General features: G+C 45.6%; 3 protein-coding genes and 1 long non-coding RNA gene across 14 annotated transcripts; 1 reads left to right on the top strand and 3 right to left on the bottom strand.

Annotated features, from left to right (window-relative positions):
• Positions 1–6,198: 6,198 nt before the first annotated feature.
• Positions 6,199–73,425, bottom strand: PTPN9 (protein tyrosine phosphatase non-receptor type 9). Of its 3 annotated transcripts, none has more exons than XM_081048641.1 (13): positions 73,232–73,425; positions 42,910–43,053; positions 40,645–40,734; positions 39,856–39,980; positions 37,946–38,051; positions 28,471–28,581; positions 26,370–26,698; positions 18,242–18,335; positions 14,359–14,425; positions 9,570–9,648; positions 8,285–8,435; positions 7,667–7,874; positions 6,199–7,030 (listed from the first exon to the last, which is right to left on the bottom strand). In XM_081048641.1, exons 1-13 carry the CDS (start codon positions 73,292–73,294, stop codon positions 6,816–6,818), a joined length of 1,782 nt encoding a protein of 593 aa, XP_080904767.1. In that variant the 5' UTR covers positions 73,295–73,425; the 3' UTR covers positions 6,199–6,815. The 3 variants fall into 3 exon arrangements, with proteins under 3 accessions (XP_080904767.1, XP_080904769.1, XP_080904768.1); XM_081048643.1 differs by lacking the exon at positions 73,232–73,425 and adding an exon at positions 72,826–72,871; XM_081048642.1 differs by lacking the exon at positions 73,232–73,425 and adding an exon at positions 47,350–47,423.
• Positions 73,426–75,946: 2,521 nt separating this feature from the next.
• On the top strand, positions 75,947–85,576 carry LOC308498124. Its single transcript, XR_013993429.1, has 3 exons — positions 75,947–76,127; positions 76,756–76,801; positions 83,881–85,576. It is a non-coding gene; the product is annotated as an uncharacterized lncRNA (long non-coding RNA).
• SNUPN (snurportin 1) lies at positions 80,558–103,724 on the bottom strand. Of its 9 annotated transcripts, XM_081049472.1 has the most exons (10): positions 103,365–103,646; positions 102,008–102,184; positions 100,712–100,874; positions 98,114–98,261; positions 93,244–93,348; positions 92,941–93,037; positions 91,556–91,653; positions 88,232–88,306; positions 86,690–86,770; positions 82,920–85,406 (listed from the first exon to the last, which is right to left on the bottom strand). In XM_081049472.1, the coding sequence occupies exons 3-10, from the start codon at positions 100,867–100,869 to the stop codon at positions 85,095–85,097; spliced, it is 1,074 nt and encodes a 357-aa protein (XP_080905598.1). In that variant the 5' UTR covers positions 100,870–100,874; positions 102,008–102,184; positions 103,365–103,646; the 3' UTR covers positions 82,920–85,094. The 9 variants fall into 9 exon arrangements, with proteins under 9 accessions (XP_080905597.1, XP_080905598.1, XP_080905596.1 ...); XM_081049471.1 differs by lacking the exon at positions 102,008–102,184 and having other exon boundaries at positions 80,558–85,406; positions 103,640–103,711; XM_081049470.1 differs by lacking the exon at positions 102,008–102,184 and having other exon boundaries at positions 103,065–103,646.
• A 16,268-nt stretch (positions 103,725–119,992) lies between these two features.
• Positions 119,993–122,898, bottom strand: IMP3 (IMP U3 small nucleolar ribonucleoprotein 3). The gene has a single exon (XM_081048253.1). The coding sequence runs from the start codon at positions 121,003–121,005 to the stop codon at positions 120,451–120,453; it is 555 nt and encodes a 184-aa protein (XP_080904379.1). The 5' UTR covers positions 121,006–122,898; the 3' UTR covers positions 119,993–120,450.
• Between the last annotated feature and the right edge of the window lie 4,979 nt (positions 122,899–127,877).

The following is a 127,877-nucleotide window of genomic DNA, read 5'->3' as shown; positions in this document are numbered from 1 at the left end:
AGAAACCCCCCTGGATTGTGTGCCTGTAGGACTACCACTAACACCTCGGAGCCCCCAGTGCCCAGCAGTCAGGCCAAGGGGGCCCTTGGAAAGGGGACAGCAATTGTTTCTGACTCAGTACACTGATGCCTGCGTAGCAGCGAGGACCAGGCTCCGGGAAAGCATTGGACTTGGCGACATGAGCCCTCCAGCTGCCCCTAAGTTTGCATGCCCCCTACCGACCCCTACACTGTCGGTGAGGACAACCAGCGAGTGGAGGTGGGTGAGGGCCTTCCCTGGAGAGGTCAGAAGCTGGGTCCTGAGTCCCGGGAGGCCTCCTTTGTGTGACTTAGGGATGACTGTCCTATTTGTAGTTGAGCAAACTGAGGGTCAGAGTAGCAGAGTGACTTGTTCAAGTCAAGTAGCCAAGACTGTCTGGGGCCAAAGCCTGAGCTTTATCCATATGTCGTGGCCCGTGATCAGGTTGGGGTGTCTGGAGGAAAACAGCCTCCCCTCTTGCTCTGCCCTCCTGAACTCCAAGAGTAGTTTGTTCCCAGATCATTCCAAATGATTTCTGGCCCTTCCACAAATATTATCCTTGAAGAAGCAAGATCTGTCTTCCAAGCACATGCAGTGTCTTCAGCTCACGTGTACTCAGAACTGTCACACCTTCAGACACCATGCCTCACACGTCTCTCTCTCACACACACACACAGAGTCAGTCACAGAAAGGACTCAGTTTCTTAAGGTGCTTATGGGAGGTGGCTGAGACGTTGAGGCCTGCGCGTCAGTGATTGGGAAAAGGGTGTCACTGCCGGTGACAGAGCCCCTGCCAGCTATAGACCATTGCCAATTTGGGAATATCCAGGTGAGGGGCATAAGGCTTGGTCCCCACCCCCAACCCAAAGCATCCTATAGGTTCAAAGGGAAAAGCTCAAGCTATTGGTCAGAATCCGCTTAGCCACTTCCTAGCTGGATGTCTTTGGCAAGTCATTTATCTTTTCAACCTTCTTATCTGTAAACTAAGTATACCTACAGCAGTGGGCTGTTGGGAGATTAAAGTATGCCTGGCATTTAGTCAAGTTCTCAGACCTTTTCTTCTTCATTCTATGGCCAGACCACTGAAATGCGACGCCCCTCCCTGGTGCTGCAGTCTGAGGAGCCAGGGCAGGCAGAAGGACCCACTGTGTGAAGAAACTCCGTTTTTCAGGCTTAGGGTGTACCTATTCCATACTTCTGGTTTCTGGATAGCTTTGGAGGCTTGGAATCTTGTAGTGGGTTTGGAGATTGCCATTCACTGCCTTGAAACGTCTTCCCCTCACTGAGCATTAACTTACCCCTCTGGGCCACTTCTAGGCCAAATCTAGAAAGTAGATAAAACAGTATGTCCCCCAGTTTACCTGACTTTGTTTTCAAAGTGTTTCCTTTTGTGTATCAGCTAATTTTATTGTAAAGCACCAGGTTCCTTTGTTCCAATGAAACAGTAATCAGAGGCCTAGCACATAAGAGAGAAAAGGGGGGCCTTCTTCTGTTGGCGACAGCCCCAGCTGCCTGCTGCCTCTTCCTTCACGTCCCACGCATGCCCCTCCTGTCAGCCGCTGCCCCGAGGGCCACTAGTGAACCTAGTTCCCAATCCCATTCATTCATCCCAGCCACTGCCCTCACCAGACTATGAGAACACAGCCTGGCCTCGTCCTTGGGCACCTCTATCTATTAATCAAAATCTTTCACCGGCGTTTCTTCCTCCTTCCTCCCCTAAATGTTGGTGGCTCCCAAGGGTTTCTTCTCTTCTTGCCCTCCTCCTTCTCTGCTCTCACCCACTTCCAAGGATCCTAGCTTCTATCTAAATTAAGTCTCCAATTGACATCTTCCAGCCCAGAATCTGCCTTGAACATGAGACTCCATACATCCACTGGCTGCAGGCCACAGAATAGGTATTAAAGGTCAAGGAAGGAAAACAGAGACCCCACAGGATAAAGTGGCTGACCTGGGCTCAGCTGCACATCTGGCCAGTCATGAGGTTTGGACAACATTAGCTTAGGGAAGTTGCCAGGTTCTGGTGTGTGTGTGGGGGGGGAGAAGGGGGAGGGGGAGACGGAAGTGAACCTGGAGTGGGGGAGGGGCGCTGTGCCTGTTTTGATTATTTTCTCTCTACATCTCACTGTCTTGCTTTCCTACTTGCATTTCATCAGTCCTAACAACTATCAGGAACACATTACCCTAAATTGGAGAAAAAGAATCACTGTTCCTAGTCTCCACCTAACACTCCTAGCCTAGTTAGGACTCTGGTATAGTTAGCTATGGCCATGCTGGCCTTAGCTAGAAAAAAATTCGGGTGTTGCAGATTTAGCTTAAATTGAAGGAAGGATTTTATGACCGCTCTGGTGACAGGTGGAGAGATTAAACACTGCAGTGGGTTTCTGAGCGCTAGATCTCTATTTGTGAAGACCACTCAGTCTCGTCTGTGGTTGAGAGCAGAGTAGCTGAAAACACTTACCACTCCTGACTGTTGTGACTGTAAATGGGGCAGATACCTCCCAAGAGAAAATCTGGTTCCAAGCTGATAGGTGCTTCGCCCCTGCCCCCAGTGAGCTAACAGTGGTCTATGGGGGTGACCAAGATCTGACACAAACCTAAGGCTTTGTTGGCCGGAACTCTGGGTCCTTGGTTCGTCCCTTGGCTCTGAGTCACTGCCTACCCCACATGGAGCAGCGTGAAAGCCTTAAAGGCCTATGGGTTGGTCCGTGGATTACAGGGACTTGACCTGCTTTCCACGGTGGGGGCCACGTAGGACGGGAGCTGAGGGAATGTAGGGAAGTGACAGCAACTTGAAATAGACTTGGAAAACAAGCTAACACGGGATTCCACTGGAAGCTGCCACAACTGGAAAAGGGCCTGGTGGTCCCTCTGCAGGCGTTCACACTGTCCCACAAAGAACGAGACCCTGAGTTGGAGGGCCTGCAGTAGGATCGTCTAACACAGCCCCTTGAAGCAGGCCCTTATTCTACAAAAGGAAGCTAGGACTTGGCTGGGGCTGAGTGGAGGTGAGACCTCAACATTCCCAGAGCTCAGTTCCTCCAGGAAGGCTTTTCTACCTGGCCCACCTCTCTCCACAGCTCTGATCTGTGGGTTCCCCTATGAAGAGCTGTAATATGGACTGGAAACAGGAAGCCTTTAAGCGCAGGAGTCCCAGCTTCCTCGAGTGACAATGCTGAAGTGGTCCAGTGTCCCAAGAACCAGTCCCATTCTGTCATTTACCTGCAGATGGCATCATGGAGACCGAGGACAGTGGACCTCCTAGGCTGAGCAAGCTGGGGCACCCTTCACCTCAGGAGTCCCACCCTAGCTGACAGGGATGGGCAGGAGGAAGGGAATGCGAGAGGGAGCAAAGTGGTTGAAAAAATAGCCATCAAATTAGAAACTGAAGCCCGAGTTAGCCCACCATGCTTTCTCCAGTGAACATTTTCTTCACCTGTGTTCTCAACTGTACACTCCAGCATTTGACTGTGGGTTCTCCTGCTCTGTCACCAAATGTGTGAGAGCCTCGACTTCCTGGACAGATTTGGGGCTTCTTCTGTCCTCCCCTCTCTCTACCTCCTGTAGCCCCAGCACAGGTAGACTCACCCTGAGTATTGATTATCTTCCCAACGGTGAAGGCTACAATAAACTACGGCAGTGGGGGAAAGCTACAGAACATTTTCTCTCACATTTGGAAGACGCCAACCGGCTCCCCTTGCTGAGAGTCAGGAACACAGACACACATGGTTACCTCTGTCTGTCGATAAAACCTGGCTCGTGGTCACTCACTTAACCACCTGGGTAGGAGGATCTGGAAGCTAAATCTTTGTGGAGCTCTTGCAAGTGACAAGCTCCCACTCCTCAGACGTTCAATGAGGAACTCGTGTAACTTCTGAATCTACAGAGCAGTGGGTTACAGCCTCTTGAAGTAAGTGACAGCTCAAGTCTACCTCTCCCAGATCTTTTTATCGTGAATCCTGTTTCCTACACACTTCACCAAACCCCTAACCGCTCTGATTTCCCAGATTTCAAGTATCCCTATCCACCTCTTACGGTGGCATGCCCCCAAGAGAGCAGAGGGAGAGGACAGGCTTAATGTTTTGCTCTTCTACACTTCAGCTCTGATTCAGTAAGAAACTCGAGAAAACTGTGTTGGCAGACCAGGGGATGAACGCTAGCAGGGAGTCTAGTGTAAGAGCTGACAGCAGCTGGTCTGGAGTCAGGGAGTCTAGGCTTTCGGCAGTGGCCAATTAATTTTCCTGGGCTTCGGGTTTTCCTCTTGTCAAATGCTTTGAGTGGGTGAAACAATACCTACAAAGCACTTTAAACAGTATCCGGAACACAGCCACCCAGTAAATGTTAGCTGTTATAACTTTTATTAAGAACACCCCAATATTTGCACACACTCCAGGCCCATACTGTCCCACGTGGGCAGGCTGTCACTGGTCAGTAGGGCAGTGGCTCTACATAGACAGAGCTTCTGGTTCCGTTCTAAGAGAGATGCAAATGATCCGATCTTCTCACAAAGACCAGTGAACCCACAGGGATGGCGCTGCCCTGGGAGCATGACCCCTTTGGCACTCTGCAGACCTGAAGACCCTCCACGAGCTTTTATCTGCGAGAACCCGTCACCGACTCTGCCCCTCTTCTAGTCTACTACATGCAGCATGAGCTCAAGATCAATTAGCTGAATTTTAAAGAACTGTTTATACTCTGAAGGAGTAATACCAAAAGTCCCCCTCTGGTTTCCAAAGACAAAACCATCTCGCTCCTTGAGAGACAGCGATGCAGTGACGAGGCCCGAGGCTCTGTAAGCAGAGCGACCTGAGCTCTGGTTCTAGAGGAAATCACTGTGACCCTCTGGACCTGACCTTCATCCATAGAGAAGTAGAGTGGAGGGAGGAGAACCTCTCACATTGAAGTCGGGAGGCTTCAATGACATGATGGGGGTAAAGCGCCACGCATAAAGACTGGCACCCAGCAAGCACTCGGCTGGTACCGGTTCCCTATTTCTGCCCAGAGCAAAGGCCATGGCCTACAGACAAGGTGAGTAGCTCTCAGACCTGAAGGTCTCAGTACTAAGGCCTTGGGGCCCGCCCTGTCTCCTCATCCCTCCCACACCAACTCTCAGACCCCCTCCTCACCTTCCCAGCCCCAAACTGCTACTAAATTGATGAAGCTAAAAGGGTTTGATCATGTCGGTATATTTATACGTAAATACAAAACTGTATCGGTGTAAGATATTGAATATGAACATTTACAATTATTTTCTGAATCGGACTCAGTCCATTGACATTAAATACAAAATGAAAAGATTGTAAAAATAAGAACATATACATTCAAAGAGCTTATTACAGTATAAAATTACTGAGGTCTGATCAGCTGCCAACCTCATCTCCAATGGGGGAAGGTTTCTGGGTTCCTGGGATTCTCTTGGGAATGTAGAGTGCTGGGGACTCTTGATTCCATCCCTGGCACATCAGGCTGGGTCGGCTGGGAGCAGAAAGGGACAGGCTGAGTGACTAGGCGGGAAACAGTAATTGCAGGGGTCTGCCTCACCCAGATAGGAGTTAAGCATTTTATTGACACAGAACTTGAGCTCCAGGGTCTGGAAGGCTAGTAGGCAGAGAGAGATGGGCAACTGAGTGGACAGGGCTAAGCTGTATAGGAAAGAAACCTTCTAGAAAAGAAAAATGGCCCTCCAGCTCATTCTCCCAGGGAAGGATTTTCATAGTAGTTTTCTCTCCCTCATACTTGGGCTCCTTCTCTTTCCTTCTAAGACATTGTACCGATTGCTTTTTACTCTAGTTGCTCAGTTAGTTCACCTCTACCCCCAGACTCCAATCCCCAAGGGATAGGAAGAGGGTCAGGAATCACAGTGGAGGTCTGTTCCCCAAATCCGCAAAGTAAACAGAAATCATGAAGCAAAGGCAATCCATGCTGAATAACCCAGTGTCACCACAAACCAGTATTCTTGGCTCCAACAGGCAGCATCCCAGAGAGAGAGAAGTCATTATGGAAGGATGAGGGCTGTGGCAGGAGCACGGAGAGTGGATGTGTGTCCTCTTCCACCACTCTGCGGCCTAACCACCAGAGACATGATCCCCAACCCCCGCTAACCCACAATAAACAGGAAGGTCCATGAAGCAAGGAGTCCTGAACTGCAACACGGAGCCAGCCCCAGGAACTGCTACAAAGGAGTAACTCTGTGTATATGTATTTATAGAATACAACCATATTGTCACATACAGTATATATTATATACACACGTACATATGGACCCATACACGTAAGTGCACATACACGCACGCACGCACAGAGAATGACAGAAAAGACTGGACTACACACCCCAGGTATAAACGTGCTTGGCACTCGGGACAGTCTCTAGAATATGTAACTTGGTCAAGCTTTCTGGGAAGGAGGCGGATGCTCAGTCCCCCAACCTCCCCATGCAATCCTGGCGAAGGACAGAACTGGGAACGAGACCTCCAGAAGGAGAACGGCACTGGGAAGGGGCGGGGAGTTTCCTTCCCCACCGACCTGGGGGCCCTGGCAAAAACCAACAGCCACCATTTGGTTTTCATAAGGCACAGTTCAATAGCAGGCGCTAGGAATGAAGAACACATTGCTGCTGGCCCTTTCTAGTGACAACTTCACCACGTCTGTCAGCCGCAGGGAAAGGCTGCCTCATGCGCGCCAGGGGACCCGAGGGCGACGCTGGCCCGTGGCTTCAGCATGACTGGTGGCAACCCACAGGCTCAGCGGTGTCCACGGCAGTTAAGGAAGGCCGGCTGACAGGTGGGAGGCCCGCGGGCCAGTCACTGACCCTCTGTGGCCAGGAGGCTGTGGCTGGGGGACACCATGCCCTCCCTCTCTGCGAACTCCAGGATCGCCTTGTAGCAGAAGTAGTACTGCTCGGGGGTCTGGATGCTGAAGGCCCTCTGGGTCCTCATGCGGGATACTGTCTGGAACACATCGAGGGTGCCGAGCTCCTCCAGCTGGGCCAGGCAGATGTCCAGTGAGCAGAAGGTGCCTGAGGGAGGAAGGCAGTGGTCAGGCCCGCTCGGCCTCTCCTCTCCCCCTTCCTCTACCAAAGAACCCAGGGAGGACTGGAGGAGAAGGCGTAGCGAGTGCTGGAGGCCGGAGAAACGGGCCAGCTTCTTGTCTCAGGAGGTACATGAAGGTAACAGGAAGCGCAGGGGGAAGGTGCCAGTCCCAGACAGACAGCATGGCAGCACTCCCACAGCTGGGCCCTAATTTTCAGAGACTACAACTTTTCCGCAGAGACCTAACAAGCCTACTCTGCCCGCCCTTCTCCCAGAGGGACCTCTGACTAGACAGGCCAGCAGCCCTGCAATGCACATCTGAGGCAGGAGCTGCTGAGGGGCTCCAGGACGGGAGCACCGCACAGGCTGTGTTCTCCCGCGGCGGGGCTGGGAAGGCAGCAACACTCAGGCGACAGCCACGGGGTCAGAGGATAAGGGCACAGAGGATGGACAAAGCGTCAAGCCCCCCACGACTGCACATCCTGGCCAACACAAGGACCACTAGGGACACCAAAAGGACATTAAGAAAGAACTCTTCATGGCAATCCACCACCAAAGGCCCACATTCTGTCAGTGTGGCCCTCACTGTGTCTGGGGCTCTGGAGCTGCAGCAGGCGCCTCACCTGTCCTGCCGATGCCCGCACTGCAGTGGACCACGATGGGCGGCTCAGGACCCTGCCCCTTGGAGCGCGCGCCCATGCTGCTGACTGCCAGCCTCTGCTGGCTCCTGACCACTCGCAGGAAGTCAATGAGGGAAGCTGCTGAGGAGGGGACTCCATAATCTGGCCAGCTCAGGAACTGAAAGTGGGTCACCTGGCGTTTCTGCCGCTCCTTGGTTAGAAAAGCAACAAAAGTTAGGGAGGTCACTTCTGACTGCCCTGACCACCTTCGGCTTTTCTAGGTCTCCACCCGGGGATCCCTACTGCCAAGGTTCCCGTCCACTGCCCTCGACTTCCTCCACCACTGCTTCTCCACGAGCCCAGAGTAGAGCTTCAGTGTCTGCACGGGGCAGAACTCCTATTTGTAGACCCAGAATTCTTCTCAGGTTTATTCCCAGGTAATGCCACTGCTGTGTTGAAACAATATGGCTATATTGGCTCGGAGATAAACATGCTGATCCTGTGCCCAGAAAAGTGGAAGTAACTTACAAGCTCCCTGGAATCCTGCCTTTGGAGATTTTCTTTATAGTAATGGTTCTCCCTTAGCTTGAAAACAGTGAGAAAATAGAAACCTGGATTTACCTCTGTGTTATGAATTTCTAGCGTTGTTTTCTTATAATGGTTCATGTTCTCCACGCCTAGATTGCTCACTGTGAGGAAGCCAAATCGGATCCGAGAGTCTTTTTCTAAAGGCCAGTACTGGCCACACTTCCTCCTGCCGCCCTCCTCAAAGCTGAAGACACACAGAGCAAGGTAAGCCTTCTGCCCTTCTCCCCACGGCACTACCCCTGCCCTCCTGGGACCTGCCGGACCTCAAGGCAGCAGGGTCGTCTCTGCACTGCTTCTGTCTAACTTACACCCTTGCTTCTAGGAAGAGGAGGAAGGAAACCTTCACTCTCAACGGATGTAACAACCGCTAAAGTTTCTGCATGTACTCATTTCGCAGACATTTACTGAGCGCCTGCTCTGTCATTTGGCCCCTCTCCTAACACCTCCTGTACTAGTCATCATGTATCTGGCACAAATGCTGGGTGGACAAAGGCAGTAGAGAAAATGTGGGGGGCCAGGCTGCACTGCGCCTTGTAGCTCAGCCACAGTTCCTTTCCGCCCCAGTAAGGACCCCGGGGTGGGAGAGGGCTAGGAGAGGCACAGCCGGGGGGGCCAGCAGAAGGTCTGTGTAAAGGCCTGAGGTGCACCTCACTACTCTTCAGTGACTTCAAACTATTCCAAGGTGGGACTTCTTCCATGATGTCTTCTCCAAATCACAGCTGGCTGTAACAGTGCCGTGCGAGAGGAAACTGGGCCAATTCATTTGTTTCCTCATTGGAAACAGGTGACAAGTGTCGTAATGACAGTGGCGATGCTAATGAAATAGTAATTCCTGAAGTTTTGGCAGATATGTAGACCAAAATTTCAAAAACATTCCTTTTATCAAGAGCTTCCTACCTAAACAAACAAAAAATGGTCAAAAGTAGCAAGAAAGGGAGAGGAGAGGGGAACTGGTAATTCAGAAGCCAGAAAGACAGCTGCCCTTTGGAAGTATGGACCAGATTAAAAGTGAATTACCCCATGTTTCCTCATACTGCCTTTAGTAGCTAAGGCCAGGACCTCAGAACAGGCTGTCACCAACCAGCACAGGGTCACCAGAGCCACAGATCAAAGCTTTGACAAGTTAGATCTATCAATCTCCACCACTCTGGTTGTGTTAACTTGGGCTCAGCCAAGAAAAAGCTAAGACATCTCAAGTTGTTTGCCACGGCTTTCCTAATCCTCACGGTTTCTAGGAGCTAAACTTCTCTTTTGAATCACTCATGTTTGGGGACAGGGTCAGGGCAGAGGGCAGTGGTAAGAAAAGGGATGGACTCACCGAGTGGTCATGACAATCACCAAGACTTTTTGCTCCCATACCATGAACCAGAAATCACGATAGGTGTTCTCCAGAGGGCCTGGAACGCAAAGGAGACAGGTACATGACCCCAAAAGCACTTCTTCCTGCTAGACTCTTTGGTATGTCTGCCAACTACTAACTCCAGAGCACAGGTGGCTGGCTAGCTCTGTGCTCGTCTCGCTACATCCCTGCTGTTCAGAGCGGCCCCTTGGAACAGCAGTACCAGTGTCGTGTGGAGTGTTAGAAAGACACATGGGCATGTTAACAAGATCCCCAGGTGAAACTAGGTAGGTTACAGTTTGAGAAGCACTGTCACATACCCTCTCCGAGCCTTATTGTGGGGGCTGCCGCTGTCACATCCAATCTGACAGTGGCCGCTGGATGGGTGTCTCCTCTGCTGCTCCCCTCCCAAGCCTTACAATTGCCAGTCCCCTTCCGTGTCCCATCCTCTCCTCAGACCCAACATGTTGGCAATTCAGTCTCCTCTTTCAAACTAGCTTTCTCTCTACTTTCCCATCTCTGTACCGGCATTCTTCAATCACTCAATCTTAAGAAGTTGGGAGTCATCTCTGACTTATCCATTTTCTTTGTCTCCCAGAAGCAATTGCCAAGTCCTAGTGATTTTTTGCCTTTGAATTGTTTTCGGTTCTTATCCTTTTGCCCCCAGCATCTCCCTGCCCAATTTCAGTGCCATGAGGACCACGTCTTCTTTCACCTGAGTTGCTGTACTACCATCTTGGTTCACTCTTCTGAACAGAGCTCTCTCTTACAGTCTATTCTGGATACCCCTGCCAGTTTAATCTTTCTGAAAAATGGCTTCACCACAACATAGAGACACCTTGGTCACTTCTGCCTCTACTCCTTTGCTCAAGCTGTCTCTCTCACCTCCAAGGCTGTTCACTTTCTACCCATTTTCAAGTGCTGCCTCTTCTTGGAAGCTTTCTGACCACCACACTCCTCTCAGATCCTGACAGCACAGCTGGATCAAAACAGCGTCACCATTTAATATATGTGGTCCTACATCAGTCTTTTTTCTTTATGAGCATTAATCCCGTCTCAGCAAACATGGTGCTGAGGGCAAGGGCCACGGCATCAAGTTCTCCTTTGGTGTCAGAACCCGCATTGGGCTGAGCACTCAGCGGCAACTTCGAAGACACCTATGGGCCAACCACTCCCTTGCAATCAAGGGAGTAACTACTCAGGATAATTCCTGTACTTCCTCAGGGCGTTTTCTTCCTCTGGTTTCAGGGAAGCAGGGAAGGAACAGGGTTGATTTCGTCCTGGAAGTCTGCTGGTTTCGCTACCATTTTTGCTAAAACCTTTTCAGCAAGCAGTAACATGTTATGATACTAGAATTTCTTTGCAAAAGTGGACACTGCCAAAGGCATGTGAGATCTCGGAAACAAGCTCAACGTCAAACAAAAGAGGATTAAATTATGGCATATCCCCAATTTAAACAATTCATAAGGCGATGTTGTAAGAGCTTCATTTTTTCTATGGAAAGGTAATTCACAAGATACTATCAAATGAAAAAAAGATACCATGTAGCAAGGGCCAATTTTGTTAGACATCATATTTTATGTATCTGTATCTACTTAATGCATAAAAAAAGGTTTACAAGGAGATGCTGCAAAATGTTAACATTATCTCTGGATTTTAGGGTTATGAGAGATTTTCATCCTTATTTTCTAAATGTTCTGTGATGGACATGCATTACCACAGTAAGATACTAAGAACACCCTTTCCCTCTCTCTGACCTGAGCCTCATCCACTTCTCACTATTCTGCACTACAGCAGCTCTCCCGCACTTTACTTTCCACATTCAAACCACGGACACACTGGTGTTGCCTGTCAGAACACTGACAGCCCAGACACCACTCACTCAGGCTGGGCACAGGGGCCGTGATGTCCTCAGTCATGACAGAGAGATCGGGAAGGGCAAGCTGCGCTCTCAGATTAGACTCTTAACAGTAGACTTTTCTGAAGAAATAGTCACAAGTTTATGCTGACATGTGTAAAACAATGCAGTGACGGCCTGCTACGACTTTAGAACCAAATGGACACGTGTTCCAACTCTGGCTCTGCCACTTCCTCGCTGTGATACAAGGTCACCTAAGCTGCTTGGGCTTCACAATTAATAAACCTTCCCTGCACAGTCTAAAATAATTAGCTGGAGATTATGTACCTGATATATAATAGACACTCGCAATGGATGACTGGTATTACTAGCGGAAACATTATTATGACTAAGAGTTAGAATACCACATATATAGCCAAGAAGGCTAGCCAGGCAAACCAAACAGCCTTCTCAACACTGCAGGACCCCGATCTTCTGGTGCTAACAGAGTACTGACACCTTCTCACAGTGATCAGTGTTTGACTCAAGAAACCGTCCGTCCTATACTCTGGAGGAGTCCCTTCTCCTGGACAGGGCCTGCGGAGCCAGCCTAAAGGACTCAATTCCTGAATAACTAGAAACACTCAGCAACACCCCTGCCTTCTAGGCCTAGAGAAAAGAGCATCTTGAGGCCTCTAATGCCGATCCTCACCCTCCGTAAGCCCAACCATGCCGAGGTCATCCTCCCACACAAAGCCCTGACTTTTAGGCAGATCACACGATATCCTACACCTGCCAAAAAGCTTTCCTGATAATTCTCTTGTTTCTTCTTAGGGTCTTGAAAGGACTCCTTTTGGAGGGAGTGGTCCCTCCTAGGGAAAAAAATAAACCTGTGACCATAAGACCAATTAACAATGTACCAAGAATCCCAAGGCCCATTTCCCTTTTCTTCTCCCTCAACTTTTATTTGGAAAAATCTGAAACCTAACTAAAATGAACAGTATAGTACACTCATACATTCTTTAGCTCAAAAGCTATCATTTTGTCATATTTGCGTTTCTCTATACAGTCCTCCCCCCTAATCCATGGGGATATGTTCCAAGACCCCCAGTAGATGCTTGAAACCACGGATAGCACTGAACCTTTTTCCCTATACGTACATACCCATGATATATACGTATATACCCATGAATATTATCTAATACATAGTCTCCACTTGTCTAATAGTTTGTCCTCAGCGGCACAGGGAGAGATGACAACAATAACTAATAATAAAATAGAATAAATATACTGTAATAAAAGTTATGTGACCGTGGTCTCTCTCGCTCTCTCAAAATAGCTTACTGTCCTGTACTCACCCTTTTCTTGTGATGATGTGAGACGATACAGTGCCCACGTGATGAGAGAAGTGAGGTGAGTGACCTCGGCACTGAGACAACATTAGGCTAGGCTACTGTAACGGTTACTTGAACTCAAGTACTGCAATATTGCTAGAGTCCGTCTGATCACTGAGACGGCTACAAAGTTGAGTAACAGGCAGATAGCATATACAGTGTGGATACAGTGGACAAAGGGTTGATTCACGTCCCAGGCGGGATAGAGCGGGACAGCACGAGATTTCATCATGCTACTCAGAACAGCATGCAATTTAAAACTTATAAATTCCTTATTTTTGGAATTTTCCATTTAATATCCTCAGCCTACGGGTGACTGTGGGTAACTAACACTGCAGAAAGAGAAACCATAGATAAGGGGGGACTACCCTTTACACACACACGCAGTTTCTTTCTTACTAAACTACCTAAAAGGGAGTTTCAGACCTGATGACATTTCAGTCCTAAATACTCAAACGTATTTAGAAGAACAAGGGTGTTCTACAGAATCACACCATTATCACTAATTAAACACTGATACAATATTATCTAATACATAGTCTCCACTTGTCTAATAGTTTGTCCTCAGCGGTTTTTTCCTCCAAACTGAGGTTCCAATTATGGATCACACAGTACCTTTGGTTTATCATGTCTCTTTAGTCTCCTTTAATCTAGAAGAGTTCCCTGACTTTTTTTGTTTTTCAGTGTATTAACTTTGAAGAGTCTAAACCAGTTTTCTTCATGTATGTCCCAGAATCTGGATTTATCTGGATTTTTTTCTCATGATTAGATTCAGACTTAAAAACTGGCAATATACCGTATAGGTTATGCGGTCCAGTTCTCACTGCATCACAACAGGAGACACATAATATCTGTCTGTCCATTGCTGGTGATACTAAGTTTAATCACTTGGTTCAGGAAGTGTACCCAGGAGAGCTTGTGCTGGCCACGTTCTGCAGGGGTGAAAGGGCCTTAAGCCCATAAGGAGGCCTTTTGTGTCCTCCTGTGTTGTGATTTCTACCCACCCTCTTAGAAGGCAACCTGGTATTCTCCTTGAGGTAGCAGAGGCCAGGTCAGACGGAGTGCTGGGCCCACAGGGCATTTACAGAAACTCCATCTGCAATGCTCCTAGATCCCAGGTCTTCATGTCAGACCGTGTACAGACTGTCCATATCAGCAGACTGCGGGGGTGTTCTGTGATGGTCCAGCCATGAGCAAAAACCTCTTAGGACAGCAACACCCATTCATAGATTGCACTCGATTTCTGGGAAGTCCCACTGCCCCATTCCCTGGGGTGGGCAATACTAAGACACAGCCCCAAACCTTGTACTAGTGTTGTGTGATCCAATCTCCAGTTTCTTTCTATGCAGTGAGTTTCTAGGCACATGTGATACAGAAACTCCACACCTCGGATCTGCCTGCCTTTATGAAGGGCCAGGATCTAGTGGCCACAACATTACCTCAAGTAACCACTTCCTTTAAAAACTATGCTGTCATCTGATGCAAGGAATCACAGGTAGATGACTGACAACCAACGTGTAGGGGCAGACTAACTTACCTTGTGTACCAATGTAAGCATTCTTCTGCTTGTAGCCATCCATGAAACTGGCATTGATGTAATCTGTCTAATGATAAAAAGGAAATATTATTGCAGCTGCAGGGAATACACCATTTGGGTAGGAAAATGATGTACTAGTAGGTAAATAAAACCCAAGAGGTGGATATTCTCTTCTTGTCGGGGAAAAAAAATGAGAAGCGAAAAGGACAATTCAAAAACCTCACTTCCACAAATGCTGATGGAACAACTGGATATCTACATGCAGGTGGGGGCCGGGGGGATCAAGGTGACCCCTTCTTCACACCATACACAAAAATTAACTCAAAATGGTTCACAAACTTCATGTAAGAGCTAAAACTAGGGAGGCCAGTAGCTCAAGTGGTTAGAGCACGAGCTCTCAGCAATAAGAGGGCTGGTTCAGTTCCCGCATGCGATGGTGGGCTGCGCCCCCTGCAACTAGATTGAAAATGGCAACTGGACTTGGAGCTGAGCTGTGCCCTCTACAACTAGATTGAAGGACAATAACTTGGAGCTGATGGGCCCTGGAGAAACACACTGTTCCCCAATATTCCCCAATAAAACAACTTTAAAAAAAAAGCTAAAACTATAAAACTCTTAGAAGAATGTACATGATTAAATATTTTTGACACCAGGTCAGGCAAAGCCTTCTTAGACATGATGCTAAAGCACAAGCAACAAAACAAAAAAATATAAATTAACTCCATTAAAATGGAAAACTTTGTGCATTAAAGGATACCATCAAGAAAAAAACAGTGCACATATTGGGTAAGACACCTGTATCTAGAATGTATAAAGAACTTACTCACACAACTCAATAGTAAAAAGACAAACCAATCTTAAAATGAGCAAAGTAGCCATTTCTCCAAAGAAGATGTACAAATGGCCAACATGCTCAACGACATTAACCGTCAGAGAAATGCAAAGCAGAACCACAGTGAGACACCAGTACCTAGACACCCACTGGGATGGCTCTGGGTAAGAGACAAATAACAGTGTTGGCCAAGGTGTGGAGAAACTGGCCCCTCATGCACTGCTAGTAGCAGTGTAAACGGTGCAGCCACTTTGGAAAACAGTCTAGCAGTTCCTCAAAATGTTAAACAGTCAACACATGACTCAGCAATTCCACTCCTGGAACTGAAAACCTATATGCATAGAAAAACCTATACACAAATATTCATAGCAACATTATTCATAATAGCCAAAAAAATGGAAACAACCCAAATGGTATTCAACTGATGAATGGATAAAATATGGGTCTGTGTGTGTATCCATATGATGGAATATTACTCAGCAATAAGAAGGTGTGAAGCACAGACATGTGCTACAACATGGATGATCCTTGAAAACATGCTAAATGAATAAAACCAGACACAAAAGGCCACATATTGTATGATTCCATGTGTATAAAATGTCCAGAACTGGCAAATCTATAGAAACCGGAAGTAGGTGTGTTGAGGGAAATGGGGAGTAACTGCCAAGGTTATGGAGTTTCTTTTTCAGGTGATAAAAATGTTCTAAAGTTTACTGGTGACGGTTGCAACCCTGCGAATGCATTAAAAAACCACTGAACTATACAATTTAAATGGGTAAATTGTATGGTATGTGAATTATATCTCAACGAAGCTGTTATTTACAAAAGAGGGAGTGCATTAAGATTTGCAATATTACAGCTCAGAACCAAAAAGGAGACAAGCCAAGCAACCTGAGCAGGACATCTCGTCATGGTGCTACACACAGAAGTCGAAGTGTGACTAGAGAAGGAAGAAAGCTACACCTCATATCTGGGACCATCAACACCGTGAAGCACACACCCAGGCTCCATTACTACCTAAATATCCAAATGAAACGATGACTAACAGCTTTATAATTCCAGCAGCAAATCTGGTGAACAATTCACTAATAATCTTGAATCCTCCATTTACTGTGGGATAAAGCCTCTGCCAATGTTTGTAGTAATGAGAGGGGTTATAACTCGAGTGGCGCTCCTCAGGTTAATTCCAGGATGACTAGAATAGTCTCCTGGTATAATGGGATTCACTCATTCCTTCACAAATAATTCACTGAATGTCTGGTATGTGCCAGGCACTGTTGTAAGGGTTGTCAACAAAGCAGTCAACAAGACAGAAAAACACAGACAGCTCCGACTCCTCTACTCATTCACAACATATACGTGTACTATGACGATCTCAATAATACCGCGTTTCCCAGAAAATAAGACCTAGCCAGACAATCAGCTCTAATGCGTCTTTTGGAGCAAAAATTAATATAAGACCTGGTATCATATTTTATATTATATTATGTTATGTTATATTATATTTATTATATTATGTTATATTATGTTATATTATATTATATTATATTATATTATATTATATTATATTATATTATATTATTATATTATAGACCTGGTCTTATAGTAAAATAAGACCGGGTCTTATATTAATTTTTGCTCCGAAAGACGCATTAGCGCTGATTGTCCGGCTCAGTCTTATTTTCGGGGAAACACGGTACTGATGAATCTGTCCTCAGCCAGCCAGGTTCTTAGCTACTGCTCCTGCAAGAAAGGCCTCCATAAGAGTCCTGGGCAGGGCTAGGAATTCAGTGGATGTGCTTGAAACATGAGGGTCCAAAGAGCATGAAACCAGGATTCATGAAAACATGAATCCTAGGATCCTGACCCATGTACCATATACAAGGCAATGATTTTCAAAAAAACTGCTCCCCAGAAAAAAGAGACGGGATATAGTAAGTCCCTACAATGTGTGTCATGTTGAAGTTAAGAGCACCATTTAAATTCCTTTACTTTGAACTGCAACCTCAATCAACACTGGTTTTTGACACATATAGAGCTCACCAGATAGAATTGGTATATCAGACAGAAAAGGAAAAAAGTGTAACAGCTATTTAGTCACTGACCTCAAAATTCTAAGTGTTGGATGTTGCCATAAACAAGTTATATATTAAGGAGGACTTTAAAAAGGAGTAAGTGGGGGCGGCCGGATGGCTCAGTTGGTTAGAGCGCGAGCTCTCAACAACAAGGCTGCCGGATCAATTCCCACGTGGGATGGTGGGCTGCGCCCCCTGCAACTAAAGATTGAAAACAAAGACGGGACTTGGAGCTGAGCTGCGCCCTCCACAACTAGATTGAAGGACAACGACTTGGAGCTGAAGGGCCCTGGAGAAACACACTGTTCCCCAACAGTCCCCAATTTAAAAAAAATAAAAAATAAAAACTATGTGCTCTAGAAATCTGTTAAATTGACTCAAAAAGTAGATCAAACGAGGAGAAAAACACTAATGCTAAATGTCTGAATACCATTTTCACTAAATATCTATACTAACATATGTAATTTTAAATATGTATAGATATGAGCAACTTAATATATTAAAAGTAATAAAATCATTTGACCATTTCATCTTGATTCCTAGATATTCGTGTGTACTATACATTACTTGTCCAACATCCTTTCCAGCTCTTCCAAAACAGAAGCCTCAGCGGTCAGTGGATCAGAGTTGCCTTGTATTGATAACCTCACCAATACGGTGAGCGGTACGTTATGACTTTACAACTAAGAAGTAAAAGGAGACATAACTGAACACTTCCTGAGCACCTACAATACACCAGACCTTGTGCGGTCAGTATTTACACAATGCATTTCATTTAATTTCCACTTAGTACTGTGAGACGAGCATATAGAGACTTGCCTGTGCTGATGGAATAGTGTGTAGCAAAATTAAAACTCAAACTTCTTTCTCTGGCTTAGAATCCATGTTCTTTCTATCACAGCACTAGTAAGCTTCACTTTGTAAGAGACTTAAATTTCCCTCAGTGCTCCTGAAAAGATAGCATGTATGTGTCTACCTGAGTCTGGCCACTGCGTTTTGTCAGTTTCACTCTAGTTTGGTCCAGGCAGGGTACATCTCCATAGCGGTTCTTCTCCAGGTTTCCTGGAGACCTGAAGAAAATAAAACAAACAAGCTAAAATAAAGAGAAAAGTAGAGGTAGTGTGTGTGTGTGTGTGTATGTGTGTGTGCACGCGCGTGCAAAATCTGGCAGTGCGAAGTGGGTGTCAGTTGCTATTGAGGGTGGGTATATAGAGCTTTTCATTGTCTAATCTATATAATTCTACATCGTTTAACATTTTACTATGTATTACTATGGAAATAAAGGTATTTCCATTCAAAAGAGAAAAAGGAAGTACAGCATCAAAAACATCTAGCTGCAAATAAAATTTTCTACTACTTACTTCCCAAAAGACGTGCAAAATAAATCTATTAAGTTCCAGTTTAACATGGCAGGCTGACAAAACAGTTGACAACACTCCATCCAGCAGTCTCATTAAAATCAGCAAAGGAACTAATCAGTACAAATCCAAAAAGTGACAGCAGAAACATAAGTGGACAAAGAGATTTAAACCCATTTTGTCAAAAAGAAAACTAATGAAAGGATTTTAGCTGTCGTGGCCAACTACAGAACGCTAGGACCCACAGAGGTATCTAGAGAGAGACACAATGACCCACCCTCAGAATTATCACACCCTGGAAGGCAAGTGGATGTACAGGGCTAAAAACAGAAGAAGAAATGAAAATCTGAAAAGACATACAGTGAGCATTCCCTGCCTCGTTCTCCCTGCCCTATCCTGTCTCACATTCATATCCAGGTTTGGACCCTACCACGCAAGAGAGTGAGTGGAGAATTCCTGTCTGGAGAAAGTGAATAGGGACCATAAAAGAATTCTGTGATTTGGAGAACACCAACAACAAGCTCGTTGATCATTTTAATTTGAAGCTCACCCATGCTAACAGCACTTCCAAGCAGCTTTCAAGAACCCCACTCCTAAGTGTAAACTAACAGCCAAGGATCTCCAGATAATTAAGGAAAGCCTGTAACAAAAAAAGACCAATTTAAATACACTGGGGGTGAGTGGGGGGCGGGAAGCACAAGAGTCAGTGAGAGAAAATGAGTTCTAAAAGGCTGTAATTAAGAACTGCAGAGAGAAAAAGATACTGCACACAAGAAATGAGAGTAGGAAGCTATGAAAAAGGAACAGAGACAGAAACCTCTTGGAAATTAAAAATGATATCCAAAATAAGAATTTTAATAGAAAAGATGAGAGAGTTGAGGGAATTTCCCAGAATATAAAACAAAAAATCCAAGTGATGAAAAAATTAAGAAAGTAAGAGAATCATTCTAGACAGGGGTCAGCAAACTTCATCCTGGCTCCCTGTGTTTCGGAGGCACTGCCAAACCCATAGCTTAGCACTTTCTGGGGTGCTTCCACACTATCATGGAAAAGTTGAGTATTTGCAACAGAGACGGTAAAGGCCCACATGCCGAAAGTGTCTACTATTTTGCCCTTTAAGAAAAAGGCTGTCAGCGCCAGCCCGGTGGCTCAGGTGGTTGGAGCACTGTGCTCCTAACGCCAATATCACTGGCCCCATGCCCCCATGGGCCAGTGAGCTGTGCCCTCTACAGCTAAGATTGTGAACAATGGCTCTCTTTGGAGCTGGGCTGCCGTGAGCAGCCGGAGGTTGGCGTGAAGTGCCGCGGGCTGCTGAGTGCTGCCGTGGGCTACCTACCGTGTGCTGCCATGAGTGGCGAGCTGCCAGTGTGAATGGCTGGCAGCCAGCAAGAGCTGCCGTGAGCTGCCAACCAATTGACTACCTCAGCCGGGGGAGCGCAAGGCTCCTAATACATAATACCCCATGGGCCAGGGAGCTGTGTCCTACATAACTAGGCTGAGACACTACGGCTTGAACCGGAGCGGGAGGGGGAGGTGGAAGAAAGGGGCAAAAATCAATCAATCAATCAATTAATTATTAATGATAATAATAATAATAAAAGGAAAAGTCTGTCAATCCTTGCTCTAGATCTGATCAGATTGACAGTAGTACTGTCCCAGAGAGAAAGAATTGGCATAATATAAGAAAAGAAAACAAACAAAAGAGAATGAAAAAGAAAAGGTCCTAGAACTGAATAAGCCTTCAGAGTAAAAGAAATTTAACAGGAAGATAAAGAGGTTACCTAAAAATATTCAAAGAAGAAAAAAGCTCCATTTACAAAGACTTAAGAAAGAGTAAGAATAGCATCAAACTACTAGCATTGCTAGCAAACTTGAAAGACATTGCTTTAAAAATTCTGAGGTAAAATGTTTCCCAACCTAGAATTCTATCTTCTGACAAAATAGAATATAAGTAAAGAAAGAACTTGGTGGACACAGGAAACACGCACTGATAAAGGAAAGTGGGGAGGGGAAACTGCAGGATGAAAGCTGAAGAACCAGCCTCAACAACCACCACCACAGTTAAGACTGGAGCAAAAAATCCAAAATGTGCTGGAAGTGAGGTCTCCAGGGGAAAAACTAAAATCAGCTAATTATCTGATATATTTAACCACTTGGGAAATAATGATAGTGTAAAATAAATCTGACCAAACATAAAAAAGAAATAAGGATAGGTACACAGAAAAAGCAAAGTTTTAAAAATTAGGTCACTAACTCAAGCACAAAAAATGGAATTGGTAAAATATATTTGAACCTTTCATAGAAGCCCACTTAGCTTTGCAGTAAAAAAATTTACAGGCATAATAATGTAAACACTGTGACTACTGACTTAATAAAAAATTGTGATATAACTATATTGGAAAAACAGTCAAAAGGGAACTGGAGACACAGTGCAAGAGCTAAATACTTACCTACCATAATAGTGAATGTAAGTATTATAAGCATTTTATTTAGACTAACGGAAAAAATACCAAAAGAAACAGCTACCAGAGTCAAAAATGGATGACTAGGGGAGTGGAACTGAGGTTAAGGCAGGAGATTACTGTTTATTTTGTCATTACTTTTTTTCTCTGATAGTATTTAGTTTTGAAAAATATTATTTGCATATATATTGATTAAAAGCAAAAAAAAAAAAAGACTACAAAGACCACCAATATAAAATAATACTCCATATTTGTTCATCGGTACAAATGTATATGTAACAGTATAAACAAAATGGACTGGAGAGAAACATGCCAGATTCATACTGAGGGCTCCCTTTGGGAGTGAGAACTTACAGTGAGGAATAGAAGGCATTTCAACTTTATAATAAGTTCACTCTTTCAAATAATAAAAACAGACAAAGCAAATATGACAAAACATTAAGCATCGTCAGTATCAGTTCTGGTGATGGGAACATAGTTGTCTGTCATGTTACACTGCGTACTTTTCCACATTGTAAAAAATTCCCTCTTCCCACACAAATAAGCCCAGCTAACATTTTACAAAGTTCGAAAGACAATTCAATGCACGGAGGATACTCTTCAACAAATGGTTAGAGCAATTATATATCCATATGCAAAAAAACCCACAAAAACCAAAACCTCAACCTAAACCTTCTACATTATACAAAAATTAATGGATCTCAGACTTAAATGGTAAAACATAAAACTATAAAACTTTTAGAAAAAAATAGCAGGAGAAAATCTTTGAATCTAAGACTAGGCAAAGTATTCTTAGACTTGACGCCAAGAGCATGATCCATGAAGGGAAAAACTGAGTAAAAGGAAAAACTGAATAAAAGGACTTTGTTAAAATAAAAGCTTTTACTTTGCAAGGGACCCTGTTAAGAGGATGAAAAGAAAAGCTATACACTGGAAGAAAATATTCACAAAACGTGTCCAACAAAAAATCAGTATCTAAAATACATAAAGAACTCTCAATTGTTTTTTAAAAATCTAAATAGAAAATCGGCAAAAGACATGAAGACACTTTACCAAGAGGATAATACAAATGGCAAATAAGCACATGAAAAAGACGCTCAACATCATTACTATTAGTGAAATGTAAATTATAACCACAATGGGATCTCATTACACACCTATCAGAACAACTAAAATAAAAACCTGTTGGGACCAGCAGATGGCTCAGGTGGTTGGAGCGCCGTGCTCCTAACACCGAGGTCGCTAGTTCAATTCCCACATGGGCCAGTGAGCTGTGCCCTCTACAGCTAAGATTGTGAACAACGGCTCTCCCTGGAGCTGGGCTGCTGTGAGTAGCCGGAGGTTGGCGTGAGCTGCCGTGGGCTGCTGTGTGCTGCCGTGAGTGGCCGGCAGCCATTGTGAGCGGCCGGTGAGCTGTTGTGAGCAGATGACCGAGGACCTAACGACCAGCGACCGACTGCCTCAGCTGGGGGAGCGCAAGGCTCATACCAGCATGGGCCAGGGAGCTGGGTCCTACACAACTAGGCTGATTGAACTGGAGGGGCGGGGCGGAAAAAGGGAAAAAACAAAAACAAAAAACTGTGACAACATGGAATGCTGGTGAGGATGCGAAGAGAAGGAGTCCTTCATAGCTTGCTGGCAAGTAGGAAGAATGGCAGAACCACTCTGGAGAACAGCTGGGCACTTTCTCCTAAAACTAAACATACACTTACCACAGGACTCAGCATCTATCCCAAAGAAATGGAAACATTTACACAAAACCTAGACACAAACATTCATAGCAGCTTTACTTGTAATAGCCAGAAACTGGAAACACAGGATGTCCTGCAGCAGGTGAATGGTTAAACAAAGACATGTACATTATTCAGCAATAAAAAGGAACAAAATATTGACAACTTAGGTGAATCTCCAGTGAATTATACTGAGTGAGAAGAGGGAAACAATCCCAAAAGGTACATATAGGGCAATTCCACTTATACAATACCATCCTTGAAATGACAAAGTTACAGTAACGGAGGGGTTGGATGGAGGTATGTGGTAATGGAACTCTTCTGTATCTTTTTCTTATAAGGGACACACAATCCTAAGTGTATGATAAAAACTGCATAGAACTAAACACACACACACACACACACACACACACACACACACACAGTGGGGAAATCTGGGTAAGATTGGTGAATTGTATCAATGTCAAGATCTGGTTGTGATATTTTGCTATACTTTTGGAAGATGTTACCATGGGAAAGCTGGGAAGGGCACATGGGATCACTAACTGCACGTGAATCTACAATTATCTCATACTACAAAGTTTTTAAAAAAATCTTTTATACAACCACAGTGATGGACCTAGAGGGTATTATACTAAGTGAATTAAGTCAGACAGAAAGACAAATACCATATGACCTTACTTATATATGGAATCTAAGTAACAAAATAAACCAACGAACAAAACAGAAACAGACTCATAGATACAGAGAACAAACTAATGGTTGCCAGATGGGAGAGGGACTGGAGGGATAGGTAATAAAGGTGAAGGGATTAAGAAGTATAAATTGGCAGTTACAAAATAGTCACGGGGATGTGAAGTACAGCTTAGGGAATATAATCAATAATATTGTAATAGCTATGTGTGGTGTCAGATGGGTGCTGGATTTATCAGAGGGATCACTGCATAAATTATATAAATGTCTAACCACCGTGCTGTACACCTGAAACTGATATAAAATAATATTGAATGTCAACTGTAAATGAAAAAATAAAAATAATTTACATAATATTTTTAAAAAATGGTGTAGGGGGAAGCAAAAAGGGGAAGTCTCTTGGTTCGTGGGCACCCTGGACAACAGTGAGTACTATTCTGCTATCTACTTCATAAGCTAGAATTCCAAGGGAGACTTGGTTCCGTATGAGTAGTTCTACTGGAACTTGATGTAAGACAGACGTCTGGAGCTGATCAGGATTCTGGGTTCTAGCTCCTGAAGTGGGGGGCTCATTCATTCAATAAAGAGGCAGGAATAGGAAGTCTTTCCACAGGACTGGGATGTGTTCTCTAATTATAACATGATAGCTGGTTTGGGTAACACTTAGAGGACAATCCAAACCTACTTTTTTAATGGGGGAGTGGGGGACCATGGTAGAAATGACATCACAAGGACCCCACAGCGGAAGCACCCAGAGCAAGTCAGGAATCCCCAGGACCAGTGTGCATGCTCTTGGAGCAGCCCACAGCTCCTCCCTGCTCCATAATACTTCCTTGATTCAAAACTACAGGAATCGGGCTGGCCCGGTGGTTCAGCTCCTAATTCTGAAGGCTGCCGGTTCGATTCCCACATGGGCCAGTGGGCTCTCAACCACAAGGTTGCCAGTTCAACTCCTCGAGTCCCGCAAGGGATCATGGGCAGCGCCCCCTGCAACTAGCAACAGCAACTGGACCTGGAGCTGCACCCTCCACAACTAAGACTGAAAGGACAACTTGACTTGGAAAAACCAACAAACAAACAAACAAAAAACTACAGGGATCATATACATGGTGATGGAAGGAGAACTGACTCTGGGTGGTGAGCACACAATGTGATATATAGATGGCTGTATTACAGAATTATACACCTGAAATCGATGTAACTTTACTAACCATTGTCACCCCAATAAACTTTAATTAAAAAAAAAAACTACAGGGAAAAAAACTGCTTGGGGAAAATACTGGAACATACAGGGGTCTTAAGCTGGCAGGCAAGAAACAGGGCTGTGAGGGAGAAACAAATACTCTCCCTCTTGGTACACGACCTACTATCGTTTTTTTCTCTTACTTTCCTTTGCATTCCTGATCTTACTTTTTTCTCCATTGCTTCTTTCCTACTTCCCTAAACTGTTTCCTACTTAACTCATTATTTCCCTCATTCCTTTTGCTAAGAGGTTCTCTCCATACATCTTCTTTGCAGTTCACTAACTGGATGGGAATTACAGGAGGTACTCACAGATTCATGGATTCCTACAACATTTAAGCTAGAGAAGAAGGTGGATATCAGAGCTAACATCACAGGAAAACTGAGGTGCAAAGGAAGAAAATAACTTGTGAAAGTCACAGAGGGGATTTTTGGCTAAGCTGGAACTTCAGCTTTGGACCTACTGGGATAGTTTCCCTAATTTTCAACAAACAGAGCTCAACTTGGAGAGAAGAAATTGCTGCTGCTGCCAACGAAAACATGGTAATAGAAATGAGAGCAGCAGTAAGAGAAATGATCTATGCTCTATTGCCAACAACAGTTATCAGGCAGTTATCAGGGAATCTAAGAGCCAGTTATAAACTATAACCAGGTGGCTCTGTGGTACAATTTGGGGTGAAGAAGATCCCATGTGGCAGAATTCTTTCTTTTTTTTTTTGAAGATTTTATTGGGGAAGGGGAACAGGACTTTACTGTGGAACAGTGTGTACTTCCAGGACTTTTTTCCAAGTCAAGTTCTTGTCCTTTTAATCTTAGTTGTGGAGGGTGCCGTTCAGCTTCAAGTTGTCCTCCAGAAGTTGTTGTCCTTGTGGAGGGCGCAGCTCAGCTCCCCATCCAGTTGCCGTTTTCTAGTTGCAGGGGGCACAGCCCACCATCCCTTGCGGGAGTCGAACCGGCAACCTTGTGGTTGAGAAGATGCACTCCAACCAACTGAGCCATCCGGGAGCTCAGCGGCCCCTCAGCTCAAGGTGCCGTGTTCAATCTTAGTTTCAGGGGGCAGAGCCCACCATCCCTTGCGGGAGTTGAGGAATTGAACTGGCAACCTTGTGGTTGAGAGCCCACTGGCCCATGTGGGAATCGAACCGGCAGCCTTCGGAGTTAGGAGCACGGAGCTCTAACCGCCTGAGCCACCGGGCCGGCCCGGGACAGAAATCTTAAGAGGCAATTCTTCTCTCTTACTGGGAATTAGTTTGAATGCACTAGCACCTACCCCAGAAAGTAAATGCCCTAGACAGAAGCTGCCCAAATGAAAGGACCAGAGACCACACTGAGGACAAGAATGGAGGACCTACATTGTTTTTTTCCCTAAAAACACTTTCATTTCAAGAAAATACCAAAAAAATGTGTCCATTATTATTACAGCATTCCTCTTTTGGTACCAAAGACTGTCAGAAATGTCAGAGACCAGGACGACCAAGCACGAAGGCAGGAGGACAGAAACCCTCCCCTAACTGCGAATGGAGCTCGTACCTGGAAGAGTGTTAAAGAAGTGAGGTGTGGAAGGAGCTCCTGCCAGAGCACCCACAAGTGTCTTAAGGACCAACACCTTTCCCACTTACATGGAACAGTGGAAAGTGCCAACAGGGTTCTCGCGACGGATGTCCTCATACTCCTCATATATACCCCGCTTTTGCCTGGTGTTAACATACTCCATCAGCTCTTGGATGGTCATGGCGTGGGGACCTGGGACATGCACCGAGTCCCAGTCTAAGGCAGGAGGGAGGGAGGACAAGATGATCTCATCGAAGGGATCCGGGTGGCCATTCATCTGGGGTAGGAACTGGAAATTCCAAGTGGCGAGGTCAATTTTCACGTACCCACCCAGGTTTTCTGGAAGGCACTCCCTGGGCAGGTGCTGGGTGACCTCTGATGTCTTTAGTATCTGAATCTGGAAGGCCAGAAAGAACCGTATGAGTATGTGGGGTGGGGTTAGGGGAAGACAGTGAAGAGAAAGAACAAATGTGCTTATATTAGGTTTGGAGAACGGGGTGAGATTCACTTGAAATACTTGACATACTTCTAAAAGTGGGGTGCACTTCATCTGCCTGGAAGTGATGTCCTATGAATCTCCCAGACAGAGAGGTCTGACTGCCCAGAATGTCTATCAGATTCCCCCTGGAACGGGGCCCTGTTATGTACCTTCTGAAAGGAAGGCATGGAGAACTAAGGCTTTACACTATGAATAAGGCTCCCAGTGCCGTCTGAGGCAGGCCCCCATCTTCTGGCCACCGATCTGCACAGGCAGTGGTTGCTTTTGTCAGCTCTGCCTATTGCTTGTGTTTTACTCACAGCTGGGTACGGATGTTCTCCAAGATAGGCTTCTAGGAAATAAGACAAGACCAGTCACTCAGACTCAGGGTAGCCCAGTAAAAATGACTGAGAAGTCATCGCCTCCCTATCGCATCTCTGCTCCCTGCTGGGACACGGCCATACTGGACCCAGTTAGCCCAGTTGGTTGTCCTTGGAATCTGTGCGGGATGAGGATACTGGCCTCCCTTGCTGTCGCCTCTTCCTGGAATGCCCCCTTCCTGTCCTCAGCGTCTTCAGGACAGTTTACAGCTCCTGACACCTGTCTGCCGCGGCAGTGCTCTCCTCCCAGCTCTGCAGAGCCACAGTCCTCCTAATCTGCATCTGGGTCCCCCTATCAGGATAGAGAGCTCCCCCAGGCTAAGGACTGTCCCACTGCACGTTTCATTCCCAGGGCCCGGAGTTTGGATTGTAACGATGCTCACTATATTTCGAGTTGATACACATTCGTACTGGTCTATCCGAGTGCAAGAACTTGCCTAAGGAGACCTCACACAGAGTTGTCTCAGGAAAGATCCCCTGACTCCCCTACTCTGGGTCCCTAAGTATTAAGCATTCCACAGAATAAAACATCTTCAGTGTCCCCTCTCCAACCCCAGTCACATGAACTGTAAAGATCTGCACTGTTATTATTCATAGAACCTCAGAACCCTGTACTACCAAAATCTCTGATATTTCACAACTTCATTATCTTATCCGATTGTGCCAATGTTCCACTTTCATGTGCTATTTCTTTCAAGGGTGAGAAATGAGAGTGAAGCCATAATCTCTCAGTCCTGGAACACTCAGGCGATGATAACAGAATCAAGCCAATTTTAGACAACACTTTTGAATTTAAGAAGAAACACGCTGTTTTAAAAGAAAATGCCAGGAATGTAAGTAGAAAGAGACAGAGAGGCTCTCCTCTGCCACCCTGGTGGTCAAAGGGACTGAATGGTATTTCCTGTTGAACAAATTCAAATACCAGTCCAACCAATGCAATGATATTAGGCGCCGTTGACTATGAAAGGGCTGCACGGCACTAAACTCAATTCTGGAAGTAGAAGCTACCGCTGAGTCCCCACGGGACACGGTCTTCAGTCCTATCTTTCTGCAAAGTGCCGTGGAGCAGGGGTGCCCGATATATACTACGCCTAGTTCCTAACTTCAGGAACGTATAGTCTAGGGGACAGGCAGCATGTACTGAGCTGAGAGAAAAAAAGCAGAGAACACAAGTGAGTATACTAACAGAAGCAGAAAGTGCTCTAGCAGACAAGACAGGAGGATTTTTTGGAAGGTAGAGAATTAATTAGCAGGTTTCGGCAATGTGGAAATCTGCCCACCTCCAAATGAAATAAAGCCAGCCTGCCTTACCCTCTCTCGGACTTTGTCTTTCAGCAAGAGGCTGACGATGGAGTAGGGCACACGGAACCACACGGGCGCTCCCACGATCAGCACTTTCTTCAGACGAGCTGGAAACGCTCCCTGTGAGAACACAGAGGATGGTGTCAAGGGAACCATTAGGGCACCTAGGACAACCTCCGCCTGCCCCAGGCCAAAGTTTAGGTGTCGGCTCTTCTCCCCATTCTTACCCAGCAGGGGGAGTCTACCGCCTAATTCAGATTTCACTTGAGCAGCAAGAGAAGAAGTGGTTTAAAGCTGATTTACCTTTAAAAATAATGATGTCATATTCTTGTCAGCATAAGCTTTATGGACCAAAAACTACTCCGACTTTCCAACCAGTATACATGTGTGCCTCCTTAAGTAATGCTTATTAAAACTTTAAGGAAAAATTAGATCATGAATAAACTGAATATGAAAGAAATATTTCTCTCATAATCTTTCTTTTGTTCTGGTACCTGTGTATTATAACCATTTATTTTTTACCCGACTCTTCCTCTATTTATGTATTCATTTATTTAATCAATAAATATGACCTAGTGGGCACAAGGGCAAAGGAAGTATAACAGAAAAGGAGATGTCCTTATCTGCACAAAGCATATGAATGAAAAACTATGACTTCCTCATCTACGGCTCTGGGCCTCATTTAGTTTCTCAATATTCCAGCCCTTCTCATAGGAAGAGATACCATGTAATACTGGCAATCTAACCGGGGAGAAATTTTCCCCAAGGAATCAAACAAAAAAAGAGGAAACTAGCTAAATATCTTGTACCACTTTCTCCATATTCTTTTTCAAAAGACTAAGTCTCAATGTGACATGTCAGCTCTACTAATTTGGGGGACTGCACACATTCCCTATAGTTAATATGCAGCATTCAGAACAAAGTTCTCCAAAGGCTTCTTCACTGCAGTCTGAGAAATTACCTTACATCTCTTCCCTCAAAGATGCAACAATTTATTTCAAGGCCTAACTATAAATAGCCAATGCTCCTTTAACTGCCAGATCAATTGCTAGATCAAAAACCAGTCTCAAGGGCCGGCCCGGTGGCTCAGGTGGTTGGAGCTCCATGCTCCTAACTCCGAAGGCTGCCGGTTCGATTCCCACATGGGCCACTGGGCTCTCAACTACAAGGCTGCCAGTTTGATCCCTCGACTCCCGCAAGGGATGGTGGGCAGCGCCACCTGCAACTAAAATTGAACACAGCACCTTAAGCTGAGCGGCCACTGAGCTCCCGGATGGCTCAGTTGGTTGGAGCGCGTCCTCTCAACCACAGGGTTGCAGGTTCCACTCCCGCAAGGGATGGTGGGCTGAGCCCCCTTCAGCTAGCAACAGCAGCTGGACCTGGAGCTGAGCTGTGCCCTCCATTGCTAGGATTGAAAGGACTTGGAAGGGGCCCTGGAAGTACACTGTTCCCCAGTAAAGTCCTGTTCCCTTTCCCCCCTCGCCCCCCCAATAAAATCTAAAACTGGGAAGAATACATATGTCTGAAAATGGGTAGTAATTAACAAAATGGTATGTTTTAACAAGATTGTTACATAACCTTTATGTAACTCTCTTTTTCTAGATTTAAACAGCAGTTGAAACAACAAAGACTGCAACGATGATAAAAGAATGGAGGTGGCGACAACATTGGCGTCAGAGGCCACAGCAGTAGGGATGTCTCGGGCAGGGGAAGCTACAGTGACTCCAGCAGCAGTTCAGGCTTGCAGGCTCCAGGGCTGCAACTCAGGCAGCTGGGCTGCAGTAACAGATGAAGCTGCACACACCCTCAGCCTCTGCTTAAAGATTCTGTTCACCCAAGGACTACTAAGGAGTAGTAGTCCTTACTACTCATTGAGTAACCTTCCCTTATCCTCCAGACTTCCAAACAAGCTTAACCAATTCTTTTATTTAAATCTCTTCTGGTTGAAATAACTAGAATGGTTTCTGTTTTCCGAATTGCATACTGAAAGATAAAGATCCTCAGTGGTAACATCCAATTAAAATTCTACCCATAGTGAACTCTCAGTGAATCTTTCTTTTGTTCTAATTGGGGTATAAAGAGACAAGTTTCTGTCTTATATCTTTGAGAAGGTATTTGCTCTGTTATATAACCTTTAAAATGAAGCGTTGAAAGATTTTTTAAAACTTTGGAAAATGCTCACAATATAATCTTTAAACTAAACAAGATCAAAACTATAACCTTAATTTTGTTTAAAAAAAAAATCAAACACACACGTACTTTCACAGAAAAAAAAGGTTGTAAAAGAACCATATCAATTCCTTAACCTGGTGAAGGAAACAGACGTACAAGCTCAGGAAGCAGAGAGAGTCCCAAACAAGATTAACCCAAAGAGCCCCACACCAAGACAGATTACAATTAAAACGTCAAAGGTTAAAGACAAAGAGAGAATCTTTAAAGCACCGAGAGAAAAGCAGTCAGTTACTTACAAGGGAGCTCCCATAAGACTGTCAGCTGATTTCTCAGCAGAAACTCTGCAGGCCAGAAGGGACTGGCACAAAATATTCAAAGTGAGAAAAGGACCTACAACCAAGAGTACTCTACCCAGCAAGGCTATCATTTAGAATTGAAGGACAGATAAAGAGCTTCCCAGACAAGAATGAGCTAAAGGAGTTCATCACCACCACCCAGTATTACAAAAAATGTTAAAGGGACTTCATTAGGAAGAAGATAAAAAGTATGAACAATAAAATGGCGATAACTACACAACTGTCAAAAATTACTTTAAATGTAAATGGATCAAATGTTCCAATCAAAAGACATATAGGATTGTTGAATGGGTAAGAAAAGAAGACCCTTACATATGCCGCCTACAAGATTTCAGATCGAAAGACACCCACAGACTGAAAGTAAAGGGATAGAAAAAGATATTTCACAAAAATGGAGGGAAAAAAAAGCTGGGGTAGCAATACTTATACAAGACAGAACAGACTTTTATTATAGCTTTTTTTTAAGGGCATTCTTACTTAAGAACAAAGGACAGCTTGCATGTGCCTTGTGTGTGAGAGACGGAAGGTAAGATGGTTGTGGTCAGAAAGGGGATGTTTCACAGGTGAAGATCTTCACAGATGGAGATCTTGGTGCAGTTGCTAATGAAGATGAAATCTACAGCGTGTCTACACTGGAGAATAGATAATGTGGGATGATGTAAAGGCTACGAGACTAAATTGGGTGAAAGGACTTGTGATTAAGTGGTGACTTTGAATTTGAGAGGATGCTGGGAATAAAATGAATAGAGAGAAAAACCATGAGGCAGGTACGGCTGGGTGGGCATACATACTAGGGGGATTCTGCACTCAGGAAGTGAAATGGGTAATGAGTAACAGAGTGACAGAATAAAGAATAACAGAGCACAGAGCCAGCCAGTGAAGTGGAATGGTGTCCCAGAAGCGTCATGGGGTACGAGAGCAACTGGCATTTTTCCTCTTTGCCTTCTTAGAGGGTGTGGTCCTCACTGCAGGGATTGTGGGGGATGCCATATTACCTGGAAGATCCAGTTTGCAGTTCATGTGAACAGGTAAAGGAATGGGGAAGAGAATGATTTGAGTATGTAGGAAACTTTGTCCTTAACAGGATTAAAGTTCTAAAAAGATCTGTGTGTTCTGGATAATAGTCTGAACCTTGGCTGTACAACAGAATTACCCAGAAAGTGCTACAAACAAACAAATTCCAGTATCCAGACTGGAATTATTAGATCAGTCTTTGGATTGGGATCCCAGAGCAAGTCTTTTTTAAATCTCCACAGCTGATTGCTATGTGTGTGGGACAGAGCCAAAATGGACTTTTAAACAAAGGCTGTAACAAGAGACAAAGAAGGACCCAGTAATCTACTTTGAGGGGACGAATGCATCCACATGTTCATTGCAGCCTTGTTTATAATGGCCACGACCTGGAGGCAGCCTGGGTGTCCATCGATGGATGAATGGATAAAGAAGAGGTGGTACATATATACAATGGAATATTATTCAGCCGTAAAAAAGAATGAAATCTTGCCACCTGCCAACAACATGGATGGACCTAGAGTGTATTGTGTTGAGTGGAGTAAATCAGAGACAGAAAGACAAACACCACATGATTTCACTTATATGTAGAATCTAAAGCACAAAATAAACAAACAAAACAGAAACAAATTCATAGATACAGAGAACGTTTTGAGGGTTGCCAGACAGGAGGGAGGTTGTGGGGCTGGGTGCAAAAGGGGACGGGATTAAAAAGTACACATTGGTTGTTAGAAAGTAGTCATAGGGTGTAAAGTACAGCGTAGGGAATATAGTCAATGATATTGTAATAACGATGGTGTCAGGTGGGTACTAGATTTACTGGGGTGATCACTTTGTAAGATAAATGTGTAATCACTATGTTGTACACCTGAAACTAATATAATATTGTATGCCAACTGTAATTGAAAAATAAAAAATTATTTAAAATAAATGAAAAGGTAAGTAAGTAAATAAATGAATAAATAAATAAATGTCTGGACACATATACCTCAAGCTCTTTACACTGATAATATCCAAGGAGTAGGATTATAATATTTTAGTTCTGTCACTTAATAGCTTGTATTACCTTCATCAAGTTCTTAAATCTTCAGGTCTAAGTTTCTAGATCTGTAAAACGGGGATAGAAATAGTAACAGCCATCACACTTCACAGTAGGGATGTCAGGATTAAATGAGCTTTAAAGCATGAAAACAGCATAGAGTAGTGTGCAAAGCATTCAGTGTTAGTAATTATTACTTTGCAAGTGTCTGCATTAGTGAATTTTTTTAAACCTATTTATTTTATCCATCTCTTTCAGCCATGCATTTCCTTAAAAATTAAAGATTTATCCTTCAGGGGGTGAATTCCACCTTGTCTAGTTTAAATGGTTCATCCAAAACAATAATTCAACAGTTAAGAATACACATGATGGCAACTAAAATAGGAGTTATGACATTTTAAAACTTAAAACCAGAATTTATCCTAAGAAATTTACCAAACGGAGAAAATCTACTCAGTAATTTAAGAAGTCAAAGGTTATATTTTTATTCCAGTGCCATATTTTGATCCAAATCCTCATCACACTAACTGCTAGAAATTAATTCATACTATTAATAAACAGAATCTGAAGCGTGAAACAGTGCATTAAAAGCTAAACTTCTATTTACAACTCTCACGAGTATGAGGATGATAGGGGATTACACTTGATATTGTATCTGTTCCCAATGACAGAGCAACTAAGTCACTAATAAGAACATGATATAGGTTCTAAAGCAACAGGACTTTATTTCAGTCCCTTTCAATTTATACAGCAAAAACAACAAAACAGCATCTACAGAATTTCATTATTTTGAACCAAATAAAAGAGAACACACAAACTGCAGAAAAACATTTGAAAACAAGACATTACTTTGTTATTACTTAAAGGAGTCTGAACAAAACAAAAGAGGTATTATTTTAGAATTTCTAAATTCAAAGAAAGAAAAATTATAGAGTGCAGTGCTGGGATGGTTCAAGGAAAAAGATATTCATACTTGTTGGTCAAAAAAATTGTTTTCCTACTTTTATGGAGGGTAACCTAGTTATGTATTGGAGAAATAAAAGAATATTCATAATCTTTATCCAAATAATCCTAGTCTTAGAAGTATCTTCTTAAAATCAATTAAAAGGAAAAGCTATAATATGATCATAACAGTATTATTTAAACCTGGAAATAACCTGAATAATACAGAAAGACAGTCAGATGGTTAAATTGTCTATAGTACGAGGTATGATCAAAAAATACAGTGAATGTTTAAATTAAAATTAATTACAGTAAAAGACACATTGCCATTAATCCCCTTCAAGATACTCCCCCTTGCTTCAAACACACTCATCCCATCGTTCTTGCCACTTTCTGAAGCAGTTCTGGAAGTCCTCTTTCGTGAGCGTCTTTAGTTGCACAGTCATGGCTGCCTTCATGTCCTGAATAGTCTTGACTTTGGGGAAGAGCCAGAAGCCGCATGGTGCCAGATCCAGTGAATAAGGTGGATGGGGACACACCGTCATGTTTTACTGGACAGAAGTTGCTGTACCAGAAGCTATAGGTGACACAGAGCGCTGTCATGATGGAGGATGATTTACAGCACACTTTAAAGCACACCTTCTCTCAACTGTAGCTCACACCCGACTGACTGCACTGAACAAGGTGACACTTGTCACACACTGTTACTAGGGTTCAGTGCGCCGCTTCCCGTATTGAAGATCCCCGACTTTCCGTTGGATGGCACTCGGCAGCAGCATTCACCGTATTTTGTGATCACAACAGAAAGGCTCCATGTCACCTATTGCTTCCGGCACAGCATTTTCTGTCAAATAAAAACATTATGGTGTGTCCTCATCTACCATAATCACTGGATCTGGCACCATGCGGCTTCTGGCTCTTCCCCAAAGTCAAGATGATTCAGGACAAGGAGGCAGCCACCACAGCGCAGCTAAAGACACTCACGGAAGAGGCCTTCCAGACTTCAAGTGGCATGAACGATGGGTAAGTGTGTTCAAAGCGAGGGGAGATATTTTGAGGGGGATTAATGGTGATGCGTCTTTTATTGCAATAAATTTTTTTAAATGTAAACATTCACCCTATTTTTTTTTATCACACCTTGTATATTAACTTACTAGGTTATTATTACTTTGTGAAAACTGACAAATAGTGTAAATTGTGGAAAGGAAGGACTATTTAAAATGTTAAAGTGGAAAAAAAACAGCTATCCAGGTGGGGGAAAAAAGTCAGATTCTAACATCTCATACCATACTCAAAAACCAGATACAGATGGATTAAGGTCTTAAACAACGAAAACAAAAGCTTAAGCCGTAAAAAGGAAATAGCTCCTCAAAAAGTTAAATGTAGAATTACCACGTGATCCAACGATGCCACTTTTAGTAGTATATATGCAAAAGAATTGAAAGCGGGTCCTCAAGCAGATGATTGTACACAATGTTCAGAGGAGCACTATTCACCACAGCCAAAGGTGAAAACAACCCAAATGTCCATCAACAGATGACTAGATAAGCAAAACATTGTACATCCATACAACAGAATACTATTTGGCCTTAAAAAGGAATGAAGCACTGATACATGCTATAATATGCATGAATCTTAAAAACATTATGCTAAGTAAAATAGACACAGAAGGACAAATATTATGATTCCACTTAAATGAGAACCCAGAATAGGCAAAATGGCAGAGGGGGGGGGCGATAAGGGGTGATAGTGTTTAATGGGCACAGAGTTTCTGTTTGATGACAAAATAGTCCTGAAAATGGATAGTCATGTAGTTACATTGTAAATGTACTCAATGCCACTGGACTGCACACTTAAAAATGGTACATTTTGTTATGTATATTTTACAAAAAAAAAAAAAAATCAAAAAAATTAATACACATAGCATCAATGGTAGTGTGGTAAAAAAAGGATAATAGTTAACATATTTTTTCTGACTTTGGTATCAGGAAGAATTTAAGGTACAAATACATTATCAGGTGCAAATACAGAAAAGAATATACAGACACATTGAACCATATTAAAATTAAGAACTTCTGTTGGTCCAAAGGACTTTATAAAAAGTGAAAAAACAACAAGCTGTAAACTAAGCCAGTATATATTAATACATATATAAATGAATTAGTACATGAAAAACTACATAAACGAACAAAACAATAGGAAAATGGGTAAAAGTCATAAATAAGCATTTTACAGAAAACATACGGCCAAAAAATAAATATACGAAGAGATAATCTCACAAGAGAAATGCAAGTTACCCCACAAGACACCATTTTATACTCACTTGACAGGGAAAAAAATGAAGAAGTCTGACACGTATTGGAGAGGATGTGGATCAATGGAAATTTTACCCATGGCAGGTGAGTACAACCACTTTGGAAAACAATTTTATGTCACTATTCTATGAAGCTGAATCTTCATAGACCTTCTGACCTGGCCATTCTACTCATAGATGTATACTCCAGAGCATGCATTCTCAATGAGGGTGATACCACCCCAAGGGGTGAAATTAGTTTTGAGGACAGTGGGAAATGGGCGAAAAAAATCACACTCCTTTTTATGTATAAAGCACAGACATACAGTCAGTACATAAGGATATATACAGTACCTCTGTGGTATTAGAATTTCATTAAAAGAGGAACTGTGAGGAATGTCTAAAAAAGGTGCCTTAGTGAAGCGATAATGACAAAAGTGGCCGAGAAACACTGTCCTACACACACTCCTGCACACATGCACCGAAGGCCAGTGTAAGAAAACTCACAGCTGCACTGGTCATAACAGCAAAACTCAGGAAACAATCCAAGGAGCCCTCAACAGAACAGTGGATGAATAAACTGGTATATTCATCAATGGATGAGTAAAAAGGTAACAATTCTTCAACCATCAACAAAAAGAAATGAATTACAGTTATATGCAACACAAGGAATTTTAGTAATATAAGGATGAATGGACAACGGAAGTCCCAGAAAACAACACACCCTCCTTATACACTTCCTGTTGTAAAGCAGTAACAGTAAATAGACACCTCTAGAAATCTATGTAGTTCCACAGTACTCCCACATGAAGTCCTGGAACAAAGACTTCATAGTCTCTGAGATGAATTTTTTCAAACTGTTGTCACTCAGTGGGTCCTGAAATTAATTTACTAGGTCATAACTAACATTTTAAAAATACTAAATAAACGGGAATGATCAAAGTTATTGATCTTTTATTGTTTTTGAAACCTTTTTCTTTTGTTTTATAAATATGTACACACAGATACACGGCCCTATCCACAGATTCTGATATCTAAGTAACTCTGAAAACCTAAAGCTTTTTTTGTTAGGTTTGGTGCAAAAATTCACAGGGCAGCAAAATATAATCTGAAATTCCCTAGGCTAGTTATAGGCTTTACTCTTCTGCACTCATTATGAATAATACATCTCATTGCAGAAACATTAATGTTTTCAAAATATTAAAAAAACACCTCTGGACCTCAGAGTTTTGGATAAGAGACTAAAACCTTGCCTATGTATATAACTCTACATGTATGTGCAAGTGTACAACATACACTTTTGTGTAGTAAGTCGCAATGTAAAACGTATTTCTGACTACATTAAGTTAAAAATTCTGAAAGTCACTGGCCAGGTGACATTTTTCATGACACTGGCCATACCTACACCTTCATTAATTCTTACTCTACAAAACTCCAGGAAAGGGACATCCACCTTTATGATTTGGAATGTTCCTACGAATTTCTTATTTTAATTCTTCACACTTTACTTTTCAGACCATTGCTTGTTCTGAGGAAGCAGATATTAGTCATCATTTACAGATGACCTTTAAACAAAACAGTGTCTGAAATTTATATCCTTCCTAAATCTCCCAAAGAATAAAGTATCCTAACCATTGAAGGAGAGTTGAGAGGGCCTTCTCACAGCCTTACCTTCAGCAGGTTTAGGACTTTCTTGCCCAGATCCAGCTCAAAGTTGGCATAATTAGAACCGCACATGTCATAGATAAATACCAGTCCGTTCCTCTGAGTTTCAAAGCTGTAAACCAACCAATAAAAATATTTAAGTAATAAAATGGATGGGGCAGGTTAAAAGTCTGGGGCAAAAACAAAAGTATGGGACACATCTGGGACCCAGAGTACAGAACATATCTGGGACCAAAATAACCATTTCCCTGAACATTTGTCTTACAAAAAGATGATTTACCTTTGGTATCTGCTATGCTTACTGTGACACCTTACACGTCCCTTCCATCTGGCTGTTCCTGAGTTACATCATTTTGTCATAAACTAGTAATCTAGTAAGTAAAATGTTTCTGAGTTCTATGAGACATTCTATCAAATTCATCAAACACAGGTGACAACCTGGACTTGCCACTGACATCTGAAGGGGGTGGGAGGGCGCAGTCTTGTAAGACTGACCCTTAACCTGGGGGAACTGACGCTACTACCTCCAGGTAGATAGTGTCAGAAATGAGATGAATTGTGGAACACCAATGCCCAAAGCCACTCTCCCACCAAGCCAGACCTGCACTTGCTTCTGTACACAGAAGAAATTATTTGACTGAACTATTCACAAGTGACAGCAACAGTTTTTACATGTATTTAAAATTGAGAAAAATTTTGGGCACAAAACAATCCTGAAATCAGCGGTCTCAATGTTATTTTGTATTCTATTTTTTTTTTGCATGACTTCCTAGAAGCCTCCATACCTTCATCCTTTCAACAAAATCCAAGAGAGAAGCACCCACTCACGAAGTAGCATTTCAAAAATACCTAACTATGAGGTAGACCCAAGTTTTTCTAAAAGACCTAGTTTCAAATGGCCTCTAACGTATGACAGCTAGTACTAAATCTTGACTTTTTTTTAAGACTCCAGAGACTCTGATTCACCAAGATCAAAGATGCTGTTAAACAAACGACATAACTACTGAGTAGACTACCAAGGTCTAGAGTCTTCCCATTTCTCCACAAGCTCATCAAGGCCAAATTTAACGAATTAATAAGTTTTCCCCTCACAGTTTCAGCCTGTGGCTGGGGGCTGAAACAAAGAGAAGGCACTGTCAGGGAAAATAGAATTCAATTTTTAAAAAGCTATCATGCATAATGATGCAGGTTCCATATTCCTGAAAACTGCTCATCCTGTGAAAGCACATGAAAAAAATATAAATGCAGTAAGATTTTTACTTTTCTTACAGAATATGAGGTTCAAAATAATAGCTAATTCCCTCAGAATTAATTGCCTCTCTCCTGAATTTGATTCCCAAGCTGGATGCTACTGGGAACACCAAGAAGTTTAAAACACAGTCCCTGACATTTGTTTCAAAATAATTGCGGGTAGGGAACGGGTGAGGGGCTATCAATGAAATAAGATTGGTTACAGATCACTTCGGATTTTGCTTAACTTTCTACTTTTGGACTCTTCTCTCCTGAATGTTGATTCACAAAATCCTCTGTGTAAATGGCATTATTCTTATTTTACAAGAAAACTGAGGCCCCAGAGGGTTTTGAAAATCAACATTCAGGGAAGAATGAGCATGAAGAGCCCACACAGATCACCTCCTCACACTCTCAGTGAGGAATTCTCAGTACACTGAGCATTGCTATTTAATTGACCTTCCTAGCTTCTGTGAGCCTGAAAATAGCAAAGCAGGTAAAGCTACAGGAAAACCATCACCTTAAGAGTACCTGGAAACAAGCTCTTAAGGACACGGACATTTTCTATACACAGCACTGCCCAGGGAACATCTGAGGACATAGTCAAGGCTCTGCTCAGTTTAATCCAATCAAGGACTGTTACTTTCCCCCCTGGATATAGACCATCTGAGATAATCTATGCTCACCTATCCACAGCTCTGTCTAGCAAGTAGAACAGAGCCTGAAGGACCACATGTTGGACTGACTTGTGGGGATGATGCAATCTGGCAGTGAAGAGGGCGATGGAAGCTCCTGTTGGGTCCCGAACATTCTAGAGCAAATGAAACAAGAAACATTTAGAAATCGAACAGAAAATCCCAATAATCACTAAGCGTTCTTAAATCCTGGACAGATTTGATATGAAGAGAAGCGGCACTGGCAAGACTCCTCTGACTTGTATCCACTGCTCCAGAAAAGGAAGACGGTTCTGCCTTCCTACGCATCATGCTCAGCGTCCCCCCAGGCCAGATTTCTGTGCTAGGAAAAAACACATCATCTGAACTCTTCAACTGCAGAGACATTAAAGGTGGTCTCTGTTGGCTGAGGAGCTAACTTCCCAGATAGGACACCAAAAGAAACCAGCAGCAGGGAAACCACCAAATCCAGCCATTGCACACTTACCTGGAAGGCTATGACCTCAAGGGGAGACAGCCTACATTCCATGAGGTAAGAGAGGCTCTGACACACTGTGTACCATCCCAAAGGTCATGACTGTAACGGGCCACTGAAGCAACTTTACTAAATCTGTACAACGAATCCTCCGTAATTTCAGTTATTACTGGAATAACCGTGTGCCAAACTGCACTACCGTTTCATGTCTGCTCACTACTGTTGAACTCTCTCCTTCAGGATAAGGTATCCAGCAACAAAGTGCAGAGGACAACAACTACCAGGGGAATAAAGAGATATTACAAGTGGGGTCCACGAAGACTCACTAAGATGGTGAACTTTCCACTAAGGATCTCAGAACGGAGAGGTTCCTCGTGAGGTTTCAGCTTCACAATGCCTTCCTTCCTTCGTGTTTCCTAAAAACAAAGCACGTAAGATGAATTAATATGAAAATACTGTATATCCAGGACAGCTTTATGTGATCACCAATGTTCAGAGGTAAAGGACTGTACTGAGTCATAACTTCCTTTGTAACCCTTCTAGGCCAGCTGAGCATTATCAGAATTCCTGTCCAAAGCCAGGTTAGGTAGGATATTTCCTTTCAATCAGTGAGAATCTTAACTCTATAGACAGACTGACGTGTCATTAGTGTGCAGGGTCAGAGTTCTTAAACACTCAGCAGCACAGACACTGCACCAGGATATTAAAATATATACCCTAAGTCTGGAAGCAGACACCCCACATCACAGACAGGAGCCGCCCCTCTCAACAGCCTCTCCAGCAACAGCTGCCACAAAAGCTCATCGTCCCCATTTCCGTGACCAGATTCTAAACTCGCCAGCAGCTCGCTGGTGCCTGGCCTACCGCACCCCGTTTCCTCCCAATCTAAATACCGAAGGGCCTTCCCATCACTGCACGCATTTCCAGTGGGCATTTTCAGTCCTCCTTCCATGACAAGGCTGACCACTCCCATTCCCTTCTTCCTGAGATAATCTCTATCTTTGATGGAGCATACGCTCTTGGTTTTGCTATTTCTCCAGCTACTCCTTTTAAGCCTTACTTGTGGGCTTTTTAAAAATTCATGTGCTCACTCAATTCACCACTGACTCATTTATTCATTCTGCACATATTTGTAGAGTAACTCGTAGTGCCGGGCACTGAGCTAAGTGTTAGGAACATGCTAGTGAGTGAAACAAATGAGGCCTTTGTTTATAACTTTCCCCAATCCATCTCTAAAATCAAATTCCAATGCCCTCAGGGCAAGGTAGCCAGTGAAGACAGCGTCAGTGCTGGGATCACGGGAGTGCATACCTCACCTAAAGCATTCAAATTCCACTTTGAAAACAATACTGGACCCAAGAAAGCAAAAGGTCTGAAGGGAGACTCTGCCCTACAGACCTTCCCACTCCTTACACCCCCCCATGACCTTACCCACTCTCAGGGCTCTAATATTCAGGTCTACTTTGTTACTCTGACATCTCTACTTGCAGCCCAGATTGCTTTTCTGAATCCTAAACTCATATTCCAACTGCTTAGAGAACGTGTCTATTTGGATGTCCCAATGGCTCTTCAAACTTCACATGGACAAGCTGAGCTTGCGACCTTCTCTCTTATACCCCTTCAGCACTTCTGACATTAGTGAACGCCCCACCCAAGGCAGAGACCTGGAACCTTGATTCCTTCCTCATGTACCAGTTAAAGCAACTCTGTCCTAGTGATTTTACTTCTAGAATCTGCCTGCTTTCTATCTATCTCCCCTTGACTCGGGGCTTAAGGAAACCACAATCCTCTTTCCCAAGAAGTACAAAAGCCTTTGAATTGGTCTATCTCTAGTTTAGCCCTTCTGACCCATCCTCCAAAGTACAGTGAGAAAAATCTTCCCATAATGCAAACCTGATCAAGGCTCTCTGCTGTGTATATCTTCAATGAATTCCTCTGCCCCTAAGAAAAAGCAGGTGGACACCCCTTATCTGGCCTTGTTTCCCTTCCCTCTGCTGCTCAATGTCTTGTCCCTGCTCCCACTCAGCATTTCTGCTCAGGTCAGTTTCCCTCCAGGTAACTGAACTTGCTGTTCTCTCTGCCATGCTTTTGTGGGCTTTTGTTCCTACCTGTCTGACTCCTACTCACTCCTCAGATCTTAATTTATAAGTCATTTCCTGCAGAAAGGCTTTCTTGACTCTCCTCACTAAATGTGCTCCCCCAGAAGCCAGTACTGCCCTATCACAACACCTCTATAACTGTTTGCTCTCTCTAAATAGTGATCTCCGCAACTGGAACACAGCAGGTATACAATACGCTGACTAAATGGATGACTGCTGAACAAGATAACCCACAAGACAAGCCTGAGTGGGCTTTAGCCTTAAACTAATTTTAGTGCTTCTTATCTCCCCGCTCCTTTTTAAAAAAATTTAGGGAGATTTTATATCTCTTTAGGAGGGCTCTCTGACCCCAATGTAGAACTCTTGACTATGGATCCACTTTTTTGTAATGGGAGTGGGGAGAACATTCAGAACCACTGTGTGTATGGAGTATGGCAGAGAAAACAGCAACAGAGCCCAGCCACACAGGCCTGGCCCACCCCGGGCGCGCACCCTGTAGGAATGGAACAACTCCACCGCACGGAGCACATCAAACTTCCGGGCCATGAGAAACTTCACAGCCACATGCCAGGAGAGAGGGGAGACGTTGTACTGCGCGCCCCACTTGTCAATCTCCTCCAGAAACTGTCTGGTGGCCTGTTTGACAGAGAAAGGAAAGGATAATTAGTAAGTAGAGAACATATGTACTGAAACAAACAAGGAAATAAAAAATATCACCCTTTCCCCACAGCAAGTCTGTACCCAAAGTTTACTACATGGGGCAGGGAAAGACAAAAGTTGGAAACATATCTGAAACCAGAAATAGTGAAAATTCATACAACTCAGTGAGGCCAGGTAAGGAGAGAAACTGAAGGCTCTCAAATGAGATGCAAACTAATGGCCCCACAGCAAAAACATTGCAGATCTGGCCCGGTGGCTCAAGTGGTTAGAGCTCCAAGTCCCTAACTCCGAAGGCCGCCGGTTCAGTTCCCGAAAAAAAAAATTTAAAAAAAATTGCAGATTTTTGTTTTTTTTAAGGAAAAAAAACAAGGTAGCGCGACCCTCAGAAGTGTATTGCGTGATGTGCAGCGCAGTACAGCGGTCTGCTGCGCTCTGGTCCCCAAAGCCACTGGACACAGCAAAGCCATCAGAAAATGTCGTGGCGTTGGAATTAGCTCTGTGGGAGCTGCAAACTGAACAAATCGAAAGGACAACTGCTCTTTGTGCTGACTGACCCCACAGGACCTCTTCACGCTTCACATGGCAGCCCCCAAACCAGACACTAGTGCCCCCAAATCATTAACAGCCCCTCTGGACAGTGGTTTGCAAAGAGGGGTGGTGGGCAGCCTAATACTGGGGGGAGGGGGGGAAGTTTCCTTTTCCCTGTCTGACCCGGAGCTGACAAGATGACTGTTCGTCTCTTGATTAACTCATGCTCTTTTCTCCTCTCACCCTATTTCTCCTTACATTTATGCCCAGTTTCCACTCAGCCAACCCACACTTCTGCTGCTTCATTAAAAATAGGATTCACAGGGCAGCCAGATGGCTCAGCTGGTTAGAGCGCGAGCTCTCAACAAGGCTGCCGGTTCAATTCCCGCGTGGGATGGTGGCTGCGCCCCCTGCAACTAAGATTGAAAACGGCCACTGGACTTGGAGCTGAGCTGCGCCCTCCACAACTAGATTGAAGGACAACGACTTGGAGCTGATGGGCCCTGGAGAAACACACTGTTCTCCAATATTCCCCAATAAAAAAAAATAAAAAATAAAAAAAGGATTTAGGTGAGAATTTTTTGCATGTGTACTCTAAGTTGCTAAATACTCTCTACATAAGGCTATTCAGTCCCTTCCATCCAGAAGCCTTTCACATGTTGGTCCAAAATGTGATCAACTTGATAAGAACTATGAAATTTAACTGATCAACCAATAGTTAAGATGTATTTATTAAACGATTATATATTTATTAACTATTTGTTAATAGCTGTGCTAAGAAGTATAAGGAATACAAAAATGAGGTTTGCTTCCAAAGGTATAACACCAACCTACTAAGTGACCATGGACAATGTAGTTCTCTCTTTGCCTCTAAATTTTCTATTGAAAACCAAGGGGATAAAAGGTAACACCATCGACCTGCAATGACCCACCCGAGTCTTGGCAACAAGTCGGACTTTGTATATACAATCCAATTGTTAGAGATGTGTTTAAACAAGGAGCAAACTAGGTTTCTAGGACTGATAGCAACACCTGCCTTCAGAGCACCTGGTTCACCCCCAGATTTCTAGGAAAGGAAAAAGGCACTTTAAAAACCAGAGTAAAATCTAAGAGGCCTGAAGCTGCACCTAAGCTTTAAAACCTTCCACATGAGACAATATAACTTAGAACACTGGAAAAGGAGAAAACCAGCAAAACTAATCAGGCAAAGTGCATAAAAAGAGCCAAGAAATAAAAGCCATGAAGAAAAGCTTTCAGAGGATCACTTTGGCCCAGAAGCAGTTGAAGTCAGACTAGAAAAATCAGCACCAGCGAAGACAACAGGACAAACTTAGAATGCTACCCCCAAAAACAGTGTGAACTGCCTCTGTGGGGTGAGTGGCCAGCATCAGTATTAGGGAAGACCAAAGGGAAAAGAAAAGTGGGGACAGAAAGATCCCACAAATGAGACTTCAGCCAGTCCGGAAGTTCCCCAGGAGATTTAATAAAGGGTATTTGTCTTTTAATTAACATATCGTCTTTTAAATCCATCCCTCTCTTGGGCGTTTCTGAAGCTGGTTATTGAATAAAACACCAGAATATTAGAACATACTTTCCCCCTTTTCTAATAAAAACAATAAACAGACAAATCAATATGAGGCAGGATGGGCAAATACCGTTAAATAACCAGGAGGTAATATGAATTAATCACATATCCAACTGTTATGACGATTTTTCATTTTTTATAAATGAGCCATGCCCCAATAAGAGACACACGTTTCACAGCACTTCCTTCAAAGTACATACTGGCTTCCTTCTTCTTCAACTCAGTTCCTTCAAGGTTCTTAATGTCCTATAGCTCCCCAGAGCTGCTGCCTTGAACTGACCTCTGTCCCCTGCTGGTCAGGATGTTATTCTTGGCTTCAAGCAAGGGAACAATTCCTCCTGGTTTGGCCTGACCAGGTCTTGCACTTCAAGTCCGTGTACTGTAAACAGTGCTGTGATATTTCCAGATACAAATACACACACACACCACCTGCTACGTTCAGCCTCAGATTCATCCTCCTGCATGTCCCCACGCCTCTGCTGCAAGAGAGGGACCTCGGAAAGAATTCATAAAGGAAGGTCTCCCCTTCTACAGCCTTTCCCTACACAGTTGATCAGATCTCCCCGTTTACACATGAATTTGGCACAACCACTGAGCATAGACCAATTTGTAGTCCTGTTGGTTACCAGAAAAACAAGTCCTCCATATTTTAATGAACAACACACTCTTCATAAGGGATAACTGAAATTCCTTAAATTAATATTCAGTGTATTTCCTGGTGCAAGAAAGGATGAGCCAAAAGATGAGTCACAGTTTACAAAATTCTTCAAGGTCAATGGTTTGAATCTCTTTAGACTTCTGCGTAACCGCAGTTGTTAACGCCTGGCAGCTCAGGAGTAGTCACAGGTCAAACTTTGGTCTTCCTTTGGGAAAAGGTCTGAACTGATGCCCAGGAAAACTACCATCACCACTTACAGCCCTCCTCAAGCAGACTTTGAGGTGCAGGGAAGATTTATTTCAAGCTTACTGTAATTAAATACGTCTCCCACAATCAGATTTAAACAGATAAAACAAGTTTCTTGACACAACCACGAAGAGTAAGGCACTGAGAACCTGATAAAACGCGGCTGAGAAATCTGTCAAGTAAGTGGATTATTACACCCTGGACACCATCCACACTGGTGTTGAAATACGGTGTAAGAGATAATAAAATAGTAACGTAATAGTCTTCGTATTACATCAAACTCCCAAGTCAGCTACAATTTTGAGATGAGCTTTAGGCACAAGGCCGGCCACACAAAAGGTCAAGAAAAATGTGCTCACATGCTCCGTTCCACAGGTGGGACCTTAACGCCTGTGTTCTCAGTTCCACGGTGGTGCCTTAACTGTGTTCTCAGCTCCACGGGCGGTACCTTAAAGCCTGTGTTCTCAGGTCCTCGGGCGGTACCTTAACACCTGTGTTCTCAGGTCCACGTGTGGTACCTTCACGCCTGTGTTCTCAGGTCCACGGGCGGTACCTTCACGCCTGTGTTCTCAGGTCCATGGGTGGTACCTTAACGCCTGTGTTCTCAGTTCCACAGTGGTGCCTTAACTGTGTTCTCAGCTCCACGGGCGGTACCTTAACACCTGTGTTCTCAGCTCCATGGGCGGTACCTTAACGCCTGTGTTCTCAGCTCCATGGGCGGTACCTTAACGCCTGTGTTCTCAGGTCCACAGGTGGTACCTTAACGCCTGTGTCGTGTAACCTTAACACCTGTGTTCTCAGTTCCACGGGTGGTGCCTTCACTGTGTTCTCCGTTCCACGGGTGGTGCCTTCACTGTGTTCTCCGTTCCACGGGTGGTGCCTTCACTGTGTTCTCCGTTCCACGGGTGATGCCTTCACTGTGTTCTCCGTTCCACGGGTGGTGCCTTAATTGTGGTCTCAGCTCCACGGGTGGTGCCTTAAGTCCTGTGTTCTCAGTTCCATAAGTGGTACCTTAACGCCTGTATTCCAAGAAAACGTGGGAGAGTGTGGAAGAGCCAGACCCACGACAAACATGTTCTTGAAATAAACTCCTGGGATATCAGCGACCTCACCGCAGGAAGCAGAAAGAACCCATCCTCTCACTCACTGCTGTGTGATACTTGCGCAGTCATTTAACCTCTCTGAACCTCAATTTCCTCATCTGAAAAATAACGCTTAAAAGTGACAAAGGAGAGAAAAGCATTCATCTCAGTACCTGGCGTGTGTAGGTAGTATCTGAGTGGGTGTTCATTTTCTTTCTTCTTTACTCCAGTCACTTCACACTGAAACTTCTATCAACAGAGATATAAGAGTTCCTCAGAATCAAGTGACCTCTGTTGTTTCTCATTAGCCTATAGCAATTCCATCTCTCTCATCCATTTTATCCAAAAGGGTAAGTTTCAATTAGAAATTTCCAATATATGGTAATCTGCAAACTACAAGTGTCTAAAGGAATAAGTCCTCCTCATCCAGGCTCTGTGGCAGTACAAAAGGTGGCTCCAGAAGGACGGACACCCATGCTCCCATCTTCAAATCCTTTTGTCCCTGCTTTCAGACGAACTGGCAGCTCTGGGAATTAGCACTGCCATCCTGAGCACAAGTCCTTTTAACAGCATCACACCGACTAGAGAGTATTTCTCACCATAATAAAGAAAAAACTTGGTGCAGGACAAACACCACGCAAAAAATGCCATCTGTCACCCTGCACTGAATACCTAAGTAAGGAAAAGTGGTGCAATATGAGCCACACTGTCTGCTTTTCACCAAATTTGAGGCTGTTTCTGTGTTTCAGGAAACATGCCATTTCCCCACTAATTTCAGGGAGAAATGCACTAACTAGTAAAGCTACCTTTCTCTTATGCCTGTTCCCATCCTTCCTTCATAGTGAATTGTTGCCTTGTTATGTCTGTTAATCCCTTCAGTCTGTATCAAGACACTAGGAAACGGAACATAAGCTACCGTACACTCGCTTGCTAGGATGCAGCAAGGTAAGATTTGTTGAATTTTTAAACTGAAAACTACAATCTTTCCATTAGCCCTTTGTTATCAGGCCAGGTATGTCAATAAACTTAGTTCTTTTGAATTACTATTTACTGGTTTTTTGCAGATATTTTTATTTTTATCAGGAAAATTTTACCTTTTCTTAAATGTGATCTTAAAAGAGCCAATGCTTTCTTAAATAGGGTTTTACTGTATCTGGGAAGGGAAAGGTTTTAAGAGAAATTTCTAATTATATCACGTTATGAAACAATGTATTAAGGAAATCTGCAAAAGGGAAAAAGATCGCCCATAATCTCATCATCCTGCACAGCTGTTTTCTGTTTTTAATAATTTCAAAATTAAAGTCAACAGAAAAATACTAATAAATATATAATTCTCTAAGTCTATGTTCTCACACCCACCATGAAAAAAGAAATCTTGGGGGGAAGGGAGAAGACAGACAGACTGTTCAAGCACATGTGGCTCCAGTTCAGTCACTTCCTCTCCGGCAACCTCCCAGGACAGCCCCCCTTCAAGGCACCAGTCATTCATCCACAAGTATGTGCTGAGGGCCTACTCAGTGCTAAGCGCGTAACAGCTGCTAGGGAGACACAGTTTAGAGACACAGGCCCCGTTCTGAGTAGTTTACAGTCATTTAAATATGGAGACAGATGTATAAGTAGGTCATCATCATAGAACTGCCTAAGTTCTAGGGCAGATCTATGAGGAGAGCTATGGGATTTGAACTCTCTCTAGGAGAATTTTCAAAAAGTACCTTTTTAGAGTGCCCTGAAGGACTAGCAGGAATTTGCCAAGCAGAAACAAGCATTCTGGCTAGAGGAAACAAAACGTGTAAAGACAGAGTCAGGAAAGAACAGGGATTACTGGGTATACAGTGTGCTGGTGTGTCCAGCAGGGTATGAGAGAGAAGGGCAGGAGATGAGCTCACAGGCGGCCGAGCCACACTGAGAAGACCCTTGGATGCTACGTCCAGCTCCCAGGCAGGAAGCTGGAGTCAACAGAGATCTTAAGCAAAGGGACGAGGACCTAAGTTTGGTTCTCCTCTTTTCCCTAATCATGACTGTTAGCAGTGGGGAAGCCAGACAGGAAGGAAAAGAATCTAGGAGTACGGAGGGAAGTTCCTGGAAGATAGGGGTCGTGTCTGTTTCATTCATCTAGTTCTCAGCACTGTGCCGAGCAACATCAATGTCTCTAATATCTCCGACTAAGTACGTATGATGAGTAATAATGAACAGAACTCTGAAGTATATTAACATTTAGAGGGCAGAGAAGAAAGAACCAAGGAACTTTTAAGATTTACTTTTAGAAAAATTAGTTACCACTGAGTATCAAAGAAATGTAAATTAAAAAACAAGACTTGTTGGGGCTGGCCGAATGGCTCAGGTGGTTGGAGCTCCGTGCTCCTAACTCCGAAGGCTGCCGGTTCAATTCCCACATGGGCCAGTGGGCTCTCAACCACAAGGCTGCCGGTTCAACTACTCGAGTCCCGCAAGGGATGGTGGGCTCTGCCCCCTGCAACTAAGATTGAACACGGCACCTTGAGCTGAGCTGCCACTGAGCTCCCAGATGGCTCAGTTGGTTGGAGCACATCCTCTCAACCACAAGGTTGGCGGTTCGACTCCCACAAGGGATGGTGGGCTGTGCCCCCCACAACTAACAATGGCAACTGGACCTGGAGCTGAGCTGCTTCCTCCACAACTAAGACTGAAAGGACAACAACTTGAAGCTGAACGTCACCCTCCACAACTAAGATTGAAAGGACAACAATTTGACTGGGAAAAAAGGCCTGGAAGTACACACTGTTCCCCAATAAAGTCCTGTTCCCCTTCCCCAATAAAATCTTTAAAAAAAAAAAAAAAGACTTGTCAAATATCTCTTACCAAAAATAACAACGATAAAAATAATACCAACAGGCTCAAATGATTTTATGCCATATTTATTGAACCTTCATGTTACAGATAATTCTTGCTATACAAAGAGAAGGATAACAGAGGAAATGTGTATCATAACCAAAGAGGGCTTATTCTAGGAATGAAAAGATGGTTTACTATTACTATCATAAAATCTATCAAAGCAATTTTCTATATTAACAGATACTAAGGGAGAAAAAGTATATATAACCTTCTCAACAGATGCTGAAAATGCATTGAATAAAATTCACCACCCACCATGATTAAAAAACAAAGTTAGCAAACTAGGAACAGAAGGAACTACCTTAATTTGGTTAGGGATGGCCTAACAGAAACCTAAGCAATCATCATACTAAATGGTGAAACATTAAAAGTTTGTGTTTTTTTCTGTTCCAGATGGGAAGACCCAAAGGACTTAGATTACCACCACCACGGAACACTGCAGTGAAGGTCACATGACACCAAGAGGCAAAAAGAAACTTGATACATAAAGACAGGATTTTTTAAAAAGAAAATCCAGAAATAACCTTCTGTATATACAGATTTTTTTCTATACAATCCTTTGCACATGTGGTAAAACTGACATGCCAATTAATAAGAAAAGTATATTATATGAATTTGTTTATATGCATAAAATACTTGTAGGAGGATATATTAAAAACTGGTAATATTGTTTACCTCTGGAGAGAGGAACTAAATTGGGGCTGGGAAACGGTGGGAGGGTAAACTATAAACGTTCATGTCTATGCACAACCTAGTCAAAAGCGAAATAAAACATGCAAATTAAAAGGATAAATTCTGAGGCAGCTAGGTGGCTCAGCTGGTTAGAGCACGCCAGCTCTCAACAACAAGGTTGCCGGTTCAATTCCCGCATGGGATGGTAGGCTGCAACTAAAGATTGAAAACAACAAATGAACTTAGATCTGAGCTGCGCCCTCCACAACTGGAGGTGATGGGCCCTGGAAAAACACACTGTTCCCCAATAAAATTTATTTAAAAAAAATTTTTTTTAAAGATGCCATTTCTATCAATTGACAAAAATTAAAATGATTGTAATACTGGAGATACTATGGGAAATGGAGGTTTCATATATAGCAACTATGAAAGTCATATCACTTCTTTGTATCAATACAGCACTTATCTGGCACTTTTAAATGTGCAAACCCTATGACCCACACCACCGCTTCTGTTGTACAAAAATATAAGCAAAATAGTACAAAGACAGACAAATTATATGTATGTCGATATATTACATACACGTTGTTTGTAACATTTTGCCATTACAAACAATGCTGCAGTGGACACTGGATATATGGTTGTTCACTGCAGCAGTTTTGTGGACCCTAAACAGCCAGCAAATGGGTTTATTTGAGAACAACAAAGAATTGCCCTTGGGAATGTGCAAGTCCGGGGAGAGGAAAGGAGGGGAAAAGGGGGGGCTGCTGTCAACAGTCGGTTGGAGAAAAGGAGCAGTTGGAAGTGGCTTTCCATTGGCTGAGTGGCAGCCAGGCAAGGAAAAGCCCCTCCGTCTTCGGTAGGAAAGCAGCCTCCCGTGGGCGGTAACTGGCAGGGAGTGCTGGCGCCTGCCAGCGCCCCCGCAGGCCCTCCCACATCCAATTTAAGTGAGGTTTCTAGTTACTGATCTTCAGTTTCTAAGGACAAAATATTAGAAATAACCTAAGCGACCAAAAGTATATAGGGAAATGAAACAGTTATGGAATGTCCATATAACACACCACACTATGCAGCCATCAAAGTACATCAGAGGTTTCTGTTAAAAAAAGATGACTAAGATACCCCAACATGACAATCTGTAAAATAGAGAACCAAAAACCTTTTATTCCTTTTTCTGCATTTTTCAGTATTTTTCTTCCAGAAAAAAATAAAATGAAAAAAGTACATGAATTTCAAATTAAATCCAAAATTGTTCTATTTGCTTTCTTAAATTACTACCAATACTACTTAAATTATACTATAATTACTACTGACACCAAAAACTTCCTAAAAATGAGGGGGGGAAGGTCCTCCAATGGGCAGCCCTTCAAATTTCTAATAAAAAATAATTGAACGTGAGAACCATATCTGTGCATCCATTTATAACTGGAAATTGTTCTTATTTTAAAGGCAATAAATGACTTTTTCATTGGTTTTTAATAAAGAAAAAGCTTATTTTTTCATAAAAAGATCACAGAGCAACATATCAATTAACCAAGTAAAAAATTCAACATTCGGTGATTTACCATCTGCATCCCCAGTACCCTCAGCTGGGTCAGTTCCCAGGTCCTTCGCCAGCAGCTGACAATGCACGCCCCGGGGCCGCCGGGAGGCAGGGCTTGCCCTCAGTCGGTCCTGCTGCCCTTTATTTTTAAAAAGTGTTTGTAGTGTGCTCAGGTCTAGTTGATTCCTGCTCACTTTTTAACACTGTCCGTATTTGTTCTACCTCTATGGACCAAACGTTTTTAAAATTTAGTTTCACTTTCATTTGTTTTTGATTTCTGATAAAGACGAAGTGGAACTTGAAGCAAACATAATCAGTGGAGGTCTACTGGAGGAGCTAGGGCTTCCAGAAGTTCCCCCACTCTACATAATGGCGAGAACCCTACAGGAAGAACCTGTTTACAATAAGACTCCCTGGTTCTAACTTACCCCTTCCATTAACTTCCTTTTCCCTTCTATAAATACTTCTCCACCTTGGCACACAGGCCAGAGGTGCACATGGCTGCCATGGCTGCATGCGCTGGGTCGCATCCCTTTCATTTTCCCAAATAAAGCCTTTTGGTGATGAAACACCTAGTAGATATTTTTCAGTCAACATTGCTAATGCTTTCTTTCAAAAAAATCAGATAAACTATAGGGCATTTTAATGTCTCTAAAATGTTTTCTGATTCTTTGTGTATGCCTTAGCTGTTAAGAAATTCTACATTTCACATTTCCTAATAAAGAAAATATGACATATTCAAATTCCACATATTCAAATGGGTAAGACATTTCTACCTTTCAGTAGTTCCCCCATTAAGTGTCCTGTACAATATACTAAATAGCAAGTCCCTTTGGAGAGGACAGTAAATATAATTTGTTTATAAAACATGTCCTTAATGTGACAACTCCCAGCAATCTGAATAACAGTATTTTGGGAACTCACAACCAACTGCTTAAAACAACATCTACTGGGGGGAGGGGGGTTCACACAGTGTGAGGGATATAAATGATAAATGTTTAAGTATTTGTCTTGTGCACCTGAAACTAATAAAAAAATTTAAAAAAAAATCTAGCACAGAACCCTACACAGGGAGCACTCAAAAATGTTCTCACAGGAGGTGGAAGATGAGGGTAAGGGGGATCAAATATATGGTGATGGAAGGAGAACTGATTCTGGGTGGTGAACACACAATGGGATTTATAGGTGATATAATACAGAATTGTACACCTGAAATCTATAATTTTACTAACAAATGTCACCCCAATAAATTTAAAAAAGAAAAAAGAATTAATAGAGGTGGGGAAAAAAATGTTCTCATTTTGAAAGATCTCCCCCATCTTCAGGTCTTTATTCTGGTATCCATGTATTTCAAGATATCAAATCTCTTCTTTTACTATAAGACCCGGTCTTATATTAATTTTTGCTCCAAAAGACGCATTAGAGCTGATTGTACGACTAGGTCTTATTTTCGGGGAAACACAGCATATAAATAAGAGATATCTGAACATGATGCTTTAAAACTAGTATTTTTTTTTTTTAAGATTTTTATTGGGGAAGGGGAATAGGACTTTATTGGGGAACAGTGTGTACCTCCGGGAGGTTTTTCCAAGTCAAGTTGTCCTTTCAACCTTAGTTTTTAAGGGTGCCGTTCAGCTTCAAGTTGTCCTTTCAGTCTTAGTTGTGGAGGGCGCAGCTCAGCTCCAGGTTCAGTTGCCGTTGCTAGTTGCAGGGGGCACAGCCCACCATCCCTTGTGGGAGTCGAACCGACAACCTTGTGGTTGAGAGTACACACTCCAACCGAGCCATCTGGGAGGCAGGTCAGCTTAAGGTGCCGTGTTCAATCTTAGTTGCAGGGGGTGGAGCCCATCATCCCTTGAGGGACTCGAAGTGTTGAACTGGCAACCTTGTGGTTGAGAGCCCACTGGCCCATGTGGGAATCGAACCAGCAGCCTTCGGAGTTAGGAGCATGGAGCTCTAACCGCCTGAGCCACTGGGCCGGCCCTAAAACTAGTATTTTAAACGATGCCACCAAATGTAAGTTTGTTGATAGTCTTCATACCAGGGTCAGAGGGAACAAGTTAGGGACCTCTAATAAGGGGTAGAGGATTATAGGTGCTTTAGGAGCCCCCAGCCCTGATACGTGGTGCTCCCAGGCATGGCAGGAATTGTGCCACACTTGCTTTCTTGCTGGAGGCATTAGCCAATAGCATGGTTACTAAACACGAGCTGGCATCTCACCTATCAAGCTTACAAACCACTCTCCAAACAAGGAAATAAACATTTCTAAATTGTCTCAGGAGAAAATTCATGTCAAGAGGTTGAGGGGCAGACGAATTTAACCGAAGGAAACACAGAGAAAACAGCAATGTGGAGAACAAAGAGGGAGCCCCTCGCCACCAACAGGAGCCAAGCCCTTCATTTTCCCAGAGGACAAGGGACGGGGAGGGTCGCTGGTCACCCTCCATAAGGAGACTGTTAGGGCAGCTTGCCAACTGCTACCCACTCCAGCTGGTTAATTAGGGGTGCGTCACACACTAGAAGAGACTTGGAAAGTCTTGCTAAGGGAAAAAATCTCTAAAGGGCTTGGAGAACCTAGGGGCTGGGGATGCCTTTCCTAACAACATTGATGACCTCTTCTTCCAATTGATAGCTGAGACTTTAGAAAAGGAGGAATGTGAACGGCTGTCAGTAAATTGGAGTCGCCTTTCCAGGCCATGCTGGAACATTCTTCTCCTTCCCCTACTCCTCCTTCACCCTATAGGTGTCAGTCTCAATCCCACTTCTTCATCCTGTAAACGCGGACAGCCTTCCAGCTGGGCACACAGCATTATAAAATCTTACGTCTATCAGCTCCCACTGGACTAGAAGCTGGGGGAGGGGCAGGGCCTGGGTGTGCTCCTGGCGGCGTGCTCAGCCCCACCACACTGCCTGGCAGCACTGCGATGAGCACGTGTGTGAGCGAAGGTGGCTCTCCGCCTGCTGCAGTGCCCTCCACAGGAAGCAGGAAGGACATGGTTGTCTTAGCACTTGCCCATCTGATTGTGAGAGCTTAAAACGGAAAACAGAGGGAGAGAGAGAGAAAAATTCCTGGATCAAACTGGGAAACAATGTAAGCGATGACATGAGAAGATAAGCAATGGGAGAGGTGACTATTAACTCAGAAGAGAAAATATCTGAGAATTAAGTTGCCAATCTCATAACTTCTGACCTCTACCATAATAGATATCCAAGATAAATTTAAAATTTATGATTTTTATAAAATAAATAAGACACGATCCCTATCCATGAAAATCTGAGTTTGGTGGATTTCTTAATGCTGTATGTGAATGGATGGGCGAATCTCATTCAAACCTTAAAAGGGGAAGTAGAATGATAGTGTGTCTCAAAATGATACTCCCCAGTAGAAATCCACAAACCACACTAGATAATTTCTGAATGAGGGAAAGAGTAATGGACACACTACAGCTGTTAGAGTGCCCTCAGCCTGCTCAGTAATGGAGAATGGATTGTTTTCTTGACTCAGATCCCAAAAATGGCCTAGTAATAATAATGTTAGAGGTAAGGAACTTCAAGCACCTCGGCTTTGCTGGTATCACATTTATCTTAAAGGGGAGGGGGTAGAAAATGGGATAAATTCTTGCTGACCGCTTCATCCTAAAAGGATGAGGGAATTATTACACTGGACTTAATCCCGACCAAAAGACAGACTAGTTGAAAAACTCAAAGGGTCTCAAAAAGAAAGTGAACTTGTAATCTTTGGAAGTGTGACAGCCAACAGGTAAGTGATGTCAGGAGGAAGCTGTTAAGGGAGCAAATCCTCAACGTGGCACCAGTAATCCTGAGTAAAGACCCCGTTCTGCCACAGCCATGCGCCCTAAGGACAGTCACAACTCTGCATGCCACAGTTTCCTCTTCCGGAAAAGGACACCTGTCTACCTCCCAAGATCAAATAATTGGCTATCTGTGAAGTAAGTAAACCTTATACCTTTATTTAAGTACCACCAGGCCTGTAACAAAATTAGCTGTATTATATTAAGTGAAATCAGAGAAAGACAAATGCCATGTGATTTCACTGACATGTGGAATCTTAAAAAACAAGCAAACAAAACAGAAACAACAGAGAACATTTTTTATGGTTGCCAAATGAGAGGGAGGTTAGGGGGATGGGTGGAAAAGGGAAGGGATTAAAAAATGCAAATTGGTAACTGTAAAACAGTCACAGGGACATAAAGTACAGCACAGGAAATACAGTCAGTAATAATGTAATAACTATTTATGGTGCCAGGTGGGTACTAGACTTATCAGGGTGATTTCATTAGTTTTATAAATGTCTGCTCACTATGTTGTATTAATATTGTACGTAAAGTGTAATTGAAAAATAAAAAATTATTTAAAAAACAAAATTAAATTAGCTATTAACAATAGCTCCTATATTTATCATGTATTGAGTCCTAACCACCAGTCAGATACTGAGTTTTACGTGGTCTGCCAAGTCCTCTCGATGGCCCTAGGAGATCAATACTCTTATTATCCCCATATTATAAATGAGAAAACTAAGATTTCAAACTGTCAACTAACTGCCCAATTTCCCCAAACAAGAAAAATGGTGGAGCCTGAATCAGAACCCAGGTTTTCTGAGTCTGGAGAGCCCTCACTTTTGTCCATTGTGTTATAGGCTTTCAAAATGTACACTCAGGGCGGCCGGTTAGCTCAGTTGGTTAGAGCACAGTTCTCTTAACAAGATTGCAGGCTCAGTCCCTGCATGTGCCCTCCACAACTAGGTTGAAACAACTACTTGACTTGGAGCTGATGAGTCCTAAAAAAACACTTAAAATAAATAAAAGTTTAAAAAGAAAAATGTACACTTCACAAATTTTAAATCTCATAATCTAAAACTCTAAAGAGAGGACAGATGCTGGTATTTTTTAAAGAAATTCTCAAAAGTGAGATTCTGACCATTGATTATGCAATTACTTATAAATTATTCCAATTCCAATTTTAAAAGGGAACAATCTGAAGAGACTAGTATAGATGCACAGAATGCTCCAACGAGACAGATGTTAAAAGGATACCCACAAACACACACATGTACAAAGAAAGCAGTCACAGTAAAAAAAGGTAATAGAGTGATGGTTCTGACCTAAAGAAAAGTGCCAGGAAAAGTCAGAGCCCAGAATGAGCCAAGGCCTGTTAATAAAGCCAAAGAGAACAAAAAGGGCTTTGTGAGAATTGTCTACATCAATTCTGACTTCTTCCATTTCTCTATCAACAAGTACAATCTTCCACTTGAAGAGGGGAAGAACAAGCCTGTGGGAAGCAAGGACTGAAGCTCACATAGCACAGCCTCTAATTACTCCAAGCCAGCGCGCCTCCAGACCTGCAACATGTCCCCGTCCTGAGCTCCGGGGCGCCCGAGGAGCCTCTGCTGCAGGATTTAAAGGCTGAGTAAGCTGCCACAGCCTCAGGAGGGCTGTGGGGACAGAGCCCCAGAGAGCAGTTTCCAGGCTCTCGGAGTCACGTGGAAAGGTGCTGGCTAGGGTAGTAGTTGGCCATCAGCTGTAACCAGTTAGCCATTAGCCACTGATATAACTGCCATGGCTACGCTAGGGGTTGGTTAGTTGGCAGAGAAGCGGACGGCGGATTGCAGCTCCTGCTTCCTGTGTCTCCAACCCAGCCGCCAGCGAGGATACAGTGGTATGACTCCCCTATCTATGGCTCCGTGGGTGTTGCTTTTTGGCCCCACCATGTCCTGCGTTCTGGGGAGGGGAGTGGGACTAGAGGCCCTGCATGACAAGGACAGAGTCCAAATTTCAAAGAGGGGGCATCTACTAAGGGCTACAAAAGTTCCTGGTCCCTGGCAATCCTGACATGAGTCCTGGATAAACTGCACAACTGAGCTTTCTTTCACATACATACACACCTAGCTCTGAGCTATGGGTTCTTTTGTAAAAAGTGGGCTTTGAGCTTCTAGAAAAAAGAGTGGTGGTTATAGAAGCGAGTTACTGAAAACATGTCTTTCAAAAAAGAATACAACTAGCCTGAGAGACAAAGGAATGCAGTGGCACCAGGGGCGCTGGCATCACCTTGGAGTCTGTCAAGATGCAGACACTCGGCCCCACCACAGACGGCCTGCCAATGAGAATCTGCATTTTAACCAGATCCCCAGGTCATTTCTGCAGATGATCAAGTTTGAAAATCACTGATGCATAGAACAGACCTACATTTTAAAGCATTTGATGAGCATTTCATGATATCTCTGTGGACAATAAGAGTGCCTTCGATTACTCAGAGACCACGGCTGAAAACTCAGCAAATGCAGCAGGAAAGATGTTTCAAAAGAGGAAGAAATTTCACAAAATTCACCAAGCCACAGTATTTTACACCCTCCCTTTACTTATTTACTAAAGATGTTTTTGAAAACAAACACCATCACATAAATTAACATATACTGGTCCCATTTATATATAGGGATTTCTGTTTGGGAAAAGTTGATTTGAGAGAGAATCGATCGCATGCCCCTTAGAATAAAAATCGGTGTGTCTACAAAAGACCCACGTATGCTTAGACCCTTTAAGGAAAGAAAAGAACCGTAACCAATTTAATAGAATTAACATTTTTGTGAAGTTTTCAATGCTGGTTACTTAAATAAAATGGAATTAAAAGACAAACAAAGAGTGCCTTCTATTGATTTGTTTTCTGTTAATTTGTTATACATACATATTAGCCAGGCAGACTGTTAAGCAGTTGGCACACAGCTCATTTAATCCTCACAGTAACCCTGCAAAGTCGGCATTATTATCTGTAACTTACACATGTTAATATTAGCACAGACCAAACAGCACTACCTGCCAAGCCTCGCTCCAAGGACTTCATATGTAGTAACTTATTTAATCCTAACAAGTCTTTGTGATAAGTACTATCATTACCTACATTTTACATATGATGAAACTGAGGCAAAAAGAGGGTAAGCAATTTGCTTGGAATCACGCCGAAACTGTGGTGCGGGTCTTCACCACTACTCCCCATGGCAAAGTGTGCCGCCACAGAGGGGCAGGGAGCAGCTGGAGGGACACAATAAACAATCCTCCCCGAAGACAGTCCTTTTTTTTTTTTTAAATCAATAGGACCTGCAGGGGGTGGGTGGGAGGTGGATTTTAAAGGACATAAAAAATAGCAAGATTTTCAAGGCATTCCCTGAAAGGAGGGAGGTAAGCAGACTGCTGTTATTAGGAGCCTACAGTGCGAGGCGGTGAATTAGGCTCTTTGCATCCAAGTTTTGTTCAACCTTTCCAACAGGCCCGTCTGTAGGTATCAAGACATTTTATAAACGAGGAAATGAAGACCCAGACAAGGTGAGGCCCTTGCCAAGTCACAATAGTTGTGATGACACAACTGAGCTTCCCAAACCAAGTCTGCCTCTGCAGCCCAGTCTTCCCTTGATTTGCTGTGCGTCTGCCCCTGGCCTGGTCCCACTGCCGAATGCCTCCGATTGGAGCACAGGGTGACGCCGACCCCGTAAGAGGAGGGGGGCCCTAGCTAAGAGGGCAAACATACTGAAAAACACAGCATGGATTTAAAAGATCAAGAACAGGACAACGGGCTAGAATGGTATTCCAAGGGAAGAGGCTTTGGACTCAGACAAACAGGTTTGAATATCAGGTTTTATCACTTTCTGTTTGGAATGCAAGTAAGTTTCCGAACTTCTTTGAGCCTTAATCTCTACATCCATAAAATGGGAGTAGTACCTCATAAAATTGTTGTAAGAGGGGAGAAAAGGCAATGTTTGTAAAGTTCTCGGCACATGATAAAGCTCAACAAATGACAGTGAACATTAAAGAAGGTCAAGTGCAAGAAAATCAGTTTTAGAAGCACCAGATGCAATTTAACAGAAACATGTAAGAAAAACTTAAGGATCTCACTTGACTTAAATCTATGAGTCAAGTTTGCTAAGTTTGCTATCTACAGTTTGCTAAGACTGCCAAAAATGACCAGTTCGGAGCACTCTGCAGAAGCAGTGTCCAAAACACGTGAGCCCAAAACAAGGAGGCGCGTCAGACTGTAACACTGTCTTCGTCGGTTCTGAGCGCTCAACTTTAAGAAGGTCACTGGCAAATTATGATCAGCCCAGGAAAAGATCAGGTGAGAAGCTTTGAAAACACAGCAACAGCTCCTTCCTGGTTCTACATTCCCTCCACACAACTGAAGCTACTTGACAACTGCTTCCATTCCCAATAACTAACACTGCCCCCATCTTCATCTCCCTCTCCCCACACACTCTTCAAATTCAATTTTGCCCGTGTCAAATGGATCTGACAGGAGTGACTTGACAACTTCTAGCCCAACACTCTTGGAATTGATATGTCCGACCTGTAGCTAATCCGGTCCTGGCCGCAGATTAGATCTGCTGCTGCCAACCTAATCTACACCAAATTTAACTGGCCCCCTGCTTGCTTCCTGAGACTTAGCCCCACAACTTGTGCCCTAGGTAACTGAATCCTGAGTCTGTCACATACTCAAGAAACTGGGACTCTCCCTAAAGGTCTCCATTTCGCCTTCAGAGGGATACAGCTGGCCAGGAGACTACCGTCACACAATGCAGTCATCTCACATCTCAGCCGTTTCAAAATCAGATAAACTCAGGGACAAATGTATTCATGCTGATAAAATAATACAAGCAGATCAGCTTATTGTACCTAAGAGGCCATGTGCAAATTTACAAAAGTGAAGCCTAGAAAACCTGTCTGCAATCTGGCCCTCCTCACAGCAGTACCTCATTTCCAATTCCAATTAGAACTGGGCTCAGTTCCCTGAAAGGACCTAGATAGTAAAATCTGGTAACTCCTACCGTAGGTCCAGATTCTCAGGGCAACTGACATTGGCGTAACATGAGTGTCCCTGGGGAATACAGCCTTGTCCGGGCAGGCCGGCTTTCCTAGCTGAATCAGAACAGCCTGTCTCCTTTCGTTAATACTCCTCTGGCAGCTAAGCAGCTCTCCGGGGAATGCCGCCTGCAGTGGACATTAGATGTCTCAATACCCTGTTTGCAGCCATGCTAACATCCTGGTTCCATTTCTGTTTCTCAAGTAGACAGAGGCTCTGCTCTTTCTTTGGATGAATGAAACCATGGTAAATGCTAGTCTGAGAACTTCGCCTTACTGCTCCTCTTCTCCAGGACAGCATAGTCTAGCCCAGCATCAGATGACTCCTGGAGCTTTCATCCAGTTCACACTGGTTCTATACCTACAGTTCCTGAGCCAATTTGTAAATCAAGGTCTTCCTTTCCTGAAGGGATCCTGAACGTCTCAACTCACGTCTAGGTGGTTCCCTGACCAACTCAATACAGCACTCTGGTTACCCTGGATCACTAGTTGTCGAACTTGAGCATGCATTTGGAGGCTTGCTGAAATACAAATTTTGGACTTCACCCCTCGAGATTCTGATTCAGTAGCTCTGGGGTGGGACCTGAATATCTGCATTTTTTTTTAAGATTTTATTGAGGAAGGAGAACAGGACTTTATTGGGGAACAGTGTGTACTTCCAGAACTTTTCTTTTTCGAAGTCAAGTTGTTGTCCTTTCAATCTTAGTTCAGCTTCAAGTTGTTGTCCTTTCAATCTTAGTTGTGGAGGGCGCAGCTCAGCTCAGGTCCAGTTGCTGTTGCTAGTTGCAGGGAGCGCTGCCCACCATCCCTCACCGGATTCGAGGAATTGAACTGGCAGCCTTGTGGTTGAGAGCCCACTGGCCCATGTGGGAATCAAACTGGCAGCCTTCAGAGTTAGGAGCATGGAGCTCCAACCGCCTGAGCCACCGGGCCGGCCCAATATATCTGCATTTTTAACAAGCTCCCAGTGCTTTCTCCTGTTGCTGGTTGCAGTGTGGAGACCATGTTCTGAGAACCACTGCTCTCGATGGGTAATATTTCAAGTCGTGCCCAGGAATGTACTGGGAAGAAGGGAGGATACTATACATACGGGTCACACAACATTCAGTGCTTTGTCCCATGCAAAAACCTCTGAATTCTCCTACAGAATAGACCTCAACTGGATGTTTAAAATACACGGCAATTCACATTCTAACAAATTATTAAAGCAGATACATTCCGTAACCAAGAAATGGTACTTATGTAAGAGATTCTAGGCTCAAGAGCAGCGGCCAAACTAGAAGAAACACCTCTATTCTCTTTCCTTTGCCTCACCAGCTGCATTATTCACTAAATGAATTAAAACCTGTAAAGTGCCTAGAATAATGGATAGCCATGATATTTTTTACTGTGGTAAAATGTACATAATATTAATCATTTTTACCATTCATAAGTATACAATTCAGTGGCATTATATACATTCATAATGTTAGGTAACCATCACCACTATCTACACCCAAAACTTTTTCATCACCCCCAACAGAAACTCTGTAGCCATTAAATAATAACGCCCCTTTCCCATATTCCCCCAGCCCGATATTCTTTCTGTCTCTATGAATTTGCCTATTCTAGGTACCTCCTAAGTGGAATCATACACTTATCTTTCTGTGTCTGGCATTATTTCACTAAGCATAATGTCTTCAAGGTCCATCCATATTGTAGCATGTAGCTAAATGTCATTCCTTCCTAAGGCTGAATACTCGTGTGTGTGTGTGTGTGTGTGTGTATGTATGTGTCTGTGTGTATGTGTGTGTGTGTATGTATGTGTGTGTGTGTGTGTACCACATTTTGTTTATCTATTCACCCATCCACTGACACTGGGGCTGCTTCTACCTTTCAGCTATTGCGAATAGCGTTGTGATGACATGGGTGTACAGTATCTGTTTGGGAGCCTGCTTTCAGTTCTTCTGGATATACCCCTAGGTTTAATCTTTGGACAAACTGCCAGACTTTTCCACAGCGGCTGCTCTATTTTCCATCCCATTCCCATCAGCAATGCCAGCACCTGTCCTGTTCTTTTTTCATCACAGCCATCCTGGCAGGCAGTGCTTAGCCAACATTACTATCACAAGTTTTCATGTGAGTGTTTACCAGTATGTGTAGCACTGTAAGGACAGCATGACAACAATCAGAGGTTCTGACTAGTTTTCAAGTTGAAGTAGTTCTAGCAATTTCATTCAAAACTCAGTTTCCACTTGCTTCTAATTTTCTCACAAAATCACATTGAAAGCTAGCATTTCTCTAGCTTGATATCAACTACAAAAGAAAATCACGCTCTGGGTAGCTAAAGGAAAAACAAAAAAAAGATGAATGGTTTTCAGTATCTCTTATAACAATTACAAATAATGCAGAGTTTTACCAATAACCAAAATGACTCACTGACATTCAGTTCAAGAAATATTAAACGGTTTTTCTAAAACATTTAGAATGCTAATCTAAAAGGATTTCTTTTTGAAAACCAAAGTATATTGGGAAACCTTATATATTTTAATGTTGCTAGCTGTATCACTTCTAAGTCTCTTACCTAGCCAGAAATACCATTTTCACTTTATTTGGGGGGTTTTCCAAGCATGGAAGAGCTAGTTTCAGTGAGACAAACAGCCATTCCCAAATAAAACTGTTTTCTTGTGCTCACTTATTATGCTCAAGGTTTCAGGCCTTTCTCTCAGTAAATCTTTTTCTTCCTTTGTGATCTAAGAAAGAAAACATTTAGAAGTATAGAAAGTAAAAACAAGGGGGAAAACCATTTTTTGAAAGTTTTCTTCCCTCGACTTTTAGACTTGGCAAAAGTTGAGAAAGAAAATCTAGTAATAGCTTAAGCACAGACAAAAACATGGGCAAAGAGAAGGTACCCTGGGAAAAACAATTTAAAAAGCTGTAGTTTCAGCCTAGTTATCGGTGTAGGAGCATACCACATACTTGTATACTTCCCCATTATGCTGATAATATTTGAAAAATTCAATTCTATATATAGAAAACTAAAGACTGGTTTTATAAAGGCAAAAAGCCGACCCACAACATTTTAAGAGGTAAACCAGAGACCTATATGAAACTTCAAGTTCACTAACCCCATTAAACCATATAATTTCTTTCATAAGTAAATGTACAATAAGCAACTAGGAAGAATGTACCACATCTCTGCAGGGAAACTTGTGAGTGACTAAAACTGGGAATGTTCAACCCACAAATGCCAAGAGAGAGCTGTTTCTGGTGTATGTGTACACAGGCGTGTCACATGTAGAGACACGTGATCTCTGGTGTATATATACACAGGCATAGATACATGATCTCTGGTGTATACATATGTACACAGACGTATCACACGTAGAGACACGTGGTCTCTGGTCTATCTGTACATAGGTGTGTCACACACAGAAATACACGATTAATGTAACACAGATGAAGCTTACTAGAAAGAGCTGCATTTAATCAGAAGAGTTTGAGTCCAAATGCTGCCTTTCTGGGTAGATTACTTGACAGCCACTGAATATCATTCCAATATCATAAAGGTAACCATCCTAAGCAAAACAATACCCTTCACTGGTGAGTGAGGAATACTAAATTCAATATAGTTTCCTCATTCTTTAGCAAACATATTTTGAAGTCTCATAATGTGCACTAAAGACGCAGAGGAGGTCGAGTCCCTGCACTCGCTGTGTATAAGAGGTCTTCCTCCTTGGTGGGTACCCCACAATTCAAGAAATGTTTAGAGGGAACTAGAGAGGAATTCCTCAAGGACAGAGAACCCCCAATCCATGCTGAACAAGAACCTGGCACAGGGCAACAGACAATAAATGATTGCTGAATGGATGTACAAACTGTACTTTGTTTATGATCTGTAAAACCTTCCTTTCGGTCCACATTAACCTAAAAGGAAAGGGATTGATATATAATAATCACCTCACTTACTGGAGAAACAGAGACACTTCATAGCAACCCTTACAAACATTTGGAAGGGAAAGCAAAAATAACACTTCCCATTATTATTCCATGGCAGGGCTCCGTCGTGTTCTGGTTGTCGTCTAAAACCCCACTTCTAAAAACCCCTGCAAAGGCTATGGAAATGGCTTTTATTCTTTGTTATGGTTAAGCTGCAAAATAATTAAGTTTTAGACTAGAGTTTTTCAGTATGTGAAGTCTATTGCTAAAATCAGTATTTAAGGACACATTTTTGAATACTGAATGTATTAATCAAAGACCTAGCTTTAACTAAAAAAGTAGGAAACGGCCAGATTTGCATTCATCATTTTTTTTCCCATCAGTAGAAACCACTGAAGTTTCCTGGCAGTCACAACACTTACACGGTATGCAGCAACCCCCCTGACAAGTCTGTCTGCACTCCTCTTAAATACCGGGGTCTCAGCACCTCACGTGAGCCTACACCCATATAAAGAGGGCATGCAGCACTTTTTACAAAATATTATTGGCTTTAATTTTAAAAAACATGTGGTTTTGTAGATAATCTAAAATGCCTATTTTTAAAAAGACTGATTTTAGTAATGATGTGTATCATGTAATAATGTCTACAAAAGTAAATGCATAGATTAGCCAGTTGCTGAAGCAACAAACAAGTAATGAATGGATCAATGTCCTCAAGACGCTTTAGTACTGAAGTCATAGATGGCCCTCTTTAGAATATGCCCATCAATTAGGAGAATAAATTCTGGTTTCACAATAATTCTATAAGCATAGTCACGTCTGTGCCATCTGTACTGGATAAAAAGACAAGAACTGTGCGTGTGTGTTTTTGATGGGTTTGGTATTTCAGAGGAAACCAGTACATATACGGTAACAGAAACTGTCTTTCCCAGGGAAAAAAGGAATGCTTTTCTCAGAAGCAGAAACTCAAGAAAAAAAGTTACCTCTAATCTACTGTTTTGGTCTCAACATTTTATAGTCTGGACCTAAGAGAGAACCAATCCTTAATAAACAAACAACTCTTCCCATTGCTCTGAAGCTTCTCCATCTCCCACCACCATCACCCTATCCCCTTGCCATCTCAGTTAGGTTCTCAAGAGGCTTCTTCAAAATCAGGTATGAAAATGCTCATTCCAATAGGTACAGGCCCTCCAGCACTGAAGAGTGCAGGCTCAACTATCTGTTCTAGGAACATATACGCCTACTCCAGAGAAAGAATAATAGAAAATGGTGACTATTGCAGTGGCCAGAAAGGGCAACCAAGGAGCTCTTGAGTGGAGGTGTGTATAGTGATTGGTTTGGAAAAAGAAAGTGCCTCCAATTGACTGAGACACCAAGGCAGGATGGCAGAACTGATGTGAAGTGGCTGAAATTTCACTGGAGGGTTTTAGTATCTGAACAGATAGTTAGGGGCTGTAACGTCTCATCTCGACACTGCAGCAGGCCAGCCATTCTGCTATAAAATGGGGCTTAATGACAGTTCAGCTCCGTTCTATAAAGCAGTATCTATCTTACTTTTCAATTCATTAATAAGTACTTCAGGTCAGGTTCATTGGAGAAAACCTCCAGGTTCCTTAACTAAAGTCCAAGACCATTAGGTGCTCAGAAATTTTAAAAGTAAAATTCTCACATCCAAATGAGATTTTTACCTAATTGCTCATTACAATATCACTAGTTACTACTGGCAATAACAAAAATAATGAGAATTTTTCACCTTTTTCTCCTCTCCTTTCCCTCTCTGGAAGGCCTCAACTTAACATTATGAATCACTTGGTCCTTGACGTATGGTGACTTCCGGAGGGACAGATGACATTTAGCACAGGACATGTGAGACTGTGGGAAAGGGAAGTTCTTGGCCACAAGAACCAGGACAAAACCCCTGCCCTTGGGAAAAGTGCCAAAAATCTCTTAAGTCTACTGCAAGGCAATTAAATTTTTAGTTTTAGAAGGTTCCATTAGGGAGCATTTAAGATCTTGCTCCCTGGCAAATAGCGTCAGTTTGGTTCAAATAAACTCATAAAAATAAAAAATAAAAAGAAGAAGATTCCATTATAAGAAGAACACAAACCAGAGCACAGAATTAGGTCTTTGAAAACTACACTAAAAAGTTACAAGTAACTATTTTCTGGCATTTATAAGAATCCAGGCTAAAAGGTGGTCCCCAGGGTGAATATGAATATTTTCCCCCGTGGGATTGGTTTAAGCTGACTTCACTGTGAAACCTTTCACTATGGGAAGACAGAGAATATGATGACAGTGGCTAACTTCACCAGTGCTTACTAGGCAGGCATCAAGCTAAGCACTCTACATGCATTTCTTATTAACCCTCCCACAGTTGCTAGAATCTCTAAACAACATGTACTTCAACATGGGAATTTCCTTTACAGGCTTTGAAAATAAATATTAGATTATTTGGTAAGGCGACTTTACAGAACTCACAAATTATTTTTAGTGTGAGGGAAACACTGTATGGGTTATTAGAACCATCTCTAGTCCAAAATGAAAATATGAATAAAAGCACATGTACTTTAGAAAACGACTCTATCCTATGAATCACGACTTGGGAAATCCACGCAAAACCAAGACCCTAAAAGGCTACTTAACCGCTGAATGCAAATTTCTTCAGAATCCTACTTAAGAGTCTTTGTTTTACGGTTTATTACAAAGAGAGAGTTTTCCTCACAACTTATGCCCAAATAGATGTAACCCAAGGAGTCTCACTTAACTTTCTGTCAGTTACACAGACATTGAACATTAAGAACATAAGACATATAACATAAAATACTTTTAATTATCCTTTGTGGTCAATTATAATTTAGCAAATGCAGTAAAATTTCAGGTCATGTTACAAATGCAAGTATGTGCTTTGGAAAAATAAAATTAAGACAATAACAAAGTAAGAATGAACACAGTACTGATACGTAGAAATCACCCTACAGCTGCCAAATGTACAACTTTGTCAACACATTAAGAAAGGCTCCTGCACGGTCAGTTTGCTCAGTGGTTAGAGCGCAGAGCTCATAACACCAAGGTCGCCAGTTCGATTCCCATGTGACCCAGTGAGTTGTGCCCTCCACAACTACACTGAAAAACGATGACCTGACTTGCAGCTGAGCTGCGCCCCCCACAACTGGATTGAAAGCAATGACTCGACATGGAGCTGAGGGGTCCTGATGAGTCCTGGAAAAACACACTGTTCCCCAATACTCCCCAATTAAGAAATTTAAAAAAGAAAAAATGCTTTTTCTGTTTTTTACAGCCATAGTGGCCACCAGCTGCTCATGGCAGTACATGGCAGCTCAAGGCACGCTCCAGCGGCTCACCGCAGCCCAGCTCCAGGGAGAGCTGCTGTTTACACCTTACCTGTAGACGGCGCAGCTCAGTGGCCCATGTGGGAATGGAACCTGCGACGCCGGCCTTAGGAGCATGGCGCTCCAACCACTGGAGCCACCGGGCCGGCTCCAAAAAGGCTCTTCTATTTACACAAAAACGTATCAAAAAAGAATGTATTCCTGACAAAAAAACAAACCCTTGGTTTTCACAGTTCGGAGAGCTAACAGTCCTCATATCTGGTTCCAAGAATAGTTATTTCTCTTGTACAAAAGGAAAAGATATGAAAAATTAAATTTTTATTGTGACTACACCTCAAAATGAAGAGTTGCCAACTCTATCTTAAGGAACAAATTTTTCTCCAAGAGTAATTTTATCACAATTTCTTACATAGACTGTATGATATGTTTCTGCTGGCAATATATAGGTCTGACTAAAGGTTTTCCAAATTTTTTCCTCTGTCTGCATTTTTTGAACCACATTTTAAAAAGAATCATCAAAACCAAACACATATATCAATACCAAAACCCACAACATGATCTATTATATACCCATGTAGGCATCTTAGTAAATTGGCTAATTGCTTCATGAGAAGTTATATAATATACAACAGAGAGAACATTCGCAGTGGAGGCCGAATAACCTAGATCTGGGTGGAACGCATGGCCCCATCACTTGCCATGTGATCTGGGGCAATTTCCTTCTCTTGGTTTGAGTTTTCTCGTTTGCAATATGAGGTAAGAATTCCAATCGTATGAGGATTAACTGTGTGTGAAATGCCCAGAACAGAGCCTGACTGAAAGCAGGAGTTCAGGAAACAGTTACTGTTATTACTCTGTTGTTATTTGTGTAAGTTCTTTAAAGGCAAAGCATAGTTTTTCAACTAATTCAACTGCAGAGCTCTGTAATTGAGAACTGAAAAAATAAAGGCAAGAAACATCAAAGTTACCAATGAGGATTCGCTATAAAACCGTGTTTCCCCGAAAATAAGACGTAACCGGAAAATAAGCCCTAGCATGATTTTGCAGGATGACATCCCCTGAACATAAGCCCTAATGCGTCTTTTGGAGCAAACCTTACTATAAGACCCAGTCTTAGTTTCAGGGAAACACTGTACCTGTTCAACAAACGCCTAGATAGGAAACGAGACTATGAAGTAATAGTGACCTCCAACCCTTGTCAAAATGAACAATATCCGTATTCTCATAAGCCTTTCGAAAAGGAGATGATGCCATCTCTGTACAAATCACATACAGAACTACTTCCATTCATTCCGCAACTATTTCCTGAACGTCCATTAAATGCCAGTCATATGCCAGGCAATGTACATATGATGGTAAGCAAAAGCAGGCACAGTTCCCACCCTCATGGAGCTTCTGGTCATCAATCACACAAATAGTGTAAACTTGTGGTAAATGATAAAAAAGACAGTACATGGTACTCTGAGAGTCAATAAAAGAGATCTAACCTAACTGGGGAGAACAAGGAAGGCCTTCCAGAGAAAGTGAAAGCCGAAGGATGAGGAGGAAGTAAACAGTGGAGGGTGTTTCTAGACAGGACAGCAACTTGTGCAAAGACCCTACAGGACGGAGGAAACGGGCTTGCAGAACCAAAAGGCCAGTGTGCCTGAAGCAGAGACGATGTGAGAGTTAGCTAAGGCTCTAGACCACTCAAGGGCTGAGGCTTGTAGACCACATTCAAGAGTTGTCATGATCCCTAAAGCAATGAAAAGCCACTGGAGGGTTTTTATGAATCTTATTTTGGGAGCGGGTAGGCTGAAGGGATCAGACACGCAATTTGCCTTTGGCTTCTGGAGTAAGAGCTAAGGAATGCTGATGGGTCAGGCAGGAAACAAAAGTACTGTCAGGTAATGACAGCGGCTTGGAGACTAAGCTGATGAACGGTACTTTAACAATCAGGTAGTGGGAGAAGTCCACGAATTCAAGAAATATTCTGGAAAACCTGCTGACGTATATAGTACAGAGGGGCTGAGGGAGAACAGTGTCCAAGAAAACGTCTGGATTTCTGATTCACATGACTGCATAGAAAGAGATACCATTCAGGAAGGATCTGCTTCAGAAACATCTTTAAGGCAATTTTCACACCCCAAAAAGGGTCTAAATGCATTTCAATTTTAGACTTTTTTGCTATTTCCAAAAATCCAGTTGACTCTCGAAAGTACAAGAAAACCAACATTGAAAATATTTAAAAGATTCTGCCACAGCTTTGAAATCAACTCCAAATGAATTCCAAAACTGGTTTGAGCAATGAGGTAGAATTATGGAATGAATGTGTCATTTCCCAGGATGACTACTTTGCTAAGTCTAACACAAATTTGCTGTCGTTTAGTTTAAATATTTTAAAGAAATCTTAACAGTTAAGAGTACTCTTGTGATATTAAAGAAAAATATGAAATCCATCAGGCATTACAATAATTGGAAGGAACTATGCTGCTTGGAACTATGCTGCTTTTGTGTTTCAACATTTTGAAATGCCTGTAGAGAACTTGGCATTATATAGGAAAAGGTATGGTTATAAAAAAAAACCACATTATACATTTATACAATGGAGTATTACGCAGCCATAAAGAAGAAAGAAATCTTATCATTTGCAGCAACATGGATGGATCTAGAGAACATTATGTTAAGTGAAATAAGTCAGAAAGAGAAAGACAAGTACCATATGATCTCACTTATATATGGAATCTAAAGAAAAGACTATGTGAATGAACTAATCAGAGTCAGTTTTGGGGACGCAGAGAAAAAACCGAGAGTGGTTAGATGGGTGTGTGGGAGGGGGTTGGGGATAAGGGGAAAGGTGAAGGGATTTGGAAGCAGCTGGTAACCATAAGATGGCCTCAGGGTTTTTCTTTTGAAAATTAATTTGGGGAAGGTATTCTATAATGTTGTAAAGATTTTGTTGGGTATCCGATGGACATGCGTCCTATTTGGGAGACCACCTCAGGGATACTGTGGATACCTGATCATGGCATTGTACATCAGAAGCTAAACATTAATGAATGCCAACTATAATTTTATATATATAATGTGATGGTTCAGTGTGAGGTCGGAGGGATAGTGGATGGGGGGAGGGGGGTTCACAGTATGAGGGATATAAATGATGAACGTCTAAGTATTACCTTGTTTTGTACACCTGAAACTAATAAATAAATTAATTAATAAAAAAAAAAAAAAAAAACACATTAACTTCCTGATCTTAATATACAAATATTTTGTTTCCATCCAGTCCTTGTTAATGCCCAACACACCCATTCAATGTAATAGATTTTTACTAAACACACTTGTATATTTACACTGTGTACAGGGTGAAGACAACTTTAGCAATACTATCAATGCTTCAATATTTGCTCTCCTTGGTTTTTTGTTTTCATTTGCAACCTAATGCCATTTTCATAGTGGAATACTAATGCCATTAAGTCTTAAGAAACATATAAATTTTAAATCTGACTAACCCCAGAAAAAGTGACAGGAGTTTTGCCCCCTTAGAAATCAACCTAACACATTACACCCTAGTACTAAAGTATTTTTCTAATTCTGGCAGGATGGGCTCCTTGGCTACCTGCTTGCATTAGGCCCTGACTAGCATTTTATTAACACTCAACTGCAGTTACGAGAATGCTTGTACAGAGAAGCAGAATTCTTTTCCCCCAGGCTGATTTTATCTCAAAACATCAAAAGATAACGAAAACATGTTATCTCCACAAATGAGAAAAGTCAAGGGCTTTTTAACAATCAGGTCTTAAAAAAAAAACCATTAACCAATATTATTTTGTAAAACCAGACTGTCTCCACACTAGAGACTGTGCTACCAAATGTGGTTCTTGGGAACAAGGGCTGGAGAGGTCGAAATGGGTGACCAGCACGGTTCTTCTTTTCTTATTTCAGATTTTTATTAAAACATGGAATCAGATTATGGCTCGTTTTGAAAACAGCTAAGGCCGGATATGGGCAGTGCCAAAGAGACAGAGAAAAGCCTTTAGGTTCCCATGTCAGCCGCAGGCCTTCCTATCTTTCTCAGAAGGAGTGGTCCACGTCTCCCCCGCAGGAATGTGCGAGAGTGAAAGTTGCAAGGGCCCCGACTTTTCCCTTATCCAAGCCCCCGAAATGACACCGCAAACCACTTCCTTCTGGAACTGAAGGTCATTAAGAGTTAAGGCACAGTGGAGCTCAATGTAGACTTCGAAAAGATGTACACAGTGGGTGAGATGGGGGTAGGGAAGTGCGAGTGGGGGATGTGCCCAGACCGAGAGAGGGGAATGGGGCCGTCAAGGCCGGGGGCTTGGGGAGCGTGCGGACGCCTCATCTTTCAGAATGTGTCCAAGGAGGCCTGCACGGCCCTGGGATAAGCCCGGGGGGCTCGTCTCAAAATCTAGGGCATCTACACCCAGTGCCTACCATGACTGTCCTCGGGAGGGGCGGTGGTCCCCGCAGAAGCCCATCCCCCAAAGTGAGCTTTCCTCGCCCTTAAAAAGAAAAAGAAAAAAGAAACGAAACCCGCACGGAAAGCAGCAAAATCTGTACTGGGCGCAAAGAGCGGAGGAAGGAGCTGTTCTGCAAACGTCGGGGACGGGGGCGTCTGCGGACAGAAAGGCGGGCCCCCGGGCCCAGGGACTTGAATCGCCTCCGGGGTGGGGGAAGGGCGGTGCGAGGCCCGAGCGCCCGGGGCCCGGGTTTCGGGGCACGACGGCCAGAGGCGCGGCCGCCAGGGGGAGGCCACCGCGGGCCCCGGGCGCCCGGCGCGCGGCGGGCAGGGACCACGTAGGCCCCGGGCCCGACACGCCCCCCGCGCGGCCCCGCTCACCTGCTCCTCCTCCGCGGTCAGCTGCGGCGCCATGTCGGCCTGGGGTGCGGCCGCGGGCTCCATCCCGCCGCCGGGGCCGCCGCGGCCTGGGCCCCCGCGTGCCCGCGCTCAGCAGCCCGGCGCCGGCTCGCGCATGGTGGGCCGGCGGGCGCCCACGGACGGCGCCCGCGCTGGGCGGAACTCCGGGTTCTCGTCTCTGCTCCTTTCCTCACGCGCCCCCCCCTCCCGGACAAGAAACGGTGCAGGCGGGGAGCCGAGGGAATCGGGGCGAAACGGGAAGGAGGAAATCAGCAGCTTTCCAGGCGCGCGGCCGGCTGCCGGCCCCCTCCGTGCGCTCCCGCTGCTCCGGCCGTGGGCCCGGCGCGCCACGGCCGCCTCTCAGCGCCGCTCCTCGGAGGCCTCCGAGCCACAAGGAGGGAGAGGGAGGGGACAGCACCGCGCACCCCCCTCCCGGCTCTCGGCCAACCCTGCAGCCGCCCGAGCCCCCCGCGGCTCCATTGAGAAACTCAGCGTCTCATTCACAAATGGGCGGGCGGCGAGGAGGGCGGCTGAGCGCGGACGCATCCGGGAGGGGGCGACAGAGAGGAGCCCGGGGGCGGTGGGTGGGAAGAGGAGCTCGAGGAGGGGGCAGGGAAGAGGTGGGGGGGGAGTCAGGGGGGAGGAGCTCGAGGAGGGGGAGGCCGAGGCGAGGAGGGGTGGGGGAGAGGAGCTCGAGGGGGGGAGGGAAGGGGGAGGAGTCAGGGGGGAGGGGCTCGAGGAGGGGGAGGCCGAGGCGAGGAGGGGTGGGGGAGAGGAGCTCGAGGAGGGGGGAGGGAAGGGGGAGGAGTCAGGGGGGAGGAGCTCGAGGAGGGGGAGGCCGAGGCGAGGAGGGGTGGGGGAGAGGAGCTCGAGGGGGGGAGGGAAGGGGGAGGAGTCAGGGGGAGGAGCTCGAGGAGGGGGAGGCCGAGGCGAGGAGGGGTGGGGGAGAGGAGCTCGAGGGGGGGAGGGAAGGGGGAGGAGTCAGGGGGGAGGGGCTCGAGGAGAGGGAGGCCGAGGCGAGGAGGGGTGGGGGAGAGGAGCTCGAGGAGGGGGGAGGGAAGGGGGAGGAGTCAGGGGGGAGGGGCTCGAGGAGGGGGAGGCCGAGGCGAGGAGGGGTGGGGGAGAGGAGCTCGAGGGGGGGAGGGAAGGGGGAGGAGTCAGGGGGGAGGGGCTCGAGGAGGGGGAGGCCGAGGCGAGGAGGGGTGGGGGAGAGGAGCTCGAGGAGGGGGGAGGGAAGGGGGAGGAGTCAGGGGGGAGGAGCTCGAGGAGGGGGAGGCCGAGGCGAGGAGGGGTGGGGGAGAGGAGCTCGAGGGGGGGAGGGAAGGGGGAGGAGTCAGGGGGGAGGGGCTCGAGGAGGGGGAGGCCGAGGCGAGGAGGGGTGGGGGAGAGGAGCTCGAGGGGGGGAGGGAAGGGGGAGGAGTCAGGGGGGAGGGGCTCGAGGAGGGGGAGGCCGAGGCGAGGAGGGGTGGGGGAGAGGAGCTCGAGGGGGGGAGGGAAGGGGGAGGAGTCAGGGGGGAGGGGCTCGAGGAGAGGGAGGCCGAGGCGAGGAGGGGTGGGGGAGAGGAGCTCGAGGAGGGGGGAGGGAAGGGGGAGGAGTCAGGGGGGAGGGGCTCGAGGAGGGGGAGGCCGAGGCGAGGAGGGGTGGGGGAGAGGAGCTCGAGGGGGGGAGGGAAGGGGGAGGAGTCAGGGGGGAGGGGCTCGAGGAGGGGGAGGCCGAGGCGAGGAGGGGTGGGGGAGAGGAGCTCGAGGAGGGGGGAGGGAAGGGGGAGGAGTCAGGGGGGAGGAGCTCGAGGAGGGGGAGGCCGAGGCGAGGAGGGGTGGGGGAGAGGAGCTCGAGGGGGGGAGGGAAGGGGGAGGAGTCAGGGGGGAGGGGCTCGAGGAGGGGGAGGCCGAGGCGAGGAGGGGTGGGGGAGAGGAGCTCGAGGGGGGGAGGGAAGGGGGAGGAGTCAGGGGGGAGGGGCTCGAGGAGAGGGAGGCCGAGGCGAGGAGGGGTGGGGGAGAGGAGCTCGAGGAGGGGGGAGGGAAGGGGGAGGAGTCAGGGGGGAGGGGCTCGAGGAGGGGGAGGCCGAGGCGAGGAGGGGTGGGGGAGAGGAGCTCGAGGGGGGGAGGGAAGGGGGAGGAGTCAGGGGGGAGGGGCTCGAGGAGAGGGAGGCCGAGGCGAGGAGGGGTGGGGGAGAGGAGCTCGAGGAGGGGGGAGGGAAGGGGGAGGAGTCAGGGGGGAGGGGCTCGAGGAGGGGGAGGCCGAGGCGAGGAGGGGTGGGGGAGAGGAGCTCGAGGGGGGGAGGGAAGGGGGAGGAGTCAGGGGGGAGGGGCTCGAGGAGGGGGAGGCCGAGGCGAGGAGGGGTGGGGGAGAGGAGCTCGAGGAGGGGGGAGGGAAGAGGTGGGGGGGAGTCAGGGGGGAGGAGCTCGAGGAGGGGGAGGCCGAGGCGAGGAGGGGTGGGGGAGAGGAGCTCGAGGAGGGGGGAGGGAAGAGGTGGGGGGGGAGTCAGGGGGGAGGAGCTCGAGGAGGGGGAGGCCGAGGCGAGGAGGGGTGGGGGAGAGGAGCTCGAGGAGGGGGGAGGGAAGAGGTGGGGGGGAGTCAGGGGGGAGGAGCTCGAGGAGGGGGAGGCCGAGGCGAGGAGGGGTGGGGGAGAGGAGCTCGAGGAGGGGGGAGGGAAGAGGTGGGGGGGGAGTCAGGGGGGAGGAGCTCGAGGAGGGGGAGGCCGAGGCGAGGAGGGATGGGGGAGAGGAGCTCGGGGAGGGGGAAGTGACTCGGTGAGGGGAGAGGATTTCGGAGGGGGGAGGAGCTCGAGGATGGGGAAGCTTAGGAGTGAGGACTGGGTGGGGGGTTGGGGCAGGCGAGGGACTTCGACCACTCGGGACTGCGAGCGAGACAAAGGTGAGTGTGAGGTTTACAAGGAAGGTTAAGTTCCGTGGAGGAGGAAGAGAACGCAGTCGTCTGAAAACCAGCTGCCAACGGGCACCTGGGGTTTACTGTCCGCTCCCACCTACAAGTTAGGAACCCACAGTCCTCATCTATTTCCCTGTCACTTGCTGACTGAAAGCGCCTGGAAAAGTTGCCTGGGACGTCCAGGGTGCTCATCTCGGCCCTACCGCTCGCTCCTTCTTGCTGTATCATTTATTGCCAGTGTAGCTAATTTTAGTCCCTTGAACAAAACAGCGTCTGATTTAGAAACCTCATACAGAAATCACGCAGCTCTTGCAAGCCTTTGATTTTCACTCAGGCGCCTAGCAACATGCTTCGGGATCTTACAGGGTAGTCTTGGAGTCAGTTCTGGAGTCACAAGGAAGGCAGGACTGGGTCTGGTATGTTTTTACATCAGTCCAGACCAAAAATATTCTTAAAGGGGCCCAACGAACAAGCAAGTGCCACAGCTAGTCCCAAGGCTTGAAAGCCTGGAGAAATTGAGAGACCCAAGGGAGGGGTCTTCAGACAACTGAAGATATGCTCCTAGGACTTTCAAAGCAACCTCCGACCTCACCTCATTTCTGCATCATTGCAACAGGAACTTCAGGGTGCCCTTGGTTCGAGAAGAAAATCCTGGTACTCAGGTAGGTTATTTTATCCTTTACACCAATAAGGCTGACTGGGTTGAGTTCATAACCTCCCAGAGCAGTTCCAGTTTCAGTATTGCAATCAGACGCTTCTCTGGAAGATCGGCTATTTAACAAGTACATTTACATGCCAGTCACTGGGCTATACACGGGTTACGACGATGAACAAAACTGGTTTCATCCATATGTTAGGATATGGAATGATCCCTGAACTGTATTAAGTTTAAAAAAGCGAGACTCAGTGTGCATAATATGCTGTCATTTGTGCAAAGGAAAAAAGTGAACATATATTTGTAAATTTATACATACAAAAGCTTTGGGAGAATACACAAGAAAGTTAATTGGGTGTCTCTCAGGAGGAGGATGGAGTGGGGAGGGTGAAGATGGGGGGTGTCTGGGGAACAAAAGGGACAGGGAGACTTTTCCCTATATGGTCTTTTGTACATTTTAAGGTTTTGGTATGGTTTTCTTTAACTTTTTATTGAAGTATAATATACATACAGAAAAGGTGAACATATAAGTATGTAGCATGATGAACTTTCATAAACTCAACACACCCATGTAACCAGCACACAGATCAAGAAATAGCAAACCCCCCTCCCTGCCTTAGTCACTACCAAGTAACTATAGTCAAGAGTAACCACTATCTTGGTTTCTAACAGAGTAAAGTGTGTTAGTGTGTTTAAGTTTTGCATGTGGACGTATAAACCTTTCAAAATATTTTTTAAATAGTAACTTAAATGCAGTTGACCCTTGAACAACACAAGTTTGAAGTGCGCAGATCCACTTATATGTGGAAATTATAGTTTTTCTCCCTAAGCAGGCAAATGGCTAGACCAAGCTAGAGGAAGAAATGGCAGGACCTGAGTGGTACCAACCACTGAGTAGAGACAGGAGAGGATAAGAGTCTCAGCCCACTGTTTAATTTTATACTTGTTTTGCCCAGTGATCCTCGGGACACCGAGGATCAGTGATTTATCCAAAGTCACACAGCTAATTAATTAGTATTGAGCTAGAACTTGAACCCAAGCATTCTAACTCCTAGTGCAGGGATAGAGTGAGAATTAAAAGGAGACGTTGAACAGAGTGAGCTAGGGACGAGAACACACGTTTTCAGAGGCACAGCTGTGTGTGGGGGCGTATGGGTGTGTAAGGAAACAGTTCTCAGAATTGTTGCCTATCACAGTCCTCACAGCATAACATTTGGAAGTTTCTGAACAGAGATGTGGGTAATAAAACCAGGTGCAAGGCAGCTGGCTGCATGTGTTCTGAGAGGTAAACCTTAGGATAATGAGAGTACAAATCTTGTCTTTAACTGCAGGATCAACCAAGGAAATCAAGTATGGCAATGTCATCCTGCTCAATCAAATCTTAATGATGCAAAATGGTTTGTAATAGCAAAACAATGGAAACAACATAACAGGAAACCCAATAAATACAGTACACACATACACTGAAATAGTAGGTTCACATCTATTGCGTCCTTACCATGTGCCACTGTTCTAAATGACTTTCATTCATCTAACCTCACCAGCACAGTATGAGATAGCTGAAACTATGATCCTCATTTAACAAAAAAAAGAAGAAAATTGATGGTAGATCCATACATACTGACATAGCCTCCTTACATTTTGAAATGTTTGGCTGCAGGGCTTCTGAAGGAAGGCTAGGATAGGGTTAGAGGCGTGAAGGTGACAAAATCACATTTTTATTAAATTATCATGAGGGTGGGGGGAGGAGGAAGAGGGTAGACAGGGTCAAATGTGAGGTGATGGAAGGAAAGTAGACCAGGTGGTGAGCACACAGTGTACAGATAGAATATGGGCCTAACCATCAGTATAGGGTTTTTTCTTTCCTTGATGGCAGTAGAAAGACTTCATTTTCGTAACATACTACTCTTGATACTTTCTTTAAAGATACTTTTCATTAAAGATTCTCTCAAGAAGTATTTAACTGGGAGGCTAAAGCGCTCAGGTCCTGGATCTTCAGCGAACTTAACTGTGTGGCCTTGGGCAAGTCACTTAACCTCTCTGTGCTTCAATAGCCCTGTCTTATGAAATGGGAGTAATACCTACCTCACAGGGTTGTTGTGGGGAAGAATTAGCTATAATGTCTGGGAAGCATCTAAGTTCTTGAAGAAGGCACTATATAAATACAAAATAATATCTATTAAAATTGATTTTTTTGTGAAAAGAAGTAAAGTTGTACATCTGAAATTTATATAATGTTGTTAATCAAGTTACTCCAATAAATGTAATCAACTGATTAATTAACATGAACTGAAGTCTGAAAGTGGAACGTATAAAAGAGGGAACCACCTTAGGGGGAGGGGTGTTATGGGTTGCAGTGGTTTTTTTTGCTTTTAAAGCAGTTTCAGATCTCTGTCTAGAAAACTTACCCTCCCCTTCATCCCACCTCTTTCACCAGACAAATCTGACTCTTCCTTAAGGTCTCAGCTCAAAAGGCACTTCCTCAGCAAGACCTTCTGTGGCTCTTCCCTAAACTAAATTAGATTCCGTTACTCTCTCAAAGCACCCTCTCAGTTTGTACCAGAGAGCTGATCAAAATTTGAGCTGATTTGCAGTCATGTACTTGTTCATTAGCCTCGGTCTGCCTGCCCGCGGAGACTCCAGGAATGCAAGAGCCCATCTGTCTTGCTGGCCCTTGGACCCTCAGTGCCTAGAGCCTAGTATCAAGTAGGCTCTTCATATAAATGTGTGGAGTGACTAATCAATGAAGATAGCCATTTTAACTGAGGCCTCTATCTTACCATTTTCTCCTGCCTTAGTTATATCTGTTCTTGTCTAAGAATAGAGATACTTCCAAAGCTGTGATTGGAATTTTTTAACCTTTCCCCCAAACAACTTTACTTCTAAAATCCAAAGCTCTTCTCAAACATTGCTCCAAAATATCTACTGCCTATGAAAGAGACATGCATTGTGCTATAGACATGTTTGGCTATAAAAGATCCAAAGAAGTTCTTACTGCCATTTTTCCAAGACAAACAGATAGAGTATGAACTGTGATCAAACAATACAGTGAATATTTGTTTTAAAAAATGTATTGCAGTGAAAGACACATTGCCATTAATCCCCCTCAAAATACTCGCCCTTGCTTCAAACACTCTCATCCCACCATTCTTGCCCCTTTCTAAAGCAGTTCTGGAAGTCCTCTTTCGTGAGTCTACTTCATCCTCCATCACGACAATCCTCCGTGTCACACGTCGCTTCTGGTACGGCAATTTCTGTCAAATAAAAACATTACAGCGTGTCCTCATTCACCTAATTCATCGGAGCTGGCCTCATGCGACTTCTGGCTCGTCTCCAAAGTCAAAGTGATTCAGGACATGGAGGCAGCCACGACAGCACAACTAAAGACACTCACAAAAGAGGCCTTCCAGAACTGCTTCAGAAAGTGGTAAGGACGATGGGATGAGGGTGTTCAAAGCGAGGGGAGGTATTTGGAGGGCATTGTGTCTTTTACTGTAATAAATTTTTCTTTTATTTAAACACTCACCATATTGTTTGATAACACCTCATAAATAGTTCATACTACTAACCAATTTCTAGAATGAATATTATCTTCTTGTTTACTGAGAAGCCATGTCTATTATAATCACTAGGATGGCTGAAGGTGAAATCATTAGGATGCATGGAAGGTGAAAAAGCTTATCCCAGGTAGATTACATTTTGCCCATTGCCCAGTATTTGAGGGACTGGTCCTTACCAATTATCCTCTGCTTTTTTTTTTTTTAATAATTAAAAAATGATCTGCCTCTTTCCTCACACAATTTTCTCATCTGAGACCCCTACTTACCATTCTCACATCACAGATTAATCAAACACTATACTATGTTACTTTTATACCTGATACTTGTATTGAGAGTTCACCCAACACAATGAATTATAATTATTTGCTTCCTTGTTATTCTCCCCTTATTAGAAAGGAGGTCTGTGGGTAGGAAGATTGTTTCTTTCCAATGTACACAGTGAGAGGTTTTTAGGCTATACTTGTAATCACATCCATAGAATTAAATATAGTTCTTGTTATTAGGAGTTGGCAGCATATCCAACCACCTCTTTGCAGCCAGCCACACACCTCCAATCAGCCTTCTCTCTCTCTCCAGGGTCACTCTTCTGTTTAGTGGAGAGGGGAGGGACTCTCCTCCAAACTGCCTTCTCATTCCAGCTCATCATTTCAATTACTCAACCAACATTTATTGATACAAGTGCCAGGCATAATGCCAGGTACTCCCTGACCTCAGGAAGCTTGCAATCTAATAGAGGAAGCATGTAGTAAAGAACTTAACCTTGCCATAGAGAGGCTGGCCTTTGCCCTTGACTCCGGGGAAGTAACTTCTAAGCCCTTGGAATGTCCTGCCTAATAGACGTGTTTGTTACCTGAGGGTCTTTGGCCACACGAGAAGTCCAGCAATGTGACTGGTGGGGGAGGCGACTTTGGACCACATGTTATCACCTAGACCCCTGAAGGCGCTGGAGACTGAGGTCTGCTAACCAGGTCTACATGACCAGCCCCCAATGAAAACTTTGGACACCAGTCCTCAGGTGAGTCCCTGGTTGGCAATACTCGGTGAGTACTGTCATACATAGTTACCAAGAAAATTCAGTGCTGTCCGTGACTCCACTAGGAGAGGACAACTGGAAGATCCACTTTAGAACTTTCCTGGACTCTGCCCCCATGTATTTCTTGCCTCCCTGGCTTTAATCTGTTTCCTTTCACTGTGATAAACTAACCATGAGTATACCAGCTTTCAGTTAGTTCTCCGAATCCTTCTGGTGAATGACCAAACCTGAGGCTGGTCATGGGGGCTATCCCCAACTTGCCGTTGTGGCAGAGTGAGGGTGGGTCATCCCTAACTGTGGTTAATAGATTATGTAGTGGGATGGGGGAGGGGCGCCAAGATGACAATGGCTGATTCTACCCACAGAGGCAAAGGTTCAAATAGGGATCTGTTGAATGGAGTTTTTCAAAGATGAGCAGGTGATTCACCAGGTGACTGCAATCAGAGGAAGGAGGGATGGTGTGTATGCGCTGGGGGAAATATGAAACAGAGGTGTTTGTACAGAGAACGATAAAGCAGCATCACTATAGAGGAGGCAGCGAAGAAGGCCAGGTAATTTTGAGGCTGGACAGACACACTAAGTCCCGCTCACAAGGAAGCTCGGCAAGCCAGGAAGCTCCATGTGTACCTTCCAGGCAATGGGAAGTCCCTGAACTAACATGATCAGATTTGCATTTTCAGAAAGGATCACTCTGTCAGTGGTGGTAGTGGGGAGGGCACTGGTGGCAAGGAAACTAGGTCAGAGACTCTGGTAAGAAACTAGGTAAGTACTCCAGGAGGGAGAAGATGAAAGCTTGAATTAATGCCTTAGGTTGTAGAGGAAATGGAAAAAAGGTGGGATTTAAAGGACATGGTGATTACCTGGCTATGAAAAGTCCGAAATCAACAGAAATCATAAAAATGATTCCTAGGCTTGGGTGACTAAATGACATGAACACGGACAGGGATCCCAACAAGAGCATGACTGGGGGAAAGACAGCGAGTGCAGTGTGAGACATGCTGAACTTGAGATGACTGGCAGATGACGGTAAGTGTTAGGTGCGTGCTACAGGGCTGGAGGGAAGACAGCGACGGCTTCAGCATATCCACAGCAGGTAAGTCAGGCAAGACAAGGCCTGGGAAATGTCCGTTCGATTTGGAAATCAGGAGACCACTAGTCCCTTGAGGAGAGCACTTGAAGTGGGAGGAACACAAGTCAGATTTCAGTGGGTTGAGACATGAGTGAGAAGTGAGCTAGTGGAGAAATAGTGAATGGAGATAAGCCACTGCCAAACACAAGTGGATTTGTCTGACGCCATTTCTTCCATGCAGGCATTAGAACCAGCATGGCTTTTCTGACCTAACATTAAATTAACCAAGACTCCTTATTTTGCCTGGTCATTTCTCGGTGCATGGGTTCCAGTGGCACTTGACATGAAACAGACTATCTCAACTCGTGTCACACTGGTCCTCTAGTCAAGACAAGCAGGGCAGGCCACAGTGGGCAGTGGTATCAGGATTCTTCGGTTGCAGGCCCAGAAATTAGCTCTGGCTACTTTAAACAAGATGGACTTTACTGGATGTTCACAGGTTTCATAGCAAGAAAAGGAAACTCCCCTGCCCCTCCGTGGGCAAAATAAATGCATTCCTACTGATTCACTCCCTTTGGTCTTTTGCTCAAGACACAAACTCTTGGTGAGGAGCATGAGATTGGTCCACTTTGAGGCCTGAGCCTGACGCTTGGCTAAGGGAGGGCATTTCCCCTAAATTACAGTCCCACCGAACCATACAGCCTGCGGAAGAGAGAATTCCACAAAAAGAAACAGAGCTGTTCAGAACTGTGGCCAGAAAACTCATATCCGTCACAGCAACCTATAACACAGCCATCTTTGAAATAGGTGGCATTTCACACAGAAATATGACCAGCAGATAGATTCTGCTCAGTAATACAAGAAATACAAGACGCCTCGGTTAAAAATGTAAGTGGCATTCCTCCGAGATGTATCCTTCTAGATACCATTCAACAGTATCAAGTTGTGCGTGGTGCTAAGTTTGGCTGTATGTTTTCTGACTCACGCATCTGTCCCCAGAGTGCGTCCTTTGGGGAAGTAGACCTTCCAGACCTGGCCCAGCCCCGCCTTACTACCACTGCGAGCACTGCTCCTGAGACAATACAGGTGGCTCTGCCTAGGCAGCCCACAGCATGCATCTGGGCCAGAGGAGCACGGCCTCCTGTACAGCTGACCTCACTGGAATTCAGGAAAGCGCCTACTGATGTGGGCATGCTGAAGTCTGCAGCCAGCAGGAGCACCACTGGGGGAGGGGGAATTCTACACAGTCTCTTGAGCAGCCCTCTAAGAGCTCCACACCGAGGCTGGTCCCACTGGTGTGCTGAACTTGTGTGATCAGGCTCTGCTTAAGCACAACCCCTACCCGGATTTGTTCCCAGAATTAACACAAAAGAACAATGGCATGTCACACATTAACCTGTATACCTCTGCAATTCTGTCCACAGGACGCTAGTGCTGCTGGAGTGGAAGAGTAAAGTCCTTTTGTCCAATAAGAGAAGTCCCAGAAAGGTGGAAAGCAGTCTGGGGAAAATACCGCAGCCATGGGAAATGGGACACGTTTTCTGAACACAGCAGACACCTTGTCCTTCCACTCCCGCAGTTGCCAAAGAGCTCTAGTTCACAAATTGAATGGACCTGGCCTGCTCAAAGCTCTTCACTGGCTCCCTTTCATCCATGAGATAAAATCCAAAACCTCTGCTTAATTTGGCCCATCTCTCCGGAGCTTCCTGTCCCACGGCCCTTCAGTCCTACACAAGGCTGAGCCATGCTGAACCCCTCTGGGTCCCACAGCACGTCCTGCCCTGCTCTGCAAGCTGCACCACGTGCCCTCCCGCTGATGAGCAAGTCCTGCCCTCTCGTCCGCACAGCACATTTCTGTCCCCCTCTGAGCCTCAGCCCATCTCTGACGACCTCTGTGGACCCTCCTCCTGTTCTCCCCAGTCCCCAGGCTCCATATGCCTTTCTGCACTAAAGCAACCATCTCACTACCTGGATGCACTTGGGGTGCTGCTGGTGGATTTACTTTCTCACTGGATGGGAGCTCCTCAAGGACAGGACCTGTCCATCTCCATAACCCACTCTACAGCTCAACCGTCTGGCCAAGTAGTGAGTGAACCCCATTTGCATTTTATCTCTGGCAATGTCTAAACCAAAGAAAATCACACTTGTTTTCTCAGAAGAGGGAACATTGTCAAATACCAAGAACTGCAGTTCCTGGTAAGACCTTTTAGAAAATGATGTTGGCAACAGCAGCAACTGGAAACGCAGCAGAATGCTTAAATGCTGAAAACAGTGAAATGGGCCAAGATGTGAACAGTCAGGGTTTAAGTAGCCTGGGGGTGCAGCTGGAGGAGATTCATGACTGTTGCAGGTTTAAGAATCGCGGTTCTTTCTGAAGAATCACATATATTTGCACTGTGGATCTGGGATACATTTTTACAGGTGTTGCTCCAGTCCGAAGACCTATTAACCTGGGACTCCGCCAGCTGTTTGGGCCAGCATTGCAGATAGGAGGTAAGCTGTGTCCAGCTGCAGTGGTTTTGGAAAGTCCACTGTAAAATGAAGCCACCTACTGTCGTCACTGCCCTTCTCCCCAACCTTCCTTCTGGGACCAAGCACTGTCCTGGGAGTCCCCAAGGAGGCTTCCGTCAGTTCTCCATCAGGCTCCCGGGCGGTCCCGGCTGAGGGGGGTGCTCTTGAGCTTAGGGGTAGACAGGTGCTCCAGCTCATAGTGTCCGCTGTCAGAGGCCTTGTGGGCGAGCTTCTCCTTCGTACCGTCCTTCTGGTTCCGCTTGTGCTCAATAATCTGCTGCAGCTGGAGCCCCGCATATTCCGGCTTGGTGGTCAGCGGGCCAGGCGGCACGGCCATGCCAAGGACATCGGACACCATGTACGGGCGCAGCCAGCCCACCAGAGGAGTGCTTCCGGGGCTGTAGTGGGCCTGCTTGTGGTAGAAGAGAAGCCCGTCTACCTACAAGAGGGCACAGCAGGGATCAAAATGACTTCTGGGGCCACATGTTTCCAGGAGACCTATACTTACAGGGGCAGCTCTTAGGGTCCACTGCCAGAGGAAAAATGTTCTTGTTTCTCACATGCAATTTCCCTAAATGAAGAAATGGCCTAGAAAACTAAATTTTAGACAATAAAAACAAAAATAGTACTTTCCTGTTTACAGGGTACTTTCCTACCCACTATTTCACCGTCTCACCCACCGTGAGGGTATTTGAGAGGTGGGACTGCTCAGAGTTCTGGGGACCTCTCTGAAAACAAGGTGAAGCAGACATTCACCTTGAACCCAGTCCCATGCTCTTCCACCACCCAGAGGTCGTGCAGTGGGGTATGTGCTCTGCGCAGGGAATAAAGCAGGGGAACTGGCAGCCCCTGTGGACTGCTGAGCACGGGAAACAGGCTGTCAAGAAGCCCTGCTCTCCAAAGCATTGTTGGCTGCCTAAAACTCCCCCTAAATTTTTTGCGAGCTACGTTCTGGGAAACGCAGTTTTTCTGAACAGGAAGACTTCCTATAGTTTCACATTTTCTTTTCTGGTGAGTCATTGACTCATCTGTAAAAAACATTTATTGTCACTGGGGCATAAGAGATATAAATAAAGGTGGTGTTCTTACCACCTTCTTAATTGATCCCAGAAATCAAGGCAACTCTACTTTTGCCATGTGGGAAGCTGTGATTCTTCTAGTAAAATATCCAGTTCAAGCAAAGATTTGTGGATGGCTAGACAGAGTTTTAAAGGGTGTGATGGGCAAAGGAAAGTTTGCTTGTTGAGCCTGGAGAGGGTAACAGCAGCTTCTAAGGACGACAAAAGACTGTCCAAGCTGAGGAACTTCTGGGATGTGGGACGCTCAGCACTAAGACCGGGACAGTGCAGGGCACACTGGGATGGGCAGGGCACCCTGCCCCACGCCACTGCTCAGGGACCACACTCCTGTGTTCTGTCAGTCACAGAAGTCAAAGGCCCTGGTTGTCAGGCTTGTAGCAGAGGCACACAAAGAAGGACCTAGGAATCGAAGCCTCGCCACATGCACTGTCCTTTCAGGGCCCGTTCAGCTCCGGCACGCTGACTTATCTAGCAGCGTGGAGCTAAGGTTCTGCAGGGGGTGAGCACACCCCTCCCAGGAACCAGCTTTCAGCGCTTTTCTGATCCTCTGACACAGCAAGCAGAGGAGGGCGCAAGACTGTGTAAGCAACTTTCCCTGCAACCTGCAATCACATCAGAGCAATAAAGACAATGGTTTTGTTACCTCAAAAGGGAAATCCATAGACAGCACTTCACATAGGCTCTCATGGGTACACGGGAAATTCTTTAGTCCCACAAATTTAAACTAAAATATAAAGTAGAACAAAGAGTTAGTACATGTTACAAATAATATTGGTTCTAGCAACTGAAAAGCTATATGAAGAAGTATTCAGTCTCTTCCTCCCCTCTCCCCTCCCCTCCACCTTCCCACTGAATTATTAGGTCAGTGGTTCTCAACCTTGCTTTATAATCGTTTGGGGAGCTCCTAAAAATTACTGATGTCCAGGCCCCACCCTGAGATTCTGACTGAAATGGTCTGGGGAGAGGCCCATGCAATTTTAAGTTTCCTAGTTGATATTAACATGCAGTCAGGACTGAGAACCACCGTCCAGTGCTAGGTTTAGGGATCGTGTTCTCCCAGCCCTCTGACAATTGCCCCTAATGGAGGACGAGTGAAGCCCCCTTCACACCAGCAAGGACTTTTAGACTGAAGCAGCATAACAAAATGATTAGGACTACAGACTCTACAGTCAGATTGCCTGGGTCTGACTCCCAGCTCTGCCAGCCTCCATGTCCCCAGCTGTAAAATGGGATAATAGAAGTATCTGCTTCACAGGGTTGTCATGTGGCTTCAGTGAGATAATACAACAGCCTTTCGGAGAAAGCAGCCCCCATTGCCCCTTCCTCCATGCATGTTCCTCCAGGACATTATTGAGAACATCACTGGTAGTTCTGACCCCAGTGATTGTCCCGTAACTGTTATCCAATTGCCTTTAAAAAGGCTCTAAGCCATCCAAGCAGAGGCCAATCCATAGGGCTTAACTAATAAAATGCCCTGAAAATAGCAGTCACATATTTAATTACTGGGCAGGTGACCAAGGCACTTTGGGCTGTCATCCTGTACTGCGGGACCTCAGGGAAGACAGTCTCCTCCCTGAACCTATGTTCTCATTTGTAAAATGAGGGAACTGACTAGATGAGGTCACTCTCAGCTATGAGCAGAGGATATCAAAATGTGGTTCATGTATCCTCATCATTGGGGAACTTATTAGAAATGTAAATTCTCGGGCTTCACCTTAGACCTACTGAGTGAGAAGCTCTGGGATGATGTCCAGGAGTATTTTGCCAGGCCTCCAGGGACTGCTGATGCATGCTACAGTCTGAGAACCACTCTACTAGGATTTTAATACCTTATTAATAAAAGCAGTTATCAGTCTTTTGTATCAACTTTGTATCAATTCCTATCGAGTGCCTACCTTAAGTAAGTACTATGCTGGGAGGACGTGCATATTTATGTCATCTGGTTCTTAGAAGAACCCTATGAGTGTTATTAAACCTATTGTATAGATGAAGAAACTAAGGCCAAGTGAGCTTATTAACCTAGACACTGTGAAGGCCCAAAACAGAATTCAGATCTGGATGACTATTAAGCCCATACTCTCCCCATTTTACCATGCTGACTCCAAAAAAGATAATTCATTCAGGATTATATTTAGATAATAGACCAATCCTAAAGAACTTTGCAGTCCTAAACCCAAGGCCTTACAGGATTGAGCTTGGTGTTGTCATCCAGTGCTTCTTCTGATAACTTGGAATGCATCCAGTAGAATCGGAAATCCGTCTGCCAGAGAATGGATAGAGAAAAATGAAATACTGCTCATCGCAAACTCGAATATGAACAAAAACACCCCATTCTAAATAGCCACCTGATTTATGCAGACCTAAGCCCTTCTGTCACTGTACTCATTTCCCTTAAAAAACTGCCATAAGGTCAAGAAGATCTTTATAAAATCTTTGAAGATTTTTTTCTTAAAATCCAGTAGGATTACTGGGTGAGGGGGGAGGGCGGGCAGGGGTGGTGGTAGATGAGGGTAAAAGGGATCCAATATATGGTGATGGAAGGAGAACTGACTCTGGGTGGTAAACACAATGTGATACATAGATGATGTAATACAGAATTGTACACCTGAAATCTATATAACTTTACTAACAATTGTCACCCCAACATTTAATTAAAAAAAAAATCCAGTAGGATTACTAATAGCAGTAGAGCCAACATTTATCATGAAGGCCTACTATGTGTCAGGCTCTGTGCTCAGGACTTTACACGTACAATCTTATTAACTCTTGCCCACCCTTTGAGAGTTGTATTACCATTATCTCCATTTACACCTGAGGACTGACACTCAAAGAGATTAAGTCACTTGTCCAGGTGTACAGAGAAAATACTGTGGGACCCAGGACTCTCCAACTCCAAAGCACATGAGGTCAACCTTTGTTTTAATTCTGAGGATTAGAAACTACTAAATAGTTATAACGTATCATAAACTACTTTATTTTTTGAATTACTGATATGTCTCCTCCTGTAGTTATTTAGGGCCTTTTCTTTCCTTACATTATTTTGTTTTTGGAAATTTAAAAAAAACACAGTCTTCATAGCTGGAAGAGTAATTCTTTTACAGCTCTTTTCATTTTTTCCATATATGTCAGTTTTTCTGGATTATCTACTTCTGAGTCAATTTTGACAAAATATATTCTATTAAATTTTTATTTTACGTATATTTTATTTGCATAGAATTAAGAAAAGTAGAGTTATTTTTGCAAACTATCTTTTTTTCTTTGTGGCTAGTCATCATAACAATTCTTATTTTATGTATTTGTCATTTCTCCTTTTTTCCTTATTAGGTTAAATAGAACTTCATAAACTTTACTGAACATTATTAAGAACTATCTTACATATTGATTTATTTGGGTTAGTTATTTTTTTCTATTACTTTAATGTCGTACCAATTTTTTAATTAGTTTCTCTTATTCATTTTATTGCACTGATCTATTATTCCCATGTGTTTACTACTTTCATTTTTAGTAATATTGAAAATTCAGATTATGACTTTTTTTTTTTTTAAAGATTTTATTGGGGAAGGGGAACAGGACTTTTTCTTTTTTTCCAAGTCAAGTTGTTGTCCTTTCAGTCTTAGTTGTGGAAGGCGCAGCTCAGCTCCAGGTCCAGTTGCCCGTTTCTAGTTGCAGGGAGCGCAGCCCACCATCCCTTGCGGGAGTCGAAACAGCAGCCTTGTGGTTGAGAGGACGCGCTCCAACCAACTGAGCCATCCGGGAGCTTAGTGGCAGCTCAGCTCAAGGTACAATGTTCAATCTTAGTTGCAGGGGGAGGAGCCCACAATCCCTTGCGGGACTCGAGGAATTGAACTGGCAACCTTGTGGTTGAGAGCCCACTGGCCCATGTGGGAATCCAACTGGCAGCCTTCGGAGTTAGGAGCACACAGCTCCAACCGCCTGAGCCATTGGGCCGGCCCCAGATTATGACTTATTTTTACTTTGACTTCAACTTCAACTCTATCACATTGGTATTTTCATTAATATTGTTTAAATATTTTTTTGGGGGGAAGAATACACTTTTATAGTTTTGATATCTATTTACCAGATTGTGTATTCATTCAAAAACATCTTGTTTGCTTCCAAAATTTGACAATTAGGAATAAAATTGATATAAACATCCAAATACACACACACACAGTCTTTTCTTTATATTATAGAAACATAGGTGGCTGGGCTCGGCCCGCTCCTAATTCTTTGGAGTGCACTATCTCTTCTAATAAACCTTTTTCACCACTTTAAAAACAAAAAACAAAAACAAAAAAACCCAGGTGGCTTTAGTTGCCAAATTCATAGGTTGTGAATGCACATTAGGAAACATCCTTCAACAGAAGTAAAGGCAAACACGTTCTGGACTGAATGTACAAGCTCTGAGTTTCAGGGCTAGGTCTCTAATTGGAGAAGGTACTTACCACCTGCGGCTGCGCTTCCCTATCTGTGTGCTGAGCTCTAATAACAGCACGGACCTGACAGAGCTGTTGTGAGGGATCAGGGAAGGAATGCTCACACAGGCCCGAGCAATGCAAGTCTCAGCTGTTACTGTCAGAATGGCAGGATCCTGAGTGCCACCACCTAGCACCACTTGGAAGCCTAGCCGCAGGTAAAGGCTATGAGAAGCAGCAGCCAATGGTGAGAGCCCACGATTCTCACACTTGGACCTGCATGAGGATCTATCTCCTGGAGGCTTGCTACAACATAAGCCACCCCATAATTTCATTCAGTAGGTCTGAGAATTTACATTTTTAACACTGCGAACCACTATAATCAACTAACTGACAGGGAGCACAAACAGTGAGCACCATAAAACTGGGACATGGATGGGGAACTGCTGGGAATAGAAATAGGGCCTGAGTGGCTGACCTCGCCTCACCCTGACGGCTGCTACTGTCACTTATAAGAATCACCAAGCTGAGAATAATAATGGGGAAAGGTGAAACTTGAGAGGAGAACATTGGGGCTGCTCCTCACTTGGGAAACCTCCGAGAGCTAGCCCTTCAGAGATCCAAGGCTTTGTGTCATACCGAGGAGACCCTGCCCCTTTCAGGGTCAGGGTGTGGTTTGTGAAGGAGTGGAGGTGGCAGGAGTCTATTTGATGGTACCTTACATCCCACCTTCTCTTCCTCGCACAAGGTGGCACCCCCTTCACCCAGTCTTCCCTGCCAGCAATCTTCCCACACTCTGGAGAGGGGAGCGGTGACTGTAGCTCCTACAAAGTCCCAGCCTACCCTTTGCTCTGTTTCTGTTTCTTCCCCTCAAGAATTTGCTATACTTTCCATAGTTCCTTCTACTTCTTTTTTTTAAATGAAGCTAATTTAAACACATTCACCGATTCAAGGAACATTAATTAGATAATGTTCTTGATATACCACATCCTGTGCATACCAAGAAGTTGGTCACGTACCAAACCCACATGCTCAGCCATTTTCCAGGGAGGAGAGGAGAGAACAGAAGCCATGAGGGGAGTACTGCTCCTTACCTGGCAGTCGTAGAAAGGGTGTCCCCGCCAGCACATCACATCCAGAACGTAGTAGGTCTGCTTTACCTCACTGTAAATGCAGTCCAGAATGGTGTAGTCTGTGACACAACGCACAAAGTTGGTATACAATTCCCCTCCAATCAGGGTTCCCAGCGCCACTATCCAGGGAGCCCCATCTTAGGGTCTGGGAACTGAGACCAACAATCCTTAGAGCATGCAGCAAGCACCAGCACTAAGGAGAAAGGATTCAGTGGGGAGAGAGCTCCTCAGGACACAGCTGAAGGGTGACCTGAGGTAGGAGAGCACAAGGAGCAAGACAGTCCCTCAGCCAAGTGGGAATCTCAACTTCTGGATAAACTTGGGCATTTACCCACCTTAGAGAAGCTCACGTTTGAAAGCAAGTAATCTTCCCTTTTAGTTTACAACTATTTTTGGAGTTACTATCATGGGCACTGCGTTCTTTGGAGAATACTGACTGTGAGTAGTAGTGCCTTTAAGGAAGTTACAATCCAGTTAAGTATATAAGGAAAGAACAAAGAGCTGAACTGCATAGCACAAACTAAGAGCAATAGGAATTCCAGGAAAAGGGACTGGAGCAGCAGGAAATGCTTCATGGAAGAGACGTGATATGAACAGTCTTCTGGGATCAGAGAATGAAAACAACAGGGCAGAGGAGGGGTGCATTTCAAGGCAGAGCACTGAGGTGGCATGAGCAGGGGCCCGTGTGCACAAGCAGGCAAGCACGCTGAGCAGAGCGCAGAATGGATATGTAGAGCAGGGGAAAGACACAAGGGTGTGTGGGTCAAAGCCCATGCGGGAGGGCCTCAAAAAGCCCCCAGAGAAGTCAGGGCTGAGTACCACGGGCACGGTGAAGCACCAAGGGAGCCCAGGCAGGCAGGGAGGAGAGCAGAGCTGGGCGCAGCTCTGCCACTTCCTCACTTAGCGACTGTGGAAGTTAAATAAGCTCCGTGATGTTAGTCTCCTCAGCTGGGCTCAGGTGGGAGGGAGAAGCTAAGGTTAGGACAACGATAAAAGAGAAAATGGAATTTGGCAGGGACTCCCCACCAACAGCTTTCTGTCCATTACCCTAGGAACGCTGAGGGACGTTTCGCCACACCTGCGGCTGTGGCCGGCAATGGTGGCCCATGGGAAAGGCGTGTTCACTTTAATCAGGGGTGTGCTGGCCAGCAGACCTCACCCGGCTGAGACTGTTCTGCAGCCGAGGAGGCCTGACCTTGAAGGACGCAGCCTGTCTGGTGGACAGGACAGTGTCTACGCAGTTCCAAAGGTAGGCTTTCAAAGTGGGTCTTGAAAAGAACTATCCAAGCAACTGACACTGTCTTTTACTGATTACAAAACTTAAATAGGCAATTTTATGTGGGTACCTTTCGCTGTTGTTGAGTTTTGCTTATTGCCTCCTGGCAGAAGGGAAGAAAACCTGTTGACACAATAACCACTCTTGGTGTAGGCACTGGTGGAACCCTGTGTGGAAAGAAAGGTCCCAATCCCATTAGGCATCAAGGGCTGGCATCAACCCAAAGGTGGCTCTCAACAAATCCTCCTGTAAGAAAGTGCCTCTGTCCCCACGCCGAGCACAGCTCCTGTGGCAGACAAGGAACCGGGAGTACAAAGAACCCCTCCTGCTACCGACTAGGCATGATGGTGTGTGGACAGGAGGCGGCACTCACCCTGGACGCAATGACGAGTGCTCTTTTTCCAACAGGGCACACGACCACAATCCATTCCTGCCCCAAATCTGAAGGGACATCAATTAACCACTCAGACAGCATCAACTGGGAACACAAAACATGGTTTTAAAAATCAATAGGAATGTGCTGTTCCACTTCACAATGACAGAGAATTCACATCCTATATCTGTAACGAAAATACAATTAAAAGAATGAGGGCAGAGTAGACGGGTGGCTCAGTTGGTTAGAGCGCGAGCTCTGGGCAACGGGGCTGCCGGTTTGATTCCCACATGGGCCAGCGAGCTGCGCCCTCTGCAACTAGAATGAAGTAAATGAGCTGCCGCTCAGCTCCCAGTGGCCAGATGGCTCAGTTGGTTGAAGCGTGGGCTCTCAACCACAAGGCTGCTGGTTCGACTCCTCCACTCCCTCCAAGGGATGGTGGGCAGCGCCCCCTGCAACTAACCACGGGGACTGGACCTGGAGCTGAGCTGTGCCTCCACCACTAAGACTGAAAGGACAACAACTTGACTTGGAAAAGTCCCAGAGGCACACCCTGTTCCCCAATCAAATCCTGCTCCCCTTCCCCAATAAAATCTTTAAAAAAAAGAATGAGGGCAGAAAAGACTGACAGTGGGGCCTCCACCCCACTTGCTATTGGCAGTCAGCTCGTCTCTGCTCAACCGACAGGGAGGAGCCCACTCACTGTGAACTTCAACTTCACACCTTTGCTGCTTGCGTCCACACCCGTTCTTACACCTCACGGCCTGGATCCGGGTGACGGGGCCTCTCCCTTGCCTCACGTTGTCCACCCACCTACCGTTATCATAACCGTTATGTTCCAGGCGTTATACCTCAGAGACGAAGATGACCCCTGACCTTGAGATGCTTTTAAACTAGATCATCATTTCCCCAAGTGGTGACACACATGTTAGGAAATCTGTCTCAGAAAAGAAAACTAGGAATCTTAATGGTTACTTTTTTGGTTACTTGTATAGTTGTCACTCAAATGTTCCAGAAGAGAGAATTTGCCCAACCTAAAAATGTAGAATTTCTCAGCGTACCTGACCAATCGATGTCATTAAGATATCATGTTACCAACCAAACAAAGAAAAAAAAGAAAAAAAAGAAAGGAGGGGGCTAAGGTGAAGTAAATGTAAGTCTTCTGCTCATCACGCCTAGTCCCTCCCATCTATAGACTTTGGCCTATCAATTAATCCCTCCCACTGAATCTTTCATCTCTCCTTCCCTTCAGCCCACAAAACACTCAACCCCTAATCTTCAAAACCAAAACAAAAATGAAAAGCTGCTACCACTCTGCATTTCTGCTAAGCTATTGCACTTTCTCCTTTTTTAAAAGTTACTTCCTATTCCTTGATGCTGCCTGCCCTCCCACTGACACCCTCAGTCCACATCTGCTGCCCACAGCCCGCTGAAGCCACCACTGACCTCCTCAGGTGCTGCCAAGTCTTTCTGCCCTCACTTCCGTTTCCTCCCCGTGTGACGCTGCCACTCACATTGTCCCCTTCACAGGTGTTCCCTTGTCCCTGTGCCATTGTGTTTTCCTCCAAACGTTCCTCCACACACTCCCCAAAAACATGCAGATAATCAGGGGACTGTTTGAGGTCTCCCTTTTCCTTTCTCTTAGATGCTGCCCCATGGGGTGGGTGTCATCTACTTCTGTACCTTCTTGTCATTTCTAAGACGATGCCTCCCAATTCAACTTCTTTTTCAGCACCAGAGTTCCTTTCCTCCAGATGTATATTTCCAGATGGCCACTTGGTATCGCTTTCTTTGCTTGTCCCCTCTGTACCTTAAACTCAGTCTACGCAAAACAGAACTCCCTGTCTTCTGTTGCCCAAGAACTTCCCATGGCAAAACACCCGCCCTTCCCTGTGTGCCGTCTGTGGCCCTGGTACCTACATCACCACTACCTGTGCTACTGGGTCTTTTTTTTTTTAATTTATTTAAGTGTGTTTTTCCAGGACCCATCCGCTCCAAGTCAAGTAGTTGTTTCCGTCTAGTTGTGGAGGGCGCAGCTCACAGGGGCCCATGTGGGGATGGAACCCACAACCCTGTTGTTCAGAGCTCACGCTCTAACCAACTGAGCCATCCAGCTGCCCTGTGCTACTGAGTCTGAAACCCACGGCACAAATTAACATCCCCTCAAAGAACGGTGGTGATACAACACTAAAAGCACAAGTGACAAAACAAAACTGAGAAAGTAGACTACGTAAAATGTAAAACGTTTGTACTGCTAATGATACCATCAAGACAGTGAAAAAACAACACGCAGCACGGGAGAAAATATCTGCAAATCACGTACCTGAGAAGGGACTTGCATTATCACAACTCAATAATGAAAGACAAATACTGCAACTTAAAAAGGAGGCAAAGGATTTGAATGCACATTTCTCCTAAGAAGACATGCAAATGACTAATAAGCACATGAAAAGATGCTCAGTATCATTAGTCATTAGGGAAATGCAAATCAGGATCATGAGACACCACTTCGTACCCACTAGGATGGCCATACTTAAAAGGACAACAGCAAGTATTGACAAAGATGTGGAGAAACTGCAACTCTCATATATCGCTGGTGAGAATGTAAAATGGTGCAGTCACTTTGGCAAACAGTTTGGCGATCCTCAAAACGTTAAACACAGAGTTACCATACATATGACCTAGTAATTCCACTCCCAAGCGAGATGAAAACATATGACCGTGAAAAAAACCTGTAAATGAATGTTCACAGCAGCCTTACTCATAATAGCGAAAAAGTGGAAACAACCCAAATGCCCATCCGCTAGTGACTGGATAAACAAATGTAGTCTATCCATACAGTAGAATATTATTGGCAATAAAAATGAACACGTTACAACACATGAACTTCAAAAACCTTGTGCTGAGTGAAAGAAGCCAGACACAAAAGGATACATCTTGAATGATCTCTCTTCTATGCAATGTCCAGAATAGAGAATCCATGGAGACAGAAGGCAGAGTAGCGATTGCCAGGGGTTGGGGGAAAGGGGCAGCGACTCACCAACTGCTAATGGGTATGAGGTTTCTTTATGGGATGATGAAAACGGTCTGAAATTAGACAGTGGTGATGGTTGCACAGCCCTATAAATATACTAAAAACCAATGAATTGTACACTGAAAATGTGTGAATTGTACGGTATGTGAATTATATCTCAATATGGCTGTTTAAAAAAATAATAGTAGCAGCTAATACTTGTGGGGCATTATTATGGGTGCTAGGCTAGGTGTTTGGGGTACACTATATCTCATTTACCCTTTGACTAATCCTATGAGAAAGGTGCTATTACTATCCCCTACTTTACAGATAAGAAACACGAGACTTAGAGTGGTTAAATAACTTGCTCAAGGTCAACAAAGAGCCTGGCTTTGAGGGCAGGTTCAGGTGTAAGTGACCTCAGAGCTTAAACCCTTCACCACTCCTTATAGTGCCTCTTCTATCCAACCCAATGCTTAATTCTGTCCGTGCTACCTGGTGACATTTCTCACGCTGGAGACGTCATTTCCTTGCCCCGTTCACTACCCACCATCACATGGTCTTAGCAAACCTAGGCTCCCTACCAGTCTCTCTTTCCAGGCACTTCTACACACGGGTGTGGCCATCATCACACGGAGCCCCTGGCTCAAAACTCCCCAGGGGTCCCACAATCTAAAAGTCTCACCTCACACACATTTTCACTGTATTCCTTCCCCCAGCCCGATGCTGCTTCATCCTCACTGGCTGGCACACCACTCCTGAACACGCCACATACTCCTGTCCCACCTCCACTCTCGCTTAGCCTGCTCCTACTGCCTGGATTCCCCGGGACACCTGCACCTCTGCTTGTCCACATCCGACCCACGCTTCAAAGCTGCCTCCTCTTTTATCAATGTGGTCCTGATTTCACAGCCCTGCTTCTTTCCCTACTGGAAGTTAACCTCACTCGCTTAGATCAAAAACCATAATCTGCACTCAGCCAAGGAGTGTAGGGGCTATTTCTTCCCCATGGCACAGCCTAGCTTAACACACAGCAGGGACTTCACCACCACCTGCCGAAGAGGACGGAATTATCCTGTCACAGAGGATGCTATCGGTGCTGTGTTTGTGGCATAGGAGGAAGAGGGGAGTGTGTGCACCCAGGACCACAGGCTAAAGGTGGGAGAGATTCTTGGGTGACAGCACACTTGGTTGTGGGCAGACCCCTGCCCCACTAGGACCTATACCCTGCCTTTGGGAATCACTGGGTTGCCTGGGGCACTGGCCAGTCCCCATGCCTGCTGCCCCTCTGGCATTGCTCTCTAGAAGCAATAGGGCACTTAGTAAGGTTCTCACAGTGATCTGTTGTTTCATGGCCTCAGCCCCATGGAGGCCACCTGGTTGGCCTGGGGTGGCTGGACAGGCTCCTTCTATTCACGGGCAGCTGTACTTCCCATCTTCCATTATGTGAATGTGAAAATCCCAGGCTGACACATTTAGTCCACTGCTTGGGTAATAGGAAGTCTGGGAGGTCGGATGGGGCAGTGCTAGGCTGGGCAGGCCCCATGCAGAGCAGCTGTGCCATGGCTACGAAAGGGACACATGTGTGGAGTCCCGTAGTGTCAGCAGCCTGGGCTTACAGCCCGGGTCATGGTTCCCAAACCCCCCAGTGACCCGCAGTGACCCCCGTCAGCACTGCATGGTCAGCCAGTTCTTCTCTGCAGCCAGAAACTTCCGAACATCAGCACTTTCTTCACAGTCCCCGCTCCCTGGTCCTGCCGCACCTTCCTCTCCTTATGGCAACTTTTACTTCAGCAGGTTTGACTGCACAGGAAGTGGAGCGGACTAGCTGGGCATAATGGTCTCTGGAATACTCACTTGATTAGCATAGCGTTTTGGTAACTTCCTGCCAGTATCAATGTCCATTTCTTCATCATCTTTCTTCTCTTCTTCTTCCTCACTCTCCACCCCTGTCCAGTCATCCTCGGCCAGTCTTCTGGCATGGTTCACATAATCCAGTCGCTTGCTGGACAAAGAAAAGGCATAAAGACAGGTCTTTGTTCTTATAGGAAGACACCCTACAGTGTGGCAGATTTAATTCAATTCAACGCCTCCAAATTCAGGAGCAACCTGGGGATTCCAAAGGGATAAGAGATGACAGAATTTCTTCTGTAAGGCTTAAACTAGTGACCACCTCCTCCCAGAGCCTAAATACTCCAAACATAGCCTTCCCCAGTTTCCTAAAAATGGGCAAAGTAAAATATTTTAAGGAAATTTCAAGGTTTGTTATAGCTGGAAAGGCTGACCCCACTCTTACCCACCCCCCGGCACCCCGACCCCGCACCCTCCAAGACTCCTCCCACCTGTCCCAGGTAAGAGCTGCCACTTCTCTGCCAGGCAGACATCTAATGCAAAAGCCCAGGAATGAAGAGAGGAACCACTCAGATACAGTGAGAATTTTAAAGCCTTTCTCCAGCTCCTGTCTAACTTTCAAAAAGACCATGTAGCTTATGATTTACTTTTATTTGTTTCCTTTTATTGTTATCTTCCTCGTTTTTAAAAACTACACATTGTAGAAAGTTTGGGAAATTGAGGAGTAAAAGACTTTTTGGAACCTAATTGTTCCAAAGTAATCCGTAGATACCACATAACCTCCTAGGCTTGCTTTCCTCAATGCTGAGTAAGGCCAAAGGTCATCCACTGAGACAAACCAAGCCAGCTGGTTTCCTCTCTCACACACATACATGTTCCTGCACACTCACACGAAGGTGCACATCAGAGAGCATATGCAAGCACAATGAACGGTCTTTTATCTCAAAAATAAGGGAGAGCTGGTGTACTTGTTCTTGTGCAAAGGACGCACATCCGTGGTTATTTCCCAGGCATCGTTTGTAAGCATAAGAGAAGGAAACTACCCAGATGTCCATCAGTAGGGGACTGGTTAGATGACATCATGAACTATCCATTCAATGGAACAGAATACTTGGTACGTTATGAACCAATAAAGAATCTCTGAAAAAAACAAACAACAAAAAGAACTTAAATAAATGTGCAGAACAGTGTATTTTACACTGCTACGTCTGTTAAAAAAAAAAAAAAAAAAAAAAGCTTGGGCCAGTCCAGTGGCTCAGGCGGTTGGAGCTCCATGCTCCTAACTCCGAAGGCTGCCGGTTCGATTCCCACACGGGCCAGTGGGCTCTCAACCACAAGGATGCCAGTTCGATTCCTCGAGTCCCTCAAGGGATGGTGGGCAGCGCCCCCTGAAACTAAAGAGATCATGGCACCTTGAGCTGAGTTGCCGCTGAGCTCCCGGATGGCTTAGTTGGTTGGAGCACGGGCTCTCAACCACAAAGTTGCTGCACTTGAAGCTGAACGTCACCCTCTACAGCTAAGATTGAAAGGACAACAGCTTGACTTGGAAAAAGGTCCTGGAAGTGCGCACTCGTCCCCCAATGAAGTCCTGTTCCCCTTCCCCAATAAAATCTTTAAAAAAAATAAAAAGCTTATGTACACATGCAACCACAACTTGCTCACTCATATGTGCACAGAATATCTTTGGAAGGATACACAAGAAATAATATGGGAGAGGAAATGGATGGCAAAGGGATAGAATTGGGAAGGAAACTTTTTACAAATTATTTTGGAATAGGTAATACATTCATTGTGTGTATTCACAGTTCAAAATTCAAAATATCTAAATTGTAATTGTTTAAAAAGAGGGGTTGGAGTGATCTGCAAATATAATCTGCAAGCAACCCGGAGGCCACAGGGAACCATTTCTGCCAAATACATCCAGTGATGCAGCACTGTGCAAAATGCAGACAGCCTAGAAACTGCGGCTGTTAATAGTTCCTACTAAGTTTCAATTCCTTAATTTTTTACCCAGAAGAGGTCCATGTTACACTGAGAACAAAAGGACAGGCCCTGCTTTCAGAGCAGCCCAGCCTTAAACACTCCTATCCTGCTCTCTTTCCCCATGTGCCATCTTGGCACTGAAAATTATGTGTATGGAAGACATTTCCTCAGGTTTCCTGTGGAATTATTTGTCTGAAACTCCCAAGGGCTCCACAGAGACATTTGGGCTGCAGTCAGACAGGAAGACCACATCAATGCCAGGATTCAGAGTGCAGGAGAAGCCACACAGGGAATGTGGGGAGTGGAAGTCTGGGCGTGGCTTTCACAAGTCCCTAAATTGCAAAGCTTAGTACTGCTGCCAGGAAGGAAAAAAAACTTAACCAAATAACTGAACTTTTACTTTCAAACTTTAGCCTCTCCCTACTTCATCTTTCCCTAAGCTCCGCTATAAAGGATGGCTTCCTCTCCAGATTTACCCCTCCAACCTCATGGGCAAGACCATCAGCCTACAAAGGGTTTACTTTGAAGAAGTTTCTGTAGAGGCAAATCTAGAGCCTCCTGAATGGCTCACAGTGCCCAGCCTAGACACAGAAGCCAAGGAGTTTTTAAAGCATCCCTTACGATTTCTGCAGTTCCAATAACCGGCGGCGCCGCTCACTCTGCTCCAAGGAACTGTACTTGGACTTGTACTGGGATAGGCGGGGGTGTGGGGCAGCTGTGCTATTCAGATCTTGAGATACAGAGAAGCTACTAGCCAGAGCTTGACTCAGCTCTTCCATCTTCCCTACAAAGGAAAACAAGAAAATGGTTCATTCATTTCATGTTACCTCCTGTATACAGGCAATTATGATATAGCATGATGGCTACATTCCTAAAAAAACCTCACTTAATCCCAAATCACAACTGTTTCCATGGGAAAAATGGAAGTTAAAGGGTAAATGAGTTACGGATGAACATTACATTATTTCCTATAGATATTTCATTAATAATCACTTCGATAGCTCTGATTATATAAACTTAGACACTAGTCACTAAGCAAATTCAGCCTGTGATTGAATCTAACTTTTGCTCTTTGCCATCTATCACCAGGGGTCCTGTAACTAATTTCTTCTTACTGTCACTGATAGGCAGTGATGTGATCAAGCACCTAATTTCTTCCTACATAGTTCTAAATAGCTATTACTCAGTAAGTAATATAATTTCCCAATGCAAATCTTACCCAATTGGTTGTTTAATTCTCTAATAAATACCAACTCACATTAAGAAAATTTACCTCTGGAAGAAACACTGGTTCTGGAGCCCCTGGAGGAAGCCAAAAACTCAAACGTGTTCCTTTCTGGTTTTATAGTTTGTTTTGTTTGCAGTGGGCAGAAGGAACGTTTCAGGACTACCTAGGTAGGACTCATTTGCAAAGCGGCAACTAGAATGTAGCTAGAACTTAGACAGCTAACATCAGGCGCTCCAGGAGTGTGAAGGACTGACATGTGGTGCATTTGGGAAACAGGAGTAAATATATTAGAGAGAGACTATCTAGGTAGGAATGGGAGTGAAGAGAAAGGTGAATTCACGTTTCATTAACTCTCCTGAGAATGAAGTTAGGAGGTGGCACAGAAATGTACCCAAGGGTCACAGGTGTACCTGAGACTGTAAGAAAACAGGAACATTTAAGAGGCAGAGCTGAGCTGGCTTAACCCTTCAGTTCTAGTGTAAACCAGAGGGCACCACAGTGCTTAAACGCCACCCCAGGCCAGGTCCTACTGCTCTGAACACCAAAACGAACAGATTCATTCTAGAGCCTCTATAGTTACAACACAGCTCTATGGGCCTCTACTTGGCAATGAGCCACTTTCCAATGCACACTTAAAGACAGATTTTTTTCTTAATTTGCAGCATTAGATTTTTTAATTTGAAAGAAACCTTTTCTTAAAAATTGTGGTTAGGGCCGGGCCGGTGGCTCAGGCGGTTGGAGCTCCGTGCTCCTAACTCCAAAGGCTGCCGGTTTGATTCCCACGTGGGCCAGTGGGCTCTCAACCAGAAGGTTGTCAGTTCGACTCCTCAACTCCTGCAAGGGATGGTGGGCTCTGCCCCCTGCAACTAAGAGTGAACACGGCACCTTGAGCTGAGCTGCCTCCCGGATGGCTCAGTTGGTTGGAGCGCGTCCTCTCAACCACAAGGTTGCAGGTTCCAGTCCTGCAAGGGATGGTGGGCTGTGCCCCCTGCAACTAGCAATGGCAACTGGACCTGGAGCTGAGCTATGCTGTCCACAACTAAGACTGAAGGATAACAACTTGACTTGGAAAAAGAAAAAACATCCTGGAAGTACACACTGTTCCCCAGTCAAGTCCTGTTCTCCTTCCCCAATAAAATCTTTAAAAAAAAAAAAAAAATTGCTGTTAAAAACTGACAAAATTTACCATATTAACCATTTCTAAGTGTACAGTTCACTAGTGTTAAGTAAATTCACATTGTTATACAACCAATATCCAGAACTCTTTTCATCTTGCAAAACTGAACCGCTGCACCTATTAAACATGAAACTTTTTTTATATAGATGATACATTATAGAGGCGCACACTTGAGGGGGTGGCTGGTTGGCTCAGCGGGTTAGAACGTGATGCTAATAAGAACACCAAGGTTGCCGGTTTGATCCCCACATGGGCCACTGTGAGTTGTGCCCTCCTTAAAAGAAAAAAAAAAGCACACTTGAAACCCGTATAATTTTACTAACGAATGTCACCCCAATACATTTAATTTAAAACATTTTTTACACGTAAGACCAACAGTGTGGAACCTTAACATATTTGTAATGCAACCAGTGTGGCCATCTTGTGGTTCAGGCTAGGTGATGTGTACTTGGGATCCATAAGGGTGTGCCATTTTCTATATTTTTCTGTACTTTAGTCTCAATCTAAACAGTTCTATAATAAAAAAAATTTAATTATGTCTTCGGCTTACCAAAGTAATGACCAAATACCTTTATTAGGCCTTATCATGCTTATCTCGGTGGGGGCTTCTGCTCTGCCCAAGTTAACGGCAGCCCTGGGCTACCGGGGCGGGAGCTGGACCTTCCTTTACGGCCGCTCCTTCAGCCCATTCCTCAGGTGGCGCGGTCCAGGGGGTCTCACCTTGGCCCGGGTGGTCTCGTCCTCCACCTGCGTCTGCCCCCTACTAACTCCCAAATTTCCGACGCGCCCAGGCGTCCCCTGCCTCCCCCTCCTGGTCCTCCGCGGCCCCAGCCTCGCATCCCCAGCCCGGGAGCGAGGCGCCCTGGCACCTGTCACCGGGCGGCAGGTCCCCGCGCCACGCCGCGCACTGCCTTTCTCCAGGGCTCGCCCCGCCCCACACGGTCCCCCGGGCTCCCGGCCGACCGCGTGCACCAGAGGAGCAGAAGCGCGCCCAGGGGGAGGCCCCGACTTGGCTCGGCCCCTCGCGGGAGCCTCGGGGCGCCGGGGATGCGGGAGCGGCTCCCGGGAGTCATAGCCGGTCGCCGAGGAGCAGTTGGAGCCAGTGGGGCCCAGGCGCGGGCCCACGCTCGAACCCCGGACTCACCGGGCCCAGCTGACAGTTCCACCCGTCGCCACCACCGCCGCCACGGGCCGACCAATCCGCTGCCCCGGCAGAGCCTGGCCCGCCCCCGTCCGGCGTTTCCGGCCCCGCGTCCGGCGTTTCCGGCCCCGCCCGCCGCGGGGCCGCCGGAAGTCCTGTCGCGGAGCGGCTCTCGGCGTCCCTCTCACCGGCGCCTTGGCCGGGCCGCGCCCTCGCCGCGGGGCGTTAGCTCCTCGGGGCGCCGAGCGCCGATAGCCCGGGCCCTGCCGCCCCTCAGGCCCGCCCTGGCCCTCCCGCGCGCCGGCCGTTCGTACGGGCGGTGCGGGTTCCCGGAACGTCCCCTCCCCATCGCCGTTCAGCACCCGAAACAGCCGCGGTCACAGCCCTTTTGCTCCGTTTGAGAGGTTCTCTCTCCTACTGGGCGGCGGGCCGGCGGAGCAAGCTCGCTGACTCCTGCCTGGGTCCTGAGCGTCCGGCGCCAGGCGCTGAGCAGACGCTGGAGAAGGACTGGTCCCTCGTGGGGCAGGAAGGAGAGCTGGTCCAACTGCAGTGCGACCTCTGCGGGGGAGGGCTGATGAGATGCCCAGTAAAAAGAGGAATTCCATTCACTGAATGGTAATTGCTCGAGCAAGTCACTGTCTCACATGCATTATTTTATTTCATCTGCAAGTAACACGAGGAAGTAGACACTGAAGCTCAGAGAGGTTAAATAACTTGGCCCAAGTCACCCAACTTTTGAGCCAAACATTTGAATTTGCTGAGTGTTTGAGTTATAACTTGGATATGACATACTATCCTACAAAAACAAAATATACAAAGTTAGCACATTTTGAGTCCAAGGAATGCCAAGATGTGGACTTTGCATCTTTTATGTACAGTATATGAAACCATCCACTTGGACTAGAAAGAACAGGAAATCAGACTGAAACAGTAGATGAATGGTGCTTGGGGTTCTGGGGACCGATTTTTTTGGACCTCGGAATTTACGAAGGTGAGCTCTACCTTTCTTTTCAATGGTCACACTAAGCTAAGCCACGTACTGATGAGACAAGTAAAAAGCTAACGGGACTGGGCTTGTGAGCTGGCAGGATGGGATGGGCAAAGAGTTAACAGGAGTGCGTTTGTGGACTAACAGGAACAGCTAAACATTAACTGCTTGGCTCTGAAACCCCTGGCTGGCACTGCACCTGCAAGCTGAAAAGCACCTTGCATCCATCATAGGTAGGAACAGAACAGTTCCCAATCGAAATGACAACCCCCTGCAAACTAACAAACGCCCATCATGGCTGGGTACAGGACAGTTCCCAATCACAACAGCAACCCCCTGCAAGCTGACATCTTTCATAGATGGGAACAGAACAACTCCCAGAAGACAATTGTAATGACACCCCCCTGCAAGCTGACAAGCACCCTACATCCTGCATGGAAAAATATAAAACCCCAGCACTCATGGGTGCAGCTGTCCTCCATCAGACTCTGCCCTGGCACAACTGTTTGCCAGTATCTCTTTTACCCCTCTGCAGCTGTCCCTATTGAGCTCTGCCCTGGCAAAACTCATGTTGCCAGACCTCTCTCTTTGATTTTCAATAAATCTTTTCTTACTCTTATAGAATCTCGTAAATTCACATTCTGTGAACTACCAGGGGTTAATTCTACGCCAAAACATGTACTAGGTTATTTGGTGCATCCACAAATAAAAGCAGCTGTTTGCCTGATTTATGAGACTGACTTCACTAGGGAACTTTGACAGCAGGATACTGAGTATTTTGTGTCCCCGAGTTATCATTCTCTAACCATGATCACAGAAGTCACATCCAGTGGTCAGATCTACACAGAAAAGAACAAAGGCCCTACACAATAGAAGGAAATAGACTAAGATTGACAAAGAGCTCCCCAAATTCATGCACTGAGGTCCAGGAAAAATGCTCCAGTCTCTTATTCATACTCAGCCCGATAACTCCCCATACCACAGAACACAGAAATAAAACTAAATGGCACTTGGGGCAGCCAGATGGCTTAGAGCGCGAGCTCTTAACAACATTGCCGATTCCATTCCCACATGGGCCAGTGAGCTGCGCCCTCCACAACTAGATTGAAGGACAATGACTTGGAGCCGATGGGTCCTGGAGAAACACACTGTTCCCCAATATTCCCCAATAAAAAATAAAAAATAAAAAATAAATGGCTCTTGGCCCAGGGGCTCATTTGAAGCCCCTGGGTTTCCAAAAGGGGTTGTTTTGCCTGGTACATTATCTCCCCAATCATAGCCATTCACACTCTACCTTCACAACATATACCTGTATTTAATATATTTAAATCAATGTACTTTTTTATAAAGCTTAAATGCATTTGTTTAAAAGACGAACACATTGGCATTACCTTAAAACACTTCCCACTTCAACAGAAGGTATCTATAAAATATATACAGGGAAAAAAGTATAATTTATAACCTAGCTGGATACAAGATGTCTGCAGAAAACTGTAAGACTGAAGACTTTGTAAAAATCAGAGATTAGCAAGTGTTGGAGTAGTGATAAGTAGTAACATTAACAGAATTTTTTTTGTATAATTGGAAAACTTCAAAGAGAACAGAAGAGGGAAGATACTTTAGCACGATGATTTAATGTTATTTACTGTGGAATCTGTGCACCCCTAAAATCTGGTAAGCACCCACAAAGGGAGAGTGGGGATCTCTACCTAGAAAAGAAGAAATCAAGGGAAGGAAGGTGTCCAGCCTTTTCTAAAAGAGGAGCTTTTGGCCATGAGCCCTCAGTATCACTCTGTCAGTCAATTAACAAATGTGCGTTCAATGTTAACTATTGGTCAGACACTGTGCCAGGTCCAGGAGATAGTGAAACGATTCATCTACAGGAAAGCTCCTACCACAGTCCAGTGTGGTAGGGAAAGACAAAAGATAGATGCTGTAGCTGAGTGTTGCAAAGTGGCTGGGAGGGGAGTGAGTGGGGTGGGACGTGGGGGCCACAGTGTTCAGGCAAGTCCTCTCTGAGGAGCGGACATTTGAGTTGAGACCTGAATGAGAAGAAGCCAGCCATGAGGACAGGGAGGCCTTCTGCATTTCTAGCAGAAGGCACAGTGGATGCAAAGAGAGGCTTTGTGTAAGGAAGGGGTAGACAGAAGGCCAGGAGGAAGAAGCAGACACAGGCAGAACACAGAAGCCTGTAGGTCATGTCGGGGAATTTGGATTTTATCTCTATTGCAGAGGACAAACACTATAATTCCACTTACATGGGGTACCCTGCAATATTGTGATGTATAATAAAAAAATACAAAGGGTGACTAAAAAGCACACCTGTATTAAAATTGTAATAATATATACCGATAACTAAAGATGAATACAAGTCACGTTTGACTTCTGCAATTACCAGAGGTGCTCGAAGTGGTTCCCATCAGCATAATTTTAATAGTTTTTTTTCCTTTCTTAAAATGTGTATACATATTTTTGGCACCCTCTGTATATATTTAGTTTTCCTGCTATTCCTGGCACAGAAACCATTGGAATTTCCTGAGTGATGAGCTTGATAAAGGTGTCTTGTTATTCCTAACAAAACCTTTTCAACCAGACCTGAGTTTATGTTAATGGTGTAACTTTTAGAAAGTCCCTAGGATGGGGGCTGATTGCTAGAGGAATAAACCCTGTGATTAGAAGGTCGTAACTTTCAGCCCCCCAACTTCCTGACAGGGGAAAGGAGCTGAAGGTTGAGCTACTCACCAATGGCCAGTGATTTGATCAATCAAGCTTATGTAACGAGAATCCTACATGACTGGGTTTGGAAAGCTTCTAGTTGCTGAAAACATGGAGGTGCTGGAAGGGAGAGGGCATGGAAGCTTCACACACTTTCCCCCATACCTTGCTCTATGCAGCAGTTCTGTCTGGCTATTCTTGAGTTGTATCCTTTTATAATAAATGGTAATCTAATAAGTAAACTGTTTTCCTGAGTTCTGTGAGTGGCCCTTGCAAATTAATCAGAAAGGTGTCATGGTAACTGATTTATAGCCATTCCATCAGAAACATGGACTTTATTGGCATCTGAAACTGGAACAGGGGAAGTAGTCTTGTAGGACTAAACCCTGAACCTGTGGGATCTGACACTATATCCAGGTAGATAATGTTATAACTGAATTGAGTTGTAAGACATCCAGCTTTGAATTTTAGGATATTATCTGTCATCACAAGAAATGTCCAAACCTATAGAGAAGTTTAATAAGTTTATTTGAGCCAAACTGATGTCAATTGGCAGGAAGCAAAATCTCAATGGATTAAGAAAATGCTTCGGGGGCATGCCCAGTGGCTCAGGTGGTTGGAGCGCGTCCTCTCAACCACGAGGTTGCCAGTACGACTCCCTCCAAGGGATGGTGGGCTGTGCCCCCTGCAACTAACAACGGCAACTGGCCCTGGAGCTGAGCTGCGCCCTCCACAACTAAGACTGAAAGGACAACTTGACTTGGAAAAGTCCTGGAAATACACACTGTTCCCCAATAAAATCCTGTTCCCCTTCCCCGCCCCCCCCCCAAAAAATGCTTTTTTAGTATCACATGCTCATGGAAGCATTGGAAAGAAAGATGCTTCCTAACTGCCAACGGGTCACCTATCAAAACTCACTCCCCGTGGAGTCAGGACAGTTGGAATGTAAGAGTCAACCTTCTTCCAGATACCTCAGGGCACAGCCCATCCTGCACCAGGGCATGAAACTACAAAATCCCTTATTGTTATCTTGTTCCCCAAATACCATCTCTATGTGCTGTAAAATGCTATTAACTATCCTGTACCCACCAATGTAAAAGAAGTATCTGTTTCTCCATTTTACTTTTTATCCAATCCCAGAGATTTCCCCGCTTTGCTTTCTCTTGTCCCCTTAATCTACAACCAATGGATTTCATGTAACCCTCCTCCCTTGATTCTAATGTGTAAAATAAATTGCAAAACAGCCATTTTCTAGAGCATTTTCTCAATTCGTTGAGACTTTGCTTCCCAACAATTGTCCGCAGTTTGGCTCAAACAAACTCTTATAAGCTTTCTCTTAGGCTGGATGGTTTTACGTGGAAGTTAGTTTTAGGGTAATTTTCTAAAACAAGGAACTGGGTGGGTCAAGGGACATTCCGAGCTCAAGCTGCAGGGGATGATCTATTGTTAAGCGACAGGTCAAGGAAAGGTGAGGCTGGGGATGGTGCGAGGCCTCTACTCTGGGGGTCCCAACCGGGGCCTGCTTCAGTTTTCTCTTTAACATTATAGATTGAGGCCTAAGCTCTCCTTCTCCCTTCTGCTGGCTAATCCTTTGTCTTGCTCAGCCCTGAACCCTCAGCTGCTGATAACTACTGTGGTCAGAGAAATTTTTACCTTGATATAGCTCACAGGCAAAATCCCGCGGAGGCCATGGAGGCCATGGGAGCAGTAGTCCCTAGGCAGGATGTCAGCCCACTTTCATCCGCAAGGCTCCCAGGTCTGTTTGGGCCTATAATTTTCATTCTCCAGATCCAGCCAGAGTTACTTGGATCTCAGTAGATAATGAGTTCATCAGAGGGCGTCCTGACCAGCATGGGCACCTTCACTTGCTAAGCAGGTACTATATGTCTTGAACAACTGGACAGAGAGAGGGAGACATGCTTGTCACCTGCCTCAGAAGTCACCTCCTCCTCTAGTAGGTGATGTTCCCTGAGGCAGGAAGTGGAGAACAAGTGATTTACCAAGGAGGTCCCTTCAGGAAATACCTCCAAAGGGGTGAGGAAGCAGGATAGGGAAAAGGAAAGAGCAGAGCTAGGGCATAATCTCTAGCAGGGTCCAGGTGATACAGGCCAATGAGTAGCCCCCACCATTGAAAAGCTTTTAAGTTTCCTTTCCTATAGAAATTTTAAGTTTCCTTCATCCTTAAGTTTCCTTTCCCCCAGTTTTTTAGCTCCTACACCTGCTCTAATGGCTATATTTTTTAGAAGACAATAGTGATGGTGTCATTATCTCTGTATACGAATGAAAGCTTTTAATAAGTCTAGAGAAATAAACGAGGAGGCAGTGCGAGATTGGGGAAGACGGACAAAGAGGTAGCAGCTCTAATCCACACCAGATTCTAGAAGCAGAGCTTCATTCACTTTTCTCTATTGTAAAATTAGATTGAAGAAACTATTTACCTTCTTCTAGAACTTTTTGACCAAACAGAAATGCTAATCAGTTACCTCCATCATTAACCAGTGATTTTTAAAAGATGTTTTCCTTTGTGATTTAAAAGAAATATGGAAGTCCAAATTGTGGCATATCGCTTTCAGGGCCAGGTAAAAACTGATAAATTGGCAACAAATCACGTTTTAAACTGAATATACTAATATCCAGGTGTTCAGAAAATAATTTCGAGTCTAATGCCCACGAATTTACCGGAAAGCCCTGTTACTGTCACAATTTCGCATCTCACAGACATTTGAGTTAGCCAGCACCATTTTGCTGGAGAGGGGGCGACTGGACACCTCGGCAGGGTTGAGAAAGTCACAATTTGAAAAACTAAAGAAAGGCGCCAGCAGTAAGGCCTCTTCCATGATCTTTGACGAAAAATGCTGAGAGAGAGGTAAAACCGCCGCAAATCCCCCAGTGTGGTCCTCACTCGAGGTTCCGGTTCCCGGAGACAGACGAGGAGGTACACCTGCTTTAGATAATAACCATAAAACTTGTGATTTGGGGCCGGCCCGGTGGCTCAGGTGGTTGGAGCTCCATTCTCCTAACTCCGAAGGCTGCCGGTTCGATTCCCACATGGGCCAGTGGGCTCTCAACCACAAGGTTGCCAGTTCAATTCCTTGACTCCCACAAGGGATGGTGGGCAGTGCCCCCTGCAACTAGAAAAATGGCAACTGGAGCTGGAGCTGAGCTTCGCCCTCCACAACTAAGATTGAAAGGACAATGTAAGGCTTGCAGCGAAATAATGAGTCTAGTCAGGAAGGTTGAGAAAAGTGAGTGCTTTATTCTGCGATCCCGGGCGAGGTTCACCGGTCCCCAGACGGGGGCCAGCGAAGTTGAAGTCGTACCCAGGGTAGAGGGAGGGAGGTATATATGCGATTTTTGAGGGAGGAGGTTGGCTGATTGAAGTGGCAGATGAGCAGGCCCCCCTAGCAGCAGATAGGTTGTGAGTGGCTGTGTCCGGAGTTGCTTATCACACCAGCGGTCTGCTGCCTTTTCTGGGAAATGCTAGGGGCCCCAGTCTCTGTCAGGCGGGGAGAGGTCTAATTTAGCAGAGGGCTATGACTTGGCTCCTGGGGAGGGGTCTAAATTGGCAGAGGGGTATGACTTGGCTTCCGGCCGCTTTGACCATGCCCGCAGCTGACCTAACAGATAACAACTTGACTTGGAAAAAACAATCCTGGAAGTATACATTGTTCCCCAATAAAGTCCTGTTCCCCTTCCCTAATAATAAAATCTTAAAAAAAAAAAAAAGCAAAAAAAAAAAACCTTGTGATTCATACTTGTTGATTGTAATCATTGAAGCCTAATGTTCTCTCCTACCAGTTCCGGGCCTAACTTCTAAACAATTAACAATACCTGAATGACTGGTTGAATGGATCAATTAAAATCTATTTTCCTCATTCAGGGGCTTTGGGGATGCAGAGGATGCCCCAGCAAGGTTGCCAGTCACAACCAAAGAAGCCAACACGGTCTTCCATGCAGGTGTCGAGACCCCTTCCTCTCATCTGAGATCAGATAGGGCAAGAGTTCCATGAATCCCCAATAGGTAGGGACAGCTCTATGCCCCTGACCAGCAGGAAGCAGATACAGAAGAAAAGACCTTCTGTCCCTCAACTTCCCTTAGAGATTTTATGGGGATCATGTCTCTCAAGAGGAAAACAAGGCAGGCAGTTAGAGACAGGCATCGGGTCTCTGCACTCCTCATAATCCACAGAATGCAGCCAACCCAAAAGATCTCCACTCTTTGCCCAAAACTTCCCCTTTTCATTGTAATTATCCTATGAGGAACAAATGGGTACAAAAGTACCCAACTAGATTAAACCGGCCACTCACACCTGCGCAGTAAAGGCCACAACGACCCTCATTTCACCTGGGCCTCATTAATACCATCATTATGATATCATACATATGCACAGAAGTTCATTAATATCATTATAACAGACTGAATTCTGGGATGGAACATGTGCAGTCTAAAAAGATGAGTAATAGCCTCTCGTCAATCATAGGCGTCCATCAAGTGGTCCCATGCCCGGAAAGGAACAGCCCATTCTAGACAAAAAAAGGATAGCGACTCGATCCTTTTGTAGTTCATAAGTGTGATGATTGAGTGGTCATGCTTTTGTGTGAGATGTGCCTCCCACAAACCTTGTTACGACATCGGCACATTACTCATCTGACATGATAAAAAAAAAAAAAAAGAATAGCAACTCCAAGTTCTCACCAGTCTGAGTCCTTTGAGCCTGTGGGGACAGAGTCACAGAGAGCAGTTGCCAGGCTCTCAGCCTCACGTGGAAAGGTGCTGGCTTGGGTATGTCCATCAACTGTGGCTAATTGACCATCAGCTGTAACCAGTTAGCCAATTAGCAACTGATATAACTGCCACGGCTGCGCTGGTTGGAGAGTCCGTTGGTTGGCAGGCAGGGAAGCGGACAGCAGGTTGCAGGTCGTGTGGATCCAGCCTCCAGTGAGACTATAGTGGTATGACTCCCCTACCTGTGGCTCCGTGGGTGTTCCTTTTTGGCCTCACCACATCCTGCGTTCTTATGTGGGGAGTGGGACTAGAGGCCCTGCAGGGCATCTTGTACAACAAATGGTGCAGCGAGCAGGGTATGGTGCCAGCCAAAGCTCTCTGAGGGATGGTGGAGCAGTTTGTGCATATAATAGCTCAGCTTCGGGAGGCCCGTGAGGAGCGACGCCGGGAGCGGGAGGCAAGGCCTGGGAGACTCAAGTCTCCAGATGGCACACCACCCTCTTGGCCATGGAAGGTGTTGCCTTCCTTTTGGTAAACTGCTGCTGCTGTAGGCTCCTAGAGTTGTGGACATGCTACCCGGAGGCCTCCACCCACTCAGACACCTGGCACGGGCGAGCAGGATTCCGACCAGGTAGGCATGGCGTCTGACTCTGGGCAGGAGGACGTGTGGCCCCCACACAGTGTGTGGTGCCCGGTGGCCACTGTTCTCAGGAGTTGGACCCCCAAGGAGGGGTGGGAGCACATGGACGGCTCTCCGGCCAGCATGGAGAGGGCCCTGCAGGTTCTAGCTGAGCGGTTGCCAGAGGAGGCTAAGGGTACAGCCGGCCGTGTGAGCTGGATGGTCCTCACGGCCTTGAATTGTAACGTGGAAAATGCGCTTCATGAAAGAGCCCAGGTGCCGGTCCAGGTGTCCCGGTTGGAGGCACGGGAAGCCTGGGACAGCCTGTTAGAAGAGGGGCCCCACAGTGGAGACTCTGAGGCAGAGGCGGAGGAAGCGAGTGGAGACAATGTAGCTCCCAACCTCCAAGCCGGGCCCATCTTGAAGCAAAGGGTAAACCGTGAGCAACCTTTGGGCCCCGGGGGCATTGCTGCAGGCAACCCAGCTGTGACTGAGTTCACAACCTACACCCCTTACACTCCCACTGAGTTGCAGGAGCTGGGGAGGCGGTACAGACAGCACCCTGGAGAGCCAGTCTCGGCTTGGCTACTACATTTATGGGATGAGGGAGCAGACAACATTCTCTGCACCCCAGGCAAAATGGAAAAGCTAGCCTTCGTGACAGTGCATCCATCCGTGCGACAGAGGTTACAGAACTGTCATAGGTTGGCCCAAGACCAGGGCAACAAAACTGTAATGGAGTGGCTCACTGTTGGGGTATGCACAGTATGGGGACAGGCTGGCGAGCTGCCAGACACTGTGAGTCAATGGCAGTCATTTACGGAACTTACGCAAATCATCCATGAAATGGATCTGAGACATGCTATTTTCAACCCTAATATGCAGGGGCCGAATGACAAGCTCTTCACAGCCAGCATGAGAGATCTGGTTTTGGATACTGCACCTGCGAGTGCTTTTGGATCCTTGGTTGCCATTCTTATGCCCTATGTGTGGTGGCGGATCTATGAAGTTACAATTGCTATAGCCACCCTAGGGGATGTTGAAAGCTGGAGGTGAAGGAAGTTAAGACAGGACGTCCGAGCAGTTGAGACCTGGAAGCCCAAATCAAAAGTAAAGGGGCGAGGTCCTGGGCCTCCAAGAGTAACATGCGCTCAAATGTGGCGTGATCTCGTGGCAGCAGGGGTCGATCAGGAAAAAATAGACCAACAACCCAATGCACTCTTGTTGGAACTTTAGAAACAGTTCCGTCCGGAACAGCAATTCCGGAGAAGCCTAAAAAAGAAGTCTGGGAAAGCGCGACCCGTGTCCCTCCAGGACTTCATGCAGCTGCTTGAGGCTGACTCCTTTCAGCTAGATTAGGGGCGGGGCCAAGGTACCCGGTCAGAGGGGACGAGCAGGGACCGGAGGCCCCACATGGCACTGTCCATACATTGGTCCCCTTCTAGTGTGCAGAGGGTTTTGGCCCTCGTTGACACTGGCGCAGACTGCAGTCTTGCTTATGGGAACCCAGAACTGTTCCCTGGACCAGCAATCTGCATTGCAGGCTACGGGGGGGGGGGGGGGGGGGGGGGGAAGACTGTGACTGTGAAAGCTGTTTCCTTGCCACTGGGTATAGGAAGACTTCCCCCTCATACCTACAAAGTTTATGTCTCCCCCGTTCCGGAGTATACTCTAGGGATGGACGTGCTACATGGCCTCAGCTTACAGACGTCGGTAGGAGAGTTCTGTCTCCAGATCCGGGTGGTGAAAGCGGTGACACGCGGGCATGCTCACCACCCTCCTCAAGTGTTGCCACAGCCCCGGCGCGTGGTTACAGTGTGACAGTACCACCTACCAGGAGGGCAGGAGGAGACTGGTGGTACCCTAAGAAGTCCAGAAAGTCTGGCTGTGCCCAGAAGGACTGGTGGTGCCCTGAGAAACCCTGGCTGTGTCCAGAGAGCCTGGCTGTGTCCAGGATACTGCATTCACCTCCAGGCTCCTCGCACAGGGACCTTCGCAGAAGACGCTTGTCATGTAGATTGTGAGGCGAGACCTGTAGGGGTGGAGTGTGGGGACAGAGCCCCAAAGAGCAGTTTCCAGGCTCTCGGCCTCACATGGAAAGGTGTTGGCTCAGGTAGTAGATGGCTGTCAGCTGTGGCTAATTGACCATCGGCTGTAACCAGTTAGCCAATTAGCCACTGATGTACCTGCCACGGCTGCGCTGGTCGGTCGATCAGTTGGTTGGCAGGCAGAGAAGCGGACGGCAGGTTGCAGGTCGTGTGGATCCAGCCTCCAGTGAGACTATAGTGGTGTGACTCCCCTACCTATGGCTCCGTGGGTGTTCCTGTTTGGCCTCACCACATTCTGTGTTCTTATGTGGAGTGGGACTAGCAGCCCAGCAGGCCGCCTCGCATGACAAATGGCACAGCCAGCAGGGTAGCGGGGTCTCCCACATGACAAAGCCTTATGAGCCTTGCCTTTGCTCAGGGCCCACTCCAAACCCTTTGGAATGTACTATCTCTTCTAATAAACTACTTTTTCACCACTTCATTTCTGTGTCTCGTTCAATTCTTTGCTTGAGGCGCCAAGAACCTGGACACCGCCCCGAGAACAGCCCACTCTCCAGGAACACAGGCTCTGCTTGACCCACAGGGACTCTGCCACACAGTTGCCCTGCCTTGATGCTGAGGGGCTTGACCTTTTGTTCCTCAAATCAGTCAGTCATTGGTGGAGGTGAGTGGTGGTGGCGACAGGTGTAACAGCTCTGGTGCAGAGGCTCAGGTCAGCAGAGGCAATTCCCCAGAGAAGGGAAGCAGCCAACACTCTTAGCACCTGAGGAATGGGTACCCTGGCTAGGCATAGGGCGTCTGGGTGGGGTGCCAAGAGTAACCACTACAACCTCCAGAACAGACTGCAAATCCTGTTCTCTCCAGCTCCACTGCCACCACCTTGATCCAGGCCATGTTTCTCACCTGGCAAACTCAGAAAAAGCCTTCTCATCGCCACCCAAGTATCCATGTAGGCAGGGCCACATCTAGTACAGTCTTTACACAATAACCAAAATGGTCTTCAAAACGTATTAGTCACTGCCATGTTTATACCCCCTAAGTGCCTGTGCCCTATAAGGAGAATAAAATTCAAAGTCCTTGCCAGGCCTAAAGGATTTACTGTCATTTACCTTGGGTCATCCATCCGCTGGCTCACTGTGCTCTAGCCACACTCGCTTTCTCTCAGTTTCTGGATTACTCACATCTTTCCTACCTCAGGGCTTTTGCACATTCCGTTTTTGTTCTGCCTGGTGTGTTCTTCTCCCTACATTCTGCTTGATTCATGGCTATCTCCAGGTCTTAAATTTCACTTTCTCCAGGTTTGCCCAGACCGCTGAATTTCTGCTTAATCTGCCAGATATTATGTCAAATGTCACTTTCTCAGCTACAATAGATTCCCTCCTATGCTCTTATCGCTGCATTTCACTTCCCTAGCACTTATCATAATGTGTATTTCAATTTATGGGACTCTTTCTTAAAGTCTCACTTTCTTCACTGTAAGTTACAAGAGGTCCAGAGCCGTATCTGTTTTGTTCACTGCTGTGTGTCAAGCACCAGGCATAGTAAGTACTCAGTAAACACTAGGCTAATGAAGGAATAAATGAACCAGGTATCCTGCAAGTCACAGAGAGTCAGCTGTGATTTCTAGGCCCCCAGTCCTGGAGGAGCTCATAGCCTTCGGAGTGAGGCCAACAGTCACCCACTCCTTATAAAGGTAGCACGTAGAGGATGCCACGTTGTAGGGCAAGATTTCACAGATGGGGACGGGGTGGGGGGGCAACGCCAGGGCTGAAGTTTGTCAGATGACAAACCACAGGCAGACAGGCCTTGGCTGGAAGATGAAGGCAGCTGGAAATGAGATATGGAGTGGGCAGGATCCAGGAGGCCCCGGAATGCCACGCTGAGGAGCCAGGACTCCTCCATCTGAGCTCTGCTTCCCAGAGCATGCTCAGAGAAGCACTGATCTCACGTGTTTCAGTTTTGCTTTTGATAAACACTGAGCACTTTCTGAGTTAAAACATGCTGCCAAGTATTTTTTGTGTGTGGATGTGGTATCATTTACTCTTCCTATTATCACCATTTCAAAGAAGAGCAAACAAGTTCTGAGGTAGGAGGTAGCTTATTTGAGGTCAAGTAGTTAATAGAAACATGGAGCCAGTGTTCGGACTCAACAGGTAGAAACAGCAATTTCTTATATATTCCAAGTTAAAATGCCTATTTCTTTTTTAACATATTTTTTTATTGGGAACAGGACTTTATTGGGGAACAGTGTGTACTTCCAGGCCTTTTTTCCAAATCAAGTTGTTGTCCTTTCAGTCTTAGTTGTGGAGGACGCAGCTTAGCTCCAGGTCCAGTTGCCGTTGCTAGTTGCAGGGGGCGCTGCCCACCATCCCGTGTGGGACTCGAGGAATTGAACTGGCAACCTTGTGGTTGAGAGCCCACTGGCCCATGTGGGAATCGAACCCCGGCAGCCTTCGGAGTTAGGAGCATGGAGCTCTAACTGCCTGAGCCACCGGGCCGGCCCCTAAAATAATTTTTAATGATTGTGTTTCATCATAATTTAACCAGTTCTCTTGGGACACATTTTCAATTTTTCCGTACTATATTAATAATATAAATACTGGAATGAAGATCTCGAGTTATTTTTTTGAAAATATTCATTAATTTAATTATAAATTCTTGAGAGGTATTTCTAGGTCAGAGTATATAATGTGCTTTTAAGGCTCTTTACACATATGGTAAAATTGCTCTCCTGAGAGGTAGTACCAATTTACCTTCCTGCTTTGTATACATATTTTTTAATCCATTAGATTGTTTTGTTTGATGGTTTGGGAAGGGAGGACAGAGTAAGCTTTAAATTACCACATGCCAGGAACTCTTCTAAGCATTCTGACGTCGGAATTAAATCATTTAATCCTCTACTTTTTATTTTTTAAAGATTTTAGTGGGTAATATTGGGGAATGGTGGGTTTCTCCAGGGCCCATCAGCTCCAAGTTGCTGTCCTTCAATCTAGCTGTGGAGGGCGCAGCTCAGCTCCAAGTCCAGTTGCCGTTTTCAATCTCAGTTACAGGGGGCGCAGCCCAGCATCCCATGAGGGAAATGAACAGGCAACCCTGTTGTTCAGAGCTCGTACTCTAATCAACTGAGCCATCTGGATGCCCCCTCTCTCTATTTTTTAATGTCACTACTATCATTATCCACCCTTTTTAAAAATTGTGGTAAAATGTATCTAGCATAACATTTGCCATTTTAGCAAACCACATTCACACACGGCATCCAAAACCTTCACCATTTCCAACATTTCTTCATTGCCCCGAACAGGTATTTTGTACCCATTAAGCAATGACTCCCCACATTTTTCCCCCACCCCATATTACCACATTTATCTGTGGTGAGGAAAATGGAAGTACAGAGAGGCTAAGTAAAATAATTAATGTTACACAGCTAGTTAAGTACAGAAGCCCTAAGACCAGGCAGTCACTCTCCAGAGCCTACTTTCTCAATCACTTGTCTTGGGTAGTTTTTTATTTTTAAGCCCAGGTTTATGGTTACATGTTCTGGTAAGTCATTTCTTTCACACCTTCACTGAAAAGGAAGAAAGAAGACTTTTCTCAACAACCTTGTATTTTATCCGTGAGTTCCCAAACACAGTCCCCATCAAGAACTTTGAAGTTGCATGTGCTTGGGCCAGAGGTGCAGATTCCAACCACTGCAAATGGGCTGGCTGGTCTACCTGCCTTGCTCTGTGGGGGCTGGTGGGAGGGAGCCAGAGAGCTGCAAGAGGGTCCTGCCTTCTAGAGACCAAACTCTCCTTCCATGAGACCCCTAGTCCTGGGAGACCTGAGAACACCCCTCAAATGGGCAGACACTGTGCCAGCCAACAGAGCTGAGTAATAGGATTTTCTCCTTTCATTCCTAAGGCATGATACTGAATAGATCATGGCCTTTTGAGTCACAGGAGCCTGGACTTGAATGCCAGACTTGGACAAATTCTCGTCCCAATTGTTTCCCAAACTGCAAGAGTGGCTAGCACAGCTGCCTTACAGGGTTGTTGGGGAGAGCGATTGGCAGCCCAACATAGGCAGGGCCTCCAGGAGTGAGCCAAGCCCTGGTAGCCCAAGGCCTGCTCCTGGCTCACACCCTCCCACAGCAGCAGCTGGCCAGGGACCACTCACATTGCCTCATGCTGCTGCTCCTCTGCTGGTTTGAAAACTCATATTCAGGGACTCTCTAAACCCTGACAAATCCCAAGTGCCATCTGTGCCAATGCCGACAGTCTCTTAAAGGAGCATGATTCCAGCTCCATCACTTATTGGCTATGCTATCTTGGGCAGCTGGACCTCAGTTCCCTTATCTGAAAAGTAGAGAAACACAGTAATCAGATTTCCTACTTCATAGGAGTATTATATCAAATGGTTAAGATTTGTAATGCACTTCAAACCTATGTATGACATGCAGAAGCATTTACCGTTGTCACTTCCCTTGTTTCTTCACCAAAGGCCGCCTCACACCTGGGGAGATGGAGAACGCACATCTAAAAGCTGTTCCTCAGGGCAGCTGGATAGCTCAGTTGGTTAGAGCGCGGTGCTCTTAACAAGGTTGCTGGTTCGATCCCCATATGGGCCCCTGTGCCCTCCACAACTAGACTGAAACGACTTGGAGCTGATCGGTCCTGGAAACACACACTTAAATTTAAAAAGTAAAAGGAAAAAAGAAATTAAGAAAAATAAATAAACAAAAGCTGTTCCTCTGGTCTTGGTGTTCTAGTTATTGTTCTTGCAGAAGTCCTGTGTAAAATAAGGCGTCTCCCTACTCTTCCTTTCAATTCTGTACCACTCCTAAGAACATCCAAGTTTCCAGGAAGCTCCTGGGCCACTTCTAACCACTAGATGGCCAAGCTACCGGGTGATTATTTCCTTAGGCAAGCAAACACTTCAGCCCTCTAATGTGGTATTTCCTCCAGCTGGAACATCAAGAAGTCCTGTGGGGAAGAGCTCTGCCAAAATTCTCCCACCCGAGGAAGGGACTGGTAAACTGACACACGTTGTACACTATCCTGCAACCTCCACCTGTGGCCCCTATTGCAGGCCTCACCCCACCCACCACGGGCAGGTCGCTGATGATCCTGTTCCTCTTCTTTTGGTTCCTGAGCCAAGGAGACCCACAGAGGTGACCCTATGTGAGAAAACCAGAAAGGCAAAAATCTGTATTTACAAAGCAGTTGGGACATTTATTGGCATTAGGAAAGCATTCCTTTAAACAAAAGACGGGACGCTGAACGGTAGTTTCACCCCTTTAATAAAAACTCGAGACCAAATCCTCCATCGTCTATACATGTACAGCTTAATCACGAAAAGGAGCAAGAATTCGAGTTAAATAAATTGAACCAAACTGTCCTGCTACGAGATAATAAGGGTAACGAGGGGAAGGGGGGCCCCTGCAAAGTTCTTGCTTTCACATTACGTTTCAGATACAAGAATCTCATGATTCCCCAGCGCAGCACAAAACTGCTTCCCACTGTTTCAAAACAGTCATTTAATTACCAATAACAGTCCACGGGCTAAGAAAATTTCGTGGAAAACAGCAGCGTACCCTCTGGCTCCGTGCGTGCCCTGCAACTGAGGCCGCCCGTCCCGCGGCCCCGACGACCGGCCGACCCGCTCAGACGCCGCGGCGTCGGGTGTCCGCTTCGCCGTCGGTCGCACGCAGCCGCGGCGGGCCGAGGGCGGGAGGAGTCCCTAGGCTTCCAGGTCGAAGTCATCGCGCTCCTCATTGTACTCCAGAACGTGCCGCTTAATCTTGGACGAATCCACCCAGGTGACGAAGTCCTCCATGCTGCGCGTGACAAGGAAGGCGGGGTCAGTGACCACGTCGGGGCCCACGCGCACGTGGCCCTGCTCTACGAAGGCCACCGCGGCTTGGAGGTGCTGCGCCATGCGCAGCTTCAGGAGCACGGTGGGCAGGCGGCGGCGGCAGAAGGACGAGGCCGTGACGAAGTCGCAGAGCTCGAGCGAGCCGCGCGTAGGCACCAGGCCGAGCGCATACAGCTTGTCCAGCAGCGCGGCCGAGGCGCGCACGCGAAACGGCTCGCGCTCGGGCAGGTCGCGCAGGCGCCGCGCCAGCTCGCGCACAGAACGGCTCAGCTGGTTGTAGCGCGTGTAGTCCTCGCGCCGCTGCAGCCGATAACGCCGCAACACGCGCACTTCGTGCAGGTTGTGGTCGGTGACCTCCCAGTTGAGGAAGTCCACCTGCTTCAGCAGCTTCTGCTCGTGGAATTTAAGCTTCCGCACCATGATGGCGGCGGACCGAGCCGCAGGACCCAAGGCTGAGAACGCGAGCCGGCGCCCGCGCGACTTCCGCCTCGCGAGCCCCGGGCCGCCCTCCGGCCCTTGGGCCAGTGAAAGAAAAGGTAAAGACCACGCCCCCGGTTTCTATTGGTCATGATGGGGCCACGCCTCCACACTGCAGCTGGCGGTTCTCCTCTTCCGGTTTGCCGAGGGGGCGGGGGAAGAAACGCGCGCGAGAGGCCTGGAGTGGGTGTCGGGTGTCGGGGGAGCGCAGCCACGTCTTCAGTTGCCGGGAACGTATCCCCTAGTGCCATAATCATCTGCCCTCAGAGTTCTGCCTTTCAGGGGCTCCCAGGAGAGCCTCCCCGCCCAGCGCTTAAAGGGTCTAGTTGCCGGGAAGAGGGAAGAAGGCGCTACTTTGGGTCCACTGTGCTGACCTTGGGGGACCCCAGAGCCGGCCGCCCCGGGGGCTGGCCTGGTCGTGCCCGCCGTGTCGCACGCGCCGGTCCCGCCCTCGGCGGGCGGAGCGCTTCCTCTCGGCCCAATGGGCCCACGCACAGAGGCGTGGTCCCCGCCGGAGCCTCCTGGAGACGCGCTGTCCGCAGGAATGCCGGTTGACTCGTAGAACCCACCAGTTTGGAACACGGGTGGGAGGCAGAAGCCCAGACCCTTCAGTGTGGACTCAAACGACGTCTTGACGGCGTGGATTTCTGGTTCGCGACTTGGAGTTAACAAAGGGAACTGTTTCAGCGAGCTAACTTCCGAGGCTGGCGCTGCAGGGCTAGCCGCTTCGTTTGCCCAAGCCTGTGACGCCACCTAGCTTCTTTGCTGATCATTCTGTTGTATTTTTGTTGGCTTTTCATTGTCTTTTTAAATGTAATACTTGATATGTGGAAAATAATATATGTGACATGTAAGTTATAAACTACAACGAATACTTATGAACCCAACAGTCAGTTTAAGAAAACGTCACCGGGACTCTTTCATTTATTTTAACCTTTTGTTTAAAAAGAAAAATAGTTTTATCATTATACATCATCCTTAAATAGGCTGAGAACCTTCTTACCTGAAGTGTACCCTGTGGACCAGCAGAGAGTTCGTTGGAAATGCAGAATTTCACGTCCCACTCCTGACCTACAGAATCAAAATCTGCCTTTAACAAGATCCCAGGTAATTTGTATATACATTGACATTGGAGAAGTATTGCTTAGAAGAAATCACACCATAAGGATTTTATTATGTGTAGCTGGAGTTGCTTTTTTTCACTGCGGCATGATATTCCATTGTTTGGCTCTATCCAAGTTTTTCTTCTTCTGGTTGGACTTTTTTGGTAGGGACTTTTTCAGCAGTGCTATTATTAACATTTGTTTAGGGCTCCTGTTGCACATCTGCAATAGCTTCTAGTATACATCTTGGAGTAGAATTGCCAAGTTGTAAAATATGTGCGTGTTCAACCTTAGTAGATAGATATTGCCAGATTGTTTAACAAAAGGGTTGTACCAGTTTATGTACTCCTTTGGCGGTACATGAGGGTTTCCTTTGCTCCTTGTTCTCAATTGATAGTTTAAAAATTTTTACCAGGGCCAGCCGGGTTGCTCAGGTGGTTGGAGCGCCGTGCTCCTGAGGCCAAGGTTGCAGGTTCGATGCCCACATGGCCAGTGAGCTGCGCCCTCTACAGCTAAGATTGTGAACAACAGCTCTCCCTGGAGCTGGGCTCCAGTGGGCTGCAGTGTGCTGCTGTGGCTGGGTGGCTGGCAGCCATCTAAACTGAGAAACAACGGCTTAAACTGGAGGAGGGAGAAGAATTTTTTTTTTTTACCAATTTGGGGAGTATTTTAGTATTTCATTACGATTTTAATTTGCATTTCCCCAATGAATAAAGGTTGCATATGTATTTCCTCCTCTATGAAATGCTCCATGTCTTTTGTCTATTTTTCTATTGGATTGTGTGGTAAGTAGAGTAATGGTTCCCCAAAGATGTCCATCCAGCTCCTGTTAATACACATATGTTACCTTACATGACGGAAAGGAGTGTGCAGATGTGACTAAATCAAGGATCTTGGGATGGTGAGATTATCCTGCATCATGTGGTGGGTCCCAGGTAATCACAAGTGTCCTTGTAAGTGAAAGAGGGAAGCACAAGAGCCAGACGGAGATGCAATGATAGAAGCCAAAGTCTGAGTGATGTGAGTGCTAAGTCTTTGAAGATGAAAGGGGGCCAGGAAAAGAGGAATGTGGTCAGCTTCTCGGAGGCCAGACAAAGCATGGAAATGGATTTTTCCCTAGAGCTTCCAAAAGGAACACAGCCCTGCTGACAGTTTGATTTAAGCCCAGTGAGACCCACTTTGGATTTCTGATCTCCAGTACTATAAGAATTTTGTATTGTTTTAAGCCACTAAGTAAGTTTGTGGTAATTTGTTAACAGCTGCAGTAAAAAACTCACACAGACTGCTATTTTTTTCCTCGCTGATTTGAAGATGTTCTTTGTGTATTTTTGGATATTAATCCTTAACCAGTTACACATGGTACAGATACCTCTCCCCGTTTGCATTTTGCCCCCTCCCCCTCCTACTCCCCTAGCCTCATTCCCTCCCATCCTCAGCTCCTGCTCGGCATGTCTGCAGCAGGACTCTTGGTTAACTTCCTTCTCCTCAAACATGATGAACAAGTGAATTACATATGTTAGCAGGTGATAAGTGGTATGAAACAAAACTCAGCACAGTATAGAACTTGGGGTGAGCACGGGCTGTGATTTTAAACAGGGCTTGTCAGGGTAGGTCTTATTGAGGTGATATTTTATAAGGGTTTAGCCACGTGTATATCTAGGGGGCTAGCATTTCAGGAAGAGGAAACAGTGTGAATGCTTTGAGACAGGACACATGTGCCTGGCATGTCAGAAGAGGAGTAACAAAGCCATGTTGGCTGGAGCAGAGTGGACTAGGTGGGGAGGGAAAGGGACTCAGATGACAGAAGCATGTTGCCTCTTGTAAGGACTTTTTATGCTGAGTGAGAGGACACTTGTCGTGCGGGAGACTCAGCTCGCTGCACCATGTGTCACACAGGGTGTCAGGCGGGGTCTCTGCTCCCGCTCCCCCCATAAGAACACAGGATATGGTGAGGCCAAAGAGGAACACTCACGGAGCCACAGATAGGGTAGTCACACCACTATAGTCTCGCTGGTGGCTGGGTTGGAGACACAGGAAGCAGGAGCCACACTGTCCGCAACCCGCCATCCTAACTGCAATCCGCACTTGCCAGTCACCATCTTGCTAGCCCCCATTTTCTGCTAGCGTAGCCACAGCAGTTATAATGCTCACTGGTTACAGCTGACGGCCAACTAGCCACAGCTGATGGCCATCTGACCACAGTTGATGGCCATTTACTACCCAATCCAGGACCTTTCCGTGTGAGGCCAAGAGCCTAGAAACTGCTTTCCGGGGCTCTGTCCCCACACTCCACCCCTACAGGGTCATGCCTCACAATCTACGCCACAAGTGTCTTCCGCAAGGGGCCCTGTGCGAGGAGCCTGGAGGTGAATGGAATATCCTGGACACAGCCAGGCTCTCTGGGCACAGCCAGGGTTTCTCAGGGCACCACCAGTTCTTCTGGGCACAGCCAGGCTCTCTGGGCACAGCCAGGGTTTCTCAGGGCACCACCAGTTCTTCTGGGCATAGCCAGACTTCCTGGGCTTCTTAGGGTACCACCAGTCTCCCAGGCACAGCCAGGGCCTCTCAGGGCACTGCCACTCTCTCTGGGCACAGCCAGACTTCCCGGGCACAGCTACGGCCTCTCAGGGCACTGCCACTCTCTGTGGGCACAACCAGACTTCCTGGGCACAGCCAGGGCCTCTCAGGGCACCGCCACTCTCTCTGGGCACAGCCCGACTTCCTGGGTACACCCAGGGCCTCTCAGGGCACTGCCACTCTCTCTGGGCCTCTCAGGGTACCGTGCTGGAACAACAGTGGCTCACAGTCAAGGTGCTTACATATTCTCAATGGTGGCCGGTCAAGCCACAAAAGCAAACGTCCGCCAGTTCCACCACATGGTGGTATGTTCCCAAACAGTCAAGCGTCCATTAAATTAGGGATGGAAGGCAATTCCATAGTCCATAGTCATTTGCCAGGGCTGTCCTGGGGGTGAGGGACGACCTTGACCTCACTCTCATCTCCCATGGAGGACTCAACAAGCATTTCCTCCTGGGACTACAAGTCCCGCATCCAGGCTGCCTCAGTAAGCACTTCCCAGCCCACAGGGCCACAAGGACCTTCGCTTTCTCCGGCCTCTGCTGGTTGGAGAACCGTCCACGTCTTCCCACCCCTCCTTCCAGCTCTCCGGCAGCTGCTCCTCCTGGTCTTCCTGAGACTGAGTGTTCATAGGCACAAACTGCTCCACCGCCCTTCAGAGAGCTTTGGCCGGCACCGTACCCTGCTCGCTGCGCCATGTGTTGTGCAGAGGGCCTGCGGGGTCTCTGGTCCCGCTCCCCACATAAAAACGCAGGACATGGTGAGGCCAAAAAGGAACACCCACGGAGGCATAGATAGGTGAATCATATCACTATAGTCTCGCTGGCGGCTGGGTTGGAGACACAGGAAGCAGGAGCCACATGATCGGCAATCCACACTCCACCGCTTGTAGGCTCAGCAAAAACTCCAATTACAGTAATGTGAAAAGAATTTAATAAAGGTGCTTTCTAGCCCGCATTTGCGGGCTAATCTTGCTAGCCCGCATTTTCTGCTAGCATAGCCACAGCAGTTATATTAGTGGCCGATGGCTCACTGGTTACAGCTGACGGCCAACTAGCCACAGCTGATGGCCATCTGATCACAGTTGATGGCCATTTACTACCTGAGCCAGCACCTTTCCACGTGAGGCCGAGAGCCTGGAAACTGCACTCCTGGCTCTGTCCCCACACCACTGCATGGTTTTGAGTACAGGATTGACATCTAATAACAGACTATCAGGAGACAGAGGTGGACACGGAGATCATTAGGAAGCTGTTGCAGTGATCCGGGCGAGAAAGATGGTGGCTGGGACCGGGACAGCAGCAATAACATGCTGATGACTGAGGAGTCCCAGGATGATGAGGAGAGTCAAAAATGGCTCCAGGTTTTGGCCTGAGCAACTGGAGATGCTCATCACCTGAGATGGGGAAGGCTGCCAAGTACAACAGGTGTGGGGGACAAGATGAGAAATTCGATCTTGGCCATGTTGGGTTATAGATGTCTATGAGAGACCAAGGGGAGCTGTCAGGGAGAAAGATATACGAGTGTGGAGTTTTAGAGAAAGCGCTGGGCTGGAGATAAAAGGTTGTGTGTGATTGACAGAGGGTTGGTGTTTGGGTGAGATCATTGAAGGAGTGAATGTGGATAGAAAAGACAAAAGGCCCACAATACTGTAGTCACTCTAGAGTTAAGAATTACTGGAGAGAATAGGACAAATCAGTGAAGTAGTAGGGAAACCAGAAGACCGTATTCTCCCCAGTGCAAGTGAAGAAAGTGTGCAAGGGAAAGGAGTGACGAGCGTGGTCAAATGCTACTGGTAGGGTGAGTGAGAGAACTGAGAATAACCATTAGGTCATTGAAACCTTGACTAGTTTCAGTGGAGTATGAAGTCGAAAGACTGGCTAGAGAGATTTAAGAGGAAAAAGGGTTGAATTGCGGGCAACTGGTATGGTTTTTGAGTTTTGCTGCAAAGGTGAGCAAAGAAATGGGGCAATAGATTGTGGGGGAAGTGGAGCAAGAATCTATTTTTTAAACATAGGAGTTGATTCTTCCCTCAATACCCGCATCTTGTTGGTTGCCGTTCCTGTCAATTCTATCTCCATAAACCCCCAGATTTACTTCTCTCCAGCCCGTTAGCCCGGCCTTGTCTCAGGACTTCCTCATCTCTTGTCTACATTACTATAGCAGTAGTCCATTGTGTCTGCCGTGCTGCCACTGGCAGGGGCAGCCTGGAAACCACTGGCCAAAGTTGTTCCGTGCTGACTCCTTTCCTAAAGGAGGAAAGTTGGATGCCTGGAGTGATGCTGTTTTCTGTGCAGGAATCAGGGTCCCAGTAGGAAAGAGAAAAACTCCAATTACAGTAATGTGAAAGAATTTAATAAAGGTACTTTCCCCAAAGAAGTGGGCAGAGTGTAGGGAAACCACAAAGGTGAGCGGTTTCCTGAGACTAGTAACCAGGAGCTCTGTTACCCCTAGGCTTGAAAGGGTCCCTGGAAGGGTGGGAATGGAAGATACAAGTTCTGGAAATGTCTGTGAGGCTGAAGAGTGAGTTTTCCCCAAGAACCTGGAAATAAGGGTGTCCCCTAAGTTATAAAAAGCCACCCAGAACAGATATGGGAGTAAGTCCAAATGACTGGTCTGTAAATGTGTGACCGAAGTGCTTAGGAACCAACTAGGGCCATCAAGGTGGTGGCTGAAGGCTTTCCAAGTGGGCGGGGCTAAGCTAGGTAGACCCTAGTTGTATGAGCAGAAATTCCAATTGTATTGAGTTAATAAAGGTAAAATAATTACAACAGTGTCCAGCACTAAGGAAGTATTATACTTGCTATTGTTAAACTGGCTTAGAGAAAGGCTCTGTGAAGAGAGATCACCAAGAGGCACCCCAAAGCAGCTACGGGGAAGCATTCGGTCTGGTCATAGAGACACCAGGCTAAACTGCCCTGCAGAGGAGAAGATCTCAAGGTTTCTTGGCTGAGAGAATTGCCATACCGTCCCCTCTCCCATCTTGAGGGTTCCAGGCTCACTGTGCTCACCTGGTAACTGGGCTTCCCAACGAGCAGCCCAAACCGCCTTGACCTGGGACAGAAAAATTCAGGTTTGCCTGATAGATCTATTTCTCTGCGTAAACTAATACCTGGGCTTCTGGAGTTTGTAAAA

Source organism: Rhinolophus hipposideros (assembly GCF_964194185.1).
Source record: "Rhinolophus hipposideros genome assembly, chromosome: 5".
Lineage (NCBI taxonomy): Eukaryota > Metazoa > Chordata > Mammalia > Chiroptera > Rhinolophidae > Rhinolophus > Rhinolophus hipposideros.
This window is presented reverse-complemented; position numbering and strand designations above follow the sequence as displayed.

Coding starts and splice junctions, on each gene's coding strand:
- IMP3 (XM_081048253.1), bottom strand. CDS start 121,005: ATGGTGCGGAAGCTTAAATTCCACGAGCAGAAGCTGCTGAAGCAGGTG.
- SNUPN (XM_081049470.1), bottom strand. Junction 93,349..98,113: donor CAAAACGCTATGCTAATCAA/GTGAGTATTCCA, acceptor TTGTGTTCCCAG/TTGATGCTGTCTGAGTGGTT. Junction 85,407..86,689: donor CTATGGATTTCCCTTTTGAG/GTAACAAAACCA, acceptor GCCCTCTTGTAG/GTAGACGGGCTTCTCTTCTA.
- PTPN9 (XM_081048641.1), bottom strand. CDS start 73,294: ATGGAGCCCGCGGCCGCACCCCAGGCCGACATGGCGCCGCAGCTGACC. Junction 9,649..14,358: donor TGCTTACATTGGTACACAAG/GTAAGTTAGTCT, acceptor TTTGCGTTCCAG/GCCCTCTGGAGAACACCTAT. Junction 7,031..7,666: donor TGCGGGCATCGGCAGGACAG/GTGAGGCGCCTG, acceptor TTCCTCCCTCAG/GCACCTTCTGCTCACTGGAC.